This window comes from Strix uralensis, chromosome 3 (genome assembly GCF_047716275.1).
Source record: "Strix uralensis isolate ZFMK-TIS-50842 chromosome 3, bStrUra1, whole genome shotgun sequence".
Lineage (NCBI taxonomy): Eukaryota > Metazoa > Chordata > Aves > Strigiformes > Strigidae > Strix > Strix uralensis.
Genome location: NC_133974.1, coordinates 16,739,722 through 16,882,777, shown reverse-complemented (window position 1 = coordinate 16,882,777; position 143,056 = coordinate 16,739,722). Strand labels below are relative to the sequence as shown.

The window sequence follows — 143,056 nt, the reverse complement described above, 5'->3', positions numbered from 1 at the left end:
CAGTGGGCTCCCATCCTCCTACAGATGAGTGTAGCTCCATTTTTTGCACCCACAAGCTTTTTGTAACCTGAAGCAAGGAACTCTAGAGATGTTTCATAATCAGGTATTTTCTGCATGTCCACCATTTTGTCCAGTTGTAGAGCATTAAAAAACCTGATAGGAGCCAGGTTCAGAAATTATCATCCTGTTAGCCCTCCCTGTCACACCTGGACCTTGTGGCTCTCTGTGGTGCCTCCGATCCGTTGTCTCTACTGGCCTGAAGATGACGGGCGTGTTGAGCCTTTGTTGCCCTTCCCTGTGTCTCTCCCAGCTCCAGTCAGTGCTGCTGGAGGTGGAGGGCACCTGACCCACATACCACGTGCTAGATGGAGATGTTCCCTGCATGGTCCCAGTCCCACTAGGACAATTTCTTTTCTGTTCTTTGCTTCTCTCCTTATTTTTATGTTCCTTACTTTTAACAGCTACTGTGCTGAGTTTTTAAAAAAACTATCCATCCATTAACCACATGGAAAAATAAATTTAAAATTCATCATTGTGCAGGATTAGAATTTTTTCTGTATGTGTCACTTTGTATTTATCCATAAGTTGCCTACCAGCTTGCTGCCCAATTGCTGCCCAGTGAGGTCCTTCTGAAATTCCTGTGTCACCTTCAGGTTCTCTTTGTTCTAAATAACTCTGTATCATCAGCAACATTTTTCATGTCATTATTCAAGCTCTTTACAGCTCATTACATCTGTTATAACTTCAGGATCTTTTTCCTGAGTGGTAATGGTTTGTTCAGAAACCACTATCATGGAAGTAAAGCAAGAACTGTTCTTCCTGTGTTTATTTATCCACAGTGAATTTAATTTGCCATTATAGAAAATTACGTTGCTTTAAAAACCAGAAGATATCTATTTGAAACAGTTTTTGGTAAGAAGCAAAGTTAAAATTAAACTACAATAATGAAACAGATGATCTGTTTTAAGACATGAAAATATGACAAGTGTGTTAAGGCCAGAACTTGCTATAATATCTGACAATTTAAGTTGATGTAAATGAAATAATGTATTTAAGAATGACATTGCTTATTTCCAAAGTTTGAAAAAGAAAGAACATAGAGATCATAAAAGTCACCAGACAAGCATCTAAAACAAGTTTTTTGTCAAAATAATAAGACAGTTTTACAGCTATTCCATCTCAGCAGGAATTCAGTGGGGTTTTTGTTTCAGCATGTTCAGCTTGAAAACAAGTTAATTGAAAGCTGAAAAACTGTTTTGAAATAGTAAAAGCAAAGTGTGATTTTTCTGCACTAACATACAAGTAAAAGTGGGATGTGAGGAGACCAGCTCTAATGATTTTAATGTCTTAAAGTACCTTTAGGTTAGTAATGGCCAGTTCAATTCACCTGCCATAGAAAATGAATATGTTAATAAATGAGAAACTTTTTCAATATAAATCACATTTTATTAAGGATTTAAAGACTACACAACCAAAATAACTGGGTTTTTTAAAAGTTGTTATTGTGCTTTGTATCTGCATTTTTAGCCAAATACATCTTGACCCCAATTACCTAGGAAAATAGTCACAAGCAAATAGCAAATCTTTAACTTACATTTTAAAATATGAAATTATGAGCTACAATAAAAAATTACAGTCTGGAGGTACAAACACAGCTTATTTCCTAGTCCTCAGAAAGTACCACGTGTACCTCCATATTTTGTTAAGTTGTAAAATGACATATCCTGGTGGATGCCAGGCAATAAGAATGATTTTTTTTTTTTCAATTCAAGTAAAATAGCCAAAGTATGATTAAAATTAATTTGTTTCTATCTGCAGTTGGCAGAACTTTTTGAAACTGGTAAAAATTGCAAGTGGTCAGAGTCAGCTCTTTAGGATAGAGCTGTTGCTGTATGCCTACTTCATCATCGTCCGGTCAGCCAACAGCTCAGTGCACAATTCTCCCTGGCTGATGAAATCAAAATAATCTCGTAATCTTACTTCCAAGTCTGTAAGCAAGATATCACAGCTAGACTCATGCATGATATCGGTCTATGGCAATAGGTTAAAATCAAGGGGAATGGCTGGGTGACTCGATTAATACATTCTGGCTAAAGTCTTAATGCAATTTAGCAGCTATTCCAGGTAAACTTTAGCATTCATAACAGAGATATCCTGATTGGGAGCAAACTGGGGATTCCCTTCTTGATAATGCCTCTGACACCCTGAGCTTGTGTGAGTTTTCATTGGCCATCAAATGCTGCAGCTTCCTCTGGGTGACATCTGGCACTGAGAACTTCCCGAATTTCAACAGACTCCTCCTGGACACTTTTGGCACCAACCTGGGTCTTGGCCAGTGCAAATCCATGTAACTCCATTGACTGCAAAGGAGGCAAATTAACAGCAACCATGGACTGAGCCCTGTTTATGCATACATGTGTGCTTTACCTCTAATATAAAAGAAATGTGGTAATTGTTCATATTGGTAATGGCCTCCCTTCTTCATCTACCCCCTCTAAGGTACGAATTAGCTTTCTTGCTTCTCCTCTGATGAGCTAAACAGGGTGGCCTTCTCAGAGGAGGATTCAATTAACATGCAAATATCAGATTGTATAGAGAATAGCTGACACCTCTGTCTAGACCTTTGTGATCTTAATTCATAAAGCATTGTAAGCAAAATAATTGCTTCTTTTCTGAGGCTGTAATTGCCAAGTACATTATACTTGGTGTTCAGGAAGAAATTATCAGACAAAAAAATCAGGAACTAATAGGAAACACACGATTTTATGTCAGGGAAATACAAAACAAGGTCATGTAATTTCTGCACATAATTGTGATAATACAAGGCCTAATTCTGCAAGACCATGAAATTCACCCACTGAACAGGAGTCCTGATCACAAGGGTAATTCAGGAGTGGGCTCCTATTAAAATAACAATTGTGAATAACATTCCTAACTAGATTTAAGTTAGGATAAAAAAGCACTGCAGTAAGCATTTGGATAAGACACACATTAGATTCAATCATAAGATGCATATATAGATAATGACATTTAAGAGTTTCAGGGAGTCAGCTGACTTGCTTTTATCACATGTAACTTTTTAAAGAGAACTATAGCAGACTGCCTGATTAGAGAGATAGTATCTCAGTTGCTGATTTGAGGCAGAATTTGAGAGTAGCTGCTCTCACTCCAAATCACTGATCTAGTACAATCAGGCAGATGTCTTTTGACTGTGGTATTTTTGTGGATGGACCAGATCAAGGAGATGGAGATAGTCTTAAAAAGCAGATTGAAAATGTAAAAAGAAAAAACCCACAACTGTTTAGCAAAGAAAATATGAATAGAACTATATTGCAAAGGAAGGATGTTAGATGCTGAAATCTCGCATACTAAACTTGTCTAAGCAAAATACCTGTAACAGGGTTATCAGCTTCAAAACAAGGCTTATGTTGGTAGTGCTGCCTTCTGAGCTACCGCAGTGCTCCTGGGATAGCTCAGGCCGCCAGAAGAGTAACAAAGCTGATTCTTTAAAATATGAAACGAGGAGGAGAAAAAAAACATCTCTTTATGTAGAGCAGGAGCCAGCAGTGGCATGGGGTAAAATAAGAGGAAAGGACTAGACTCCTGCCCAGGCTCTGCCTGCCTGGGTGGCTTGGAGCAGTTCGGAAAGCACCACGCCCTTCCATTGGGAGCTGCCCTCGCTGGAAGGACGCTGGAAGGAGATCGTTTCAGATGCACCAGGGTGTGTAAATGCACGTGGGGAGCGGATGGGATCCTTGCTGGCAGCTGCAGCAGGACTGCTGGAAACACCTCCCCACGCACAGCTCTCCCAGCCCCGCGCAGCTGGTGGTGGGGAGGAGATGGCTGTCAGCACAGGGGCAGGGCTGGCCACATGACACGTGCCTTGCCCCTTGGTGTTGACAAGGTGAAGCGCTTTGCAAGGGCGGATAAAGGCCTCATGTTCCCGTCCACACCAAAGAAGACAATCTGCAGCAGCAGCTGAGAGCCAGTAACTAACACAGCGTTGTACCCAGTACTGAGCTCGCTTGTCTTAGCGCAAAAACATGCTTCACCTTTCCGCATGTGAAGCCCTTAGTGTTATAGTTGAGTTCATTTTGAAAGAAGGTAGTAAGGCCTATTTAACTGTGCTTTTTAATGCAACTCGATAATGTTGATGGAAGTGTGCATGGGCTTGCCTTGGACTAGGTGAGGGAGTAAGCAAGCTCTGACAATTGCTGCACAATGAGAGGTAAGATTATCCCTTGGAGAGAGATCTTCATTGGTACTAGATTAATCTAGTTAGCCTTACTTGTGCCAGGCATTTATGAGTATGTTTAAATAAAGAAAAGATGTTCTCTTTTTTCAGGATTTGCTTACTGCCTAGGTACTACTCACCTTTCCCTGCCCTTCACCCACGTGTCGGTATCCAGTGGGAGTAGCCACAGCCTTTGTCAACTGAAACTGCAGCTTCTCACAAAATGGGACATGAAGTCAGGACATCCAGATGTTCCTGTAGGGTAAACAGCAGCATATGGGTGGTAGTGTGTTACATAAACTAAGGGAGAAAGAGATGTTAATATGATTATGAGACATTCACTGTTGCACTCCTGAATTTCAGAAAGTAATGCCTTCTGGGTACACACACTACTCTGTACCTGGGATTATTGACAGAATTTTAATTTATATGTTAAACACAATGCACTCATAGTATTGGCGTTATATTGCAGACATCTTCTTATCTTTCGTTACCAACTCCAGAAACAAAGAATATTTTATGCTGGCATCTGCATTGTTTGTAAGATGTTCTCCCTATTCATCACAATAATTTTGTTTCTTCTCTCCTTCCATATGCAACCTATCAGCTGGGTTTCACCATTTTCTTTCTCTTATTGTTCAAGATTAAATTTCTCAGAATTATATTTTCTCTTCCAAATAAGACTGACCATACAGTCTGATATTGCTTCTTTTCTGAGAGTATTAGATTTCTCAACAGATGAAATATGGACACTATTAGATGGCATTGACTTTTTTAAAGCTGTAAGTAGTAACTGATAAAATCAGTAACAGACAATTTTAAACGACCTTTCATCCTAATAATTCTCTGGCTTAGTCTGATACGGAAATTAATTTTACATAATGGGAGAAGATATATTTATGGAGTCTTGAAAGAGCATATCTTCTTCTGAGTTATTGAGAAGAGCAGGTCTATTTTCTTTTTGAAGTTTGTATCATTTTTTGTGGTAAATGACTAAACATGCTATTCAGCTCTGTGTGTTAAAATTTTGTGCAGTGGAAGATCCGGCTAATGTGCCGTATAGTTATTACAGTCACACTGTGTGAGTTTTATAATTCCGTGAGGGTCTGCAGGAGGCAACCTGTAGCTGATGCCGCTTGGTTATTTGAAGGTGGCTATTTGCAGGGGTTTACTCTCAGGGACAGTAACACCCAGACTTATGACAGTGAGATCAGTAAAGATGAAGTCCTGAAGGTGGAGTGGGAAAGAGGCCTCTGCATTGCTGGAGTCCTCTGCTAAGGTTGTGACAGCAATTGGAGAAAACGTGTGTGGCTGAGGATGAGGGTGGTGGGAGGAAGCCGCCTTGCCCAGGAGCTGTGTTGTGTAGATAGATTGCAGAGCCAAATCGGGTGCATGCATTTGGGGAGGTCCAGCAGCTTGTGATCTGCAAGGAGGAAGGTTTACATGAAGAGCTGAGACAATGTCTAGCAGATCCCTAAGCCAGAGGCGTTGTTTTTTTCCCCTTTACCATAGATGGGTGGGTAGAATAGATCCCCAAATCCAGAAAAACTTGTGTCCCAGGCTCCTCCAAAAAGGAGCTGCAGATGCTCACTAAGTGGAGGACAGAGCTCCCATTCTTGTTCAGAGACAAATATCTGGGTCTGTATATGTGAAAGAGGACTGGGGTGGGAAGGGCAGCCTGCAGTGTTACGGTTGGGATGGGACAGGAGCCAGAGACTGCAGCTATTGCTGTTACTGAAGTGGGAGCAATGGCAACTACTTCTGTGAAGTGTGGAGATGGGAAAAGTTCTGGGGGAAATCTGTGCTGGTAATAGAGATGTAATAGTGTTGATTCATATTGTTGTAACACTCAGGGTCTGCTATGTTGAGTGCTAGGTAAACACATAATTGCCATCAGCAAATGAGAGCAAATGTCAGCTTTGCTTTGAGGTGAGAACCCTTTTCTAATTAAGGGTAAACTAAAGCCCATGACAGGCCCAAATTACTTGGAAATGTCATGTTCTGCAGCATGGTGCAGGGTGACAGAGAGACCTATTTTTTTTGGCAATTGAGCAAGGGATTCCTGAGATATAATACATGACCATGAAAGGTCTTCCATCAGCTTGTAACTCAATCTTGCATTTTTTGTCTTTCAGAAGCTTGAACTGGCTATTTAGGGAGTGCTCAAGATGACTGCTGGCAACGAAACTTGACATTTTTCTGGCACTTAATGAGATAAAGCTTGTTTAGTCTTTAATTTTTTATATTACTAAATATGAAGAGTATTACAGGTAACTTGTATTTCATCAAGGCTTACCTTTTCTCTGTGCTTCCAGACTCTTGGAGAAGAACATTTAAAGTTGCACAGCTGTGTAGACTTAGAGTTACTAAACAATTTCCATTCTCAAGTCCTGTTTTTAGTTGCTTATGCCTTGTCAAATAAGATTGAATCCAAGTGGATTACATATTATACTGCCTATCCTAGAGCTTGGTGGCTTTGCAAGCTTCAGCAAATCTGATCCAGGAAATTTGGAACAAGTCTGACACAGACCAGCTTAATTTCCTTAAGTCAGAATTCTTGGAGTTATTTAGCCCAAACTGCAGTGCCTCATTTTTGAGTAGGAATTGAAGCTCAGTAGGAGGGTTTCATTTGCAACTGGATCAGTTTTCAGTTTACTCTCTCACCCAAATCTGGCAAGACGCAAAACTCTGGAAAAAAAAAATTACTATTTGACATACTTTCAATATATGGTGGTGTGGGTAAATTCTTGGATGATAATTTAATCTCCAAACCCAAGGCTCCAGCATAGTCTCTGGAGATCTTCCTTTGTAATTGGGCATTGGAGCCAAGAGCAAAGAAATGCTACGCCTGGAGTTGAAGCATATGGATGCAGAAGGCAAAGCTGTGAAAAGCAGATGAAGATGAGGCAGACTAGTGAGTGTAAAGATGTAAAGATAGACAGGGTAATCCGGATGGTAGGAATAGGAGCAGGGTAAAAACCATGGTAAGGAGCTGGGATATTAAGCAAGAGAAGATAGTGGGGAGGCAGGTGAGTCTGTAACCAGTGGGACATATGACCTAAGATCAAATTCAGGATGGGTGGGTTTCTTTAGCATCTTCCCAAACTATTGTACTAGAAATAATGTCATGTAAAATGTGAGTGTCTTCCTACACAGAAGGCAAGAGTTTGCTATCTCTGCTCCACTTGCTTAATTTGAAGGGATTCACAGATCGAAGTGGCCCAGTTTGGGTAAGGACTGCTTTGGGGTGGAGCATAGAGACACTTGAGGTGCCCCATACACACAAGAGACAACAGGCCAGTGCATCAGAGGGAAACAGAAAAGGGTTGAGACATTTCAGTGGAAAGCCTCTTCTGTCACTGCTGTGGGACAAGGTCACCTCTGAGGAACATGGCCACAACATTAAGCAGACTAGTCTCTAGTGATAGCGTTTGAATAAGACTATCAAAATGCTGGCAGACATATTTCAGAACACTCTAATATCTTATATAATATCCGCCAAGGGCTGAATTGTTTTGCCAAGCTTCATCAAGACAACTGGGACAGACTGGCAGAGCACATCATACCGCAGGATGCATGATACTTCAAGGGAGAGAAGTACAGGAGAGAAGAGATATTGAACTTAATATCTTTTGTATTAACACTGGCTGCAGAAAATAAGAAGCTCTACGTGTTTCTATGCCAAACCTGAAGCAATCCATTCACCTTCGTATGGCGAACCCTAGCACTTAGTTGCCATCTGGGCTAGGGTCTGCTTATCTCAGACAGGAGAGGCAGCCTGCATGTCAATGAAAGGACTGTGAAGCGTAGACAGCATTTGAGCAGGGTTGATGTGGAGATGCAATGAATGGACCAGGCAGGTATTAAACTTAGCGAGTAGCCAAGGGGCATTGATCATAGGAAAGTGACAGTCCTGCATCTTGAGCACAGGCTGAGTGTGATACCTTGGCTGGGAGCAGAAGTGAAAGGCTGGGGAAGAAGTGAGGGATGCAGCTGAGTCATGAAGGCAGGAGGTTGGGGGTGTGTGGGGGATGCTTTGTGCTTCCATTCAAAGCCAGGGAGATGTCAGCAGCAGTATTTCAGTTGTGAATGACTGATGCAGGCTTGTTTTGAAGAAGCAGCCTTGAGTGTCTGCAAAATATTTGTTGGAGGCAACATTTGCAAAAGCAATACATTTCCAATACGAGATTAGTGCTCTTGAACCCAACCGAGGAGGCTTTTGTGAAAGATGATTTGTCTTGCAGGGAGCTCAGGGGCACACCCTTGTTGGGGCATGAGGGCCAGGAGACCACTCAGCAGTCTTGGTGGGCTCCCTGAGCAGAGCTGGCTGAGTGCAGTCATGACATTAGTACAAGGAAGAGACCTTCCCCTGTGCTCCCAGTTACATCCTGAGTTTGACCACTTTGATAGAATGCAATATGAATGATCCCATGGTCGCTGAATGCTTGTTTGTAGAACTGCTAGAAAATAATAATGAAGTTGCAAAAATAAACTCAAATAATTGAATTTACTCATTTGGAAATTTTTCCTGAAGCCTCGTTTGACTTCTGCATGCCTTTAGCATATGCATATGCTGTAACTGCCAGGAGAAATTCTATATGCAGGTCATGAAATGGACCTTTGGATGGCCTCTCGGGGAAATGTGGGGATATTTAAAACACGATTGAAAAGCTCCCCTCTAGGGAAATGCTTTTCTGGCAGAGATGGCCTAAATTGCCCTTTTTGATCACCATATCAATATGAAAAAGTGTGTCAGTCTTACTTTTAAAGCCAGGTAAGATTCAAAACTCTGAAATATTGGATTTAGCAGAAATATATAATTTAACAATTTAATGTTAACAATATATTAACATCAATTTCATTTTAAGTGCTGCTTCATTTGCACTTAGACTGAATCTAAAATGAAGCATGGATCTTTGGTCTTGTCCCCAAGCTGGGACCAAGCTCAGCATTTCCTTCCTGCACAGTGAAGGGAGAAGTTGGCATGCACCCGGGTCCTAACATGGACTTGGGCACTGTCTGGGTCCCTCTATGTCCACCAGAACCTAACAGATATTGTGTGTATCACAACAGGCTTTTTCTTGCCTTGCAAAAGCACGCATAAAACAAACTAGCCTTGGGACACACTTTCAATGGAGAAATAATGTGCTTAACATACACAGAGAATTTAGGGTTCGTGCATAAATCACACCTTCATGGAAACAGTTTTCATGGGGCAGCCTTTTCTGTCAGTATTAATGCTCTACCTTGGAAACATGATTCTATAACTCTACTCAGGTTCTTCATATAAGTAAAAGAAGATAAATTATGAGCTTCAGAATCCAAGTCAAGGCAGGTAGGTAATGTCTGAGAGGGTGGTTCTGGTGGTGGCTGCATCATATTTCTGTAATGGTTTCAGTGCTGATACCATCAACATAGGCATATTGCAGCAGCATTGTGTATACAGAAGAAAAAAAGAAAAAAGCATCAGTTTGGAGCTGAATTTTACTTTCCCTCTTCTTTTAGGTTGATGGTTTTTGTATTACTCATTTAATTCTGTGGTCACTTTTCAGGAGCTCCTGCAGGGGATTATGCCTCCTCCTCTTCCCTGGGAAGAAGGTTATACAGGGAGTTTCCAGCTGTGTTGAAGTGCTGTGCAAATACGAACTTTAAAAAAAAATCCATCTTTTTAAAAGGTGAGAGTCAGACATCTTTGCACAGAGTTGCAGGAAATGATGGATGAAATTTGGAAGCTTGTTATGAACATGAGTGGTTTGGCTGCCTGGTCTATTTGTTTCATACTTAATTGTGGCTTAGCTTTAAATGAAGTTAAATGCCAGAGCTGTCAATCTAGCACAAAAATGGTACAAAATCTGGGAATCTGGCTGCAGGACTCATGTTGCTCAAGGCAACCTGCATTCATAGTCAGAGAAAAAGGTAGCACATCTTGCTTTTCCTACAACACAGAGAGTCAGCCATTTGGGTGATGTATATGCTGCTGTCTACTGTAAGTGTTGGTGATACTTCCCATGTAGAAAATGCCGTCAGTATGACAGATATTCACTGCCAACACACTGAAATGGAAAGCCTGCTGCAATTCGAATAGAAATATCCTGGGAGATTCTCAGCTATGTTGAATTAAGGAAGAATAGATCAAATGTTTTTTTTTTAAGCTCAGTTAACTCCACGAGAACAGGACACAGCTGTGAATCCCTTAAAAGCGGTACACGTCCTCTGCCAAATTAGAAGGCAATTATTCTTCATAAATCTGTCTTTTTAAATTCAAGCAGATCGATTGTCTCGTCTATCCTTTCCCTATGCAAGCACCCGGAAAGGCTTTTAGCACCATCTATGACTAAGTACCCCGCTTATCAGGAGACCCACACCATGGAGGCAGTGAAAGCCCTGTCAACCCTGTGTATCCCTTTATAATGGTGGATGTAAAGGTACGTTCAGATTTTTAATGTTTTAACCAGGAAGTTTCTGTGCTGTTTTTAAACAGTCTTGGCTTTAGATATCTGACCTTTATGCAAAGAAATAGGACACTCCTAAAAATTTATTGTCTAGCTAATAGGCAGAAAAGTGTTGCAAGAAAACAGGATCATTTCCTTACGTGTACTGTCATGGTTGCATCAGCATAGAGCTTCCAGAGCTGCACTAAACTGGCTTGGTTACAAGACAGTCATCTCCTAATAGCCCGTTCTGCCAAATCACCCTGGCTCTGAAAGTCAAAATGGCTTCTGCCCTTTCTAGTGACCTATAATCACGGCTAGACATTCTGCAGGTAAATATTGTTTGGTGAGCAAAGCCTATGTAAAAACACGTGTGAGACTTGGGAGGATTGGTTGCCTTCAGGGCTTTAAGGTGCTCATTGTGATCTGAGTAACACGCTAGTCTTGATATTTTTCACTTTTTTTTTTCAGATAGGGAGAATGCTTTGCAGTCTTTGTAAAGTGCTTTTTGAGATTGTACTGATTACAGCCATTACTGCCACGGTGTGTCTTCTCTGGCTGACATTTGGTGGATTTACTAAGGCCCTAAGAAAACAACAAACAGTATGGGAAAAGGAGAGAAGTTAGCATAAATTGTCCTCTCCCACACTGCAGTGGCACAGCAATGAAAAAAGGGCATTTTTTTTTTTTTTAAAGACCATATTGGTATATGTGCCTTGTTTGCATTCTGTTGTAATGAAACAAAGCACGTAAATGAGATGTTTGTCCTTATCAACCAGCCTCCAGAGCCCAGCAGGAGAGGTGAGCCAACGAGAACAGAGGGGTGGAACAGACCCGGCAGCAAGTCCTGGGTCAGATGCTTGGTGGCACTGGGCAGGACTGGGGCAGCCCAGGGACACACGCTAATTGTTGACAACTTAAATCCAGAGAAAAAATGTGTTCTAGGAATGAAGAAGTATGGAAAATTCTGCTGTCACTTAGGAAATTTCTGGTTTACTACTGCTGGCATCATATAAGAGTCCTCTGAGATCTTAGTCCCACCTCTGATCACAGTATGGCCAACTTCAAAATTAGGTGAGATTGTCCAGGGCCTCGTTCCACTGAGTTCTGAAACTCCAGGATGGAGATACTACCGCTTCCCTGAGCAACTTCTTCCTGTGCTTGCTCACCCACCCTCATGATGATAATTTCTTCCTCGCTTCTAACCAGAATTTCCCTTGCTGTATCTGTGACTGCTGTGCCTCATACTCTTGTGGTGCCTATCTGCAGAGAGTCTGGCTTTGTCCTCTATCACCACCATGCTATTAGGCAGCGGGAGGTATTGCTGCTTCCCCCAGAAATAGCAAATGAAGGAACTAGAACTGAGCCAATATATTCATAATAGCTTCTGGGGGACTGAAAGGCCATGTGAGTCTCAATTTCTGAATCATTTCTGCTACCAAAGCAGAAGGAATTCAGAAAAGTCAGCAGCTTGGCATTGGCACTTCCAGGACAGGAATTTGAGAGTTTTTTCTTTCATCTTCACTTTGAAGAGACCTAGATGTTGACAAGGAATGATGGGAGAGAAAAGGGTTAAACAACCTGGAAGCCGAACTGAAATACTGCTCTTATTTTGACTCATCTGTAATTTGTTATTGATATTTTAGCTGCACAAAAACTGGAGAGAAAAGCTTGGAGTGTTACTTTTTCAGCTCCTGAGGAGACCAGAACACAGGTTGCTGGTGACTTCACGGTGGCTTTTCTCCAAAAGTGGTGGGGTGTCACTGGGCTTAGACAAGAAGGCTTCCACGTTCTCCCAACATCTCCACTGTGGTGTTGGCCAGTAGAGCTACATTTTTAAACCCTGAAAATGTAGAAAACTGCAGCTGTGAATCCTATGATAAATCACAGAAAAACAGGGCTAGAAAGATTCACAAGGGCTCATTTAATCTTTTCTCCAGCCTCAAGGCAGGTTGTACCACTTTATCATCTCTAACCACCACTTGTCTGACCTGTTTGTAGCGTGATGGAAATTTCAATCCCGCCTCGCAATCCTGTCCAGTGGTTTGCTGCCCTTATCTGAAGAAATTTTTTTCCCGTGCATGCTCTGACTCTCGCTTGTTTTAATTTAAGGTCATTGCTCCTGTTCACTGCAGATATCGCCCTCCATTTAAAACAACATTTTACATAGGATTATGTTCCCCTCCAGGCTTCATGTATTTAGGCTAAACCCCAATTCAGTCAGACTCTGCTCTTGGGGTGTTTTCCACCTCCCTGCTTGGCAGCTGGGCTCTCTGCAAGTGCCACTCCTCAAGCCACAGTGCATCTCTCTAGCTGATGTGGAAGGGTAATTTCCCATTGTATGGGCTCTGCTCCTCCTTTATCCACCCTAGAACATCTGTCTTCTCCACAACAACGTGACATTGTTGATTCATGTTCACTCTGCAATCCATAACCACCCTCTCAGACCTTTTTTTGGCAGAGCTGCTGCAGCTGAACCCAGGCTGTGTTTGCACAGCTGATTGTTCCTGCCTACCTCACACGTGTCTCTACTGAACCACATCCTTTTTTCCAGGCCTTTTCCCCAACTTGTAAACATTGGTTTGAATTGTCATCCTGCCCTCCTCTCTGCCTGCAGCTCCCACTCACTTTGTCTTGTCTATAAGCTAATAAGCATACTCTCCATTTCTTCATCATCTGTACTCTTATCAGATGCTGTCCCCTTCAATTGACCCTAATGTTTTTGGACACAAGGGAAATATGTGATGCTTTACCTGCCACCCACTTAAGATCTTAAGAGCTCTAAAGAGCTGAGTCTTACAGAGGTGGCCTTTTGTTCCCCTCCCAGCAAGAACCCCACAGCAGAGCTGGATGCATTTCTGACTGATACAGTAATCCTTGTTCCTTTTCTCCAGTTGCTTTGTGTTGTGTCAAACAGCTCCCGCACTTACAAATGAAGGAGAGGATATCTTCTTATAATACAAGCCTCCTCTTATGTGCATTTTAAGTTCAAGGAATAGCATGGGTTTATAGGAGAGCCTTTTGCTTTGAAGGATGCTCTTAATAAATTAAATCTATAGAAAATCATAGCTCACCACTATGAAAAGAGCACTTGTTTGATAGCATGCTATGACTGTACCCAATAACTTCATACTGGGAATGAATAATGCCAGAACAGGGAGCTTGTGGAAACGTGAGCTGACACAGGACAGACACCTCTGCCATTCTGCAGGTGTCTTTGGCCAGGAGGTATTACTGGAACTGCCTGGTCCTGTGCCACCGAGAGTCATGCTGAAACAGGGCACTGGACATTAAAACAGCTCTTCTGAAGTAGTGATAATCTCCCTGTTTGTTAGCCTGTGAACAGCCTGTCACTTCTGGCTTGCATAAAACTGAATTCTCAGGTGATCTGTTGCTGTTATTAAAAAAAGGCAATAAACTTCTGCTTCTCTGTGTGTGTGCTCTTTTACCAGAAAGCAACACATAAAGGTCAGAGTCTGTCCTGGGGAGCCCTGTGTGGAGCCTTGGGGAGCCCACTGAGATGCTGAGGGCACTGGGGTTGCATGATGACAGTCATAAACCAATCACCCGGTGTTGGCTCCTCCAATATTCAATTAAAACGTGCTGGGTATACAGCCTGACTACATGTGTTAGTATGTAACTATAAAAATCTCACATCCCCCTACCTGAGAGTGGTGAGTTAAATGAGCAGTCCCAAGGATTCAACATCTTAAACTGGACACTGTAATGACTGGCTTAAAAACTGGAAAACTGGAAGAAAACATCTGTTTGCTTGCTGGTGACTCAGGGCTCAGGGTTAATGTTTTCAAACTTGCCATGAAAAATACAGACTAGAAATATAACTGGTTAGAAAATTGAAGGTCTGCTTTAGCAAATAACACGTGAATTCCAGCATCTGGAGCTTTGAAAAAAGCCCAAATGTGATAAGGTCTGCAAACAAACTGGGATTTTATAGAACCAGTTGTAACACAGTAGACGTGATAGTGGAGGCAGGGTGGGGGGAAGCAGGTTAAACTAGCATTATAACAAAATATTCAGAAAATATCACTCCCTGTTTACACCTGAGGCATGAATGCTAACCTGAAACAATTTCTCTCCTTTCTTCTATGCTTTCTATATTAAGAAGTGCTATTTTAGATTTCTACTCACTTCATCAATCTAACCGCAGGGTCTGCTTTCTGTCCCCGGGCTGAATCCATCCCGGGAGGAGCTCTGTAGAAGACTATGCAGTTCTGTCGAGTATGAATTTGACCCACTGTGCTCGGCTGTCCTACTAATGTATCTGTTTTGGGTCCAAGTGCTCTCCTGATTTGTACTATAATTATCCTAAAACTAGATTTTTCTAAATTTCATTCCCTTGTAGCTTTTTATAGTTCTGGGAATTAATTATTCAGAGCTGTTCTCAGCAGTGCTTTTCCCCAGCTTTAATGGACATGGATACATTTGGCTCATGTAGAGCAGAGCGCACAATGGCACTTCAGGTGGGGACAAGGGAATGACTTTGGCCAACTGCTAAACACACTGTGTTCAGTGTTTCCTCCTCTGATACCATATCCTTGAATCTTTTGAGGTATAGACAATCTCTGAGCCTAATAACGTCTGTATTCCCTCCCTGGCATTCATAGGCTTTAAAGTCTCCCTTTACCTGTTACAGGTTGATGCCACTTGTAGCTTTGTGAGGCAGGAGGGGCTGTGATGATCATGGGAACCAGTGTGGCTGCAGAACTGGGCACTGTCAAAAACACTCTCATATTTTGGCTGGGATGGGAGTGAAGTGGAGCAGGGGTGTAGTGGGGAAGCTGAAGGAGACAGACTTCTAGCCTGGAACCAGAAGCTGGGGAGAAGTCAGAAATCTCATTTTGCTGTCTGCGAGTGAGGGGACGTGTGGTCAGAGATGGCCGGGCTCTGGGGGACATGTCAGAGGGGTGTCTCTCCGGGGTGAAGGCTGGAGGAGATGTGTCCTTACAGCCATAAGGCTTTGGTTGAATTTCATTTGAGTTGGAAGTTTGGAGGCGTGTTTGGAGGGCATGGGAGCACCAAAGCACATACCTACAAGGCTGCTGCCAGCACAGCTCCTCTGGCTTCCTTGGCTCAGAACAGAGCGGTCTCCAGCACAGGCGTGTGGGGAGCAGTGCCTGCATTGGGGTGTTGCTCCCTCCCTCACCAGGCTCGCACCATCTGCCTGGGGAGTCACGGCCACTTCTTTCACTCAGCCCTTTCCCTTGGAGGTTGCCACTCACACACTGGGGGTTTCCATCACATGGAGCAGTGGTGACGAAAAGAGTCCACACTGCAGATGCTGGGCTCTGAGCAGGACCCTGGTTCCCCTGTGGTTGGCTCTGCAGAGGCAATACAGCAGCAGAAAATGAGATTGAGCCTCTTCTGCCTCCCACATCCTCGTCTGGGTAAGTGCAGAGTGTGTACTTTAATTAGCGATGATACATGAGGGAGACAGGAGATGAAGCAGCATTCAAATTAAGTATCTGCAGAGCTGGTGAGAAGGTAAATATGAGCTCCCAGACTTGGGGGATTGTTTTCAGTCCCTTTTTCTGTAGCAACAGTTTTGAGTTTTAATTTAAAAAGCAAAGAAACCATTGTTGCAGCATTTTTTTCCCCCAAACTCACCACCTTTGAGGTCCACCTTCACAGGCCCCTGGGCTTTATGGCACTGAAAAACCCCAGGGAGGGTTAGCTGGGCTCCCACTGCAGCTGAGGGCTAGGTATCCCCTCAGGCACAGCTTGGCATCAGGCAAAAGGCTACTGCTCCCCTGCTGCAAACCCACAGGGAGGAAAATGGACTGACGCCTGCATGACACCACCCACCCTCCTGCAGCAAATCACCCTTTAACAGAAGCAAACCACAATAGATTTGGGGTCTTTCCTCAGGGATGGAGGCTGCAGTGACCTGCCAACCAGCCCGACTCCTCTCTCCCATCACTTTGCACTGCTGGGGGGGCTGTGGGTGCACCTCTCCTCCCACCCCTGCATGCATTTCTGCTCCCACGATCAGGAAGCACCGTTCACAGCTGTGTACCTTGTACTGCTGCATCCCCAGGACATCTGAACACCTCATCCTTCATGCTGAGCATCCGCTTCCCTGACAGAATGGACAGGGGCTTCAGACTGAAAGCGGGTGGGACACTGTACACAAATATTACACGTGTCAGGAGGATAAATGAAGGTTTATTGAAGAATAAATTAACCTTACATTTCAAAATTGTTGTTTAAGTGCTTGACCTTGTCTGTGATAGATTTTTTGTTTTCTTTTGCAAATAATACAGTATGCTGTAATATAAAGCATGCTCCACAGCAAATATGGTTTCTAATGCGTTTTAAACTGGTAAATACCAAGTATCCACACCCCCTTTGCTAGGATTTCACTTTAATAATGATTTTGGTGTTTCAGTATGAGTCAGGCAACAACACAGGAATTGCTGAAGAAATTTCGCTGAAAACCTCTCTGAAAAACCAGTTATGAGTCAGAGGAAACACAGATGAATTTTACTGGTTCAGGCCTGGCTTGGTTGGGTCTGTAATTTCAGAAACCAAATTCCACATCTGGAATTGTCTACAGTTTGGCTATTAATAGGATGTCTGTATTTTTATTTCAATACCACCACTGAGAGATGAGACCTGCCTTGGGGAAGGAGGTGGCCGCCAGTGCCCACTGCTGCCTGGCAGAGAGGACCCCGCTAGAACAGGAGATTTCCTGCAGAGATGACTCAGAAGAAACAACCTTTTTTCCAATGAAAAAATGCATTGCCAATATGAAAGAAAAACTTAAAGAGGAACAGCCAGGAGAGGAGGACACTGGAAGACCCCAAAGGCTCCAGAGTCCCTACTTTTTGCTTTCTGCCCCTGCTAGTGTGACTTGTCTACCTACCTTTTTGTTACCAAAAATTAAATTTTATATGCTGTTAAAGGCTGGCTGTTCCCAACAGAAGCCCAAAGCAAAGCAACAGTTGTGTCGCTCTTGGGAGTTCATGTGTGCAAGGGCAGAAATGTGCTCTTTGCATGGTTGAAGCCAAACTATACATTAATTAAACGGTGCTGAAACTCTTATGTAAAAGGTGACCCAGTCCATCATTTTTTAGGAATTCATTTGGTTTGGGAACCCATCGGGTGCCCTTTATTATTTTTTAATCTCTGTCAGCCTGAAGGAATGTCTCTAAAATCTCTTATCAGACAGAATTAATGTCGTTCAGATATCCCCAGCATGGAGTAAGTAACTGAATTTCTCTTACTTGCCTGGATAGCATTTTATATAAAACAAGACACCTGGTATCATAATAATATGAAAAATCTGGCAGTATTTGCATGGCAATCTGAGCGCAGAGGAGCTGCTGGCTTCAGTAAGCTGTGCCACTGTTTGGCTTTGAATGCTGTTGGGCAGATCAGCTGAGAGCGGCCACACCAGCGGGTGCCGTGAACACCAGGTACCTTGCCAGAACACCAGTGGGATGCTGATGAGAACATGGTGTCACGCATTGTCCAGGATCCTGCTGGCGGGCTTTTATATTGGATTATTGTCTCCTTGGAGGGGGAAAAAAATAACCTCTGCTTGAAGCAAATTGCCTCATGGTTTGTGTTGTGATGAAAGGCAATTATACATCCCTGAAAACTGATTGCTTTTAGTTGCAAAGTTTCTGCCCTCTCCCTGTTGGTTCTATAAAAAAATGCATGTTTTGGTAGCACTGTGGCAAAGGTAGGGCAGGATGCTTGGCAAGGCTAGAAAGTAGCTGCCCTTGAGGAAAGTCCTCCCATTTCAGCAAGAGTCCTCTACATTTTGCTGTGATATTCCCAGCTGGTGAGCAGCACTAGCTGGGAGGATGCTGCTCCCCTGTGTGCCTGCCCCAGGCCCACCACCTCGATGGGTCCTTCAGCCTCCCTCCTCTCCTGCACCCACCAGGTTGGGCACTGAGCCTGCATCGCTGCCTGTCCCAGCTAACCCTGGTGCTCAGCAGGTCGGAGGCCTCAGCAGAGCCTTTTGCTCAGCCCACAAGCTGTGGTGGCTTTGTGGGGTCATGTGTTGGGCTTTCCAGCCGATGGGAAACACACACAGATTTTTCAGGTGAAGACCAGTGAGTGAAACGCAGTTGTCTGCATGCTTGAAATTAAGCATATTTTTCACCCCTTGAAATCAAAGCTCAAGACAACAGAATTGGGACATTCCTGCAATAGTATGGAGGATCTGGTGATTATCTAAATGCGTAATCAATACCACCATTTAATTATTAGTGTGCATTTGTCAAATGCCCAACAATGTGATTACCCTATTTAAGGATTTTCTCCAGGCATAACCCAACCTTTTTAAAATTACTAACATTTTTCTTATTGAAAGTGTTGTTAATTAATACTTTTATTGTCCTCCCCTGTGATTTGCTTTCTCTTAATTACCAACAGGAGCAATACAAGAGTGCTCCATCACCCGTGCCAAAATTAAACTGACTTCTTCCAAATTGCACTGAACAATCCACATGGCTTTGCCTTCGGCTGCTGAGCTGGAGAGCCTGATCCCATGCGAAATGGTGCTTTATGAGGCCCTTTGATTTCACGGATCACAGAATGGTTTGGGTGTGAAGAGACCTTAAAAGGTCACGTAGTCCAACCCCCCTGCATTAAGTAGGGACATCTTCAACCATATCAGGTTGCTCAAAGCCCTGTCCAACCTGGCCTTGAACACTTCCAGGGATGGGGCATCTACCACCTCTCTGGGCAACCTGTACCAGTGTTACACCACCCTCATCGTAAAAAATTTCTTCCTTATATCTAGTCTACATCCACCCTCTTTTAGTTTAAAACCATTACCCTTGCCCTGTTGCAACAGGCCCTGTTAATAATCTGTACCCATCTTTCTTACAAGCCCCCTTTAAGTATTGAAAGGAATTTCGATATTGAGTATTTCAGGGCAGATTTATACAGACGGGAGCAGCATGAGGACACGAGTATCTCAGCAGGAAGGTTTGAGCCCTGGATGAGTGCAAACATGATGCAAAGCCCCTTAACCCCAGAGCACTGGGGCAGCATCCTGCGGCTGGTGTGGGGTCCCCTGGCTCTTGCAGGGCTCTGGAAGGCATCCCAGAGCACACAGGCTGGCAGAGCACTAAATTAGCATCTTGTTGGCTCCAACATCCCAAAAAGCACCGTCGGGTTTCTTTCTTTTCCTCTTTTGTTCAGCCATATGAAAAAAAGTGATCTCAGCAAAACTGAAAGTTGCTGTGGAGAAACACCAGGTTTACTATATTATTGATTGAATAAAAATACTTTGTTTTGTTTTGCTTTTTAAAGCTTTTGTAATGCCAGACTAAACCACTGATTTTCATTTAGACACACAGGTATTTTTCACAATTTCAGGCTTTAGCATTTTCCTGTTGTGGTTCAGAATAGAAACAAGTAACAACATTGATATTTTCTGCTGCGTAGAAACACTTGAGTTTTCTTCTCTATCCCACCTCTCAGCATAAATCTACCATTTTGGACCACAAACCCAGAGTTCACTTTGTTGTATCCCATAGGCGTGACAGTCTTGCAATGGCTCTGTGGGACCTCTTCCATTTCAAAGGCTCCCTGTTATTTTCCGCTCAGGCAAGTTAGACACAGCATTTTGTGTTTTGATATAGCTACTGCTGCTGGTGTGGGTTAAAACCCCGGGTGGGAATGCCAAGGCCAAAGATGCCGAGGCCCTCACCGTGCCACGGGATGGCGGGTGAATACCCAAAGCCCTGCTGCTCTGCCCTGGTAGAGGGTATCATTGCATGTCGAGCCCACAGGAGAACTGGGTTCTTGATGGATGCAACTCTAAATAAGCATGTGCAGGCTATGGAGCATAGGAAATTCCAATTTTTTAGTTTCAGTTAAAACACCCCCTGCCCCACATAGTTTTTTTTGATGATAAGTCCCAGCAAACATTGTGGCAAACCCCGGGGTGCAAAACTACAGTAAAGCACCATGGAGAGAAATGAGGCTTTTTAATTTTCCCTATTTAGCATGGTTTTTCCTTTTTAGTGTAAGAAGCTTTAATATTAAAATCTTATCTAAAATATGTAACTTTAGTGTCTGGCATAGCAACTGCAGCCTGGGAGGCAAAATCAAGTCCCTTTTAGATTCCCATGTAATAAACTGGTAGACAACAGTAAATGAAATGAAAATGTCCTCATTTAATTCATAAATTCATCACCTCTGTCAGGCCTAATTTTTTTTTAATATTTCTACCCTCAGTCATTCTATTATCAGAGAGAAAAACCACGCAGCCAAATTTCCTTTATGTTGCTTTAATCGTTGCTCTCTCTGACTTTGAAAAGGACACCAAGTGTTCTTATATATGTAAATGTGCCTAATGGCTTTGGCTGTTCATATGCTAAGTCCCCCCTAGGCACTGGGGTATCCCTGGGGCAACCTTAATACAAATGTAGGTAGCAAAGTGCATTTTTTTCTTTGTCCAGCTGTGCAAACTCACATCTGCTGTTCTCAGGCTTAGTGCCAATCATCACAGCTCTTACTATTCATTTTTCCTCGCAGGGGAAGAAAGCACCCAAGACAATCTCCTGCTAAGAGAATAGAAGGGCAATCATGCAAAGATGGAGTATTGCCACTATTTTTGTTATTTTTATTTTTTTACATCTATCTGATGTTACTGGCACAGTGGCAGGCATAGCAAGTAGGTTGGAGATGAAAAAGCATGCAAAAATTACGTTAAATATTGTGTGGTAGCTAAATTATCTGAACACCCATTTGCCCTTGCTCCACATTATATTATTCAAACTAGACAAAAAGACTCCAGAGGGTACTAGCAGATTCCTGCCTCCTGCCTCTCCCCATCCTCCAAGGTCATTTAAAACAGGCCAGGAAAATACACTAGAAGATACTGCAGGGAACAATCCTACTTTGGCAGGAAAATGCACTGTAAAAGCCTACCTGTTCTTCTCCACTTCCAGTTTCTGTGATTCAGATGACTGGCAAAACCCTTCGGCATATTTCTTTTGGTAGTACGTTAAATACTGGGTCTGCCAGTTCAGGTGATGCTGCTTGCCCATACTGTGGGTGACAGCAACACATGCAGCTGGCATTTCCCAAGTTATGTTTGTTTGCCTGTTAAGTTCCACTTGGATATGCAAAGGAGAACAAAGAGGGGTTAAACTGATGTAGGCAAAGATTCAAGCCCCAGCATCTGGTAGCAAACAATGGGAGGCTTTGTAGATGAGCATCCAGGATTCTATTACTGTAAGACAAAACTTATCAAAGAAAATAGTTCTGATATAAACAATTTTCCCTCAGATTTCCCCAAGCACCTGCCATCCAGCTTGGCTTTATCACAGTGAAATAGCACTGGCTGCACTTCTCTGTTTTCATTTGAATTTCTCTAAAGTGATTTCTTGGTGAGGGATTTCCAAAAGCAAGATTAAAACAGCATGAAAAAAATACAGTGTCTTTTGAAACGTGGCTTCCTTCCATCAAATGTAAGTTGTGAGGAAGCTCGGTAATGGAGGGGGTGCTTCTCCGACCACTCCCATGGGGTTGTCCTGCAAATGCCCCGGCCGGACAGGAGCTCCTTCCCAGGCAAAACTGCTGTCCAGCAGCTCCCCCCGGAGAAGTGCCATCCACCTCCAGGAGGACAGCATGGGGATGACCAGGATAACCATGTCCCCAGCTCAAAGCCAGAAGACATGCTTTTGCTGTCACTGTCTGCAGTGGAGGCAATTCCTGTCTCTTCTGGGAGAGGCAGATCACAGTCTGTCTGATCCATGCAAGCTTTCCACCAGACACCTGGCCTGAAAGCGGCTGGAACAACTGGCCTCCTTCAAGGATGCTGCCAGTGCTTTCCATCCCAACAACCATGACAGGTATCAGGAGACCAACGGGGAAAGTGGGCTGAATCCTTGCCAGCAGTTTCTTCGTTTGTTTTCTGGTGCTGGGTTGTCCAGGTCAAGCTGATGAACTGCTCAAAAAAGGTAAATATCACTTTAATCTCTTCCTTGAGTTAATCATGCCAAACCACAGGAAGGCAGGTAATAATTCAAGATTAGCAATAGCCTTATGAAGCTCACATTATTATGGCAGATATTTAAAGAACAGCAGCATGCCACACACCTCAAATACTTGTTTTCATCTAATCCCTGGGTGATTAAACCACAGACAGAAGAAAGAATTTCACACAAATTCAGCATTGTTGGAATGATGCAGATGAATCTAATTTAATCCCTCTTTGTTTCTCACTCCTGACTGTGGAAACAGAAAGAAAAGCAGAAAGAAAAATCAAGCACAAGGTGAGATGTCAGAACAGCTATGGATTTAAGTTTGCGAAGGTCTATGCTAGGTCATCATGGGAGTATTACAGATAGGCTTAATGAACATATGCCATCAAAAGAACTTCAAATAAGCCAGATACACCCAGAGGGCCCAATTTTGCAAATGGTTTCATGGAATCACACAATCATTTAGGTTGGAAAAGACCCTTAAGATCATGAAGTCCTACCATAAACCTACCACTGCCAAGTCCACCACTAAACCATGTCCCTAAGCAGCACACCTACACGTCTTTTAAATAGGTCCATGGATGGTGACTCAACCACTTCCCTAGGCAGTCTGTTCCGGTGCTTGATAACCCCTTCAGTGAAGAAATGTTTCCTAATATCCAATCTAAGCCTCCCCTGGCTCAACTTGAGGCTGTTTCTTTTCATCCCTATCACTTGCTACTTGAGAAAAGAGACTGACACCCACCTTGCTACAATCTCCTTTCAGGTAGTTGTAGAGATCGAGAAGGTCTCCTCTGAGACTCCTTTTCTCCAGGCTAAACAACCCCAGTTCCCTCAGCTGCTCATCATAAGACTTGTGCTCTTCACCAGCTTCGTTGCTTTTCTTTGGACATGCTTCAGCACCTCAACGTCTTTCTTGTAGTGAGAGGCCCAAAACTGAACATGGTATTTCAGAGGTCATTAAGTTCTCATAGTAGCATGCTCAAGTATGCACTTAGGTGCATAATATGAGAAAGTAACTGCCCACATATGGATCTTGCAAATGTAAGGCTTGACTGTCTTCACCCAGCACATTCTCTGAAGAGGAGAGCAGAGCTGGAAGGCTGCAGACTGGGAGCAGCACCCATCACAAACTCATTGCAGGGATGAATCTGTATCTTCTTTTTATCTGTGAGCAGTCGATGACTTTTTAAAGGCATCTTTCCTTGTTTCCCAAAGGATTTCTGTAACTCAGGAATTGCTTGCTATTGAGCATTAGGACTCGAAATCATCTGAAATCTTGGCAGTGTTTCTTTGGTTGGCTTGCATGGCAAGATGGATTGCACCATCTTGCATCTGATCACAGCCGGAAGGGTACAATTCTTGAAGAAAGAAGTTGGGTATAAATGATAGTAACGCCTCATATGGTCCTTGTTGTGTGTTCCCTAATAATGGTTGAACCCAGAATTATTTTCAGTATTTATGCAATTTATCATGGGATAATATACAGACTACTAGAGGGCTCGAAGGCAGGAGCACTTCTCAAGTAGGTACCCACTGATCATAACATGTGCCCAAGTCTCCCAGCATAGTCAGCTCCTGACAGAAACATTGGAGCACTGTGCTGAGCAGGGTGCAGCGCAGCACGAGGACACCCCCTGAGGATCACCCCAAACCGAGGGCAGGGCGCCCGCAGCTGCCAAGCCCCATCGAACCAGGGCATCCCTGCAAGGAGCCACTGCAGCCTCCAGCAACGGCTGCAGGTCTCATCTCACAACCCGTCCACTGCAGGACGCGGGGCAGCGCCGTGCAGCAGAAAACCTGCTGCTGTTGGGGCTACCGGCTGAAAACCACGTTAAAAATTACAGTGGGATTGTCATAAACTGCCTCCTCTCTCCAGACGTCAGCCCAAGGGCTGTAAATCTCAGAGGAGGCCTCAAGTAGGTACTTGCTCTGTTGTCACCTATTCCTGGGTGAAGGGTGGTGTCATCACCCGTGCCACCGCCCTCCCTGACAGAGCAGCCAGCGAGGCACGGAGGGAGCCACAGCCCCATCCCCGTGGCCAGCCACGTTTACGTGGGCAATGCACACGCAGGGAAGGGTTTGCAGGGAAATCAAGGGGATTACTCACGTATAATCATCTCCTGCAAGGAGAACCCAGCTTCAAGTATGCGAAGTTGGCAGCGATGGTGGTTGAATACAGTTTTCCATTATATGTTCCTGGTCAAGTTGCTTCTAGTTTTAACTGTTCAGGTTCTTTACTTTCCAAGCTTGTTCTTTGCCTTGGGCTGACACTGTTATTAATTTTTTTTTAACCTGACAAAAAGGTTGAACTATTTCTGAAAGGCCTTGGAGAAAATGGTTATTGCCGAGTAACATTTTCATGTCTTTGCATTAATGTATTCAGTTTCAATGTATTCGAGTTTAGGAGTACATGTGAAAGGTTTTTGGGTTTTTTGCTGTCCTTATAAAAATCTGTTGGGACTTAGTGCAGAGATAAGCTTTGAAAAACTGCTGCTTTGGTGGTGGTGGTATTTTTCTGTTTGTTCCTGCCTGCCCTTGCCTCCCAAGGTTTGTCGCTAAAATCTTTAAGTATCTTTTTCCTGGTGTGGCCTTGATTTCAGCTCTATTCAGCTCTTATCTTTCGACTGCACTGAATGTGCTCACTTAGTCTCCTATAAGGGGAGGCAGAGTGAAAGCTACCGATAAGGCACAGTGGCAACTACATTAAATTCTCCATATATTTTTTGACTTGAAAATGTGCCGGGCAGGAGCTGGGGGGAAGAAAATATATCCTAAAAGGAAGATTCACTTCTTTGTCTGTGCTGCAGGCCGTATTTCTGAGCAACGCTTCCAATTACCTCCCTCGGGAAGCAGATTAGCATCAATCCCTAAATCCCCTCCATTTTGTGATGGGGTACGCGGGTAGGCTGTGCAAGTTCATGTCTCGCACAGAACCGCGAGCGCCGGTCTCCAGCCGGGTGGGACTGCACCCCCCCCTCCCCAAACTCAGCTGCTGGTACCGAATTCTCCGGTGCCGCTCTCAGCCGCGGTGGGGGCAGTGCCGGGGTGGGAGGGGGGCACTTTGGGTGGTGGCGGGGGGGGGTCTTGTCCGCACCGTCCTGCTCAGCGGGGAAGCGGGGGGTGCGTTGCGAGGCTGCTGTGCTCTCTTCCAGCGGCCGCTCCGCAGCTGGCGCCGTTCTCCCCGCGCACCGAAAACTTGCCACCTCCAGCCGCGCTGGAGATGCGCGCAGGGCCTGGCGTGAGCCGGTGCCATGGGAGTCCTTGTTTGCTTTGGGGTTAGAAAAAAAACGGGGGGGGGGGGGGGGGGGAGGGGGGAGAAAAAAAGGGAAAAAGAAAAAACAACCCTCAACGAAAAATCCAAAGTTTTTCCCACCCCCCTCCCCATGCCCATGCCCGCGTTGCCGGTGAGGCCGGCGGCGAGCCCCGGCGGGGCGGGCGCACTCCCCGCGGGCGCGCAGCCCCGCGGAGCCTCCTCTCCGCGCTGCCCCGCCGGCCTCGCACTTCCTGCCCGGCGGCGGCGGCGGCGGCGGCCCGGGGAGGCGGGCAGGGCGATACCAAGTGGCCCGGCTGGGCGGGAGCGCCGGCAGCGGGCGGGCGGCCCCTGCGCGGGGCTCGGCGCTGCGCACGCCGCGGGGCGGCCGCGGAGCAGCGGCGCGGTGCGCTCCGCCCCCCCCCCCCCCGGCGCGCCCGCTGCCCCGCCGGGGAAGTTGAGCTCCGTCCCTCGCTCTCCCCGGTCCCTCGGCGACGGCTCCTTCCTCCCCCTCCCTCCAATGCGCCTCCCGCTCATTTCCTCTTTTCCTCCCCGCTCGCCGCCGCTCCGCAGGCGCGCGGCTCGCCCGGGCGCCGCCGCGGAGTTGTAGCTCCCAGGAAGCCGCCGCGCAGCCGCCGCCGCCGCTCCCAGGCCGCCGCGGGACCCCGCTCCGCCAGCCGGGTAAGGGGCTGGGGCTGCCCCGCTGCCGCTCACCGCCGCCCGCGGAGCGGCGCGGAAACTTCGACGGGGCTGCGGGAGAGCCCGCGCTGCCCGCTCTTGCCTCGGGGTCTGTAGGATAGCGGAGCTGGGGGGGCGGGGGGGGCTTTCCGCCTTTTGGGGGGGGAAATTTTTAGGGAGCGAGGGTTGGAAAGATCTCGGCTGGGGTGCGGGCGCGGGGCGCTCCGCGCATCTCTTACACCCGCGCGGGGCGCGGAGCGGGGCCGGCGCCCCCTTCGCCGTCGGGGGCCGCGGAGCGGATCCCCCCGGCCCCGCCGGCGCGGGGCTGCGGTGGCAGCGCTGCCTCGCCGCGAGCCCTGGGGAGCGCCGGCGTTTTCCCCGGCCCTCGGGAAAATACATCTGAGCGTATTTGTGTGTCCTTCTGTGTGTGTGTGTGTACGTATATCTGCGGGTATATGTGTATATATATATATACGTGTGCATATATACACATGCAGCCCGCGTGTGTGTTTGGGGTGTGTGTGAGTCTCGGCTGATGATGATGGAGTTACGCAGCTCTGCTTTATGGTGGTTAATGGTTTACCCGGCGAAGTTCCCGCCGCGTGAATGTTGCAGGGCGCTTTGAGTCAACTCCCTCAGATCCGGACTTCCTATTTGCCACCTTCCCAAACGGCCTCTAAAAAATGCTGGCATCTGTCTCTGGTGAGTAGGCTTTTTTGGCAGTCTCCTCCCCTGGGAGATGTCTGGGGCCGCGCCGGAGGCCGGATGGCTGCGGCCAAGGTCACCCTTGGTCCCCTGAACCCGGGGGGACACCCCGCTCCCCGGAGGTCGCGGCAGCGAAGGCGTCTGCCAGCCAGGGTCTGCATCGGGGTGCTGGGGGACCGGCCGGAGCGCAGGGCTGCGGCGCGCGATAGCTGCCAGAGTGCCGAGAATCGGAAGAAATAGGGAATAAAACAAGGCAAGCGTGTTTACGAGTAAGTTTCCATGCAAATAAGTTTCTGCTCGGTTTGGGAAAAGGTCGTGTAATGCACCATCTGGAATGAAGGGTTTGCTGAGAAAAACAGCTGGGTGTTCAGTAGGTCTGTGTCTCCTGCTCACAGTTGGGTGATTTATACCTTCATGACACGGTCCTGAGTTTTTTCACAGGAATACTTATAGGCAGGCGCTGGAACTGGGCGTTATCCTGTAATCCCATTCACAAGTGAAAATCTGGTAGAGAGATCAAATTTTCTCTGTGTGGGAATCAGTTCCTCCCTCCCTAAAATATTCTGCAGTTTTCACAACAGGAATCATTTGTGGTGGTTACAGGTTTGAAAGCTCTCCTTGTCTGAGATGAAACTGGAGCAAAGACCAGGGGGCTATTTCGGTAGCCCACCGGCATGATAACGCTGTCCTGCGTGGGGTCCCACCAGCGTCATCGGGTGCTTCCCGTGGTGGCCGGGGAGCAGAACCAGCGAGAAGCCTGTGTGGGGCCCTGCCTGCTCCAGGACTGAGTATCCACCTTGCTCCCCGTGCCTCGTCTCTTCTCAGGTGCTTGGATCAGGAGCCCTTCGATTCAGGCAAAAGGATCTTACGACTGCATATGTTTGATTTGGTGTGGTGAGGATCGGGGGAAAAAGGCAGATAGTCTCCCCACACCTTCCCTTAGGTTAGGTGGGGAGATGCTGGCCAGGCAGCAGGGCACGCGTCGCCTCTTCCTGACACCTGTTTTCTCCTTTGTTTCTTGCCTTAAATTTAGGGTTTCTCTGTGTAGAAGTGGAAGCGTAGGAAACTGGGAGGGAAAAAAAGCGTGTGCCACTATGGAGCGGCTGTCGCAACGCTGGCAGCAGCTCTGCTGAGGAGTCAGCTATGCTGGCAAAAAAAGTGCTTTTTGTTGGCACAGCTTAGTCCGTTCAGGGAATTGCAATGGTGAGAAGAGTTCTGCCAGCTGCAGGAGTGGGGTTTGCTTTTGCAGCTGGATGCTTGCACCGGCAGGAACTAGTGTAAGTGTAGACAAACCTTTTGAGCTCTCGAAGGAGGCTGTGGCTGTGGAGGTGCAGGCGATGCTTTGCTCGCTGTGTGTCGCAGCTGGCACTGTGGTGCCTCGTTCTGTGACCCCAGCTCATGGGCATGGCAATAACATGGGCCACTTGTTGGGAGCCCATGATAGAGATTACATTGTAGCCCAAGCAACATTAAACTTGGATTAGGACTCTGCCAAAAAAAAAATCCCCAAAAAGGCAAAAATAAAGAAGGCATGGGATCTGTGATTAGAAATGGTTGCAATTAAAAATACTTATGCAACATGATTTTATTTTTTCCAAGCAAGATAATATTGAGTGTTGGTTACTTTGACGTGAGACAAGAATGCTGGTAGACCAAGGGAACAATGTGAATTAAAATTCTATATTGTTGGAGTTTTTTTTCTTGTTTTTAGTGATGTGAGACTGTAAGGAATGAGGTTGCACTGTTTGTGTATGCAAGATGCGCTGATACTGATGGGAAGAGGATCTCACACTTTTCTAGAGAACTGCTGGTCTTTCCTTCAAGCATGACTTTTAGGTCAGACAGTAACAAATGCAGTATGTTTTCCAGTGAATAGAAGAAAAACAGACTTTTTTTTTTCTTTAAATCTGTTTTTCCACATGTTCCTAGGATGCTTCCTGTAACATCTGTATGTGGGATCAGTTTCATTGCTCGTTGTCTGTATTAGAAAATAGTTTGTGTCCAACTTGAGCATCTTCATGGAGCTTAACTCAAACTGAAGTTAAATTTCTTTTGGCAAGAAGTGATTTATCTTAGCTCATGTTGATTGTATTACTTTGTTGTGTGGGATCCTACCCATGGATTGTGGAAGGATTTGCTCTTGCAAAATTGTTGGATTTTAGCCTGAATGAGCAGAAAATGTTTTAAATCAATGCCTGAAATTTCTATTGTTCCAATAATCCTCTACCATCCTGAAAGTATAACAAATGCAAACAATTATCTTCACTTCATCAGCCGTTTGTTGCATAAAAGCTTATGTTTTGCTAACCTGCTAATTAACCCATTGACTTCTGCATTTCTTGACTTCGCCAGATGAATATCTTCTGCCTATTGTCATGTTCTAATATCAAGGTAATTGTGAATACTTAGACAACAGGGGCACATACTCCATGAAGAAGCTCCTTACCTTACCTCCCTGAGTCTTTCAGTGGGTAAGAGAGAACATTCTTCAGCTGAACCTCCTGGAAATGTGACCTTTCTGGAAATTCAGTGTTACGTTTCTTAATGACTGGGAGACCCATAGGATCGACTGCGGAATGAATTATGCATTCTCCTGCACTGATTGCACTGGAATTAGAAGGCAGGAGCTGGGGGGGAAGCTGGATCCATCTCGTAATCGAAGAAATATTGTAGTTCTTCAGGATTGCACTGCATGAAATATGCCTTTATTATTATTAAGAAATTCTGCTTACGATTTGCACAGTAGGTATGTAGACCTGTGAATAACAGGATGGAAGAGATGGCAGTGGTACTTTGACTATTTCAGTGTTTCTTGTCCTGTGGGTGTGTATTTTTTTTAAAGTCAAAGCAGCAAGTAGTTTAAGGAATTCTCCCTGGTGATCTATGTCAGTTGAGATACTGTGGAAGCCCATGCTGGCAGCTTTCTGTGCAAAAGATGCCAGGTACAGCCTGGTCAGCTTTTCTCTACTCTTGCTCGCCACATGCTTTTCGATGATCAAACTGCCTGTATCAAGTGACACAATCTACTTGAAATCTGGCTGGGGAAAAAAAAACAGCAATGAAACGTAGATGTAGCTATAGTTACATACAGTTCATGCACCAGCCTTTGAGACCTTCTGCCAGTTTTTTTGGTGACTTCTACAAATATGTTTTAGCCTTATTTTCTTTTTCTGCCCTCTTTTCAAGGGAAATCAGGCTGCCTAAATAGGAGAGGGTGCAGCTGGATAAATACATGTTTAACAAGGGGGAAAAGGATGCTTGGTAGCATCCTATTTCAGTTGTTGTAATCTTAATGTATTCAGAGGGGTGTTGTGAGCTGATGGTGTCCCTTTAAATATCCACTTGGGTCGGAAAACACTTGATTTGGAGACTTCTAGGGTGGAAGGCATGGCTTGCACCTACAGAGATGCTTGCTGAAAATGAGGCGTACTGAGATCCTGCCACGCTTGCCAAGAGCAATGGCTAAACTTGGGCAGCTGGTTTAGCAATTAAATTATGTTTTTGTTTTGGACAATGGGTTTATCGTAATGAATTAACCGGTGGACTAGTCAGAGTGGCAAAGGGGTTTGTTTTTGATTCCCCAACCATGCAGCGTGCCAGCATTGGGAACGTACTTCCCACCAGTGAAAATGCAAGAAGCATTTCATGCCAAGTGCCCCAGGGAGAGGGAGGATGCACGTGTGTCTTCTGGTGTGCAAACCCCAAGTTCTTGTAATTTCTTGAAAATACAAGCATGTGATGGATGGTATAGCTTGGGCATGGGATAAGGAAACAGATCTTGCTGATGCTTGAAAGTTGGCACGTGGCTCATGCAAAGTCATTTTAGAATAGGTGGGGGTGGCGGCAGGGGGAGGAGGGAGGAAGAGAAATGTCTTTGGGGGGCCGGGAGCCAGGGCGTGGGCGTGCTTCTCATTCACCTCTGCTCCGCACAGGCTAGCGTGTCTGTGCAGAAGGGATGCTTGTCCTCGCTCGGAGGTAGCAGGGGTTTTTTTCAGGTTTCTTTATTTCTCTGTAAAGGGCATTGTGCGCAGGATGCTCTGTCCTTGGCAGCTTGCCCGTGGTGTGAGGGGAGAGAGCTCACTGCTTTTGGTCATGCTGCAGATAGCCGCCGTCAAAGCCAGTTAGCATTTGTGGGGCATCCTTTCCTTTTTCTCTTTAGTGAAGCTTTTTTTTTTTTAGCAGGTAACCGAAGACATTGCTTTGTCTTTCTTAAAACTTATCTGGGGAGAAGCAGACTTCCCTTTGGAGGACAATTTAGGGCTGGTTGATGAGAGCTGCTTGCGCAGGAGGGGAGTGGGAGTCACAAGGGAGGATGTGGATGCATAAACACCACTTTAATGTGGATATATTAGCACCAACTTTAATTATGAAATGTGTGTTCAAAAGAAAACAAGCATACTTTGTGGTGCTTTGGAAAGGGCCTAGAAGCTACATGTTAAATATGTTAGAAGATGCTTGAAAACCCTCTATCCCCTTCACCAGAACTGAAGCAGCTTGAAACTTGGGCTTGGAGCACAGGCCTGGCAGGAGCTGCCTGGCTGGTTGGTATTGCAGGCAGCTGCCTTTTGTTCTCCTTCTCACAGAGTGGTCAAAGCACCGCCTGTGAACAAGCCAGGGCTTCTGCTGTTTCTCCCAGTTTCCGATTTGAGTTTCTTCTTCAGTGGTCAATACCCCTGTGTCTTGTGTCACCTCTCCGTCTCCTCTTCCTGGTGTCTGTCCTCCTAAAGATCTTGTACCAACAGAGCTGGAGTTGCTGTACGGAGGAGAGGGGAGAAGAAAGTGAACTCAGCATAAAAGGCCCTCTCTGATTAGACACTACTTTTATTTTTGCTAGACTGAGTTTTATTGCTCTTGAGTTCATGTGTGTCAGCTTTGCTTCAGAGGGATTCTGGGGGGCTTTCCAGAAAACAGGTGCTCTGGTATATAAGAGTTATTAAAGAAGGCACTTAGGCAAAATAAAACTGAGGTTGGAAATGCAGGTATTTGAGTCACCTTTTGGTGACTAGTCTCTGAAAGCCAGAACCATTTAAATGGGAACGAGCATGTGCCTGTGTCCAGCCTCTCTCCTGGCTTTGTGCAGTGAAGCCTGGATGGTGTAAGGAGCCCAATTCCCCCAAATCCCATAGCAAACAATTCCCCTTGGCTTAGGTTTGATGTGGAAATCAATTGCGGGAGACCTTTTAATTTAAGTTGGCTCTCTTGCTTTTGGTAACTCATCGGCTGGGGCGGTTCGCTGGGTGCTGTGCCCTCAGTGATGGCTGTGGCCCCTTCTCAGGTTGTTGGGACAGGAGTTTGGGCACTGCACGCGTGCCTGTCCCCCTGGGGAGCAGTGTGAGCCTGGGGGTGCTGCGGTCCTCCACGGCAGGCTTGTCCCAGGAGCAGTAGCTCTGTCTGGGCTAGCCAGGGGCTCTCTAGGGGTGTCAGAAGACATAGCAGAATATTAGAAGATTTTTTTTTTTTTTTTTTAAATGGAAATTGGATTTCATTCCAGCTGAGGGTAATTGGAGCTGTGGTAATGGTCTGAAAGCAAATGAGAATGAGCTGCGTAGACTGCAGCCCCAACTTTCTGTTCTGCTCATGTCATGCTTCTTAAAATGGCATTCATTCCTAAATCTGGCCCTAAAGCTCAGTTACTAAGAGCTGTGTTTTTCTCAGGAGATAGGCAAAGTGAGGGACGACCACTCTTCATTTTTAATTCATCCTCTAGCTCTCTTCTCCCATCTCCTTAAGGATGCCCTGAACCTGCAGACTGACTTGCCCAGCCAGGCTTGTTCCTATGGAAGGCCTCCTGACCCTGGTGTCACTTTGCAAAGGAGCAAATAGTCTGTTCTGTCCTGTTGAGATAGCGAACAGCCCTCCAAAGCAGCTTGTGGTTGCAAGAGCAGGAATCTGTGACTCCAGTAACGTCTCCCTGCCAGCCAGGAGGAGGAGAGGAGTCTTTGCAGGAGAAAATCCCATCACCGATGCCTGCCGAGGTACCGAGGATCCTCCAGAGCAGAGAACAGAAGCAACTGCTGTGCCCATGACAGGAGGGGGTCTCTCTTCTGACAAAATAGCTTACTGCACGTGTGTTTTGCCAGATCTGAGCTTCTCAGCCACACTGACTGTGATTCCTCCTCTCTCAGATCTCTTGGTGTTTGCCCCTGTCTTTCATCATGCCCGATGGGGACTGTTGGCAGGCTGTTCGCAAGGTGTGTACTCCAGCTTTCCGGAAGTCCTGTCCCTTAAGTGAGGCAAGCTGTTATGAACTGGTAGCACCAGAAACAATTGAATTTACTGAGTTCTTATTTTTATGGGTGTAATTCAGAAGGTGTGGTTTGGAGGTGAAGGTGGCCTTGCTGGCTTCCAGACCTCTGGCTTGTTGCAGGACTCGTTCAAGGATCTTCTTTCTCAGCATCTGGCTTAGCCATTGTCTTGGGCACCAGGAGCTTCACAGCCAGGTGTTGTCCAATTGTGTTGGAACATTTTGAGTTAACTGCATCTTGGTGCCAAGCTTTGTTTTCAGATGATTGGTGCCGGTGGCTGGTGCTGGGGTCTTGTATGTCTCATTAATGGGCTTGATGGCTTTTTACGTTTGGTGGGGAGGTGTGTTTCTATCAAAAACACTCTGCATTGCTTGCTCAATTTCATGAAAGCATTGCAAAAACATTTTTGGGGAAGTTTTAATATTATTGAGCTGTACGCATGTAAAAGGCTGGGCCAACTATTGAATATTAATGCCTGCTCAGGGGCTTATAATGAGTGTGCCTCCTGGTGTAACAGTTATTAGACAGAAAGATGAACTGTCAGTGACTTTTAAATATTGTGAGGGTTATAGCGTTGTGCCTCCTGCTTTCCCTGCGAGCACACTCGCTGTTTTGTGCCTGGTGTTCGGGCGGACTCTGACCCAAGGAAGATGAGTGGGCGCTGGGGCAGAGCAGTGCCGCTGGCTGAGCTCCTCGGGGCTGGCCACTGCTGCCACCTCTGTCTGTGACAGCATTTGTGAGATGCCAGGCTCCTGCTTATTACCAGCCTGCGTTTAAACCCATTTCTTAATGTCAGTCAGCAGTGGAAGGAGAGAGAAAAATCCCTAACCAGAGTAGCAACGGTGACATCCCAAAGAGTAGACTTGAAGGTGGTCACCTGTCAGTCCTCTCCAGGTGCCTGGTTTCATGCAGGTCGTGGCTCCCACCAAGTACAAAGAGGAGGGGACTTCCAGCACTGTCACCCAAGTGTCCCTGCGGCCCCGAGGAGGGGTTCATCTGGCTGTTTCAGACAGCCCTGCTGCTCGCTGAACCACATCTCCGCGTCCCCCAGTTGTGCCAGGACAGCCTGTGCCAAGGTAAGCTGCAGACTGCGGGAGGGCTCTCTGTGGGGAAGCAGCAGCCTGTCCTGGCAGAGCAGGGAAGACCCATCAGCCTGGAAAAATCTTTGTCATCTGAGGTTGATATTTTATAGCCTCTAAAGCCGTGATTGATATGTGCAGGAATTTTTGCTCTTAATGTTGCTTTTCCAGCTCTCTGGAGGTTAAGACAATGGTGCATCTAGTTTTTTGTTTGCTTTCAAGGTGGTTTTCCCCTTATAATTATAAAGATGAGAATGTGTACATTTTTTTAGACAAGTGAGTGATCTGCCCAGGAACACTAGTTTGTGATAAACTCAATTTAAACGCAACTGCATATTCTGTAGCTGGAGTGTGGTTTTATGTAGTGTAAAAGAGCCTCGATATGTAGAGAGAGTTAAGATTATATGAGGCACCTTGGCTGTGCCATAACAGCATTTATCACTGTAATTTGGTTTTTGAATAAATTCAGGCTTTATTCAGTCCTTGGAAAGTTTTTGAACTCTTTCAACCACTGTTCTGCTGTGTCCCTCCACCTGGTATCTTAGCTGATAGAAATTTGCAGTCTCCTTTAATAAAAGGCAGTTGACACTATGTCCTGCGTAGCTGCTTAGCAAATCTTATTTTAGCAGATACCTCCCTTCCCATGACCTTCCCTTATTCACTCCATCCCTTCCAAATCTTTATTGTATAACTTGAATGTAATGTTTAGTTTAGAGCATCCTGTGAAGCAAGGAACTGCAGTTGAAAAGGAGGCTAAAAAAGGGAAGAGAGAAACTTCCTGGACAATGAATGTGTAATGACATAATTTAGTTAATTGTATTGGAAAAAAGTTTAAAGAGGAAATAGAGTAAATAACTGGCACTGTTCTGTCCCCAACTGCCTGTATCCTTTTTAACTGTAGATGGATTGCTTGTGTGTCAGACCAGGCTGTATGTGGCATTTGTCAGTAGTCTTTTTGCAAAAAAAAAAAAAACCCTACCTAAACAACCCTGCAATTCAGTAAGGGAAAAATATTTAAGTGAAAATAATTCATCTTGTTCTGACACTTTAAATTAGATTAAATAAAATGTAATGCATTTAGTCGGCAGAGTCTTCGAATTTCCATGCCTTCCTTTCCTTCTTTCATATGCATGCAACTTCTAGGGGAATTCAGTGCAGTAAGTGAGCTTATACAGCTTACTTTGGCAACCAATTCTGTGATAACGTCAATTTACCAGCTTGGCTTATCAGCTTGGCTTCTAGACTTAGCCCTAGTGATGTTCTGAAAAAGCCATTGCTTATCCTTCAATTTTTAAAGCTTCCTTACCCTGTTGTGGTTTACTTTTAGTTGCTTTTGGGGAACCCAAGTTTGGGGTGTGTTTAATATGCCAAATAGCTTTCCTTGTGTAAAACTGTGCTGAGGGCTGCAAATGTTAATTAACCATTGGATTGGGCAGAGGAGATGTTCGTACAGCTTCTTCACCCTTCTGAAGTGGGGCATCACAGCATGGTCATCCTCAGTGGCCAGGGGTTACTGGCTAACTTGTGAGAGGGTCTGTTAGCAGGAGGGACTGGAGCCAAAACCGTTATGTAATGCAGAGATGCAGTCTGCAGCTTTGGGCTGAAGTGAGCAAAGCTCCTCTGAAGCCAGGGGAGTTGCATCTGCCTCCACCAAGATGAATCTGTGGTAGTGTAGCCCATGATGTATTTCATGATAGGGCTTGTTGGCATGCAGATTTCTCCTTTGCAAGGGCTTCTTTCAGTTTCCGTTGTTTTCCCTGTTGTTCCCCTGAATCTGGAAGGGATAACTGTTTGTGTTACGATAGCATCAGCCAGAGATAAGATTCTTGTACCGCACACTTCAGACTGTTCTTCAGTCAATGGTTTCACCACTACATTGCAGCTGCATTCAATAAATAAATCTTCAAGGATGCTCAGAGTGGGGTTTTTGGAGATGTGGAACAACAGTTACTGTAGACCTAATCTTCTACTGATTTAGGTCCAGGCTTTTTGGATTGTACTCCAAGTGTTTCTGTGCCGTAAAGAGAGCTCCAGCACAGCAGACATGCACTGGAGATGTGCGGGACAGGATGGCGTGTTTCCTAAAATCCCACAGTAAAAATTGAGGGCATAGATGCGTTCATTTGGTAGGATTTCTGTGACTCCTGTGAGCCCAACTCTGATGACATAGAGTTAAGGTGTGATGTTCCTGCTTGGGTAGGAGCACAAGTCACAGTCCTCTAGACAGAGACGTAGGTCTCTTACTCACTGGGGGAGTTTACATTTAAGCACCCAGGTAAAGATCTTGTCATGCTCTTAGGACTTGCTGACTTACCTTAGAGACCTGAGTGCCAAAGGAAAACCGAAGTAAAACAACCTTCTGCCAGGGCAGAGATTATACGACCATCCCCGCAACACCCAGCAGCCCCGGTCTCCCTGTTTTTTCGTTTTTTTTTGGTTTTTAATGGTACAATATTCACCATTCTTTGTTCTGTCTTCTCTGCTGAGAGGTGGACCTGGCTTTGCATTTCACCTCACTGTTACAGGTTAAATTCATCCAGCAGTGTCAGGGTGGCTTCGTGAGCAGGTGTAGGTACCGGTGATTCTGCAACAGGCTTCAGGTTGCAAAAATTTGTGTTGGGAAGTTGTCCAAATAAACTGCAGAGAGAGAAAGGCTGAAGGCAGAGAGCTGGCAGGAGTTGGACACCTTCTGAAAATGCAAACTGCTTTACAGCATCAGAAGTGAAAGTAGCCTGGGAGCCTGTAGTCTGTTCAGTCAGTAGGTGCAGGAGGTGCTCCAAATAAGCAAGCATGGCCTCGGAGGAATCTTTTGAACTCCTTGTTGCTGTTTCCTGATACTGTTGGTGCTTGGTATTTCCTTCATGCTCTGGAAGCTGCCTGGTTACAGTCTTCCCTGTGAGAAGTGGTGCTTCACTATGGCGACTGCCGGGAGCTTTCATAGAGAGTTTTTGGGCTGTGTGACCATCTCGCTCCATATATCCAGTTTGATGCGTTCAAGATGAGATTCACTGTTGCTATGATTGTGGTGACAGCTGGAAGCAGGTATAGGACGTATCTCCTCTCTGCTACCAGAGCTGAGGCACTTGCGGTCTGGCTGATGGCCTGTGGCTGGAGGGAGCTACATTCAATCTCCGACTTAACCATATGCTTCCTGAGATATTCCTGGGGAGGCTGTAGGGTCCCTGTACATAGGTTTCCCATTGCAGTGGTTTGATTATAATACATTTCTGGGGGTGTTGCAAGCACGTTGCTTAGGTGAAACGGTAATGGGAGAGGTGCTGCTACAGTATTGAAGGCAGAGAAAGGAGGGGCAGCAGTTTATTGTGTTGGCACAACAGAAATCTCCCTCAGCAGTACCAGCCCCTCAGGGGACACACAGCCTGAGGTGTATCTGCAGGCGGCTATAGCAGGGTATTGAGAAGAACACTTGAATTAGCTTTTACATTAGCCATCATCTAAATCTCTAGTTGTAGCACTCTGGAGCTCAGTATGGACTAGTGTCCTGGTTTGGGCAGGTGACCTGCCTGGGAGCCGAGGGAAGTGAGCCTGCGCTGGGCTGCGGTGCCGTCTGGGCTCTGAACCACACCGTGCGGTGTAAGTGATCCCTGGGACTTAGGCAGGTTGAAAGTGAGCTTGGGTAGTGACAGTCCTTTGATGGACAGGGTGAACTTCTAGTATGTAGGGGCCTTAAAGAAAACAAACCTGGAGGTTAGAGTCCTCTGGGAGTTTCCTTGTACTGTGGGTTGAATTATATGTTGAGGTTGGACCTCTCAGAGCTGCTGGGTGGACTCCGAGCGTGGTGGCTCATAGACCTGGTGTGAAAGGCAAGGAGGAGGAAGGGGGCAAGACGTGAGTGGGAAGAGACTGTGCTATGGAGGAAGGGGTGGGTGGACACACTCCAGAGCAGTTTGTCAGCTGGCACACGTGCAGTCTGGATGCGTCCACAAGCATGTGTAGAAGTGCAACAGCCAAAGGTGAGGTGCAGTGGTGGGTGATGAGCTGGCTGCCTGGAGCGGACTGGAGGAAAATTGGAATCGAATTGAATAGAATAGTTTAGTTGGAAGGGACCTACAACAATATCTAGCCCAATTGCATAGCAAGTGACAGGACTGTTAGTTGCTTGGCTGTCCATGGACTATTTCTTACCCGCATGTAAAGGGGACTGCAAAATTGTATGTCCTACAAGCCCTCACCAGTTTGCATTTGCAAGAAAAAATGAAAAAAAAACCCAAATTTTTATAAAATAGCAGAGTCTAGTTGTAAAAGAAATTGCAAATAAGGGAGAGCAGAGACTTCTGTGTAGTGCTGGGCTTTATCTCCACTGCTGCATGTGATGTTTGCAGGCGAGTCACACCATACACAAACACAGCAACATTAATAACAGTATTGATTTGTCTTAATGCAGTTATGAAAGCTGAACCTTGGAGGTGTGGGAGGGCCATATTGGTAATCAGCATCGAGACTGATGAAGGATAGTGTCAACCAAAGGGGAACAAATGGAGGCTAGAACAGGGCAGGATAAAATAGTGGCTATTAAAGGAAGAAAAGTGCCCAAAACACTTGAGCCTTCTCCATCACGTAGAAAGAAATTTGCTTAATATATTAATTTCTATGACTCGAAGCAAAGGAATGGGGTTAAAATCACTTTGGAAAACAGGACAAAAGAAAAATAAAGGTGTCTACAACGGTTTTGGTGCAAGCTAAGGCAGGTCCGAGGACGCTGCAGGATGTGGCAGAGCTGCAGTGCCTGTGGGGGAGGCAGGGGTGGGTGATGCATGACCATTGGGACGGAGTTTTACCCCTGCCACATAGGTCAAAGCATGGTCTGGAAAAAGTCATTCGTCACCTTGGTTTCTCTGTTCCGTTGATGAAGCTCTGTTTATAAGGAGGATCTTTACAAATGATTCTTTGGAGCGGTCTCCTCCTTAAGCTTTTTGCTAGCAGCTCTGAAAATAGTAGATTGATGCACTCACCTCTTCCTGCCCAGCCTCAAAAGTTACTGACATCTCTTCCTTTAATTCTGCTTTGTAATTGAGTTTGTCATAAGTTGCTTCTGCTAATTCAATTATACCTTACTTTTAATTGGCAGTGGATTTAAATGCTTCATGTGCTGTTAACATAGAGATTAACATGTGCTGTCTGGTTACCCTCTACTCCATCGGTTTGGAGCAAAGATTTTGTATGATTATAAGAATTTAGCCATTTTCTTTCCAAAAGTCTTTTGGGATGCCAGAATCTAGCCAAGGACTAGGAAATGCCATTTATTTTGAACGTATAAATATGGCCAAATAATCTTACACTATTCTGTAAAGTTTGTTGAATGGGGAAGGCACAACAATTTTGTATCAGCAACACAGAAGAGAAATCAGAACTTCTGGGTTGTATCTCCTATTTTGCCATTGACTGGGTTCAATCCTTACCTTGCCTTTCCATTGGGCTTCATTGGGTTGGCAGTTTGGAGAGATAACATCCATCCCTGTATGAAATGAGGATACTAGGTTCTCTTCCTAAAAAGATGTTGACGCTAAAATGAGTTGTTTAAATGCTTGTATTGCTGCCAGGTTGCACCATTTGTGAGCACCTGCCAGAGGATCTCAAGAGTAATAGAAAATTTCATGGAGTCTTGAATCTTCCTTCCTGTGAGCAGAAGACTGGTGTAGTTAACATCTGCACTGATGACAAGGGAAGATACCAGGGTAAACCAGGGAAAGAACCATTTAGGGATCACTCACATAAAACAAAAAGAGAAAAGCCCTTTTCTTCCAGGTTCTCTCGGCCTTAGGAAAGGGTTTGTTTAAAACGACCCCCCAGATATTGGGAGGATGCATGTGGCAGGGTTGGTCTTCAGTAAAAGCCAGTGAACCAGCACCACCAGTGATCAGGGGAGAGGACACCTGCAGGGGGTGGCTGGTGACCCCACGGCAGGGTGGGATGCCTTGACCTCACCTCCGTGACACTTGTCTCACTCTCATGATTTGTAGAAGGAGCTGGATTTCATCTGGCTGCTTGACTTTGGTTCTTTTCAGTTTCTTCTGGGTGATTATTTCTGAAAACCTGTGGAGAATTTGTGACGTTTCCATAACATGAAAAAGCAAAAAATATAGTGCTAAATTTTTTAAAAAGGAGGAGATGGAATTGCAGTACAGTCAGTCTGACTTTTCTTACAGTATTTTTCTGGAAGTTAATAAATTATTTCCCACCTAGGCATCTTCTGGGTGCTGTATGAGCAACAGTCAGGATGGATTAGTCTGGAACAAATCATGTCAGACATCCTAATTTCCTTCTACAACAGGGTAACAGGTCTTGTGGATAGAAGGAGAGCAGATGAGATGATGTACTTTCAATCCTAGTTAGTTTTTTGGCACTGTTTTGATATTCTCAGAAGGAAGCTAGGGAAAAGAAATTTGGGTGAACCTTTTGCCTTATAGATGATGCAGTGTAGGTGTGCTAACCGTGCTCCAGGCTTGGCTCCAGTATGTCATCAAGCTGTCACCCAAGTAATGGGTGGGGATTTCCAGAGGTGGACCCAGTGGCTTGGGTTATTGTAGTTGATGCATTTGATAAGATACTGGTTCAGGCTCAACAGGTAGCACCAAACTAGTGGAGGTTACAAGCACCTGGGATTAGATTTTCAAATAGTTTTGAACAAAACGAGAAAATTATCTTGGAGAGTCCATCATTCACATCTGAAGGCATTAAGATGGGCTTGCAGTTATTGTTGGTGAATGAGTTAGGTGTACAGATTACCCATGGGTGGTTGGAGGGGCTCCGCTGGAAAATGTGGTAAATCACACACCGCTTTTCTAGCATCATCCTGCCCCAGCAGCAGGAGGCAGTCTTCTGTAAACAGGAGGATGGACTTGCTGTGCCCTGTGTTGCGTCTCCTGGTCCTTTGGCGTCTCTGGAGTACTGGAGCTAGTGTGGAGCCCTGCATCTGGGGGGAAGATGTGGAGAAAATGAGAGAGGCTAGTGGGGATCTGAAGAACAGGACCCAAAAGGAAAGATGGGAAGGAGCAGGATGTTTGGTCTGGAGAGAAGGCGAAGGATTGGCACAATGGGTTTGCAGTCACTGGAAGACTGCTGTGAAGGAAGAAATATGAAACCTCTGCCCCACATCTGTGGGGGTTAGGGCAAGCAGTAATGAGTTTGAATGGTATCATGGAAGGAAGAAACTCCTACTTGTAGGGATGGTGAAATGTTGAAGGAGACTGTTGGGGGGCTTTGATAATGTCTGGGATCTCAGCGGCTGGGGTTTTGTGTTGGGCAGACCAAATGTGTGTTGCGGGTGGGCTGGAGGCACCTGGTAATAGGTCCCAAATCCTGTTGTAGAAGTTATGGGGTTACTGGGTCAGACAAGGGTCTGGCAGGAAAGAATTCGGTGTGGTGGGTCTAGAGGAGATGAATGCTTCCTAGCTGTGCCTGGCCTCAGTGGTGGGGGAAATCACGGTCAGCTCTGTGGGAGAGTGGAAATTGGAGCGAGTCACTTGTTTTCGATTTTCTAATCTACAGACTTTGAGAGATTAGGAATCACAGGAGCAGGTGAGATGGCTCCTGGTGCTCTCATCTGTGACTCTTTAAGCGCTGATGAATCCTCAGGATTCACAGCTGGCAGATGCCGAAGGGATGCAAATTATTATACTTTGCTTTCTCAAGAAGCATGCTCAACAGAAAGAGAAGTGATTTCTAACCTTTCAGAGCAATGCTTAATGGCTCCAGAAAACTTGAAACTGTCTCTGTTATATTTTATTTCTTTTTCACCTGTTTTTAGATCTTGGCATGGTAATATTTTGAGGTATAAGCCAAGCAAACCTTTGAATCTGAACTTGATACTTATTTTGAAAGATGAGTTTTGCAAAAAAGATTTAAAGTAGGAAGGGTGGTTTCAGCAGATTTTTGAAAGCCAGAAGAATTTGCTGTCTGAATTTGAGACAAGCATTTTTCAACATGGGAGCTGTTTTCTATTTCAAGACAAATAATAAAATGCAAATGTAGGTAACAAAGTTGTTTCTCAGTGTACGGTAAGAACTGGAGCAGAGTTTTTGCATGTTTAGACTACTTCTGATTTCTTTTTCAGCTGGGAAAATTGGTTTTTACAGGGGAGGCCAAAAAGTGGGAAGGTTGTCACTTAGAAGAAAGCTGTAATGTAAAGCATGTTTGATTTGTGTCTTCTCCTCCAGGCAATCGAGCCCCGTGGACTTTCTCTGAAGAGGTTCCAAGATAGGTGGTGAGTACTTTCCAGAGCCTGTTCCTTTCAAGGCACTCTTTAAGTCAGTAATAGAAAAATTAAATTAGTAATAGAAAATACAGGTGCTGGGTTTTGTTCTGCATTGGTGCAGAAGTTTGCATTTGCTTGAGCTTGTGGTACACTTAAATTTTAAAACTGACAGGCCTAATCTTTGAGTAGGGGTTTGGCATCAAAATGTTAAGCTTTACCTTTGCACCAAAATGAATTTCCTGAGACTTGATTAGTGAAAGAAATGTTTTGTTTTTAAAAATATTTGACTTCAGGGAAAAGTGTATTACACTGCATTTTTTACCAAAAGCCTATGCTGTCCAGTGGGACCAAGTGTTTTCAGTGTCAGAGAGCAACATTAGGTTTTCCTTTTGCTTCTGTCTAACTGTGTTAATCTAAAGGAATGCAACTTCCAGAGGGTTAAACAAGCTGCATAACTTGTGCTAATCTCTGCCATATGTTCTGATTTTGTCCTGTCTGCACCCAAGACTCCCATATATTTAATTTTTATGCACTTCGCTGGGTCCTTATTTGTAAGTAAGCAAAACATTAAATTGGTAAAGAGCAGCAAGAGAGTGAGATTGCTAAGAAATGCCAATGCTGTGGGATTGCAGCTGGAGAGCCACCTCTTACAATGATGTAAATCAGTCCAGTTTCTTTTTCTCTGGTGGAGCCGATCTCTTCCGGCAAATGCCAGCCGGGACTCTGCTCTGTAGCACCCTTTGCTGTTTGTTTTCGTTGTTTCTGGAGAAATGTGTACCCTGTTTCCTCTTTCAATTCTAGATTTCTTTCTAATGAGATTAACCAAATTATATCATTATCCATTAATTGCTCAGGAAGTTTATCCTTTAGTTGCATTTCCCTAGTGCACAGGATACAAGCTATTAGAGCTCTTGTGTGTTCAGACTGACTAATGAACTACAGTTGAATGTCCCAAACCTCTAATGGACTTCTCCATCTTCCAAATCAATACATTTTCCATAGATGAGGTGCCTTTTGTTACAGATGATCCCAGGTTCATTTGAAGTGTCTGTACGTGTAAAATATAGCCATCTGCACTTGTTTCTTGTTGGGGCAGGGAAGGATTCTGGGGTTTGGTGTGTTGTACTGTGCTTGTGTCCACCTTAAATGTGTTCATTTTGGCTAGAAAATGCTTATTTAACATTTATATAAGGGTCTTATTTAATACCCGTTAAATGTATTTATCACCAATTACTTCTTTCATCAATGAAAACATCTCCTACCTAATAAACTTTATTATCCGTGTTTTCTGTATAAGGGGAGCTAATTTAACCCCAGATGGTTCTTCTGACTGAGGCTTATGTCCGTAAACCATGAGTCCTATGAGGCTGCATTATGCATCCTGTGTGCCTTTTGCCAAAGTGCTCTTGTGAGTAATAGCTTATGAACCCTTCCTCTCCCTCAGCCCCACAGCTACGACTGGATCTGTATTATAAACCTGCATGCTGTTTGTACTGATAATTGCTATATTGGGACCTGAATCATCAGCTGATCTTTTCGAGATGTTGAAAGATGAATCAAACTCCCTTTTCTTGAGGGCAGAGAGGAGCATGGGGTTGGTGACTGTAATACCACGTATGTAAAGGCCAGACAATTTTAAACTGTAAGTTTAAATTGTACTTACAATTGGATTTTCTTTTCTTGTTGTTTCAGGTAACACCTGAATAGGTTATAAGCAAAAAAACCAACTTGTTAATACTCCAGACTGTTAATGCTTCTTTCTCCTGGGTAGTCCCTTTGGGTAGTGCTTTTAAAAGCACAAAGGTCATGAAGGTCCTGTGGTCTTTTGTGTACTTTTGCAGAGTTTAGAGCTGTTGGGTGTTTATACTCCTCCTCGCCTTTTCAAATTCAGGTGTGTCCTTCATTGCAATAGATGATCCATACCAGTATGAAGACGTATCTCCAAAGTGTAACAGTTTCTGTATGGAGCCGCATGGTGGTCTGGCTGTGTCAGTTTGTATTTAACATACAGTGAGAGGCAGACTTGAAGGCAGACCAGTGTTGAGCCAGCTGGACATTTTCCAAAATGTAGTGTGGCTAGTGACACATGGGTGGCTTCAGAGAAAAGTATAGCATCATGAAAACAAAATATATATGAAAGTACCTGCAAGTAGCTTGAATTTTACCCTAGCTGAGCACATCTGGAGGTGAGGGTGTTGGCTGGGAAAGGGGGCAACAGGCACTTGGGTGCTCTCCTGACGGGGTACCGGAGGCCCTGACAGAGCAAGCTGCTTACCTGTGTTTCTGCCTGTAAGCACATAAGCAGCTCTGAGCAGCGGAGTCTGGGGAGCCAGACACACAGTGGGAGACTCACCTGTGTTGGGGCTGCCCTGGGCAGGGTGGCCAAATCAGTGACAGTGCTGGGGGTCTCTCGTGCCTTGGCATCTTCTGCGGTGCTGCTGGGGTGGTTATGCTGGGAGGTTGGAGATGTGATGTGGGCATGAGGGCCATCCTGGTCCCAGGTGTGATGCAGTGGGGCCGCAACGGTGGCATTGCTGTAGCCTCTGTGCTGTTTTGGAGAAGCATGTGAGTGGCTGCAACCTGTGGCCAGGGAAGGCAGAGGATGGGTCGTAAAATGGCATGAACAACAGCAGAAACTGCCTGTTGCTTGCATGGATATGGGGCTCTGTGGCTGAAATAGGGCTCCTCACTTCTCTAGTCCAGAGCTGATATGCATCAATGCAACATCTAGAACTTGAATTTTGAAGTGAAACTTTTTGCAGCCAAAGACTGACAGATCTGTCCTACCAAACTGGTTTTGAGATACATTTATTTTTAAACTGGAAGCAGAGCTGAAATGCAGCCTGTTTTCGATGGAAGGTGGGTCCACTTGAATGGGAGGTCACATGGAGTACTGAAGGGTTAGGCGTCTGGAGATACCTCAGGACCACCTGTGGCTTGGTGTGGAAATCACCAACTTGTCATTGGTGCTGGGGCATTTTTGGAAATACTCCTGTGCGTCGAGTGGGACTGTGGACATCTTCCCCATGGCCTGGCTCTGGGACCTTCTCCATCACTAGGACGTTCCCCCTCACCAGGATGTCCTCATTCCTGAGTCCCAGTGCCTTCTGGCACAGCTCCTATTCTACTGTCCCTGCCAGTATCTCCCTGGCTTCCCCACAGCCCACCCATGTCCCCATATCCAGGGTCCCATGTTGTCACCCTCCCTGTGAGCATCTGGGCTCTGTGGGGAGGAAAAACCAGCAGCAGAACTGGGCTAAGCACTGGGGCAGAAGAGGAGGAAGAGGAGGGAGCAGGCAAGACAAGGAGGAATTTGAAGCTGTTTTCCCCTTTCCTTGGGCATCCTCTGTGCTACAGCCTTAGGAAACCCCCTGGCTTGAGGATTCACATCCTGTTGGGGAAAGGGAGACCTTTCAGTGTTGTTGCCTTTTCCTGTTACCTTTCCCCACAGTCTGCTGAAACCCTCTGGAGGAAGCTGCGAGGGCTAGATGTCTGCCATACGTACCACAGCGGGGGAAGAAAAGTGCAATTAATTGGAAAATGTGTCTTAAAAAAGAATAAATGGGGAGCACAATGGCAAATGAAATACCTTGTGTGAGTGGCTTATGTAACAAAGTAATTAAGAAGAATTCATTATGGTTTCATGTGTCACTAATCAAAGCTTGTATTTTTCCTCCTTACCACGTTTAAAAATAGCTATTTGAGTATTTGTCTTCTAGATTTTTATTATAAATAGGTTTTATTAGTATTTTCACTGTTGAGGCTTTTCTGTGTTGTATTTCACATTTGCTTTCCATATATGCTGTTTGCTCATTCAAGGATATTAAGGAAAAAACCCGAATGAACGTACAACACTGCTGTTCATCCGTGTTTATTTTTATGAATGAATCTTCTGCCTGGGTGCACACAGGTTTGAGGATCGCCCACTTTTCAAAAACTTACAAAATTCAAACTTTTTCATTAATTCTTTACTGTGATAGAGAAAATTTAAAAACAGGCTTTTCTTTGAAAAGTTATTAGCCAAGATTGCCAATCTGGAAGATAGTGGGGTACCAGGTTTGGTTTATTCTATAATAGCACTGGTTTTCCCCATCATGTACTGTGCATCCTACAAACACCACCTGCCTTCTACATTTTGTATAGATGTTGCTATATAGCATGAATGTATAATGCAAGTATCTTGTGTTGATTCACTGCTATACAACTGTTCATCCTCTAATAGTGTGGGATTACAAAGCATTATCATGCTCAGATTGACTCAGGTAGTGCTATTTTTATTTAAGCTGTATTAAGGTATCATTGTGAATCTTTGGTCTTGCAGCATGGGGGTAATACGATTTACTATTTTTATAAAAAATCAGCATGGCTGTACAAATCCTGTCCATAGCAAGAGCTGCAAAGATTAGTCATGAGTTCGACACCTTTCCCCCCCCTTTCCTCTACAGTGAGTCGTTAAATTATTTTCATGTGACCTCCATCATGTTGGCCAGGCTTGGAATAAAATAAGAGGGTGCCTTGGCTTACGGTCAGGGACTTGGTACTTGCTGGGAGAAGCTTTGGTGTAAGTGGAGGGCTTTGATGTAAGAGGGTAGCGGGTTTGGGAATGCTTGGTGGAGTTATTTGGGCAGCCACCGAGGGAGCGCAGTGAGTTTCATCCATGTGAGCCCTTGTGGAGTTGTCTAATTTAAGCAAATGAAACCTCCTGTGGACATCATACCGTCACTCGTGTCCCTCCACCTCACTGACTTTTATATCTGGTCCCACCCCTCTTAATTAAAAAATCTGTGGTAATTTGGTGTGGATACTTTTCTCCCTCCCTTTCCTCCTTATCACCCTGCAGCAGCTTGGTGCCCTGATAAAGCAAAAATAAACGTACACCCTAGGCTTGAGGTTGGCTGAGGGGTGCAGTCAGATATCTATGGATAGCATGTCTGTCCGGCTGGATCCCCACAGGTCGGACGGACTGTCAACCGTTGCGTTTCCAGAGGGGGAAGATAAAAAACCATGACTTTTCTTGGACAGGGAATGCAATGAGAAGTGGGGTGTGATTTTCCTCAATTGGGACAAATATGAAGTTGATCAAAATCAGATTCCTCAGAGGAGTTACCACTAAAAGTCAGTGTGGTTTGGTTTTAGCTGTGGGTGCAAAAATGGCTTCACAACATTGCTTTGGTGCTTTAGGAATTGTCTAGAAGAGTTACAGTGGGGCAGAGATCATTTCCCAAAAGCAGTTTGGATGCAGCCCCCTTTCTGGGGAACACAGTAGGAAGGACATCGCCCACTCCTAAACTTCCCACCTTCAGGATTTGTTGGGATGGGGGGCTGCTCCAGAGCAGGGGTGCAGCACTGTTTCTTTGGGGGAGTTTCTGGTCATCTTTCTGGCCTTCATCGGCATTTGGAAGGAGAGGCAATGGTCGACAGGAGGAGTGGTGATGGAGCAGCTCAATGTGGGCATCCTCCTGGGCTCCTCCAGGGTGGCCTGGCTGGTGAGCAGCTTAGTTGCTCTAATCAGCTCGTGGCACCCAAAGGCATCAGGATTCTGGCGGGAACGCTACCGTGAGCAGCCATGGCTGTCTCAAGTGTGGTCCCCAGCTGTGCGTGTATGAACACACATAGAGACACACGGGGCCTCAACCCACTAAAAAGTGTGAATGAACATTTCCATCCCCGTCAAGCCTTCATTTGAAACGAGGTAGATACGTAACGATGGGAATTTCTACAGCTTTCTCCTTAATTACCAGGAATGCAGAATAACTTTCAGTAACTACTTGACTTGTACCTTACACAGAAAAAAAAAAAGCCAGTGGTAGTGGCTGGATGCTCCACAGTTTGGCATGGAGCACAGCATGTCCATTGAAGGGATGAGAAGATGCTGTAGGCTTGCGAGTGCAGCACTGCGGTTGGTGTCTTGCAAAGACTTTCAGTCCTGTTCCCTGCTGACCACAAGCTGTTGAGTTACGCATGGAAATCAGCTGGTGAAGTCTGATCTCCGTTACGCCATTTAGGGTAGAGGAACATAAACTGTAAATTTTTCCATAATAAAATATGTGAATAATTTTGATGTGGGATGCATGCTGGGTTTGAGAATAGCCAGGCTTGAAGTCAGAGTAAAATTTCTGAATGTTAATCAAAAGGTTTTTTGAAGTGAAGGCTGAAAACCCCATCCTATTTTGAGGGTTTTGACCTATCTAATGTGTCTTGTCTTTTTAAAAAAAACCCACCTCTCATTTATTGTACCCCTTTTTATGCTTAGTGTGTATTTTAGCTGTATTTAAGTGTTTTGGTAGCAAAGTTAACTATTTAACAAGTTAACCACTCACAGATTTACAGGTCTGAGCATTTTGCTGCAGCCAGGAGCTTGGGCTCCATTGCTTTGTTAATGGTTTTGTTTAAGGAGCTTGATTTGGGGCTTTTTGTGGGTTTTTCCCCAACACCACCAAGTGTTGCATCTACATCTGCTGTCATGTCCAGACATCGCCCTCCTGTGTGGCGTTCTGGTGATGTTCCAGCAGAGCATCAGTGGGTTTGGGGGTGCAAGCTAGTTTTTGTGTGAGCAAAGAGGGTCAGAGCTGAGCTAGACAGTTTTATTTTCTTCTCCCTAAGCATTTGGTATTTATAAATACTTCCCTGAGGTTACCAGAAGATCTTGTCTCTTTGCAATCGAAACCTCACTTGCTCCCTTCCAGAGAGCTGCCCTGCATCGCCAGGGGAAGCAGATGTGGCCATCACACCCTTGTCTGGATACTGTTGTTGTCCAACTGCAGATCCTGATGCTTCATCCCAGACTAGATGATCATTGTAGGTCCCTTCCAACTGAACTACTCTCTTCTATTCAAGTGCAGAGGACAGGGTTGTAGATCCCAGCTGGTATCTCTGTTCCTGCTGTGGTGCAGGAGGGGTGGGGGAGGTTTTCTTTGCTAGGTGTCTTACACCCTGAACCCTGAGAATTAATTGTCTCAATTTTGATGTCATCAGCAAATGGAGTGTGGTCACAAAATGTAGTGAATTTGCTACAGTAAACGTGAAGTGGATTCATCTACAGAGTTTTTCATTCCACAAAAAAAAAAAAAAATATTTGGTTTTCACTGAATTTCAGTGAAATGCTAGGACAAAAATCATTTAGGAAAAATATTAATTTTTGTAATTTAGGGAGGAAATGTCATTTTAGGGATTTACCATCAAAAAATTTCGTGTCATGTCAGTATTAAGGAATGTATCCTTAAGGGTGCATATTATGTTCCATTGTTTATGTACTGTTACTACCTGTATGTCATAGTTAATTATCTAGTTCTGATAATTTATACTGAATCACTAAGGCAGTTTGTTTTTAAGTCTTTTTCTAGGTTAAAATACCTACTGTCTGAAGTATGATGAAATATTTTAATGCTGTAACAAGGAGCACTATAGATATGTTAATATAAGTGTATGAAAATAGAAACTTCAGGATTCAAAACTTTGAGCAGATTGGTTTCAGAATATACTAGGAGTACTTTCCCTCGGTTTGCATATGCTTTCTAAGTGTTTTGAATCTGAGGAAAAGAGCTTTTTCCTTTTGTTTTCCTTTGGTTTTGGTTGGGCTTTTTGTTTTCAGTTTGACCAAATGTATGTGACAGACTCTGTGGCTCACTTAGTCAGGTAAGAGGATTGAATGGTCCCTCTTCACCACTATAAAGATAGTAGGAGATGAATTTACCTGCAAAATAGCAACTGAATGGAGGATTGATAGAAGATAGCAGGTGCAAAAGACATTTCAAAGCAGGAAGGTACTAAATGTTGAATTTTGTAGAGTACCTGGGAAATTACTTCAGGCTGTCCTCTTGAATCAGTGTGCTTTTAAAGATCGTAGGTGGTGTCTGTAATGAAAGGGGTTTGGTTTTGCAGGCTGTCTGGTTCTTTGGTTGTTTCCAGATGTCTGCCAGCTCTGTGGTTGTGTTCCCCTCCAGCCACATGCTTTCTCTGTGCCCTGGATAAAGTGTGACTTAGTAGGAGAATGGGCCTTACCATGCTCTCAATCCCTCCCAAACCCTTCCCATGATGACAAGGGATTTGTTCTATTTCTAGCTAAACAAATGTAAAAGTTTGATTTTATTTCTCATTGTATCTTAAGCATCCTTCTCCCTTCAGCCTTCCATGCTCTGCAAGATGCCCTGGTCACGGTGGCGATGGCTCTGCCTTGGCGTCCCAGAGCAGCATCCACCTCTGACATCATCCATGCAGAATCCAGGGCTTGTTATGTCTAAATGCAAGTCAAAACCCGCAAGAAGTGGTTTAATAACGGGAATGTCAGCAGACCCCTGAGTGCAATGATGCTGCTGGATGCTTTCATAAATCTAAGGTTTAGGGATGACAGTTATGATACATGGCATTGAGAGAATGTGAAACTGCAGTCATTAAACAACAACGGGCTTTTAAACTGATGGCAGCTGCCTAAACAGTTTTGCAGCGAAACAGATTCCCTTAGGCTACCATTCTTCAAATAATACAGGTCCTATTGACTTAAAAAAACAGGAAAATATTTTGTTTTGGTGCTGTAGCACTGCTTTTACATTCATCCCAAAGGTCAGGCTGCTAAGTGTTTGCTAGGTTTTAAGCTGGAGGTGTTAGAAAATAATGAACGGCAATGTTTCCAGATAATTCATTCACTATTATTCCCCTGAATTAAGCCACCTGCAATACCAAGGATTCACATCTGTTCCTAGATGGGTTTCCAAGCAAGTAGGCGGTCACTTTTCTCAATCTAAACTTGGCTGTGTTTAACCCAGTAGGGTTAAACTGTCTTTTGTACAATGTCTTTTGTACAGAATTTAATCCAAATATCTCCATCAAAACCTGTTCCAACTCCTCCTTGTTTAAAATGATCCACAGTAAAGCTGCGTGTTGCCTTGTCTCCTTTGAAGCCATCATTCCCAGCCTAAAGCTGGAGATGTAAAGATGCAGGTATTGCCTTTTCCTTTGTGCCAGAGAGGTTCTGATGGACAAGGGCTAGCCATGATCTGAAATGCATTGGCCAGTTTCCTATGAAGAGGCATTTCAGGAGGGTTTGGTGGTTGCAGAAGACCAACCCATTCTCAGCTGCCTACTTTCACATCTTTTTAACTTTTACTTTTCCCCTGCCCAGGCTTGGTTTCTTCCTGAAAATAGCTTGCTTTGGGTCTGTCTCCCTGTCCCCCTCATTCTTCAGCTTGATCAGAACTCATCATTTTTCTTCTTCGCTTTTCTCTTCTCCCCCCTTTCATTACAAGGAATAGAGGAGAGGACAGAATAACCCACACTGTGAAAGGATGCCAAACAGCAGAATTTGGTTATTTTGTGTAATCTCTCTTCATACCGTACACAGCTCAGCCCATTTATCTCACTATAAGCTCAGTTTCAGCCTGGGGCTGGCCTTGCTTTCTGAGTAACTCCAGACTGATTTTAATTTTTTCTTTAATTATTTTTTTTTTAAAGCAAACAGTTCCATTACAAATGTATGTGAAATCCATTGAGAGCAGTCATATTTTACTTTGAAGCCCTCCATATCATGAGATGACAGTTTAAAGTTGGATGCTGTAATGGTCTCTAACTTTTCTAGGAGCCCTGCAAGACTAAGCAGAGTTTGGGAAGGATGGGCTGGAGGTCTGGAGGTCTCCTGCTGTGTCAGGGACCTGGAGGGCAGCTTTTACAACCTGAGGAGTTCCCTTCTGAACATCATTTGCAGTCCCAGCTCTCTGCAGATTTTGGCTGTCCTATGAGACCTGGATAACATACTGCTTCTTTCCACCACTTTACTTTGCTTCCGTAGTCTGTTGTAACCATAAATGTGTTTTCTGTGGACAGTTCTTCGTGGAAGAGGAGAGCTGTCTAACTGTGGTGACTTCAGCCATGTTTTCTTCTTCCTGGGGAGTATGCTTGAGTCAGGAGAGTGGAAGAAGAAAGGTTAAATTAACTATAACATGAACGTTTGAACAGATGGCTGACCTCTGTAACACCAAGAACCGTTTAATTTTAGGAATTTGCAGGCTGTTCTAAGTTTGTCATGCTCTTTACAACCATCTGAGTGTAGATACATGACAGGATTTATGAGATTACTGCAAATCTTTGTTGCCTAATTTTCCTGCTGTTTGAAACACTTAGCTTTAGGTGGAATGAGCAGGATCCTGGAGCATTGATAGGGCTGGCTTCCTTTGGGCCAACTTCCTTTAAACCCCTGGAAGCTGAGAGAGGAGGGATGCTCCTGGTCATGCTGGAAGGAATTCAGCTCCTCCGCTTCACTTGCTCCCCCGACGGTGCTCAGCCCTAGCACAGATGAGGGCCATGGAACAGTTAATTGTGGGCAGGGCAGGGACAGGTGATCATCCTGCCCCAAATCACTTAACCGTCTTAAGGGTCTACCCTTGCCTGCCTGAACCAGCCAACTAATCTTTCAGTGAGCCGCACAAGTGAGCGCTGAGCTATATATGGTATGAAGAGGGAGGTGACACAGAATCATCAAATTCCCCTATTCTACCTCTCCCCAAAAAGCTGTGCACCGTGTGCTTGCGTAACAGTGGAAGAATATTGCTGTTTGGAGCAAATTATTTCAGACTGTGGTGCAGTTTCCATCCTCTGGAGGCTTTTAGGTCAGGGTTGCATATCTTTTGAAAATGTAGTGTAGGCCAAATGTGTGGTGTCTGGATGCAGAAATTCTTGGAGAAATGCTTTGAATCAAGAGGTATCAGACTAGATCAGTGGTTCTCAAGGCTTTTTCTGAGAACGCAGCAAATTCCTGGGGGTTGCACTTCAGACACTTGTGTGAGGATGTGGAAGAGCAGTATCTGCATGGTGGCCACACACAAAATCCTTGACTCTGTCCTGGAAACCTGCAGGGATGAGTGATGCCAAGGGTCCCATCTGGGATTTAGTGAGTCAAGGATGGAGGAACAACTGTGAAGTGCTTGGAAATTGTCTTTATAAGGAGCATACCGTGTTAGTCCACCACAGTGAAAGAAAAAAAAATATCAGTGCAGCGTGTATTTCTTTTAGATGTCTGGCTTATCACTACGGTTGACTTTTCTTAATTACTGCTAATGCTTCTGCAGTATGCAGTTGGAGCTGGAATGTGGCTGGCCTGGAGTCAGGGTGCAGAGGCTTTTACCAGGGCCACTCGGAGACAGGCCATCTGCAAGATGTATTTATTTTTTTCTTATTTGTCTTCTCTAAATAAAAACGTGATGCTCTGAGAATGTCTGTTCCATCCTATTAATTCACTCCACCGAAGCTGCCATTTTCTGACAAACTTGTTTTAGAAAGTTATATTTGGCAAATGGCTGTTTACTTAACTCCTCTCCTGTCGTTGCTGCTTGTCCGTGAAACCCGAATCTGTTTGTGTGCAAGCTCAGCTGTAGCTCAGTTCAGAGGATTCTTTAAACCATAGTTTTCCTTCTGCTCTCGTTTGCCTTTTTTAGCTCCTTTCTTGCATGATGGAGAAACTGCAGGTACTCCATATCTGACGAAGGCGAATGACGAAGGTACATGTAGAGCTGAGGGCCGTTAGAAGGCTGCAACAACCGTGTGGTTGAGTTTCCTTGCTTAACCCAAGTGTTGGAGCTTTTCAGCACCCTTGGCATCCTGCAGCTGTAACACAGAGAGAGTAACGAGGATAAGATTTGCAGGGGTTAATTTCTTCTGTCTGCAGAAAACCATGTGAAGCTCCACAGAGGAGTAGCCACTCATGTTGGTTCCCCAAGTCCTGCTTGTTCAGGTCCTCAGCCAGCAAGGGAGACTTCTCCATGATTACCTTCAGCAAGATTGGCTTGTCAGGAGGATTTGGGAGCACTAGCTTTTTTTTTTTCTTCTTTTTTTAAGAAAAGTGATTTCTCTGGGCTCAGCACCTTCTCTGAACTGAACTTAGCTGCTTGGGACACTGCAATTTGTTTTAGAAATAAAATACTCCATCATGGAGCTCAGTGCAAAACTGTGCTGTTCAAATCACTGGGGGAAAGGGATAGTCCCTTGGTGACATGAGTTGTTGCAGGAATTTTCTTAGACTTATAAACTTAAGACTGTCCCTATCAAAGTGAGCTTAAGCAAGGCTTGATGTGCTTTGCCTACAGTTACTGCAATATAACCCAGCTTTGGCCACCCAAGCCTAGCAACGGGTGTTTCTGGAGGAAGGTAGAGCATAAGGATTGTAGTTACAAAGGGAAATGCAATTATAAAAGCAAAAGAGCAAAGAGTTGTTTATAATCTATAAAAATTGATACTCTTTGCTCCCAAGTTCGCCTTCCTTGACTTCAGGTTTTCTCATTAGAAGCAGTTTCTGTAAATACCATCTCTTTCTTTCCCCTTGGAGAGATCTCAAATTGCTGGGCTGGAATTGTTGCCTGGGTGATCAATAAACTTTAATCTACATGATGGGGTGTTTTCCTTGAAGTTGGTTCTTTCTGTAGAGGACATAACATGTCTGAAGCAAATGTGAAATGAAGAAGGGTTGAATTTGACTTGGCTCACTCTTACTGTATGCTCTTAGAATTTTGCCATGTAAATGTCTTCCAAAACAATTACAGTTATTGCTAAGTGGACGCTAAATGATTAATCTACTAACAGACAGCAAGCGCAGTATTGTCTTTGAAACAGTTTTGGAGACTCTTCCCTGCTGTTTTTTCCTGCAAGACTGGTTTAAAGATAAGACACTGACAATGACATAAATTGTGATTTGTAGCCTGGTTCTCTTCCAGTCTATGCCTTTGCTTCAGTGTTGTGCTTCTGTCTCGCACTGAAAAGCATATAATGAAAGGGTTTTAAAGTCTGCCCTGAGCCAGAAGAACATTCAATCTTGTATTTCATTTGAGGCATATGCTTAAATTATCATGGGGTTGGCTGGATTTATTCATGCACTTAGATGCACGCTTAATCTGGGTGAATAACGATGCTTGAGAGCTTTTGTTAATGGGGGGTCACAAGTGCTCTTCTTTGTGAGTTGGTGGCATTGTGTGCAGAGCATGTGAAAATATTCATTGATCATTTTACTATCTGGAGTAGTCCTTGTACCAGGAATACCTGCTTATGTCCTGTTTTTCTTCTCAGAAGGTCTCTCTTTTGGGCTATGTGTTGTAGAGGGAGAACTTGCTAGTGTGTAGTTAAGGAGCAGTCTGATTTGCAGCTGAATTTAGGAAGATGACTAAACACTTTAAAATGCGATGATTTGTGAGAGAAAAGGCAAGACTGCAGAAAAGACTCCAGTTTGGTTCCTCATACGTTCTGTAAACTTGTACATTTTTAACATTTTTACAGCTACAAGTCATAAAGCTACGTACCATGTTGCATTGAGACAACTGACTAAGAAAATCCTCTGGTATCTCTTGATGCTGTGGGTTTGCCTATGTGCTAATGCTGGTTTTAATTGTCTTTCTGTTTGAGGAGATGACCTCAGAGTATCCTCTCAGGTTAGAGGTTAAGCTGTTTCTCGTTACTTTGAATAGCAATGATACGTTTGGTTGTATGCCCAGTTGAGACGGCTCAGAGCTGGTGAGCAGCAGTGGAGCTGGGTGTAAGTCATGGAGTTACCCGTGTAGCTTCTTACCCTTTCCTTAAGTTGTTCTGGTTAATAATATAATATAATAACTCTGGACAATAATAGGTTTGCTTCCCTGGCTTATGTGACGGCAGTTCTGTTGTTGCAGAGGTTTTGTGTTCAACTCTTAACTGCAGGCACAAAGCCACTTACTGCCTGTGTGGAATACTGGCTTGATGGAGCTACAAACCAGATCGTACCCATGCTCCCTGAAGTGGTAGCGTTCATTAAAAAGAAATTGGTGTTAGTCTAGGAAAGAGCTACATCTCCTTGTTGGGAATATTTTCTCTGAACTTGAAGCTTTTCTCATCCCCTAAAGGCCACCCTGTGCTCCGGTAGTGACACTTTTGTAGGGAAACGAGAAGGCTTAAAAACTGGCTCATACTGCACACTTTTTTAATCCCAGCTTTCTTAGGTAAATTAATCACATTTTCTTAATTCCATGTGATGGAAGAAACAGTCATAATAGTGCTTATAAATTATGTAGTTTTCTTTTGCTTAGGATGCTGAAGTTAGGGAGTGAATTCCAGGCAGGCATCTGTGCTACATTAAGGTTACTCAAAGCAAAGCTTGGTTTTAGTCATAACTTATTTACTACCAAATTTTAATAAATGTGAGACAGACTTCTCCCACCCAGCAACAGATATGATTGTTTGGTGTAGTTTTGGTGCCTGTTCTAAAATGGATCTGATGACCAGCGTTTAAAAATTAGCAACGTCCTATCCTCCAAACCTCCCGTGTGGGAGCCTGTGCTGCAACTCCTGCTGAAGGAGTTCAGGGAGGAGTGATGGTGTGCTGACGTCAGGAAATGGATATGAACATGCTGAAGGAGAGCACCATAGAGTCTTGTCTATGGGTGCTGAGGCTACAGGTGGCAATTAATCCCCTTTAATCTTATTTTTTAAATAGTTTTCTTAATGCATCATGAGACTCTCTCATCATCCTGTTGTTTAGGTTTCTCTGTGAGCTGGTGGTGGTCAGTGTGTTTCAAAATAGCCAGTTTCATGAAGCTGTGTTGATCGCCAAGTCCAATATCATGCTGTTGCAGAGAGCGGGAAGTAGACTTCCAACCTGAACAAATGGGTCCCCTCTCGGGTGCTTGCCCTGCTGAGAGGCTGTCCCCTGATTAGAAACTGCCCCACTTTCATTTTTAACTTACTCGTGGGCTGTTTAATAGTTCGGGGGTTTTTTGTCAGCACTATGGGTTTATTTTTTTCCATCTGCTGCTCATTGCCCTGATGCAGTGACAACAAAAGCTCCTCTCCCTTCTTGTGCTTTTGTTTTAAGATGCATCAGCCAAGTGCTGCTAGTCTGCCACTTTCCGTAGCTTGCTTTTTTTTTTAATTTGTATCACTGAAGAACATTTTGACCTTTGCTCTTTATTTTTATTTGCATGATCTAATTCAGCTTGACTTTGGCAATTTCTCTACCCCTTTGCTTCCTGACCTCTGTGACACAACTGTCTCTGCTGAGCAGCCTTTCCTTTCCATTCCTCACAGGCACTCTGCCTAGTCCTAAAATCCCTTTTTTGGTGACTGTTTCTCCAGTTAGATTGGGAATCATTCCCTAGACATCTCCCCTACTTTGCTTGGGGTTATAAGTACTGACTTTTTTTGTCTGTGTGTCTTTTTGTCTTTGCCATAAAGATATTCTAAGCTTACACGTGTCCTTGAGCACTTCGGTCCGGTTGACTTCCATACTGAGTTCCTTTGATTCCTCAAAGCTTATTGGAAATTGAAAATATGAATTTCTGTGTTTCACTTCAGAGTATTCTTCTACCTAAACCACCTCTCCATGATTACAGTCGCCTCTAGAGTTATTTTCTGTGATCACTTACAGCTACTTACACTGTCTAAATTAGTATGGCCCTTTTCTAGTTCAGCAGCTGGAGGATTACAACTGCTGTCTGCTGCTTCCAGGAATATCTGTGGTCAGCTCTTAACATTAATAGTAGGTTCTTCAGTTGAATATTTTGGGAAGTTACAGTCCCACAGTAAGATAAACCCTTTTTAGCGCTTTTATCTCACTGTGAACCTTGCAATCTACACTGCACTCCCATACAAACTGTAGGGTGTAGGACAACCGTGCAGTTGTCCCTCCTTCTCCCAAGTGGCACGGACCCTGTAGCAGCCATAGGCCAACCATGACTGCCGTCCTCCTGAGTTTCTTCTCGTTCTGCTTCCTGACTTTTCCATTGCATTGCCCTGTATCCCAGTATCAGTATGTTAATGCTTGATCTTTTTTCTTACTCATCATCTGTGAATTTCTGGCTTATTATCTACCATCCTATCTACTGCTGTTGATGTTAATATGTTCTTTGTTCTCCTAAGTTTGGATGATATTACGTGCTTTTTTGTCCACATTTACCAATCCCCCTGCCTGTTTATTAAAACCAGATGTGGGAATTAGCTGATTTTCCTCTCTCTAGAGGTTTTTTTTTTTCTTCAGTTTAAAACTCTCAGCTGTGCCTGCTGTGATCACAGAAGGCCATCTCTCATCCATGGAGAAACATCCTTTTTCCACAGATGCCTTCTGGTGGTGGAACACCCTAAAACTTCCCTTGCAGTGTCAGTTCTTGAACCATATGGATGACATTAACTTGTAATGGATTTTCCTTCCTTTTGTAGCATCAAAAGAAAGTCCCTTGGGATGATGCTCAGAGGCTAAGCCTGGTCTCCCTAGGCTCTCACTCTAGCCTAGAGGGAGGTAGGCACCACCAGGGAGCATCTAAAACAGGCTCCTGCTCCAAATTGCCTTCCTAGTCTACTTCTCCCACTGGCAGAGAGACTATCCTCTTTGGGGCTAAATTTAGTCCTGAGCCTTGTTCATGCCTGTGGTTGAGTTCTCCATCTGCACACTGAGAGCAAGAGCACTTCTTCTCTTACTGGAAGGTCAAGGATAAACCTCTTGGGGGAACAAGGAACTAGAATACTCTTAATAATAAGGACGAAATAAAGTGGTGTGCGTAAACAGAGAGCTGAGGATGGTACAGTGGAGCAGCCTGGGGCATGGGATGGAAAAGCGGGGTATGATGGAGAGAAGTCAGGCCCCCAGCACATAATCTGTGGCCTTGCAATCAGAAGCAGCTAAAATACTTTCACGGTGCAAAGAAATCTTACAGGATCTCTCCAAGCAGGAACAGTAAGTGCAGATTGCTATGTCTACAGAGAGCGATTGTTTTATTTCCCATTAAGAAGGTAGACACAAAATCAGATTTCCACTCTGAGTTGTCTTATATTTTTAGCCTGTGATTGGATTGCAAATGCACACTGGATATTTACATTTCTGGAAACAGGCTCTGGTGCCGTCTTCTTAACCAGGATCCAAGTTAATTTATGCACTTCCAGATGGAAGCCATTCATTTCTCTATTACAGATTTGCAGGAATGCTTAATTTAATCTAGATTTTCTAGCTGAGTAGTTTGCCTATTCTAACATTCAAGCATTTTCCTTACCTCTTGCTTTTCCTTACCTCCTGCTTTTTTTTTTTCCTTCCCCTTGAGCTGAATTATCCACTTGTGCAGAGTAAAGAAAAATAAATGGGTTTTGCAGAAGGAGCCACCGGTCCATCATCCATCCTGTGTGGAAGCTCTTAGAGAGTAGATTGTCCTTCCATCTCCTACAGAAGGTTTCCTAAGAGGGGACTAAGTACAAGGCATAGCAGGTAGAGCCTCTTAACCCTGTTTCACTTGGTTTGTTGAGGCTTATTAAATCTTGCTAGCTTCTTTGTTTTAAACTGTTTAATGATCACCTTATTCTGGTCTAGTACATGTGCTGAATAAAGATGTTGTTAAACTACTGGCTTTTTCTCTGCTGCAGGTAGATAAGGATATTTGCAGGGGGAGGCTCATCATTTTCCTTAGCAACATTCAGCCTCCAGTGCATTGAGTGACTTGTGATTGTATTATAGCCATTTCTTTAATGAAATTTTAAACTACATGTCTCTTTACAATCACTTCTGCCTAGGGTTCTTAGACAGCCATGCAAACACTATGTATATCATTGCTGTGGCGTGCAGTACATACTGAAGAAGCAGACGGGGTACAGACAGGTAAGGTTAGCTCACAAGCCAGCCCCTTTCTTCATTACTGCATTTTCCATAACAGTTAAGGCAGTGGTAGGAAAAAATGATGCATCATGTTTTAGCTACATTAGTTTAAGAATGAGTGTATTGAACCAGCTTGAGGTCAACTTTATTATTTATTCTTCTTGTGTTACGAATTCCCAGTGCTCCCAATAGCCAAACCTCATCCCAGAAAAACACAGAAGTGCTGCACAGAGCTACTGCATCCCTAAGCCCTGGAGCCACAGCGTGCCTGGAGCAACAGACGTGCTTGTCCTGAGCTATTCGGGTTAGTGACCTGCAATACTTAGCATATGGATGAGCATTTACAGTTCTCCTGCATGGTTCCTGTGTGGATTGTGGTCATGCAGCAGTTGAAGGAAGCTGGAGTTGGTAGGGAATATGCAATATGAAACTGTCCTACTTCATTCCTTGCTCAGGATTGTTGCCCGTGAGGCAGTGATGATAGAAATGACATCATAAGGTGCCAGAAGACATCTTTTTGTTCTGCATATGTACAGCATAAAATCTTGCTGTCTCCTGGTCTGTGGCTCAGGCCCCAAGCTGCCAGGGTGACACTTCCAGCCAGGTGATGCTCAACCCTTGCAATGGTAGGGCAAAGTGGGGTAGTTGGCTACGCAGTCAGGAGACTCTGGCTGCTTACTTCTGATATAAGTAGTCCTTGGTACTTTGACATTTTGCGGATGGAAGTGTAAGTATTGGTTTTCCCCATAGCAGATGAGTGACAGGTTTTGGAGTATTTTTATCAGGTGATGGAAGCAATGGGGGCTCGCTTCTGGAAGGCAAATGATGAAGCATGGGGCAGGGCTGGGTGAAGCGATACTGCAGTTGTGCCCGGGAAGGGCAGGCAAGGGCTTGGCAGTGCAGCCCAGCCTCTGGACCAAGGGCAGGGGGTACATCTCGTACATGCTTGAAGGGTCAAGGCACAATCTGGACCTGATGCCTAGCACCACCGTCAGGCTGTGAAACACCACAAAGACAAAGGTGGTGTGGTGGAAATAACACAGTAAAAAATTATTTGGTTAACAGTACTCAGGGCAGCATCTCAGGTTAAAAGACAGTAACCCAAACAGGGTGGGATTCCTTTAGGAGGAATAAAGTAATATAAGATATGTTTAAATTCTTATCTTACGCATTTGTTTGAATACAGTACTGACGACTCAGTGGGAAAACTGGTTTAGTTTACTTACAGGAGGTGAGATGACATGATAAACTTGAGTAGGAAAACAATCTAGTATTTTACATTATTTGACATTATATAAATGGTACTGTAATATACATTTTGTTAGAGCATTGTTTTTTGTCTTACTCTACCACTATAAAAAAGGATGAATATAAAGGAGAAAGAAACAACATTTGTAGTAGAAACTTCTGAAATGTAGCTGTGAGATAAACTTGTTACATCAAAACGGTCATCCTGGAAGTTTTCTCCCTGTTGTACTGTATGTGCAAACTCATTGTAACCCTTCAGGAGTTTCTCCCAGTCTCCTCCTGCCTTAGTGTGACCAGGACACCAAAACCATGGGATTATCCCTGTGTTCCCCCCAGTCACAGCACCATGCGGTATGCACGTGTTGTGATAATTGTTCAGCAAGGCTGCCCTGCAGCAGCCAGAGCTGGTTCGGGCTACCTAGCAAATCCTATTAAGTCAGGAGTGTCAATATAATGTGTACAACTTTGGTTCAGAGGGGGCTATTTATAGCTGCAGTAAGAGTATTGTGTGCACTGGGCTTTTCTTTCACGCCTAATCAGGGACCTTGGCAGATTCACTGTCCCCTTTAACTGCTCAGCAGCTCAGGTGCCAGACCTTCGAGAGCACCAGTCTTCTAGCTGGAAATCCTGGTCATCTTCTAAGGCCATCTGAGGGCCATCGTGGAGGAGGAGGTTATGATTTTCTGCCTGCCTCTCTGTACAGCATCTCTTCATCTCCTGGCTCTCTGGGTTCAGCGGTTCGGCTCTCTGGGTGTGCAGTGCCCCGCCATCACCACAAGTGCTGTGGTGGGAAGGAGGAGGGACACCATATCTATGTCAGTGATGTCATTAAACTTCTCAAGCTTTTCTCAGTGATGAATGAGCTTTCTGAAATGTTTTGGGGTAAAGTGTGTAGGATCTGGAGTTTGGAGGGACCAAATGTGGCAGAACTACAGGGGCAGGGTAACAAGGAGATGTGCTTGGTCTTCATGGGAAGGATGATTTACACACCCTTTTGGCAACGTCAGTTCGTGGTTTTAGGGTCTGGCTGGGGAGATAGGATGGACTCGCCTATAAGAAGTTTCTAGCCTGGGGTAATCTAGCAGTGGAGCAAGGACCTCCTTTGTGAGCATGTGTTCAGTCTGGTTTTAGGCTTTGACATTTGGCGAGCACACTAATGGTATGCAAGGAATTGCCATGAACTTAGTTTTAAAATAACACAGCATTAGTGGAGCACAAACAGCAAAGACCAGCAAGAACATGTTTCTCCCTGCAGCCGGCTTGGGCCGAGGTCCCCCCACCAACGCCAGACCCTGGGATGCTGCTGTGAAGTGCAATCAAATGTGTTAATAAATTGTATGAGCTTTCTGCACACTTGCTGCGTTACATTGAGCAAGTTGATTATAAGGATTGTTTATTTTATGGGTTTTTTATATTCTTATTGGGAGCCATTTGTCAGTCTGCATGGAAATCTGATTAGCTGAGAATTGCTAGCTCTCTGGTATATGTTGACCTATAAAGGGAAGGACGCAGCAATAGACACAGTCCATTAGGCTGCTGGAGAAGTCTGTAGGCTTCTTTGGAGGTTGGAAAGGAGAGGTCTTGACACTTAAATGCCTTTCCCTTGGGAACTCGCCCGTGTTTGTCACGAAGGGTTCTATGCCAGCATCCCCTGGGCAGTCTGGCAGCCTGTTTCAGCCCACTGGTGCTGCTCTCTGCTGCTGGAAATCTGAGGTCTGGGTGTCAGTGGGTCTCTGTGCGGGCCCTGGTGTTGAGCTGGGAAGGAGCTGCCTTGCTATGGGTGGTCTCCTGCAGGAAGGGAGCCGGACACTGGTGTCACTGCAGTCACAAATCCACCCCATTGGCAGAGCGGTGTGGCAAAGCCTCAGGCAGTGTGAAGGGGGAAGATGCTGCTTCTGTAGACGAAAGGAATAGGGAATTGTAGCTGACTGTGGTGCTTTTGCAATGCTTCCTGCAAGTAAGCATGATGCTCCTTGCAGAGTGCAGTTCATTAGTTAAGTAGGTTTAAATTCAAGTCTCCTTCAGAGTATGGGGGCACAGCATAAGGCTTCTGCTTCATCCAGCAAATGCCCCTCCCCCTTGCTCTGCATAAAATAACTTTTAGTTTTAAAGCAAGGGGATACTTAAACTTGGCACCAGGCACTTCAGTGTGTTGCCAGAGGGTGTTCAGTGGGCACTATACATGATTGGATAAAGCATGGACAAGGTGACTAATGACACCTGCAGCCTTGCAGTGATCTTTTTGTGAAATGTCTTCCATGTAGTAAAAGCCTAGGGCTCTTCTCACCAATATCCTCTTCCTCTTTCTTAATTACAACAAAAGATTTAATTTTTTGTTAACAATGTAGGAAAAGGTTTTGGCAGTAAGGCAAGCAGAGGCTGTGGAAAGCTTTGCCCGTTGTGATGATGTGTTCAGAATCACACTGGGTGAGATGGTTTAGGGCAGCAGAGCAGCGCTGCTCGCATCCCCAGAAGAGGCTGAGCCACCATCCAGGACAGGATAAAGGCATATTTTTAACACTGTTTTGACAGGATGAGTTCAGCTGCTTGGTCGAGGTGGATCGTGTGCTCCAAGCGTGCCTGAACAGTGCGTCAGTGTGCATCCTGCCGTGGTCCCTTCTGGGCTCCTCGATACACTGACCTGTTTTGAAAACCCGGTCTGGCTAGTTGAGACGGGCCAAGAGGGCTGAGTAAGAGTGAAACAGAGGGTGGTTGTTAGCTAACATAATGTTCTAAAGCCAGCCTGTGTCTTACCATGTGTTAGTTAGGTTGGACTGGAAAAAGATGTTCCACGTCAACTCTGCTTCTTAAAACACACAAAAAATATTTGCCAGCCTTTCTAAGAGATTTTTGAATTAATTATCTGCAAGGCTGTGTTGAATCTGCTTTTTATTCTAACGTAGAGGACCACTGAGTGGTTGGAGTGACCCAGCTGTCTTAGCTTCCACCTTTTTATATTCATGCACATCTTATTATTGTTGAGGTTGTGGAGCAAAGCTTGTGTCTTCAAGTCTTGTAGTGCTTGAAGCTGTCCAGTTCATCCCTGAGCTGCTCTACAGTGGCATACCTACCAAATTTTTCTTGTCTTGGAGATAAAAATCAGCAGTGAGATACTAAAACTGAGGCAGACGCCTTCTTATGATTTCAAGTGGCTTCGTTTTATCTTTCAAGTTTACTTTCATCAAAATGATGGCTTACACTTGTTGTCTAAGCAGTATGGTATCCAGCAAGTAGCGAGGGCATTTTTCTGCATGGGATGAAGCATTGCCGGTGACATCTGGGTGGTGTGGAGCTGGCGTGGCATTTGCAAACAAACACTCATAAAACCAATGCTGTGATTAATTAGGGTTTTCAGAGGTCTGAAACAGTCATTTCTATATTAATAATGTTCACGTTTAAGTGGCCCTCCTCTGACATGGGGTTTCTCTTTGAACAGAGGTTGAAACAGGTAATTTTACCGTTGGACCCTGAATATGTAGCCACGTCAGGCTGTGGGCACAAATTGGGTCGTGTGTAAATGTATTTTCTCCTTGAAGGTTTTTTTCTCTTTGATGCAGAAGTCTTGCTGCTGTAGGGGTAGATATGTGCATGCTGACCTAGTGCCCCCTTTTTTTAAAGAAAGATTTGTGAATTTCCAATAGACACATTTTGGAAAACCAAGGGATCTTTCAACTTTTTATCTCTATTTCACCTTTGAGGGAAACTAAGTGCTGTACCAGAAATTCCCAGAGTGGATGGGTGACCAGTGGGGTGGTCTCCTCCTAGCTCCAAAAATTCAGCCTGAGGAGCTGTAGACTGCAAAACTATCAACTGCTTGGAAACCCTTCAACCCTTTCTACCTGCCTGTGCCTCTGAAACTAAAGTTTGGGGTGTCTCTTGAGATCCTGTATCCGATTCACCAAAACATTTGAAGATACTGTGAGTAATGATGGCTGAGGAGCTGCAGGAGAGAATCAACAGCCAACTCCTGGCTAGTAGGAATTCAGAACTGTGTTTGAACAGGTAGGAAGGGACAAATAATCCCACACTAGCACTTCTTTCTCTGAAGTGTCTGCAATGAAGCTTTGAAGGTACGAGCTGCATGTTCTGCCAGTGCTCCTGGATGTCCTGAGCCTGGATGGTTTTTGGGGAAGAGGGAAAAGGGGAGACAAGCTGAGAGCAGAGCCACCTGCCTGCTTTTACACTGTAGCAGTGCTAAGGGCAAGTTCCCTCTCAAAGTTCTCTCTTCAGGCTTTGTCTGCTTTGTGAAGAGACTTAATTCAGTGTTTGAGAGATTCTTATTTTGCCCATGTAGGAATGGGGGTGCTGAGGGGTATAATGGAAATGTATGGGGTGATAGGATGATGTCTATTCTCCACCATTGCCCAGGAATTTCCCAGTATTGGAAGGATGTAAAACGTAAACCCCATCGCTGGGCGGAGTGAGGGTGTACGCGTGCTTTGTGTTTTTGCTTTGTATTTAAGAAAAAAAAAAAACCTCATCTAAAAATAAACTCACCGTTCGCCTCTGCTTCCTGGATGGTGCAGGGCTGCAGCAGAGCAGCCGGAGGGATGGGGGAACCCCCTGCCTGAGCCCGGCGTGGCTGGAGGGGCAAGGTGAGGGGGTGAGCGGGGGGCGGCCAGCACCCCCTCGGGCAGCCGGCGAGGAGTGGGGCTGGTGGTGTGCAGCTGGCCCTTCTCTGGGTGCGGGGTGATCATGCTGCCGTCAGTCGGTGCGTAGGCACCCTGGGGGTGTCTGTCTGCATGGGGTGGCTGCATGAAGTCCCTCTGTGCCTGTAAATATATGGTGTGCTGCAAACGTGTAGGTCCTCCCTGGGTCCTGAGCATATGTTTTGGCAATTGAGGAAGGTTGGCTTTAAACCCTAGATCTCAGAGAGTGGTTTACAGGTCCAGAGTGGTTTAGAGGTGCAGCTGCTGCTCTGGGTGAAATGGGTGAGCATGCAGAGCAACGGTGAGGCCATCGAAAATGTGTAACATAATGGCAGCCTTTCATGCTGTCACGTCCCGCTCAGATGAGGGAGACAAGCTCTGGCTTTCCCAGGCTGTTTTTCTTAGTTGCTCACTGGCCTGGTTTCTCGTCTCTCACACATGCCAATGCAGCAGTGTGGCGTTACAGTGGTGTAACCGGCACCAGAACTTGGCTCAAGAGCCAGTGGGACACTGTGCAGCGGCAGCTGTGCCGGCTGGCGTGGGGCTTTGCTGTCCAGGTAGGGAGGAGCAGCACGGCACTGGGGCGGTTTGCTGAGCCAGTACTTGGAGAGCTGCAGACGGGAAGTGAGAAAGGCAGTGCCCGGCTGAAACCGCAGGGCAACTGTGTTCATCGAGAGCTGCCCTGGGAGCTTATTTTTTCATTAAGGATACTTACGACATTTCCTAATGTGTTGCCTTTTTTTTTTTTTTTTGTTAGAAGACCTAATGATATTGTGCAGGGGATGCACAGGCAATTCAAATGTTCATAATACTGAAGTGTTTATGAATAAGCTGACAAAAGCAATAGGAAGTTGTGTCGTTTTCTCTGCCCTTTACAGACAGGATTGAAACTCCCCTAGCTTGGTCAGTAAGATATTGCATGCAGAACCTGGTTCTGGCCTGCGCTGCCAGCAGGAACCTTTACTTTTTTTCTTCATGTGAGCTAAATCCATTTTACTCCATGTACCTCCATGAACATACGTTACTTGTGTCAAATCCAGAAGCTGATGATTTGGAAAGATTTCTTTGAAAGTCATCCTGAGTTTTATCAGTGATTTCTTTGTCATTAATGTTCTACTGACATAATATATTGTCTGTATATTTACATTGCGTATTTATACTTCACAGCTTGTTAGTTCTTAGAGGTTTAGCAATCACCTGGAAAAATTTGCACTGAGCAATGAAGCAGCCTGATGGGGGAATCAGTGGCTTTGATTCTTCATAGTCTCAGTTTTCTGACCTGTATTAACATATTTTTCCCCCAGCCCAGAGGAGATGGCACTTGCAGGTTCATCAGTGGGCTGGTAAAGCAGCACCGGGGAGGTACAAGCTTGCTGACTGGTGGGTTGGCCATCTGGGGTGGCCAGATGAGAAGCATCTGGCATTTTAAAAGCATTAGTGGATGATGGATATTATATCTGTATGTAAAAGGTACTTTAAAAAGTGCCTGGAGGAGTTGCAGATTGCCCAGCTAGCTGGCAAAGCATCTGAATAGTAGAGCTCCATGGAGAGCATCTTGCCATACTTGGGGCTTTTCTGAGCGGGGATAAGCTTGACGGATACAGCTTAGTTTCTGTAAAACCGTAGGCAGTTTTGCACAAGTAATTGTGAAGGGAGTAATAGTGGGTGGAAAGAGAAATGTGATGGAGCAGGACTCTGATGAGAGTTACAGGCTGCATTTCTTTCTCTCCACCCTTTTTTTACCTGAAGCAAGTCCCAGCCCTGGTGGCTCTGTCTCTGCTGTGTGGCCCCGTGGGGATGCTCTGGGCTGTGGCTGCTGGTGCCAAAGCACCCAGGGAAGAGATGCTCCTAAATTGACTTGAGTGGTGGCATGAGGGCCAGGTGTTTTAACAAGGGCTGCTATCACCTCGTCCTTGTCGATACCGCAGCCCAGGGATGGCTAGCTGCTTTTTAACTCCAGGTTATTCATCCGCTTGGTTTTCCTCTGTGGGGAAGAACTGGTTATAATGCAGGGATGCTCTTTGGTGTATCCGGTGGTTTCAACTCGTCTTGAATTTCATGACTAGTTGCTGCAGCAGCCAAATGTGGTGTCTGAAGGCAGCACTTCAGTCATGTGTGATGGGAAGGAACAAAAGTAATTTATCTGTTTTGCTTCTCTGAAGACTTCTTTTCATCTGGCCAGTTTGGCCAGTTTTGCTGTTGGTTGGTTGGGGTTTTGATATTTTGAGGTGTGTATGTGGGGTTTTTTGTTACTAAAGACAAAATAATACCTCCTTGCTTCTTTAATATAAAGTAATTAGATGGAGGAGCAGGCTGTGGAATGCTTCTGGCTAAAGCTGTGAAAAAGAATAATTTTAACTGCTGTTATATGAAGAATCTTCCTTTTTCTGCTTTTATGATGATGACTGCCTGTTTGTGTTTTAGCATCTGTTCCTGTAAGAATGTGGAAGGAAATGAGCTGGCTCAGCAGAAACTGAAACCCAAACTAATCTCATGCTGTAGTAAATGCTCAATAGTCTCATTGTCCATGGGCACTTCAGCAGCAAACCCAGAAAAAAATCCACCAAAAACAGCATTAAAAACTGGAATGGACGGCAGAGAAAGCATCAAAGCCCTTTTGTTGTTTTCCCCAGCATCCCACAGGCTCCACGCACGTGCCTGGCAAGCACAAAGCTTGGCAGCAAACTGCTGAGAGCTTTGCCCTGCTGCTCAGGGTGCTGGGTATGGGGTCCCACAGCCGGTGGTGCCGGAGCCCGGCTTCGCCGTCACCGGCGGGACGGCTGGTTCCTGCCAAAGCTCTTTATGAGCTTTCCGAGGCTGGCTGCTGTGCATCCTGCAGAGCCCTCCTGTCCTTTCACCCTGTGCTTCCTATTTGCATAACTGACTTAGGCATTACCCTCCCTACTCTCCTTGCCGTGTCTTCAGCACTCATGCATCACTTGGCCTCTCTGTTTTGATAAATAACTTTCCAGCCAAGTTGCTCCTTAGGTGAGGCTAGGAGTGTTTCAAAGCAGAGACACTGAGTTTACATTCTTGTCTATTTATTTTTGCAGATCTGTTTCATACCTAAACTCACTGGGATTATTTACTGGAAGTTTACGGAGGATAATATTTCTCATTTAAAAAAATCCTGGTAGCTTGTGAACTTGTGATGCTTTCTCTGGTCAGAAACTGAAAGTGGAATGGATTTTTTTTTTTAATTGCTTTATCAGACTAAGAGAAGTGTAGAGATTAGTAGAGCATAAACAGAAGGAAGTAAAGCAGCTCTCAAGTGCTTTAATGATCTGAGTAGCTAATTTGTTTAGTATGAGTTGTCAGTGAGCCTTCAGTTTGGCACGTAAGGTTTTAGTTTGTAAAATACAAATAAATAAAGCGTGGAAATGGAGTTTCTAGAAATTGTGGTCCAGTTTAGCTGTGAATACATTCTTCAGTCCCACATGCGGGATTGCTTGGTCCATGCTGGTATTCCCCAGCTGGGCTTCTCCTTGCGAGGTGTTGTTGTGTATTTTAACTTATTAATGCCACTGACAGTGGGATTGAGTGCTCCCTCGGCCAGTTTGCAGATGACGCCAAGTTCAGTGGTGCAGTTGATATATTTGAGGGAAGGGATGTCATCCAGAGGGACTTTGACAGGCTGGAGGAGTGGGCCTGTGCAAACCTCATGAAGTTCAGCAACACCATGTGCCAGGTCCTGCACATGGGTCAGGCCGCCCCCAGTATCAGTACAGACTGGAGGATGAAGGAATTGAGAAGGACTTGGGAATACTGATGGGCAAAATATTGGACATGAGCCAGCAATGTGCGCTCGCAGCCCAGAAAGCCAACCATATCCTGGGCTGCATCAAGAGAAGTGTGACCAGCAGGTCGAGGGAGGTGATTTTCCCCCTCTACTCTGCTCTCGTGAGACCCCACCTGCAGTACTGCGTCCAGCTCTGGGGCCCCCAGCATAAGAAGGACATGGACCTGCTCGAGCGGGTCCAGAGGAGGGCCACAAATGATCAGAGGGCTGGCTCCCATCCTGGGAGGAAAGGCTGAGAGAGTTGGGGTTGTTCAGTCTGGAGAAGAAAAGGCTCCAGGGAGACCTTATTGAGTCCTTTCAACATAAAAAGAGGGCTTATAAAAAAGATGGAGAAAGATTTTTTTTTTTTAGCAGGGCTTGTAGTGACAGGACAAGGGGCAACAGTTTTAGACCGAAAGAGAGTAGTTTTAGACTGGACATAAGGAAGAAATTCTTTATTTGGTGAGGCACTGGCAACCTGATCTAGTGGAAGGTGTCCCTACCTATGGCAGGGGGGTTGAACTGGATGATCTTTAAAGGTCCCTTCCAACCCAAACCTTTCTGTGATTCTGTGATTATTCCTGTGAGATCTGGTGCCAAAATCTGCATTTGTTTACTGGCAAAGGCTGATATTTATACTGTACTTGAACAACTGTTGGCGCTGCTGCTTGATGAAGGTAAGCAAAATTCCTGTGTCTGAGTGGAAAAAATGTTCTTCAAGTTTAAGACATGAGGCATCTAATATTTTCAGTCAGGGTAAATTTAATGATATTTTATGGGCTGGGAGGCAACAGTGGGAAAAAGTTCTGTAACCTTTTGAAGGAGAGGAAGCAGATACGTGGTGGTTTTTTTTCTTAGGCTTGCCAAGTGTTGCCATTTATCAGGCAGCTCCTCTTAATCCCCAGCCCCTGTCCTTGAACCTGCCCAGGACTGATTTGAAAGGACCCTCCACCTTGTCGATGCAGGGTGATGTTTGCTGCAAGATATGTTTCTCCAGCTGTCTGCTTGGCAACGCAGGGAAGTCCTGTCAGCTGCCTTTCTAGTTAAATTATCTGCTTTTTGGCACAGCGACAGGCTTTTTTTAGCCCCGTGCATGGTGCCTGGCACGGCAGAGGCCAGATCTCAGCTGCCACTTCTCCGCATCACAGTGGGAGCCCCCCAGCATCTTGCTTTTGGGCTGGGGCAGCTGCAGGCAGATGCGATCCCCCTCACAGAGCCAGAGCAGTGGGCTCTGCTGCTGGTTAACTTTAACATGTACCAGCTTAAGATGTGCTCTTAGGAAAGAAACAATAGCTCCCACTGCTTGTATGGATGCGTAAAACCAGGCTACTCATGTTAAACATAGTGTGGGCTGGAGCATGGGCGTGCTGTGGTTTCTCTCAGGAAAGCTTCAGGCTTGGAAGTGCAGGCTGCAACAGCAGCGTCAAGATATTGTGTGTGTTTTAGAGGGATTATTTGTGGGTAAGGCGTGGTGCTCTGTTGCTGAGGGGCAATGTAAGCTCTGCCTGTGGTGCTCCTGGCAGCCCTCATGGCTTCGTGGTGCACCCTGGAGAAACGTGCTGCCGCAGCTCCCCTCCTGCCAGAAAGAGCAGCTTCAGTCAAGAAACAGTTACTTTTTATAGGAAAAGTCAATGTGGAGTATTTATGCATACACAAGTTTTATTCACTGGCATGCTGAGATGTGTAGTGGTTTGAAGCTTTTTCACGACTCCCATGTCAGCAGCGATGGACCATCAGAGAGGGTGCCTGGCTGAGCAGGCTTGTGCCTGGCCAAAGCTGCGTGCCTGCCCCAGCGTACAACCAAACGCCATTACAGCATAGCCCAGAGTTTTGGCAAACTTGTATTTTCGCATAGTTTCTCCCCATTCGTTTGCTTGCATGATGACCCAATCCAGGGCACCTTTCTGGTTTGCAGAGGGTCCTGTTGTGTTGCTCTGGTGCGAGTGCTGCTTGGAGCTAGGGGAGGAGTTGTGCCAGATCACCATGGTCCCACCCAGCAGCAAAGCAGCAAAGGCCATGCTTCTCCTGATGTCAAAAAAAAAAAAAAAAAGTGCTTTTCTCAGTGTCAGATTTCTCATTGACTAGAAGCGCTGTGTGTCTGTAAGCGTGCATGAACTTGTGTTTGTTGAACTGTTTCCCCTGCCCCTATGGTGGATCCAGAGGCTCTTCACCCTCCAAGGAGGCTGCAACCTGCTCGTAGCAGTCAGGGGTATTTTCAGTCACCTTTTTCACTGCTCTAGTAAAGGGAGATTTTTAAATTTTGTTTTCAGAGCAGACTGCCCAATGGCCTTTCTGTTTGTTACAGCTGTTTCTCTAATGTGCCAGATCTGAATCTTCCCCTTTAGGAGGAAAAAAACCATTTTTGGATAAAATAGAAATATATGTGTGTGAGAGCTGCGTTTGAAAATGTTTTCTCGTACACAGATCCTATTGAATAGCAAATAAGTGAGTGATTGTGGTCTCCCCTAGTTAAGGCTGTGGTTAGATTGTTTGGTTGGTTGGTTTTGTACAAGCCTGTTGTTTTGTTTATAAAACAAATACGCCGTTATTCCCTGTTCTTACGCTGGATGAGCAGTAGAAGTGGCCCTCCTCTGTTGCCTGACCAACACTTATAGCTGGAGAAGAAACTGGAAAATCCTTGTGTGACTTGCACCCTAGATTTTACATCTGGAGATGTTCCAGAAACCTGTTGGATCACTTATTTCTTAACATTGTTTTTCCACTGAGCTTCACATCTCTTCCATTAGACCTTCTCAGCAGATGGGTTTTGAAGCTCCACATTTGGGAGTGCATCTGATGCCACGACACTGCCATTCGTTATTAACGTGAAAGAAGATCAGGACATGGTTCTGAGAGAGCTGGGTAACCCTGAGAATAGCAGTCACAGAAAAGGCACGAAGCACAGGGGGAGTCCGTCACTGAATGGGGGAGAAGCTGCTCATCTGGAAGCATGGAGAAGGGCCCGGGCAGAGCTGAACACAGATTGACCCCAGGCACTAAGGTGAAAAGACAAATCCGCTTCTTGGTTGAGTTCCCAGTGCAGATAAGGAAACTCAGTGTTGAGGCGAGACCTTGTCCAAGATGGTATGTACAGTCCCGGTGGCCAGGAGTTGGAAGGCTGTCACTGCACTAAGTGCAGGGGAGGATTTCTGTGTCAACGGGAAAGGAAAATGTGTGTCTGAGAGGATGCAAGAAGAGCCTGGTCAGTTAAGCCAAGAAAGCCAAGGCTGATGTGGGAGCAGTGGCTCTCTATCCGTGTGTGTAGCAGAGGAGAAGTTCTAGAGAAGTCAGTGTTGGGACTAGAGCAAATGTGGTCAGCAGCACTGAGTATGTTCTGGCTGGAAGTTAGAAGATGATTTTGAGCTGATAGCGGAATGAGACCTGTGACTGGGGTGGTGGGAGCAAAGCCTGGCTGGCTTCTGGGATGGAGCTCAGGAAGAAAGTCAATGGGGGATGCTACATCTGCTGTATCAGGGCCTGAACATGGTATTTCCAGGAGGAGCAGCTCATCTTTAGGAACATTGAAAATAATGAGTATTGACTACATTAAAGTGCAAGTATATTGAGATACATCCACCCTGACATAGATAGCTCTGTACAGAAACCATTAGGACAGAGATGAGTAACGGAAGCTTATAGGACACCAAGATGACTCAGAAGGAACAAGAAAAAGAGAAATAACCTATAATAGCCAAATTGAATTTGCAGGAATGGTGGCACTCAGTGTCTTTGCTTCAGTGCATGCCTGTGGTGGATATATCACCTCTGCAGGGCTGGCACTCGGGAAGGTCTGCCCTTCTCATCCTTGGCTGTGAATTCGGTGTTGCCATGGGCTGTTTCTTACTGCACTTTGTCTAATTTCAGCCCAACAAAGCCTCCTTCTCAGCCGAGTGCTTACTGTATTGCCGTAATATGAATTAGTAGAGATAACCCAGGAGTTTTGTAACAACAGTACATTTACAGAGCACATTTCATTGTCCACTGAGCCCAAAACCTGGCAGATAATTGCTATGAGAAATAGTTTTGACTCTTTCACTCCCTTGTAAGACCAGGGAGGAGCTGATAACTTTATCTCTCCCAGTTTTGGGCCAAGCATGGTTTCGATGCTTGTCTCAGCAGGTCAGAACCACAGACGTCTGTTCCAAACCAGTGGGTAGTTGCTTTGTGTGAAGCCATTCATGAACTAATTTTTTTTTTCCAGGAAGGTGAAGTTTGTTTATTCAATCCCATTTCAAAGCAATGCCATTTCTTATCAGAGACCATAGCAGAAATGTGTGCACAACTCAGATTTTTGTGACTTGCCTATATCTTCGTTTTTGTTCTGAGAATATAATTTGGAGTATATTTCTTCTGCATTGCTGTTTAATTTGTCTAGCCTGATGTTTTCCAAACCTGTGGTTTCCTTCCTTCTCTCCCTTATTTGCTGTTATTAAATCTTCCAGCCCATTGAAAATATCTGAGATGTAGATTTAAGCAACTTTGGCACAGCACAAGTCATCTTCTTTTGAGTTAATAGGTAACGGGTTCTCCCGCTCCCTAAGGATGGGTTGAAAAACGACAAACAGGCTTCCTCCCATGGGATGATGCTCAGAGCAGAGAACAGGGCAGGTGAGAGGTGTGACAACTGAATATATACATTAAAATGGACAGGTAAGATAACTGATGAAGTACTGTACAGAGGAAAGATCTGAGAGGCTTGCAAATATGTACTGTATTTAGGGTCTGATTCTGTTGCATCCAAACAAAGTAAATATTCCGTCAGTATTCATTAGGAGTGGGTGGGTTTTTTTGGTCAATGCCAGTTATTTGGTTATCAGTACTGCTGCCCAGCCTATAGGTTGTCCTGACTCCAGTGTCCATGGTCTACACATGGGACCACATGAGTGGCAGGAGAGAGGGAAGAGGGGAAGGTCTGCAGAGGTGGGGAGGGATGGATGGAGCAGGTTGAGTGTCTCTGTCTATCAGAATCAGGGGTCTGCTGCAGCCCTACAGGCCATATGAGAAAGGGCTAAAAGGTAAATGGGGTTGAGAAATAGTGTGATGTTGAGATGGCATTGCAAAGTGTAAAGGTAGGTTCTTGATTTCCCTTTTTCAGCAAAGAATGTGCTTGGGGAGCAGGTCTGGCTCTGCATGGTTGGTGGGGGAGCCGAGAGCCCTGTTCTGGGTTTTCCACAGCCTTTTTTATCTGGATGGTGCCGGTCAAAACGGGACTGCAGGCAGCCCAGCCTTCCACTTCCCACCAGCGTGGTGGGAACCACAGCGGGGCGGCCACATCCCGTGGGAGACCCCTGGCAGCCTTCAGCTGGGTCCCAGAAAGATAGGACTTTCTTCCAGAGACAACCCTTTTGGTCTCAGGAGGGCTCAGGAGGAGGGTTATTTAAAGCCCTCATCATTTCTGTGGAGTATAGGAAGTAGGAAGCGCTTCCTCCCCGCAGATCTCTATCCAAAGCTTTTGTCTGCTTCCTCACAGCCCCACCCTGTTTGGAGTCACTCCAAAACCCAGCATGCTGGGGCGATATGCTGTTGTTCAATGGGGTCATCCTCTGCTGCAGCTCCTCTCCTTTTCCAAAACAGAAGGTTTTGGCATCAAAATGCCAAAGAGCGCTGTCCTGAGCTGGGCTATGGGATATGTCTGTCTGCCCCGCCTCACCACCCATTCTGCAGTTGGAAATGTTGGTGTTGCAGAGAGGAAATACAGGGGGTCAACCTTCCTTTGAGAGCCTGATTGATGCTTGCTGCTGCATTTTAGTTGTGAAATGTAAGGGAGGTCTCAAAGTCTGACAAGTCATGATCTCTGCAATAGAGAGTCAAGAAGCTAAAAAAATAACCACAAGAATGTGAAGGCCTGAAATACTGTTAAAGTACTGCCCACTCTCTTCAGAACATGTGGGGGAAATGTGGGACTATTTCTGTTGTGCTGGGTATATCTCAGCAAAGCCCAGCAGTAGGATTGTGCCTGTGTTTGCAGAGGGGAGAGAGAAGAGACTGAATGGGAGGCTCAGCCAGGGCAGAGCATCAGCTGGAGGATCTGCCTGCTGCCTCCATGGTCTGAACTGCCTTCAGCTGAGCAGATAAAGCTTCACCTCCCTCTGTCAGGAACATCTTCCTCGATGCCAGTGTGACCCCAAACATCTGCATCAGTTTTGGAGCTGACTCCCCTGACCCTGAAGGTGGTACGTTTGCTGGCCTTCCCTTTTCAACATGAGTACTGCCAACAAAAAGCTGTTAGCAGGCTTCAAGGTGAAGGGAAGCAGCCTCGCTGTTATGTGCTGAAAGATGATGTCTGCACACCCCAGGAGAAGGCATCACTTCAGAAACTTCCAATTAGTGCACCACCCTCCACCAGTGTAGCCCTCCTTTTAACCACTGCCGTGTCCTTTAAACACTTTTTTCCTGTTCCTCTCAGGAGGAAAAAATAAATTATTGTGTTGACATTACGCAAATGTTGCACTTACGGAAAGGTCTTGTTGACGTGGTTTCTCACACAGGATACCTTCTCCTCATGCAGAAACGTGGCTGAAAATTTCCAGGAAAATAGATATGTCATCCTTGGGGAAGGGAGATTAAAAAAAAAAAAAAGATAACCTGATAACCTGGTGGCTAGCATGGATCTTGGTTTGTAAAAGGTGCAGAAGTTGGTGAAAGTGTTGGGTTTAGTAGGATTTTCTGTAGCCCTGTTAGAAGTGAAGTTGATACCAGGTATAGCGTAGGGTCTCTTCAGAGACCAGAGTAATGAATGAAAAGATCAAAAAGTGGCTGAGGTCAGTATTCTGGCATGGCTGGACCCAGAAGAGCTTAACTGTCTGTGACCTATGTTAAAACCTTACTTACTACATGCTTTTCTTTTTTTGCCTTTGGTAAACAAAGTTCATGAAGATAGTGACATCTGTAAGAGAGACCTTAAGGTGGTGGTATCAGGAGTAGGTTTTCTCCCTCATCTCCTTCTCCCCCATGAATGTCTGTCTTGAACAACACTGTTGAGAGAAGATGTTAATTTCCTGTTTTTCCAGTTGAGACCTTCATTGATGCGGCACCGAGGCAGTGGGACAGGATGTGCCCCATGTGTGGTCTCAGGTGGAGGTCAGCTCTTCTCATCCCATGCCTGTTGGGGTGCTTCCTGCTTCGAAACCATCACATCTCCTTCCTGCTACTGTACCCAGTTAGGGAGGAAAATACACCCATTTGGCCACTACTGGCATCACTTAGATATAAATATAAAATTCAGCGTGATTTGATTTTCCATTTGCTGTCTTACCCAGCCTGCTGACAGAGACTTAGCTCCAGGCAGCCCTCGCCCGCAGCGCTCAGCAAAGCACATTTGGTGTGGATATTGCTGGGGCTGGAGCCCTGTGGTGGAGGTTAATGAAAAAAGTGATGTCTTCAGTGTGGATTGCATGGTTTGCTTCCGAGATGATTTTCATTCAGGTGTTGAATGCCACGCAGAAATGCCAGAGAAGAGAAAGGATTTTCATAGGGCTGTTCTTGGTGCACCTAAAAATGTCATCGTGTGTCTGGGTCAGGGGGTCTTCAGCTGTCTCCTGATATGGAGCACTCCCTTTCTCTGAGACACAGTCATACAGCTCTTCTGCATAATTTATAGTGAACACGTTTAAAAGCAAATCATACTGTTGAGCGTTCAGGATTAATGAAAGTTGCAGCTACTTAGTGCGTGGGCTAGAACTGGAGGTGTCCTGCCGTGCTGCTGCATCAGCCTCTGCATACCTTGGACTCAGCAGCTGGGAGAGACCAGCAAGTGCAGTCTCTGACAGCTCAGTGAAGGGGTGTTGCCCGTTTTTGTACTGATTTTGTAGGAACTAGTCACAAAATAATATGATGTCTCATGTTTTCTGAGATCTTGTCCCATTTTTAATGATGGGAACTGAAGTAAGAGGTGAGAGGGAATATTACTTGTATCACCGAGCATCATGCATGGCCAGAGAGGTGGTCTGTCATATCACCACTGATCAAGCAAAGATGTCCTTCTCGTCTCAGCAACAGGTATAGAAAATGACACTTTGTGTTCAAGATCCATCTAACAGGAATGTCAACACCCCGCTCATCCCTGTGACCACTGGGTCTGGAGTTCACACCACCAAGGCACTGCCTTGGGCAAACACCCACACATGCCCTCGCACGTGTTGCCCATGGGGAGCCACTGGCCTGGGCATGCCTTGGCATGGGCAAACCTTGCCATCCCAGGAGGACAACAGGACGTTGCCCCAGCTGGGTGTCTGCATCCCAGTATAGATTTTGCTATAATTCAGTAGAAGGTGTTCGGCGTTGGTGTTCTCAAGGCATGAAGGCTTGTGGTTGCTCTGACACTAACCTGAGCACAAACCTCGTGTCACATTCCTTATGTCACACTCTTGTCCAAGATGTATGCTGGGGACATGGCTTTCCTGCACGTGATAGTAGTCTCTGCACTTTTGACTCCCTGATTTTAAAAATAAATCTTAAAAAATCCCTGTGAGGCTGGTACAGTCACCTGCACTGAGACTTGAGAAATTTCCTCAGCTAGCGTAGAGCTTGTGCTGATTCCTACCAGCAGAAGATTTGATCTTCTGCTGCCTGAATTGCTGCATCCAGCAGAACCAGGTTCCTTCCTTACAGGTGGGATGCTGTTCTCATGTAGTTTTTTTTACAGAGTTTTTATTTCACAGGGTTTTTACACCTCTGCAAAAAAATAGTTAGACTCTATGTTTGCTTTTAGATTTTTAACTTCAGTGTTTTTTTCATTCAACAAACAGGAAAATAAATGTGTGAAACAATTACATTACTGTCATTAGTGGTTGCCACTGAAGGGGGAAGAGAACTGTTTTGAGAAGAATTTTGGTTTAGTGGAGTCTATTTTTACAAGGAAGTTAACTAGCGGTTTTTGTGCTATTTTAAAGTGATTATCTACATTAAAAAAGCACATTTAGAAAGCATTCAATAAAATAAATGGATGCATTTATATTAGATTTGAGATTTTTGGAACAAAAAATTGGGTAGTAGCATAAAGGGTTAGCAACAGCTGTGTATTTGGTGGATGAAAATGTTAGTTGCAAACAATCTTTCTTTTAGTTGATTTCTTTCCCCCCAGTGTTTCAGTATTTTTAATTAAGCATCTAAATAAATGCTGGTTGATTTTTTTTATTAAAGGTAGCTAGTTGATGTATCTCCAAAACCACATTTTTGAAAATTCTTTTACTAAATAATGCTTTTTTTTTAAAAAAAAAAAAAGTTTCTTTCCACTCTTTGGAAACAAACCTAACTCTCTTCTATTCCCTGTTTCAAATTAGCTACCCTGAAATCCCCTTGGTTGCTCCAACTCCCGTATTTCAACACAGTACCTGCAGCTGGGTCGGCATCATTAGCAGTGAGGATGGTCTTGAACACCAGCTTTTGAGGGCTGATTATCATCTGTCACTGTCTCTTTAGCAAGTGTCATTGTTCCCAAACTCTCCGTCTTTTCCACGTGGCTCTGCTACAGGGTTTGTTCGTGTGCCGTTGGCTGGCTCTTAATAATGCCATATTTTGGCTGATTCTTCTGAAATTTAATCCAGCTTCCTTTCTCTGAGGGCTGCAATTATTCTTGCAAGAATTATTCTGTGATTTACCTTCATCAATTAAATAAATGTATCATATGAAACTTAAAATCCAATGACAAAACAGCCCAACTATGCTAATTCTTTGGTCTTAATTACATAATGCCCTGTGCTAATTTTTGTCACTTTTCTTCCCTTTTTCTAAAAGGTTGCAATGTTCTGATTTCCCAGTTCACATCAGGCACCTTCCCCTGTCCTGCAGGCCCGCACTTACAAAGCTTTATTTAAAATCATCTATCACAATAGTATATTCAGTGAACATGATGTGGGTTTTTCCTCATGCAACACAGCCTTCTCAGAAAAAGACCTTGTGTGCTAAGACATTGTGCTGACATGTTTTCCTTGCTCTGTAATATTGTGTAAACAAACTGTAATTTTTTTAATTTTTTTTTTTTAAGCCTTGCCAACTTTGCACAGTGTCTGAAGGCAAAATAGGACTGTCTGCTTCTCCCTTGGTTTCATGTTAAAAAAAGAAAAAAAAAAAAAGGGCAGAGGGAGGAGACAAGGAAAATCCACTCGTGATTTTCGTTTCCTGTCTGCAATCACAAGCTGCGTTGCTGCCCAACCTGCTCCCACCCAAATTAAGCCAATTCCCTAATTTACTCTAAATATTTCTGTGCTTTTCTTATTGCATTGGGAATATTTGCCCTTTACAGTAACAAGCTCTCCTCCCTGAGCTGGAGAACATTATGGAGAGCTTCCCGAGGAACTTCCATTTTTCTGGTCCCAATGCAGGTCTTGTTTTTTCCTCATTGGGAGCATTTCATGAATGTTTGGGGGTGTTCTCTGGTTCTTTTGTTTCTCGGCAGTGAATTTGTAACCGTGCCTTCGATGGCAAACTCTCATCTCCTGGTGATGGGGGTCAGTGTTGTCAGGTGTGGCGGGTACCAGCATGGCCTGGCTCGTTGCAGTGACTGCAATGGCTGGGAAGATACTGCTGCTGTCACCTGCAAATGCCTCTGCACAGCATACCAATGATTTGGAGGTAAAATGGTTTTCAGGTTAATGCATTGATGCTCGATGTCAGAGACTAATTGATTTTTTCCATGTAAATCAGGACTATAATCCCGAGTAAAGTGACTTCAATAGACAGGAGCAATCCAGAGACCTTAGGTTTCAGCTCTTGCAGCTGACTCCATGAAATTAATGTGCCAGCATGGAAATACTCCTCTCACATAGCTGTTTGTAGGATTGGAGCCTTTATAATTATGTGTCTTTGGTGAGCTGGGGGTAGGTGGTTTTCTATAATGGGTTTTCATCCCAGACTTGGAATCGGGTTTTCAAGACCACACAGTTCCTGGGTATGTGCTTATGGATAAAGTTACAAAGTAAGGTAGCTCAAGGTTTGTTACTGTGTCTTTTGGAAGGATGTTCAATGTACATACCTGGATTGTTACTGAGTCTTCTGGAGCTGAAAATGTGGGTGATACAGAGGACAGAGGGTGGTCCTTCCCCTTCACCTACTTTATTTAATAAGTTTCTGAAAAGGATTTAACATGAAAATTAAGTTGCACGTAAGCAATGTTACTTATTTAAGTAAAAGTGTGATTAGTCATTGAAAGTGAAAAATTTTAAAAGCCCGTTTATTTATTTAGTATGGTCTGTTCTTTGCTTGTCAGTTTTCGTTTCTCTTTCTGTTTCCCCGAAGGCAGCAGAGGAAGAAGCTTCAGCTCCTCTTGACGCCAGCCTTTCGCATCTCAAACCTCACAGCGTTTCTGTAGGGTTTGAATTTTTCATGGCATTTATTGATTGAGGTTTCTCTTTTTGTCTTGCTGCTTCTATTAGTAACTTTTCAAGAGGTGAAGATATTCCTTGTTGCACTTCAAACTTTATCAAAAGGTGTTACTTTTGAACCCTAAATTTACAGCTTGGGAAGACAAAGCGAGTGCTGTGGTAGCTGGTATGTGAGTGTCAGCGCTGCTTTTGCCGCAGGGCAGGAAAGAAGTTCACATGAGTTTACCAGACAGGACCAGATATCTATAGCAACGCACTGGTATATCCTGTGCCACGTCTATTGCAATGTTTGTTGCTTAGGATACTGGATTAAAACATGTAACAAAATCTGCTCTTTACTCCAGAGTTCATTATCTACCCGAGTCCCATGTAATTGCACATTCCCTCTCCCAGTTCAGATCAGACCCATTGACTGGCCCTGGGCAAAACATGGTCCAGAGGATGTCACTTCTTACCGCTAGGCATTTGTTGCTGGCTGAGGTGCCCAAGAACCCACCTCCCTCTTGCAGCTTGGCCCACAGGAGCTGGAGTCTTCTTAAGTACATGTGTGCGTTGACTAAGTTGGTGTGTGCTGGTCCTCACCAGAGCCCAAAACACTTTTCCCCAAGGGTGTGATCCTGAAGTGTGGCAGCACAGATCTTCAGTGACTGAGGCTTTTATTTGGACTACCTGTGGGTTTTTGTATGTGTTGTTTTTTTAATACAAGGATCAAACTTTAAAAAAATACAGCCTCAGAACAAGGCACCATGGTAGCTGAATTGCCCCAGGGGAGCTGGACCTCCTCATGGCTCTCATTGTCACCTGGTCATAGGGAAAAGGATATTGAGGCTATTTCACAGAATGGTTGAGGTTGGCAGGGACCTCTTGAAATTGTCCAGTCCACCCAACTGCTTAAGCAGGGTCAACTAGAGCAGATTGCCCATGACCATATCCAGTTGGGTTTTCAGTGTCTCCAAGGATGGAGACTTCACAGCTTCTCTGGGCAACCTACGGGAGTGTTTGACCACCATCAGTGTAAAGTAGTGTTTCCAACCAAAGCTCACAAGGTCCCCGTGGATTAAATCCTTTTGTCTGTTCTTCTGCACACCAAGGCAGAAGGCATCAGTGATGGATCTGATGCTTTAGGTGTTTTAATAAAAAAATATTCCACCCATATGGGAATGGTTCTTGCAATTCAGACTAACTTAGAGCAGTATTTGCTGCTTATGCTGTTCATTTGCTTTGGGCTCCTACACAGGGACACTGTGGTACATACAGCTTGAGGACCGTAACAGATCTCAGACACGCTTGTTCTGTTTCATAAGTGAGCACTGCAAGACAAATGGTCTAGATTTCCCCGTGCAAAGCAGATAGCTCAGATAATATAAAGAGTATTTATTCTATTTCTCTGTGAACTGTCTTTCTCTGTCCTACAGACAAGCATTTTCATCAATCTTCCTCTTTTTATTAACACTAGGTCAGTATCCAAGGGGGTTTGAACAATGAAGTGCATCTCTAAGGAGTCATTCCTCTTTTTGCAGCTATAACTGATGCACTGAGAGAATCCCATCAGGAGTTCAGTTCAAAGGGGTTCTGCCTTCAGAAGGTTTGCAGTGAAAAAGCCTGGTTGATCTCCGGCTTTCTGGGTTACGTGATCAGAGAACACTTCTACCCGCAGTAACTGCTGGTTGATGGAGAGTTCATGTAAAAGTACATGACCTTTTACAAGTATTTCAAATACTTCAGTGCGTGGATGTTGACAACCAGTCCATCTATTGGTTAAAACACAGCATTGCTCCTTCGGCTGTTTCAGAGTTAGCTACAGTTACTCGCCGTAGTGCTGCATAGTTGGTGTGGGTCTTGGCCTCAGTAAAAGACCTTTTTTCTCATTGATAGGCTTTTGCTGTGAGATTACTGCTTATTTTTGGTGAGTCTAGAACAGAGGATATATTCAGGTAGGAGATATCTGGCCTCTCAGTTTCTAGCCTGGCTGAATGTAACTTACTGCAGGCAGGCAGCGACACTGCATAATTTTAACAAAAATTTTGCTGTGAAACTGGAACAAAAGTGCATCTGCATTTCCCCTGGTTTGTGCCTTACATGACTGAGCATTGATTTCATGAGCAGTGATATACTTGTGAAGTCTACTGGTCTGCAGTTATACTTCCAAGCTTTTCCTTGTCTGATCACCTCAAGGGCATTCCTGTGATTATTTTTGTTACTGCCATGATAGTGCCGGATGCTCTGAGGGCTTTTGCTTGTCAAGCTAAGCAGGGACAGACCTCTCTGCAATGTATGTGGCACTGCCTCCCTGGATTTCACCCTGGTGTGATGGGAAATGTGAGACAGGCAGGCTGTGCTGGAGTTAGGTCTCTGCTGACTGCCCGGGGCAACATTGGGTGCAAGGATGTCTCTCCTTCCTCGCCTTCTACACCCACTGCAGCAAGTGATTTGGCTGGTACAGGCTTGTTGAAAAAAACACCCCACAGCCCTAATCACAAGACTGACCTGAGCATCCTAGACCCACTCCCTGTGATTTCCATTAGCAGTCATCCTCCAAGTGGTCTTGTGGCTAAATCAGCCGCCGAGCCTCTGGAAAGTGATTTGATGAAAGCATTTTATATCAATCGAATGAAATGTTGGTTGGATGCCAGCAGCAGGGGTTGCTGTCATGATTAATGAGATATTTAGGCCTTTCATTTTGGAGAAGCTACCTGCAACACAATTCACACTGAAGCTGGTTTTTTTAGATGGGCTTTAATAAATTAGTGTTAATGTTTGTTATTTAATTATTCGTAACAAATTGGTTACAACAACTGCAGGGTTACGTTTGGGTTGAACACATTATGAAGCCTTTCAGAAAGCTCATAAACAAAAAAGGGTTGTGTTCAGAGCATTGCACATTACTTTTCTGATACAAAACAATGTAAAAGAGGCGGAAGGGTTGAAATAATCTGTAATTTATTGAATGCAAAGACTACTTGAGTATAAAGCTTTTGAAGCTGATAGTAAACGAGCATGCATCAACGGGATACATCTTGCCGCTAGTAGAAGTAGTGAAATCTATTAAATGAAAGCAACATCTTACCTCTCTGTTGTTTAGGGGCCTCTATTTTTAAGTGAACAGGAATAATAAAGGTAGAGACACAGGGAGAAATGGCATTAAACCTTTTCAAACCTCTTTTAACTACCAGTTGAAAGTTTTAAAGTCCCTTAACCGTGTGCATGATTAAAGCTGAGGCTATTGCTGCTTAAAGTCCAGCTCCTGCATTAAGCGGGCTCTGCTGCTCCTCCTGCCCCTCTCCCAGGGAAGTCCAGGACAGCAGCTGGCGAGGCAGGGACTGCTTTTGGACTGGGACCATAGCTCTTACAAAGCACCCAGGCATCATGAAGTGAAGGGGTTCACTGAAGGATGGAACCTGAAGACACATCCTCGCCCAAGGACAGAAACATAGTGTTACAATTTCTGCTCTTAAAAAAAAGGACCATACTTGATCCGTTATTTGCTCCAAGCCACTGTTTTCTGCAAATTGACTGCAGCAGAGTAGAATATTGTGTTCTCTGCCCTCAGTACTGCAAGGATGAATATCTGGAGCAGGGAAGATTGAAAGATGGAAAGGCAGCAGGAGCAGCTGGGAGTTAGAGGTTTAACTGGAGGGCAGCCCAGTGCTCTCGTAGGGATGATGCTGGCAAAGACCAAGAGCTGTAGCATCCCTGCGTGTTGGAAGCAAGCAGAGGTATGTCAGGGCCCCGGAGAAAACTCTGCGATATAATGGACAAAAATAAAGCTTTGGAGCTGAAATATTGGCAGCTTTTCTAGAAAACAGAAGTGCTAATGGTAACACAGTTTTCTGTTAAGCCCAGTGCATTGAACTAATGAGCAGCTGGCTGTTTTTTGTCTGAGTATTAAGCCACAGAGCAGGATGTGGATTTTTTACATTGCTGAGGTGACACAGAGACTAAGTGGAATACAAATAAAATGAGCTTAAAGTCAGCTGTTGCAAATCTCTCTGCTGTAGAGCAACTTATTTTTTGCTGACCTTTAACATTTTTTTTAAGGTTCTTATGCATGCCTGGGATTTTTACTCTCTGGGAATTACTTAGCCCTTGTTATATTTTTCCCCATCTCTGCACGCTTTGTTGCTCAGCTCTTGAAGTTTCTGAGTAGCCACGCAGGGCTGGCCTGTTGCTAACCTGCCTTCTGCACCAGCTGTGAGTGAGCTTAACGGACACATAACAGGCTGTGCAGAGAAATGTCATTTATGCTGGATCAGTCACAGGGGTTTGGATGTGACTTTGTGCAAAGCTTGTGACTAAATTTCTTGAGTCTGGGGAAGAAGGTGCAGCTCAACCTCTTGCTTGGCAGCTTGGTTTGGTATTGCTGGGAAGCTATGAAAGGCTGAGAGGGACAAAAGCCAAAAATACATCATGGTATCTTTTTTTCCTGTTGTTTTCTAAGTGCAGATTGACCATCTTTCATTTTGCTGAAGGAGCTTTCCTGTTGCTGGGCAGTCTCACCTGAGCAGTCACCCGCACATCACGGGCACTGTCAAAGGAGGGAACAAACCCAGCCCCTTCCGGAAATGCTGACAAAATCCTGAGGTTGAAATGCCCTTTTGCCCACTTTGGGGAATATTGAACTTACTGAATAAGCTTATATAAAAGTATAAACCCCAGTAAACCTGGAAGGAGTTGCGTTGCCAAACATTTTGCTTTAAAAAGCCCTTTTCTCTGCTTGTCCAGGGAGGCAGAGGGTTGAGATCTGCTGGAAAGGATGAAGTCCCTTGTGCCAGTGCTGCTGTCATGGGAGAAGGGAGAAGATGCTGCATAAGCCAGGGGATTTCAAAGACCATCTGGGCAATGTGAATGTGATTGGCACAGAGCCACCTGCCCTTCCTGCCCCTCACTTCATCCCTGCTTACTTTCACTTTTGAACAGATGGATTTTTCATCACCACTGCTCTCCCTTCCCACTCAGTCAGCACAGATCAGCCTGTTGGAGTGGATCGAGAGTTGGGATCCAGACCTGGGCATTACAAGCCATATGATAGAGGAGTGGGATTGTAGCAGAGAAGTAAAATAATGAGGATTATTATTTCCCAAATAATAAGTATTGATGATAATAAGGATTAATACTGCTCTAACAGTCCCTCCCAGACTGTGTTCCCTTGTCCTTCCATGGCACACTACTAACTGAGAAAGCCTAGAGGAGAGGAAAAGAGGCCAGATGAAATGAGATATTTTCCTAGTGATTTATAGCACCCTTTTTCTCCTCTTTTCCCCTTGCCCTGGGCAGGGTCTACATTTCCCAGGCTCTGCCTGCACCTGGCCCTCTCCACCAGGTGGGGCTGGATCTCAGACGGGTGCTCTCTTGATTTGCAGCTGCTGAACCCGGACCCAGAAGAGGATGGGGAAGCAGAACAGCAAGCTGCGCCCTGAGGTGCTCCAGGACCTGCGCGAGAACACTGAGTTCACAGACCATGAGCTGCAGGAGTGGTACAAGGGCTTCCTAAAAGATTGCCCAACGGGCCATTTGACTGTGGAGGAGTTCAAAAAAATATACGCAAATTTTTTCCCCTATGGCGATGCATCGAAGTTTGCGGAGCATGTCTTCCGCACCTTCGACACCAATGGTGATGGGACGATTGACTTTAGGGAATTCATCATCGCCCTGAGCGTCACCTCTCGGGGCAAGCTGGAACAGAAGCTGAAGTGGGCGTTTAGTATGTATGACCTGGATGGCAACGGGTACATCAGCCGTGGGGAAATGCTAGAAATAGTGCAGGTGAGGTGTTGTCTCTGTTTTATTCATGTTGTTGTAACCTCTTCACCCTGAGACAGCTGGAACTGGAGATGAGAGATGTGCTGAGCTGGGTCTCTCCTGCCTGGGGAAGCTCCTGAGCCTGTGGTCCCCAAAACAACACTGGGGGCCATGGTGGGGCCTGCGAGGTGTAAATGAGGAAAGAGACCAAGAGACGAACAGGGCGCTGTGTGACTGGTCTGCAGCCAAAATCTTGCAGCTGTCCCTGGAGATTTCTTAATGGGGCATTGGTGGGATCAAAAACCCTCAAATGCCAATTTTATTGAGCTCATTAATCTCAAAATTAATACTTTGAAACTTCAAATCTGAGTCAGTGTGAGCTCCGAATGAACGGCTGTAGTATGATTTTGTCTCCTGAAGACTGGGGAGTGTCGCCCGTGGGCTGCACTGGGGGGTCGTGTGGGCCAGAGCCCCTTGTGCCCTTGCCCCACATGCTGGCCAGAGCTCAGCCTCGACAGCGGGCTGCTTGCCATCTGCTCTGCAGCTGGGATGTGTCTACAGTGCACTGGGAAGCACATAATGCATCCAGCTAGTGTCCCGGTGGTTGGTCCTTGTGGATGAGCAGGGATAATTTAGGAGGAGGGCCAGGACTGCAGATGTCCTAAAGAGGTCTCGTCTTTATTCACATTCTTGTAAGTCTGAAAATGCATTTCCTTACCCATCCACAGAGAAAAACAACACCTATTCCTATACCTCCATATTCACCTGGAGTCTATGCAACACCCCACATGCATACATGTAACTGAGTGTATGCTGAGAACCAGCTGAAGAGGCAATGCCTTAGCCCAGCTGCAGAAAAGAGAATTACACACCAGTGCCTCCTGTATTTTAGCTCAGTCCTGCTCATACATTAATCTAGATCCTGACTTTCAGTTAAACTGACCCAGCAATGCGGGAGCTCCTTTTGAAGTGCGAATGAATACAGGAAAGAAAAATAAAATATGCTGCAGTCAGAATTTCCTATTTGTTTTGGTTTATAAAGTCCCACAGCTGCCTGCCAGGGTCAGCTGCCTTTTTTTATTGCTACAGGCTTAAATTTCTTTTTCTCAGTCCTGATGCTTTATTGTTTGGGTTGTGTTTTTCCTATATCTATTTTTATTTTTTATATTATTACTCAGGCAATCTACAAAATGGTTTCATCAGTAATGAAAATGCCGGAAGATGAATCCACTCCCGAGAAGCGAACAGACAAGATTTTCAGACAGATGGACACAAACAACGATGGTAGGATCTCCATCAGCACCCCTTCACAGGCTCTAGAAATACAGGTTTTCTAGTCCAGCATTGGTTGAAGCAGATGATGGTATTTGTGGGGCGGGGTAGAGAGCAGGGATGTCTCCACCAGTGCCTCTGGTCTGTGCCTGGCCTCAGTGGGCATCTCTGGGCCATAACAAATAGGATGAGTAAGTAGGCAGCGGGGGACTTTTCCTCCTGGAAGGACAAAGGGATGGGAGGGGAGCGGTCCTTCCTCGATGTCTTTTGGGTAATTCCCCTTCTGCAAAGGCTTCTCTGAAACTCCCCTGAGTCCAGTGTCTTTGGGCTATTTTCTCTGGGTATAGCACGACCTAGGCACAAAGTTTTGCTCCTGTGTTACCTTTGATAGGGGTTGTGCTTCTGGGCTTGTCATCAATAATGCAGGCTGGGGATGTGCTTGGATACCTGAAGGCAAAAATTCCCCCAGGTCCATAATATTTTCTGTGCATGTTTATGGCATGTGTATGTATACGCATGGTCACACAGGGTTCTGCAGTGTTCACTCTGTTGCAGTGTGCACGTCGGGGGGATGTAACAGCTCCCAAGCCAGTTATGGAGCCACTTGATAAATTATCTGACAGCATACCCGTCATGACCCCTCCACCTGAGCTAGCTCATTTCCTTAGGCTCAGAAAACACAGGCAAAAATAAGCAATTTCCTCTGCCCATCAGCCTGCCAACGTGTTTCCTTGCATTCCAGTGGAGGTGGAGCTTTCCCTGGGAATTACCCCGGCAGCAGCCAAGGTGGCACCTGCTCACGTCAAAATGAGGAGCTGTATCCTACTGATGTGCTCAGCAGGAGCAAAGATTTGGTTCTAGCGCTAAGATATGGAGACCTGGAAAAATATGATCTTATGTATAGAAAGGTTTTTATTTAACAGAATTTTATGGCTGTGTTTTGGCATCTGCTGCTGCAGCCCCAGGGGCAAATTCCTGGCCTCGATGAAGTCCTTGAGTATTTTATCTTTGACTTCTTCAAAACTAGCACTTCATCCCTGACTTCACATGTGGAAGGCCCTAAAATAACATGATTAAAGTATTTTTGTTCTGTGGAAAATAACAGCACATGCAGATGTGCGACAGAGTAGCAGTCACAGAACCTGCTATATACATCCTCCATCTGTTGTGCTTTGTTGCTGAAATAAAGTCATCTTATTTCCAGTAAAATACCAGCCCTGCAAGCCATGCAGTGCCAAGCGATAAAGTCTGCGCACGGGAAGCATGTGTGCTCTTGGTGGCTGGAAATGTTTCTTATTCCCCATTTGACTCTTGGACACTGCAAATAGATTTTGATTTGTGCTTTGCTTTTAAGTATTACAAGGAGAGGGGAAAACTAATAAATGTCCTGGTAGTTATGAGTATCCTCAGATGGAAGAAAACACTTAAGAAAACACTTGGTTTGGGAACATTAGCTTAAAAGCCAGAAATTATGACAGAAGTATGCCACAGGTTTTTGAGCTTCTGTAGTTTCTTCAAGAGGAAAGTTTACTTGTTGCTCCCTGTTGGACCCGATTTGGGTACTGGCCGCCCAAGGCAGACTGGGAGCATCCTCGGACTGGTGAAAACCGGCTGGATGAGCTTGTACCTCCCTCACCTTGGGGGCACATGGCCAAATTCGCAGCAGGCAGCTGCCAGGTGTTCATGTGTGGGTCCTGCCTGTCTCAAGTGAAGCAGTTTGGGTTGAGTAAGGGTGGCCCTGGGGTGTTGTGTGAGGGTAGGAGTGGGTCATGCTGGGAGCACAAGGTAGATGGGAGATCACCGGACACAGGGTCAGGGACACAGCAAATGCTTTGTTGTCCCTGGTTCATAGGGAAAACTGTTCCATTAATATTGCTACAGCTTATTTCTGCCATGGTTCAGAGTGCTGGAGCAGGAGAGCACTGGTGGTAGCAGGCAAGGCAGAGGCTGCTCACAGGTTCCTGATGGCATTTGTGCAGGGGATTGGTCCTGAGCTCAGGAAAACCTGCCAGGAGGCTGGGTCTCCCCAGGATGAGGTCTGGGAGACCAGATGGGATCTTTTATCCTTGCTGTACTGAACCGTGCTGTGCCATGGGACTGTTGGAGCCAGGGAATGCTGGGGCAGTTGCTCCTCATGGTCGCTCCTCCAGAGATCACCTTTTCAGACCCACAGCGTCCGCCCAAGTCAGTGCCTCTGGCCTAAACCAAAGATGTATAAACCAGAAATGCTCAGGAGTGACACGTAGCAATAGGTCGCTCCCCAAAGGCTGACTTTTCTTGCTGCCCCATGAAACCAGTCCTGTTCCTGTACACCCAGCAGAGCACAGCAAGTGGCTTGTAGAATCACAGAATAGTAGAATAGTTTGGGTTGGAAGGGACCTTTAAAGGTCATCCAGTCCAACCCCCCTGCCATGGGCAGGGACATCTTCAACTAGATGAGGTTGCTCAGAGCCCTGTCCAAACTGACCTTGTAGGCACAGGAGAAGTCATCACTGCTCAGCCCTACACATCACAGCAAACAAGGGGGCAAAGTGTCAAGATTTGGGATATTTATGTTTAAAATGTAGTAATATAAGCATCATTTTCAAAGCGTACACGTGTTCAGGTACTGTACCTTGTGTTCATGTGTCATGTAATTTGTATAGTCTGGGTATGCTTTTATATTTGGTGCTGTCTTTCTAAAGAAAAAATAACAATTATTATGCTAGATTGTTTTGCAGAAGAAAAATGTATCAGGGCTTAAGGGCTTGAGTAGGATTTGGCTGCTGTGCATTGTACTAAATTCCCTTCGATGCCTTTGTGATAGATTAAATATACATATGTTGCTTTGGTGAGGAGGGGTTGGTTTTTTTTAAGCTACAGCAATAGTGGTGGCAACAACTGACTTCTTAAAAACTATTTCCATTTTGGTTTTCCTCCCTTTCAGGTAAACTGTCGCTGGAAGAGTTCATCAAAGGTGCCAAGAGCGATCCCTCCATTGTGCGGTTGTTACAGTGTGACCCCAGTAGCGCAAGTCAATTCTGATTAAAGTGGACTGTGCACAGAGAATCTCGGCTTGTGTCCTTCAAGCTTTGCTCGCAAACGGATGCCTTCTCAACCATCCCTCCACACTTTGCGGATAAGATCCCATTGCCAGATTGTGCGTGTGTGTGTCCGAGCGAACCAGCCCTCGCTCCCCTCACTAACACCAGTGCAGCTCTCCTTTGGCAGCTCCGTTTCTGCTTTCCAGTAACGTTATGATTCACTCTACACATTTTAAACTTTAATCGAAAGGTATGTTTACATGCAGCTACAAAAGAGTTCAAATCGCTGGTGAGATACCACTTCACTTAGTCCATAAGAAAGGTGATGTTCTAATAGTTCCCAAGAAGATGCTAGGTAGGACTTTTACCCAACATAGCAGATGGTAGATAATTTATTTTGCTTCAGAAATTACTATGTAAAAAAAAAAAAAGTGGACTGAATGGAGTAGAAAGTTAAAAAAAAAAAAAAAGGAAAAAAAAAAAAAGCAGCTTTCCTGGGCATGGTTCCAATTTTCTTTTTGAGGAAAATTGCTTGCACTTATCTAATGGTCTTTACTTTCTTTTAATATATATATAAATTATATATATATGGTGAAGTAAAATTTTAAATATTTAGGTCATCTATTTAAGGCATAAAATAGAATTTGAGCTTTGTTTCTTCTAGTTGTCTGTGATTTATTCAAATCTTGGAGATTGTTTTTTTGTGATATTTATGCATTAGCAAATTGCTGTTCCAGAAGAAATGCATGACTAGCAGTTTGTGGATATTTCACTCTGTTTAATTCCTGAATGCAAGTATTTGTTCATTTTTACTGTCAGTCATTCCAACATTACTGTATTAACAAAGGATCTGAAAGGAGTTCATCCTCATTTTGTATTTCTCAGTGGAGTCCTACTTTCTGGTGGTTGCTGCATTAAATGGCTTTTGAATGCCCCGAGGTGACGTGACTCGCACTGCTGTTCTCAACTTGGCTACACCTCCTCCCTTTTGCTGTCAATATGTTAATAGTCTTGTGCATTCCAGTGTTATTTAATATCTGCCTAATGCCAAGAAATATTAATTGAAATAAAAGACTAATTTTCTTGTCACTGCCTGTCTTGGTCTAACCCATGCAACAAGTTCCTAGCATCGCGTGTTTGGGGAAGGACGAGGCTAGCTCCCTGCCTGAAATGTCCCCATCTTGTCCAACACACTTTGCCTTGTAAGTACGTACCTTTTTTGGGAGCCTGCTGTTGTGGCTGGGTGAATGCAGCAGTATTAGTCCCTGTGGGTGCCTGTGGGTTCCTGCTCCCTCCCAGCTGGGTGCTGGGTGAAGGCAATTCCTTGGTGAAGACCTCAGGAAGATGACAGCTCAGTTCTTCCTGGATGTGGAGCAGCTCAAGACAATGAAAGGAAAGCTGCCAGCTCTGCTGACTGGGCTGTTGTGACCATGATTCACAAAATAAAAGTATCTTGATCCTGTCAGGTACCAGGTGCATGCTATTGGAATAATGTTTGACACTGGTAGTGTGGAAAGCAGTTTTTCCCATGTTCATCAGGTCTGCAGGTAGCTGCTTAAGCCTGTGCTCTCTCTAGAATAAAGTATCAACAAATTATTTGGCCCAAGGTTAATGTTAAGCATGTAATTAAAGGATTTTTGCTGTGTAGAATGTCCTAGTAGTGGTTAGGTGTTAATACTTTAATATTAAAAAAAAAAGATAGTTATAATATCCAAATGGAAATGTGTTATTAGGTCAGACTTGGTCTACAGTACAGACTCATGTCAGTGCTGCCAAGCAGAAAAGTGTGTTCATTTTTTTCTCTAGAAATTCAAATTTGAGCTATTGAACCAACAGTCCTTTCAACCTCAACACCTGCTGATGAGTGCAACCTTGAAAGGGAGGTTAATCAGAAGCCGGACCGCTTTCCCTGGGCGAGCCCAGCAAAAAAAGCAAACTACTGAGGAAAAAAAAAGTAATTCTATGGTTACTTATAGTCTGTCTCCAGCCTATTTGTGTTCATGCTGGCTGTCTGGCTGCCAGAAGATGCTGTGGTGTTAAAGATACTGCAGATGTTCTTACACTAACGGCTAGCGGTTGTTTAGATGCAGATCAGCGACTGTGGGCTTTATTGTCTTGTCTGTGGGATGGTGCCTCTGAGAGGGACCGCAGCATTTGAATCTTGTCCGTGCAATATTAGAATGAGTCAGGCATATTTTTAGTCAAGCATTGCACAATATCCTTTTCTTAGGTAGCAAGGATGTAAAAACTGTTTTGATGTAACATTCATAAATGCAGCAGTTCTTCTGTCATCGTTCATCTGCTCTTGCCAGTGGGACTTCTGTCACCTCTTTCACCTTTTCCTGACATTTCTCCCCTTCTGGTTTCCACTTCTGTCTGTAGTGAATAGCAGGTTTAAGTAGCTGTTTAGCAAAGCCCAAACTCTTCTCATTTGAAAAGAAAAAATATCTCCTTACAAAAGCTCTTTTTAACCTTGTTTTTGCAGAAACAAAATGGAAGCGTCTGAATTTTAGTGGTCAAAAAATTCCCATTTCTTTGACTTTATAATTTTTGCTCTGAAATGTGCCAGGGTATCCATGATGGAGTTTGCTGCCTGCTGTGGGCTGACAAGCCCCTGAACAGCCCTGTGCAGACACTGGGATTGTGTCCTGCTTGGTTTGGTCCAATTTCTTCTGCCTTTCTCTTTGCCTCTTTAAACTTTCCAGTCCCAGGTTAGATTTTTTTTTTTTTTAAAGGTTGTCCCCACTGCTTTCCCAGCTTTTAAGGGCAGGGTGGATTGGCTCCGTTTCAGACCGGGGTTGGCACAGATATGCAAGCAAGGCGCTCCCAGCTTGCCTTTTGAAAAGCAAATGAGGAAGATGCCCAGGAAAGGTGGTCACGCACAGCATCCTAGGGGGACCGGGGAGATGCTCTGAAGCCCAACCAGGCTGAGCTTTTCAAAGGTGGCTTCTGATACAGGGAACCTTTTGATTACAGGCCAGCTAAGTACTGAAAATGGCTTTATCTGCTGCTGCCAAACAGCTCTCTTAAGAAAATGAGACCTGCTTCAGAGGCTGAAGTTGTGCATCTGCAGTCACTGGGTAACTTTGAACATCTTGGCTGTGCTTTGAAGAGTTCCTCTGAGGAAGTGTCTGCTTCCCTGGCTGGTAACGAGGACTAGGAGGAGAGAGCAATTTCCAGGCCTGTCCTTCAGGGTGTGTCATTTGAGAGTTGATCCAGGCAGAGTTCAAAACCAATGGAGAAATCAATGAAAATCTCACAGAGCTTTACTGCTCACTGGGCTCTGGAGGTGTCTTTTGGGGAGGGACTGGTGTGTAGGGAGGTTAATCACTTGTGAAATGATGTCCAAGTGATTAATAGAAAACTTCAACTTGTTAAGTGATTTTGGTGTTTTGGTGAAGTGTATGTTCAATAAAATACTGAGTCTAACATAGTGAAAGTGGAGTTTAGCACAAAAAAACCCCATCAGTGGGTCCATTTTTACCTCGCTTTAATAAGCTATGTAATTATTTTCTCACCACAGAGATATTTAGCACTCTGAAAGCTCTGGCTAATTACTACATAAATTCAGGCTTTTCTGTATGAATTGCAGGTCCTGTTAAGCTAATTCAGAATTATGTCATTGCCTTTCAAATTAAGTTAATGCCTGTCTGGTTTCAGCCTAACTCCAGCCTGGGTGGTGGAGGTGTTTGGATTTGGTTTTGTGTTTCTCTGTCACCAGGTTTGCATTGGCCCTTTGTTTTTAAATAAAGCCCTTTGCAACATAATTTTAGCATTAGCCTCTCAGTAATAAACTTATGCGAAGAACAACGTGAGCATTTCTGCAGCCACCAGGCAGATGGTCTCCATGGATAGTCCCTGATCCATTATGCAGGGCACCATCTATTCATATTTAAAGGTTAGGAACAGCCATCAACTTTAATGGTCCAGTGGGCAGACTGGCATTTTGAGATCCTCGAGCTGTGTGATAGCAGATATATTGCTGATGAACCTGATAATTGCTGTTACCTCTTTTGGGATGAGAGATGCTTCACTGAAAAGAAGGAAAAGGCGGGAGGAGAGCAGAGTATCTCTCAGTGTAGAAGCTTTGGAGATGTGCCTGCATCACTGGGAGCAGTGTGCTTGCAAGCAGACCTTACCTGTTGCCTATCTGTACCAAGTGTGATGGTTTGGACCCCGACATGCTTCTGAACATGGTCACTGTGGTTAAAAGGCAACCAGTGCATCACCAGAGGGTTGGGTTATTTCCAGGCTGATGGCCATGTCACACAGAAGAAGGAGGCGAGGAGCTGTCGCAGTGGTTGCCTGGTGTCTTCAGAGACACAGGGCTAAGCCCATCACCACTAGTTGTGCAGGTTATTTTAACAGGCTTGCAGCAGGCTGGCTCTTCCTGATGGAGGAGCAATTTATCCCGAATAAACCCTGTACTGGTTGGGCTGTCACTAGAAGGAATCATCTCTCACCTGAAGTTGAGAACAAGGTCCCCTCCTTGCTTCTCTCCATGCACATTCCCACACTTTGGTATTTGGTGCATGCTGGGTCATCCTCAGCTCCCCCAAACCCTCCCTGCCTATAGGGCTTACAGCTCTCAGTACATCTTTGGTGTCTTCTCTACCCCGTACCTGGCACCAGGATCTGCATCACTAAAACTCTGGGCACTGCCATTTCACAGCTGTGCTCCTGAGTCCCTACCCCAGCATTTTTTTACTTGCACTCTTTTGCCTAGGATCTTGGTAGCTTCCTTTGCCTTAACTGCATCTGACATGCAGCAATATGGAAGTCGGTGCAGAAGACAGGGCACACAAGTCCAAGCTGGTCCCAGATATATTATAGCAAATATGATAAATTACATCCTGGATGAAGTTTGCCTCTGCATTCCTGCTCCTGTCACCCAGGCCATTCTGCAGGTAATGAGGTGTAAGCAAGGGAGCGTGTTTCTCCCCGGTGATGCTGGCTATGCCTGCTCTTCCCTGGCGATGGGGATGGGGTTGCACTGCAGAAGAGAGCAGGACTGGGGACAGGTGCTGCCTAAGAGTCCCATCCTGTCAAAGACACTCATGGTGAAAACTTGAATTGTCTTTCCCAGGTTGGGACACAGGCATCTTTCCAGTTGCTATTTGCATTTTGCTCTTCAGCAAAGTGAAATAACTTTTTCACTTTTTCAAAGTGAAGAAAGTAATATCCCGAAAGCCCAATGTGGGTTAAGATTCAGCCAGTGTTGAATCCAGACTTCCTCCAGAAAAGTCTGGAGAAAAGGAGGCTAAGGAGAAACATTGCTCTCTACAACTACCTGAAAGGAGATTGTAGGGAGGTGGGTGTTAGTCTCTTTTCCCAAGTAGCAAGTGATGAGAGGAAATGGCCTCAAGTCAAGCCAGAGGAGGTTTAGATGGGATATTAGAAAAAACAACAAAAGCATTATCAGGTATTGGAACAGGCTGCTCAGGGAAGTGGTTGAGTCACCATCCCTGGAGGTATTTAAAAGACGTGTAGACATGGCACTTAGCGACGTGGTTTAGTGGTAGACTTGGCAGTGTTAGGTTAACAGGTGGACTTGGTGATTTTAAAGGTCTCTTCCAACCTAAATGATTGTGTGGTTCTGTGAGTCTAGAGTCCCGGCCCTGTGGCCATGCACGGTTCAGCCTGTCCTCACGGGCAAGAACAGCAATGTATTTCTTCTACATACTAAAGCACCTCTGATGCATTCCTTGACTTGTTTGCACAGAAGGAAAATGCGAACTGCCATGTCTAGCTGGTGTTTCCAGCATGGGTACGTACAAGAAGAAACACACTCTTCCTACCACGTGGGGTTTGGGTTGTAGCCAGTGCTGTGCTGAGCACACCTCAGTGGTCAAGTCCAAAGGAGGTATCTGGCAGGCAGCCTCCCCAGGGTTTGGTCCTTTCCACCACTGCGGGACCCTATGTTGCTTCTGAGAACTTTTCTCCTGCATCTTCACTGTGGTGGTGACTACAGACATCCCACGCTCACTGCACTGTGGCCATAGGAGCTCGTGGTGGGGGTCTGCAGAGAAGGGCTGGGGTGCTCCTCACCAAGGTCTTAAAACAAATGTGTGAATAAAGCTGGAGAAGAATCCAGTAAGAGAAATCACAGGGTGGTTTGGAGAAATGCTGAGGTGCCCAGACTCAGAGAAGAGTGCCAGCTAACCCATATAATTAGGCTATTGGCCCGTCCCATCTTATGGAGAAACACAGAACTGGTATAGATAATCCTGTGCCAGAAGCTGGGATTCATCTTCCATTTGGGATGTTTCTCCAGGGGCAAAATGTCTTCGTGAGTGTTTTTAAAAGTGTTTTGGGAGCAGCCAAGGGAAAGGCTATGTGCTGAGCATCACAGCATGGAGCTGAGGAGCATTGTCCTCCTGGGGATGCCGGGAGTCGCTGCTTGCTGCAGCCAGCAGGAGCAGCAGGCTGCCTGCCTCCAGCTCCCCCAGAGGGATCCATGCGGGACCACCACTTCCCCGCCACCCTTATTGCAAAGGTGCAGTGGCAAAGCAGTGGTGGGAGAAGAGACCCTTCCTCCTTCTGCCAGGCCCAGCAGGTGGGGGCAAATGTCCTGCTCCTGGGGCTGCGGTGATGGCTGGACCTCTCAGCCGAGAGCCAGGTTGCTGCTGAAGCTGTGTGGTTTTCCTCTTTATTCTTTTTTCAATACTTTCCTGGACCCTTTTCACAGCCAATCATTGATTCTACTGCTGAGCGGGTGCTGTGGGCAGCAGGCGTAATACTGGCAGCTGGTTCCTTGGGGAAAGGTGAGCGCAACGACTGTGCCTGAATATGCCACTAATAGCCAGGAACAAAACACAAACACTGCACACACTTTCCTCGGAGAAAAGAAAATAAAGTCAGCTAATTTAGATGTTAGTGTTGCACAGCTGTGGTTATTCCTGTACTTAATAATTCCTTCTGAATTATTAATACTTGAGGGGCTTGTAACAAGCAGGTTTGATGCCTGCTGAAGGACACAGGTAGCAGCACCGCATGCATATGGTGACACCAAGAAGCAAGGCTGCACGCATGCTGGGGACAGTATTGATGCTCCAGAAATGAGTTGCAGGTGCCAGGGTTTGCCCCACACTGTGTCATCCTCCGTCTCACCAACTTTTGCGCCCAGCGAGCTGCTGCTGCCAGGCACCCTGGCCATGCTGAGGAAACGTAGTTTTTGGGGAAACTGGCTTTGGTAGCCACCACCATGCCCCACCTGGGGAGTCCTATGGGCTAAAGATAACTGTACATAAGAACTTAGTTTTTAAGCAGGAGTGGCTTAAGCTAGCTTAAAAACAGCTGTTGAACCCTTCTGAGATACTTGTCAGGAGATTTCATAGCCACGTCTCACTGAGCTAACAGTGCTATCAGCTGCCCTTCAGGCATGCCACCACCAGCCCGCTGTCCCCCGTGGGACCCAGTGACAGCTGTCCGGTATAGCAGGTCTTCCAGGGCTGGCCTCTGTGGGGCCCCAGCTCTCCCATGAGGATCCAGAAGTCTGCTGGACCAAGCCATCATGGGCCACGTTGGTGAAATCTGCAGGACTGCTCAATCAATTTAATTCATCAACTCCAGGTCTGCTCAGCCAGCACTGCTGGAAACTAGGTAAAGAACAGAAAAAAATGGTTGTTTTTTGTTTTTTTTTCCCCCGTGAGTGTAATGCTTTCCCATAATGCCTGTGAAGGGGGGGATGCTTGCCACACTGGCTGCACCTCCATGTGGCCTCTTCTGTGCCCACAGCATGGTACCCAGGTGATGGTCTCCAGGCAGCAGAGGCCAGGGCCACCTCAGTTGCTATGGCAACACTCAAAAAGGAGCCAGGAGTTTAAATATTTTCTCCTCTCAAAGCAAGGCAACTTGCTTGAAGCCCTCACTTTTCATTTTGGATGACTTTGCAGCCCCCGTTAACCTTCTGTGTGCAGTTCACAGCACCCATGCTGGGCAGGATGCTTGAATGGGCCAAAAAGTCCATGCCAGGCAACATGTGTGTGACCGTGTGTGGGATGGTCTGGGGAGGTGGCAACAGAGGGGACCAAAGCCTTCTATTTCTCTGTTCTGTTACAGTAATCATCTAGCAGTTACTCTCAGGGCAATTGTGCTTTGCACTGCCCTGCATTTTTGGGAGGTTTTGACACCACCCAGAATACAGGGAAAGGGATGAAGGGAACTGTTAAAGACAATTATAATGAATTTCCATGTTCTGGTAGCTGATTTTCAAAGCTGATGTTAGACCATTCCTCCACTAGCCACCAAGGTTTGTGCTGTTTCTTGCGTTTTCAACACCATTTTTCTGGTTTTAGTTTCTTCTGTGCCAGCTGCCTTTGTATGCTGCTTCCACCTGGCTACAAGTTTCAGTGCTCTTATTTGGCTTGTGTTCTTAAACTTCCTTTTCACGCTTGAGCCAGCACCAATTGATGGTAATTCCCCCACCAGCCCATGCTTGCTTGGTTTGGGTGTGCCACAAATCTCAGCAAGCCTCCTCGCAGCTGAACCTGCCTGCAAGCAGGAGGCACCAGTGACAGCCACATGTCTTGCCAGGAAGATCATCTGCTCCTGGGTTTCCTGTAGACCATGTGGCAATTTCAGAATTATCCAATCATCAGCAATCATCATTTTGAGTGGCATGAACTGCCACATCTCTTGGAAACCTTTTCTGTACAAGATCACCTCTTCTAATCTATGTGCACTTGCTAATGTGCTTCGCCACGGTGTGGCTGAAGAGCTGCTGTCACCAGGGGTGAAAGCGTGAGCATGGGCACAGGAGCTGACACAGACAGTGGGATCAAGTGCACCTTCAGCAAGTTTGCAGATGACACCAAGCTGAATGGTGCAGTTGACACGTCTGAGGGACAGGATGCCATCCAGAGGGACCTGGACAAGCTCGAGAAGTGGGCCCATGTGAACCTCATGAGGTTCTGCACCACAATGTGCAAGGTCCTGCAGGTGTGTCAGGGCAACCCCCAGTATCAATACAGGCTGGGGGATAAAGGAATTGAGAAGGACTTGTGATACTACAGACAGTGACTGAGTGGAGTGGGAGGGTAAGCCATGCTGCTGGGCCAGAGCTCACCTTTGGGATGGATGCCTTTCCTCTGCTCCATGCTGGCTTCAGGCAAGGATGAGCCTTAGAGGGAAGTGGTACACTGGCTGCTGTAATAAGCAAGACAAGGGAAGTAGTTGTTCTGCATGGGATGAAGAGCAGTTCTTCCCTGCCCCTCAGCCACTGTGGAGGTCACATGAGGGGCTGTTTCCTCATTGCCTGGACATGAAGCCCCCTGCAATTGGGTGTGCCAGTGGCCCAGGGAAACAAGAAATGGCCATGGACCTCAGCAGGTAATGAGCTCAATGCAGATTCCTTGCTGGACTGGCATGCCAGGCACAGATGCTACTTGAATACATGGTCACCAGATCTCACCTGGACTGGGTAGCCAGGGAAATGGAGCAGAGAGACCTGTCCCAAGTCTGGAGGAAGAAGAGGCCTAGCAGACCCAGTTGGACTTTCCCAAATAACTTCAGGATTCAGCAGCAAAAAACCCCAACATGTTCTGACAACAGCCAAGGAAGCTTGGCCATGATGTTATAAATTATATTTTCCCAGAGCTACTGTCTGCATCCAGCCATATGAAAGAACCCCTGTCCCAAGTGCCCTCGGGCACTGGAAGCTGCACTGACAGGCTCATCAGCTCCTCACATCTAACTCGTTAGGTCCTTAGCTGGTGTAATTTTGGCACATATCAGCTAGCAGTCTCCCAGCTATTTCCTTGGCAGTTTGGGAATCAGCATCTCTTCTGTCTTAGAGGCCAACCAAGGTCAGCATCAGCTCAGGCTTCTCCATGTCAGGGGCTTGGGCAGGTTTAATGTGGGAGGGGAGCATTTCTCACGCTATCCAGGGAGAGGAGAAGGGACTTTGGCAGGAGGAGAAGACAAGCCACCCTCCTGGGAGCTGCTGGTTCATGGTACAGTTTGGGTTTACACCACACCTTACCGGCTGTGGCCAGGTGCTTGTCAATGGGAAGCCAGGGGTGCAGCAGCTCCATGTACCTGAATGTGCTGCTGAGTCATATCACCTAGTCTGTGTGTGTGTGTGTGTGTGCACAGCTATACTGGGCATTTATTTTCAAATTGCCACCATGCATGTCCAGCATGGTGCACACAGGCAGGCTCTGGCAGGGAGGAAGCAGCAGGAGCATGCTTGCAGCATGGCCATCTGTGCCAGGGAGGTGTGTGGGGACAGGGACGGAGAATATCCCATCCTGGACAAAGCTGCCAAGGCATGTAAATACGGGGTGCAGTGCAGTGACTGGTAATGCCAAATGGTGTCTCTTTACTCAGGATCTTCCCATAAGCTTTCTTTAACCAAGCACAAAATTCAGCAACAGCATTTAGAAACTAGGGAAGGGCAAGTGGGCAGGAGGAAGAGGAGGGGACCAGCAGTGGGAGGCTGAGCCTGAAATGTAGCCTGTGGATGCGATGGTAGATCAGCCGTGTAGGATTTACACTCACTAAACAAGGAGACTTTCTTGTGTCCACCTGCCACCAGCATGGAGCTGATGGCACGGGCAGCATGGTTCCTTGCTGCATTACTTTATACTACTTACAAACACTTTCCTAAGGATGAAGATAAATGTCCTGCCTCTGGGTTTGCCTTGTTCTCCCCTGGGATGAGCAATTCCCACCTCTGTCCTGGAGCACCAGTCATTTCAAAGTCTTCACCTCCATCAACTGCACAGCCCTCTCTTAGGGGCTTTTTCCAAAGCAAGACTTCTAATTGATTCCCTCCTCAGTAATGTGATTTAAATCACCTTTCAAACACCAGTCATTTCCACACCTTATTGCAATAAGGACAAATTAGCACCTTAAATGAGAGGAAGGTGCTTCTAGGAAATGGGTTTAATTTCTAAAGGGTTTTTGAGAAGGGACTGCCAACCTTGGATCAATTGGTTCCTCTGCTGTAGGTGTATGAAGGAAAAGGGCACAAAGAGGAAAAAAGGGCACATCCCTGTGTTGTGCACAGCACCGATACAGAAAAATGCTTTCTGAGTGCCATAGGGGGCACCTGGGAGGCTACCAGGGGATTGTGGTGGTCCCTGCCCACATCCTGCCTTCACCTGCACCAGAAGCTGACAGCCACAGGGGGTACATTTTTCTGGATTGCCCAGCACCCTCTAAAACTCAGAAGTTTCAGTGCTAAATCAAAAGGTAGCTGGAAATGAGCCCAGGAGGGTACAGGAGCCTGTGCCCCACTGCTGGTACATAACCACCTGTGTCATTGAACAGTGGTGAGATTTACCTTCCAGCTTGGTTCCAGGTCATGCCTTTTCCTTAAAAATAGGGGGAAATTAATTTTTAATGTAAAAAATAGTGATGTTGGGAGGTGTTGAGACCCAGATGCAGGGGATGACATGGTGGAATTGCCTCTGGAAGCAAAGCTCAAAGGCACATCGCTAGCTCTACCCAAGCGGATTGAGATGATTTTAGTACTTCAGAGAATTGAGCACAGCCTTACCAGGCTGGACAGATGTCTTGGATGACTAATTAGTGATTGACAATGAGTTGGAGCCCACAGGCATCCCCTGTCATGTCTGGAAGAGAGAATGGAGTCACACAGCAAGGACCTGGGTAAGATGGGGCTGGATGAAACCAGTGACCAAAGCCACCTGCTGTGACTTTAGGATTCATACAGATAAGAAGAGCTGAAGTGAATGCATTTGACCCAGGCAGGTTTTTACCTTTATTCCTGTATCTTAGAGTAGCGAGCATTTTTTTTCTTCTCAGAATAGTAATATTTTACTATTTATGCCACCAGCATGGCAGTGAGAAGCAAAGCTTCAGCAGTTCATTTCCTTAATCAAAAGCTGCAACTGCAGCCCCACACAGCCGTGGGTGACAGCAACCCAGACTGAGGAACTGTCGCCATCTGAAATGCCACAGGAAAGGTTTTATGACAGCCTGCTGAAACGAACAGCAACAAATTGCTCAGATCAGGTGGTACCCACCTGAGTGCACCCAAAGAGCAGAAGGATGAGAGGGTAACTGCTCATTTATATGAGCCTCTGGCAAACATGATACCAGATTATTATTAGTATTTTTTTTAATGACTCCAAGGCATGGTCTGAGGAACTCCAGACCAGTAAACCTGACATCAGAACCAGAGAAAAAATGGTGGAAACTGTAACAAAGTGCAGACATTGCAGATCCTAGGATAAATGTGATGTATTAGGGAAGAGACAAAAATGGGCTTTCACAAGTGGAAGTCTTGCCTGATGAATCTGCTCACAGTCTCTGCAGGAATGAAGAGGTAACACATTCCTAAATGGTCTGACAAGGGAGGGGTAGATGGATGGACGGATGGATAGGTACAGTGAGATAAGGAAGTTTGCTAATGATACAGGATTGGGGTACAGGATCATCGAAGATGGTGCAAAATACTGCAGAAGTGTTTCTTCATATTGATGACTGGGCAGTAAAAATGCTAGTTAAGATACCTATTATTAACTACAAAAAAAACAGGACTCAGAAAAAAAGTAGTTCTAATTATTCATACACTTCGGAGTCCAAACTAACATGATATTTGGATCACTTTGAGTAGAGGTTTGAAAATATCAGCTGAATGCTCGACTTATACCATGAATAAACTTTTGGAGAGCCTTCGGGTTTAGGATGTTACTGAGCTGGGTAAAAGGGTTCCCCAGGCACCACACATATTATGTGGAATTACAGTGGCCTCCAAAACATCCATCTTCTGCTCAGGCATGGCCAGTCCTCCCTGTGAAGCCCGTGTGCCAGTGTTTCTGTGCCCTTAGCTCCTCGCTTGACAATTTAAACTTTCAGGCTAGTTATGTGGCAGCTGGTACCTGGCTAAATCACGTACAGTATCAGCGGTACTCGCACAGACCAATGGCAAATAGCTCCACAGCTGCTTAATGCTGGCAGGGAACATTTTGATCAGCCCATCCTGACCCTGCGGCTAACACAGGTCAGCGAATCTGCCTTGGTAATTTGTGTCCCAGGCTTGTACCTTTGGCCCAAGGCTGGAGATGATGCTAAACATCTACTGTTGGACTCCTGAGTGTGACGTCAATAGTCTTTTGTCTTAAGACAGGTTCCAGCTCAGCTGCATCCATCTCTCTCAAAGATAAATTATATTTTATTGCATGGTATTGCTCGATAGGAAAAAAATCTCATTAGGCACCAGCAATTCAGCACTTAAAACTCAGAGTAATAAATAGCTTGACCAGGGTAGTTTTTTGTCCCTTTCCACTTTGTCTTTCTTTTTCCCCTTTCTGCCCACACACACACACACAGGCTCTCAGGAGACACAGAGGGGCTGGTGGGATGGCAGAGGATGGTTGCACGGTTGCATGGTTGTACCTGGGCATTACTGGGGACAGCACAGGGAAGTCAGGACAGTGGAGATGTACTCTGCCACGCTGCAGCCCCACTGGCATCATCTGCCCAAGCAGGATGGTTTTCTTCTCCAGGAGGGGACAACAGCAGGAGAAACTTGAGGCCTCTCCCAGTGCATGTCTCAGGGTGCATCCAAGCCTCGGCTTACACCCAGACTAAGCTGTCCAGCCCTGGGTATGGGGTGACCTCTGCTTTTCATGTGCAATAAGCACTGTAAGGCATCTGGCTCCAGCCCTCCTTGGGCCATGTGGCACTGGTCTGGCCCTGGGAAGGGGACATGGGCAGGAGTCCAGGGAGCTGGGGACAGCGGGGCTTATCTCATGCAGAGATTTTTAGGGAACCATCACTTCACCAGCCTGCCCTCATCTCTCAGCAGCTGCTCAGGGACTCTCAGGGAGTCTCCACTGTGTCCTGCAAACGCCTGGACTTGGTGGCATCAAGCAGAAGGATGCCTGAGGCTGCTGGCAACCCATCTGGAGGGATGCATCCTGGTCAGAGTACACTGGTGCTGTCTGCTCTGGCCTCCTCCCTTCCTGCCATCTTCCCCCCAACTCAGAAGCCAACGATTTAAGGAGTTACATTTTCCCTGCAAGCACCATTTCCTCTTGGCTCACCTCAGCACAGGTCAATTTATTTGCTAGTAATAAAGACAATTTTCTCTCTCTGCCAAAAAATGAAGTGTGCAGGCAGTAACCATAGCCTTGGGAAGGTCCCAGAGCTGAAGGTCTGGATTGCTGAGAAGCAGGTGGCAGCAAACACCGACCCTCAGTTTTGGGATTAAGGAGGGAGCGGGTGAAGCGAGACCCTAACACGAGCTGTTGCTGCCATCTAGCCATGCCCGCCGCTCAGGCACAGCACAGCCCTTGCCCACACGCCCTTTTTAGTCTGTTTTCTGTGCAAGTGTTTCTGCATCTTTCCTCTTCTGAGCCACCAAGGAGAAGATATCTTTTAAGGTCTCTTCGTTTAGCCCACCCTTTCTGAGACTGCTGCCACAGCTGCTGCAGTACTTAGAGCCAGGACACGCAGCAGCTCAGTGGTCAAACCAGGGTGGGATATGCCGGCTGCTCTCCCTGCTCCCCTGGCCGTGGGCTCACATCCAGGGAGTGCTGTGGAGCCACGTTTGCTGGGTTGTGTCCTTCCACTCACTTGAGGTTCACCTCCCCTGGGGGGAGACACCCTCCCTGCCCTGATGCTGGCATGGACATCAGACCCTGCAGATCTCCCACCACCCTGCCCAGTGTCCTAAACCTGAGGCTGGGAATGGGTCTCTGCTTTTGAAGCCATTGCCTCTCTGCAATGCCTGTAGTTATTGGCTGACCCGGGAGGATGAGCGAATGGTGGTCCCCAGCCTGATGGGCAGCACATTCAGCTGGGGACACAGGGAAACTGCTTCAGGAAGGTGAGATGTCACCTTATGAGGGTCAAGGCTCCTGGGGGAGGAACCTTCTTCAACCTGTGGAGCAGGATGCAGCTCTTTCCTTTGCTCCAACAGCCACACTGTGGCTTTGGTTCAGCATCCATTACCACTTCTCATGCCACTCTGCCTTTCTTTTGAGGCAGGAGTGGGTCCTCTCTCCTCAGAGGCAGCTGCCCAGTTTAGATATATTTTAGCACTGGAGCACAGGCACCTCACCAAGCAGAGCCCCACCAGTGAGAAGGCAGCCAAGGAACTGGTGGTGTTGGCAAAACTTGCTGCTGAATCAAGAGGACTGCGTGGCGGGGCTCAGCCCCATGGCACTGCCAGACTTGCTGGGGAGCGGGCTGAGGACAAGTGCACTAGGATTGGAAGGGGCTTCAGGAGGTCTCTAGCCCAAGCTCCTGCTCCAAGCAAAATCAGCCCATGGTTGCTCAGGGCTTTGGCCACTCAGGTCTCAAAAGCCTCCAGAGATGGCACCTGGCCAGCCCCACCAGCAGCCGGGTACCTTCCTGGCTGTCCTCATGGGGAAAGTTCCTCCTTGCACCCAGCCTGACCCTCCTGGTTCCAGCTTGTGTCCATTGTCACTTAACATCAGCAATCTTGCAAAGCTGCTCTATGGGTGATGACATAAATCAGTTCCATGGACTTACTGACCCCCCAAAAAAAAACCCCTGACATCAGTGAACATAAATTAACCTCAGAAGCAATAGAGGAGAATAAAAAATGACACAGAAATAGCTACTGGAAGAGCCAAGCCTTGGACTGGGCTCCCCAAGCAGGAAGCTGAAAGCTACAGGACATTTGAGGTAACAGCCTTAATAAATAATAAAAAAGCCACTCATGTTGAAGTTTTCTGTGTATTAAAAACCTCAAATCCAAGTTTCCCATTTCTGTGAATGGATGGGAAGGGAGCTTTCTTTGATTGGGGGGTTTTTTTGAGCTGTGCAATAGTTTAATTATTACTTTGTACATACTTTTTCCTTGTACTTTCTTATTTGTGTTTGTTCTTGCTAATAACATCTTGCTCATGCTGCGGTCTGACATCAGGAGTGTGGGATTCATTTGAAAGCTTTCCATTTCTCTCCTTTCTCCTGTCTTCCCTGGCTCTGACAGGCAGGGGTTTTTGATGCTTTTTTTGAGCTGAGCTCCATCTTGCGGGCTTTTGCTTGGCTAATTAGTCACCACATCCTTATCTCTGAGAGGATCTCCCTTGGCCCCGGTCAGAGGAACACCCCTGCTTTGCTAGTAGTCAGGTATAATCACCCACTGGGAGATGAAACCCACATGGCACAAGCAGATGAGTCCTATAGCACATACCTCCCGGGGAGTCTGGCGAGCCATCCTGGCAGAGTGCAGGAGGAATTTCCCTCCCCTGAATCTGCAGCCTCCGTGGCGAGTTGGATTTTCTTTTGCTTTTCACTTTGGTCAGATGCTTTAATGGCTTAATATGAGTTTTGACTGCAGGAAAGCAGGACAATCGTCAGTGAGAAATATTTATTGAACTGCTACAGTAAAATGCTGTTGCTACGGATGAACTATAGTTAACAGCAAGTAACTGGAGTTTTTAAGCAGGAGTTTTTTTATCTAGCAACACAATAGATGGTTTTTCTTCTTGTTCTCACAGTAAGGGCAGCAGCACCTCCATTAGCTTACTGAAAACTGCATCCACGTTATCCTGTTCAAGCATTGCAATCCTATTCCTTGCATTAGTGCCAACCTAGAGCTAGTATCTTGTTCTAACCAGCTAGCTCAGTAGCCAAATATAAAAGGGTGATGCTTAAGCCCACTGAATGCCCAAATCCTGTTCTCCCAAGGTAGGGAACTGCATTTTAAGGATGGATGAAACAATACCTGTGATTACAAAGTATTGTGGGAATCTTTCATACTGAGCTGCTACTGTTGCCCTTTCTCAGCTGGTATGGGGTGGTTACTGTGTTCCCAAGGTATGTAGACTGACCCTGCACTTCCTCAGCAGTGGTAAGGCAAACCAGCTGGGAGCACTTTGCATCGCTGGTCCGAAAGTGTCTCTGCCTTTGCTTCCTTCCCTGAATTGCTGCACCGCCTTGCTGTCTCTTGACCGCTTTCTGGACTGGAACAGGGCAGTTGGCTTTGTACCACAAAGGCAGGGTGAGACAATTAGTCCTTTGCAAAGCACTCTGAGAGCATGAATTGAAGAGAGTACAACTGGAAGGCACTTCTTTTTTGTGGGAATACTGTGGGCAAGACTGGGACCAGCTCCCTGAAATGAGGGAGAGGAAGAGGGAGGGTTGGTTTCAGTGTGCTAATGCTTTTGTCTTGAGGCAAAGACTAACAGACTGAAGAAAATTGCTGCTGTAGTGCAAGAATCAAGAAACACATGCAAATAAGGGTCTAATATGAGTTGGACTGTAGCAATATTTGCAAGATAACATGGACATACACAAGACTGCAGTGCACTCCCCCAAGGGAGCTCTCTTCATTTGCCAGCACTCGGGTGGCCTCTCCTTGCTGAAATGGAGGGGATTCAAGGGGCCACGGTTGTCCTTGGCCGAAGTGCTCACCTTTGCATTAACTGTCAACACGCAACGTCTTGGTGGCTGTACCTCTCTGAGTGCTCATCATCAGCTTTCCAAAAGTGGCACCACTGTGGTTTAGCTGCTCTAAACATTTTCTGTATGCAGAGGACTACAAAACCAGCTGAAGAGCAATAGCAAAGCTTGCCAAAATATGTCCCAGGTCCACATATGCTCCCTGTTCTCCATGTACTTTCAGGATAGTCAGATACAGTGTTTTAACTTGCTAAAGATGAATTTGAATTGGAGGTATTTGTGACATGGCTATTGAAACCAGACCATAGCCACTGAGATACCAACTGCCTTCAAACTGTAAAGAAAACCAGGCGATGCACGCCAAAACCACACTTCTCTAGAGCAATTACTTCTTCTGGTATTGATCAGTGCTTATTTCAAGATAAAATTAAAAATAGTAATTATTACTGCAATGATTGATGACCTTTTACTTTTTAACAATCAAATAACATATTCATCTAAGCTTGTGCAATTCTTGGGGATAATGATTTTTATTTTTTGTGGAAGAGGGTTGGTTTTGATCTAGCTTTCCACTTCAGTCTTATTGCAAACTGGTGCTGTGTTTAGCTATAAAAGATCTGTTTAAATGATAGTACTTGCTGGGGGTGAGGTCTGCAAGAGGAGAGCTCTCTCTCCAACTCCAGATTTGTTCCTGGACGAAGCCTGGCTCCTCAAGGTGAACTGTGGGGTCACTGCTCAGTGCTTCTCCCAGCTCTGGGTTAGTCTGCTGGTGCAAATGAGGTGGCAGACTTCCCTCTTCCAAGGGGATTCATGCACTGACACAGTTTGTCTGCAAGGCCTATGTTATAGCCTACAAGTAAGCAGCTTAAAAATTAAATTGCAAGTTAAATGCTCATGCAGCAACACGGGGGCAGTCTGCCCCACAGTACACTCTGCCAGCAGTAACTCTACGTTGTTCCTTACTTCCTCAGTCTACTCCTTTATTTCAGTATTCTGCACTCTCTCCTTAACATGTTCCCACCTTTGATTCTCCATCTGATGTCATTTTGGTGTTTCTCAACTTTTCTTTGGTATATGAAACTACATTTGCACCAAAGGATGTCAGCTGAACTCCAGCACAGGCCATGTATAGCCATAGGTGGACTTATGGAAGGTCTCAGCTACACTTGTTTCAGACCTCACATGGCTTCACCACTCAAGAAAGAGGAATGGGGTGATGAGAAGCCATGCCCTCTGCTTGGGGACATGTCTTGGTATTTCCCTCAGATATTGCTCCCTTTTTCCAAGAGTGATCCCAAGAAAACACACGCCACCATCACCGGTGCCAGTGAGAGGAGTGACTGCTGGGGACAGGAGGAGCAGGAATGCCACAATCTCTCCAAAGAGTCCAGGAGAGTCCATGTGTCCACAGTGAGACAGACACAGCACTGCACAGGGAGTGGTTAGCAAGAAGTGAGCTGAGAGGCACAGGCTAGTCTTGATTCCAACTTTGGTATTTGTTGAGCTAATTACGTAAGACAGATGCAGCCAATCTCAATTTTTCTGGCATGCAGCTCCTCCCTCCCTCCAGTATCAGACAAGCTTGCTCCAGGGAGAAATAATTCAGATGTGCAGTTAGAACAACTGGATTTGACCAATGAACATGTCAAACTGAGCTAAGTCTTTAATGGCCCAAGACTTGTGGAAGGGAGGTCAAACCAAGCCACTGGAGTTCACTGCTTGCTCTGTTACATCTCTGCTGTCCTACTAGGAAACATATTTCCCTACTTTGGAGGGTAGGAAATGCCCATAGTCACCAATTCCTGGCACTTGGGATATTTTAAAATCAATTAAAAATGTGGAAATGGACCACTAAGATTCTATGGAAGCCAAGAGAGCTGTGATAGGAAGGATATATACTCATTATCTCAAAAGTTCAGAACATCTGCTCAGGTTATTTTTGTTTGGTTTGGGTTTGACATACCTGCCAGGAAAAATGAAGGTAAATAACTGAGGTCAGCTCTATCTCTTTTGGGGAGCATTATAAATCAATCAAAATGCTTATTAGCATGTTGCCACTACCCTGGCCTCCAGCAGAGAAACAATTTTTTTTTTTTTTTTTTTTTTTGAGACAAAACCCTGTGAAATAGCTGAAATAACCAGTCAAGTTAAATGCAGATAAAAAATTGGCAGCTTGCTGAAGTCCTCTCACAGCTTTCAAGTGATTGGCTTCAAACTACCTGCTGGAGCTGGTCTCCACTGGCTGTGAGTAGAGGACGCCAGACTGTCACTGGCCCAGCAGGGCACTAGTCACTAATGCAGGTATCACACAAGGTCTCACTATGGCCATACTCCATTCTGGCTCCACCATCCTCAGCATTCCAACAGACAGGTTTAAAAAGTGACTACCTCCTTTAGACAACTGCCGGCTGTCCAAGGGTACTTTATTCTGCATGTCTGTTGTTTCCCACAGTTAAAATACACTTAGCTCTTCCAGGGCAAGACTGAGATGTGAAATTGTTACAGTATTAACATGTTACCATTCATTACTTTTGCTTTTATGCTAAGAATCAAGTTTTCATGAATTTGGAGAAGCTAAAAAACCCCCAAGTTTCTTTGAGATTAAGGCTATTGCTCCATGATGTGTATGTATTGAAGTTTGCACCAGTGTAGTTTAGTAGCCAAACAGCTGGTGACTGTATGCACGAGAAGTCAAGTGCCATTTCAATTGCAAACTTGAAGCTAGGAGTAAAGCAAAACAGAGAAATGAAAAGTCATTTGGGATGCTTCAAGATACTCAGGAATGACATACCATCACTTTTGGTTACCCTACTAGTTCAGCTAGTGAAGAGTGTCTGTTGTCTCGGCCGAAAACACAGAATGGAGGTTGAGCACTGCCCTTCACAGCTGCTTGGAAGCTTGCTTTCTCATCTTGCTGGAGTCACTGTTTCTACGAGCAATGCTACCCTTTGGATAACCCTTTCAGTTTTAACACTTACGCTGACTTAAAGAGTAAGCTTTACATACTTTTCTATACATTAAGGTTTTCCTCTTTACACATCAGGCATTGCTAAGGAATGCCTGCAGTCCAGGACCTTCTGGCAGACAAAAGAGATCCAGATCTGGGACTGATTAGTTTGTCAGAAACATTTTACAATTTTAGTGCAAGTGGCAGCGAGCTAGCATCAGGTTAAATAGAAGTCAGAAAGCTCTACTCCAGTAAGCAGACTCACTAATTTTATCATCAACAGACCCTGTATTAGCTCCTGGTATTTACTAGTGTCATCTATCACACTTAATCCAAAGTCAAATTTTAATGGGGTAGCACATGTTTTCATGACAATAAATAAAAGTTTCTAATTGTATTGCATGCACAAAGGATGTCAAGTCCCATCTCATCATCCATTTTATACTAAAGCCCTAGGCAACAAGGGTCAGAGTAGTCATCACCTACCAGTCAACCACAGTTTCAGCTTAAGTTTTCCCATGACGTTATTTTAATCCTCACACACATAACAAGCAGCTTGTCAGTGGCAGCCACGAAGCCCGTGCTGTAGTCTCTCATTGATGACTAGATGTGTTTAAATAGCCATCAGTCCTAGCCACAGCAGTTACAGACTAACATGAATTAAAGCGCCCTTTTTACTCGCAATATGCAGTTGTGTTAAGCCCATGTTCAAAAGCAAATGTGATCCCACAAAAATTCATGCAGTATTCAACTTGACACTCAAGCTATATCTAATCATGTATTAAAAAGACACAGTTTAGTTTCCCTACCCATTAACGGGTTCCCCTTTGCTTCAGTAAGCTGGGAGGACAAGGGTAGGGAAAGAGATAGCAATTGTGTTACTCATTTATTAATAAAGCTCTGGGCTTGCAGCATCTGGTCTGTCTTCATATATGCTGTAAGAGCCATCCATGACAGATTAGTTTTCCACAGATTAACCAAACACAGGACCAGTTATTTCAATATACTTTATTTTAAAACAGGTAGGTCACAAAACACTAAGCTTAGCCCATTCTGCCATACACAAGCTACAAATACTTGTTTGACAGTTGAGGGTCAGTGTTTAGTAGCATACATGAAAAGTGAATAAAAATCCATATAAAACAATATTCAAATAGTTTCCATAGGAACACAGATAATTGTGACCCATCTCCTAGTCATTTCTGTCGTATTTATGCCAAACCTAAACTTTAAAAAAACCACTTAAAAATTCTAGCAAGAATTAAGTTAATAGTCCCCCAAATGCCCTAAATTCAATGACTAACCTTGCAGTTAATTACTAAATATTACCTATACATTAATACTAGCTGAAGCACAAGTTGCTGGATATTCAATTCCACTTTCCCAGGCACAAGAGAGTGGCAGACTAGAAACATCCTGCTCCTCCACTTCATCTAGGAACCCTTGCTCCTTGATCTGCTGCATTAGTTGCCTAGAAAGAAAAAAAGCAACAGTCAAAAAGCATTTCACTACAATGTGCCAAAAGGAAGGTAAGCAAAGTATTTTTTTTACTGCCAGGGAGCATGAAATGAACTCTTTACTCATCTGCAATCCAGACAATATTACTGGGATGGGGGCAGGGGGAGCAGGTCACTCGTGGCTGGCTAGGCTTTAGGGCAAGTGCCAATACCAAGGTGGTTTCACCATTTGTGGGTAGGATCTAGATCTGCAAAGATGCACCTGTGTATCTGTATAGCACGCGCTATAGAGATTTAATGACTTGGTGTTCAGTAGTTCAGAATTTCAGACCTATGGCACTGACTATCCCTTATCCCACACCACCACATTCCTGGGTAACTTGAATCAAGTCAAAGATCAGATGACACTAGGAATGGAAGGGAGCTGACCAGTGAGAACCATGTAACTCCTTCCATACTCAGAAGTTGTACTGAAAGACAAGCTCAGAAGAACTTCAGTTGACTGAGTTTTTGGACTTAAGTTATCTTACACTATATGCAAGGCAAGAAGTTGTGCTACTACATGGCCCCCCACATACTACTAGATTTTACTTAAGACATATGCAGCATCTTTTCCCTTATCTTTCACTATTATCTAGCCACTAATTTAGTTGTACACCTTTATACACATAAGTTACATTCCAAAAAGCTTTTGCCTGTGCTAGAAATATCTGTACCATAACTTCATTGATACACGCCTTCAGTTAAGAGTCAGCTTCTCTCTCAGAATTTTCTTGCCAAAACAGAAAACAGGCAATCATGTGGTGCTGAAAGAGGACTGTAGCCTTGGATGATGGTTATGTCTGCATTATTAAGCTCAGCATGCCTCAGACCAAGTACTGCATTTTAACAGAAACCCAGTGCTATAGTGAAAAACCTAACAGTTCTCTTGCACAGCCATTTTTAGTTCAATTAGACCCAAGTTTGGAGTCTTGTGGGACATCTAAAAGCTTTGTTTGGTTTGAGAAATGCTTCAATTTACAGGTTTCACTAAAGGAAAGAAACAATACAAGCCTTGCTTTTAGAGGCAAGGCTACTAAAATAGAGGAAGCTTCCTCTTAATTTTATGGCAATAAAATGAATTCCCCTGAACTTCAGCATTTTCAGTAAATTTGAAAGCAATCCAATACCAAAGTTAATCATGCTTTAGGGTAATATTGCTGCCCAAATGCTCTCTGTCAGTTTAGTAGGCAGACTTCAAAATACAGAGGGAAGGGCTTCCTCTTACAGGAAACCCCACTTTTATAGAAGATGCAATCCATTAACCTGTCTTGCACAGAAAAGCATCCATGTTACTTTAAAATACTGTTTAAGGTGCAGTTTCACAGTATGTCCTTGCACTCAAGAGGTAGTCCTGCTTTCTTTGCTTACCTGTTTAATAACTTCCCATGGAGATCTAGCACTCTGCACTGAGCAATGAGCCAGAGCTCAACCTAAACCAAGGAATAGCTCTCAAATAAACAGAAAAGTCATATTGTGAAGCAGCACTGTTGAGTATTCTTGTCTCCTGTGGTCAGGATTTAGCAAGCTATCAATTTAGAAGACAGCAGACTATTGGAACTGCAATTGACTGGTCTCTTAATTACTGGTCACAAGCTAACTGTAAAGAATCCATAATGATTCTGGATGTCGTGCAAGAGTAAAAAACACTGGCTAGAATCCTAGGTTAATGAAGACTCCTAACATTACCCATTTAAAAGCACCTCTCCTGGAAGCGAGTACATCAGAAAAGAGTAATAAGTAGTGCTAGCATTGTTCTAAGCACACAGCAAAACCCTTCAGATGCATGGCCTTCTTCCACACCACAAGGAGGTTTTACAAGAGCTATAGCACCAAAACTATGGTCCTATTTGTTAAGGGGCAGCCAACTGACATGAGCTATTCACTAGTCATCTGTATCACAGCATTAATGGATCAAGATACTTCACTACTAACCATGCTGGTCTTGACATCACATAGTGTATTGTTGGCCTCTGGAATCCATTGAAAGTAGAAGCTGCTGCAACAGTATAGGCACCCATGTTTTCAAACAGGATCCAGTCACCAACTTGCAACTCTGGCATATTAAAACGCTCAACAATACGATCTAGGCCATCACATGTTGGTCCCCATATGCTGCAGGAATAGCAGCTGTCATCTGGTTTAGGCCGCTAAAAGAAGAGTTGAGTATAGTTAGTTTGACCACCAAAACAGAGCTTCCAGAAGTAATACCATAATTAGTGTAACATTCCACCTCGCAGAAGAGGAGGAAGAGCTGCTTACAGGTCCTTCCCCACCCTTGGCTTTGAATTAATTCCACTGCATGATTCACAAGTCAAATGCCAAACTCTGGTGACCTGAAAGGAGCAGTGAACTGAGAAGTGACTGCTGTGACGAGCAGTCTCCTACACCCATGATACACGACTAGTACATGATACCTCTGAATGTGTATACCTTTTGCAGAACTGGTTTAACATGTGCGTGATCATACAAGATGCAGTTGAATGATCCATAGACTCCATCGTTCACATAGTACATAAGAGTTTTGTCGTTTGCATCATCTTCATCTGGAAGAAGTCGAGATACCAGTAAGAGAATGCTTGGAAAGAAACACACAATTGGCTAAAAGTAAAATTTGGTCTAGATTTACATACCGTCAGAACCTGTCTGCTCCTTTAATACAATTTTTTTTGCAATGATGTTAACTGCCAGTGTGAATGCTGATGCAACATAGTATCTTCCAGGCTCTGCAATAATACTTATTCCAGAATCCGAAGGAAAGTATTTATCCAGTGCTGGGTTGATTACACTTGTGATCTAGGGAAAAATCAGTTGCCAATATTAGTACTTGAGCAGTTACTCAGGTGCTATTTTAGAAGTCTGAGATGAAGTCAGACTTTCATGCTCACAATCACATACTGGCCAAGTGTGTAATAACTATTTACATATGTTGTAATGTCTCTTTATTGCCTTTATTTTGTTTGGGATTAAGTTTGCACAAAGCAGCAAAAGCAGGTATCACTTGCAGCTTAAAAAAATTTAGACTCAAACATAAGCTGTTTGGTCACTTGAAGGAAATCACCTCTCCTAGACTCATTAAGCCAGCATTAATGTCCCACAAGTTCCCACACTTCAACTTTAATTTCTAGCATGCTTGTAGTTCTGCTTATCATGCAGTATTCCCCACCTTACTGTATCCTAAAGAAGTCATCTCACAGGATCATAAGAACACAGAATGCTTTGTCATCACCTCTGAAATTCAGTTGCCTTCATGAAGAGTTATTTCCAAGTTCTGAAGTTATGTGTGATTATTAAGCTGCCTCCAACCAAAGCATGACTGCATTACACCATGGAGCCCAATGACAACATCATTTGCTCTTGATGCTTCTTGTAAGTCAGTACTACATTAGAAGCCAGCCTTCATTAAGAGGCATTACAAGTGAGGCAATGTTAGCCTACATTATTAGTGGAAAACTCACTTTAACTTATATATTTACCCAAAGAAACAGCAAATAACATCATTTAACACAACTTTAGCCTGGCAGGTGCTCTGACAACACTGCTGTAAGTGACAGTCCTATTAACACCCAGCCACCTTGTCTCTTCTGGAAGGAGGAGTATTTCTGTGCAAAAGCAGACTGGAGAACTGATCAAAAAAAAAATATCCAAAAGCTAATTCTAAACCAGATCAGACACTCATCTAGTTTGCCACACCAATGCTCACGCCACCCAGAAGAACAGCATGAGCTCAGGACTACCTTTTCACCCCATTTGGGAGCATTGCCAATCCAGATAGTCTGAAGTACAGCATCAACTAGAAGAAGTCTATGCCAGTAAGAATCAAGCCTACAATTAAAACTTGCTTTACAAGTTTACTATCTCTGCATGTTTACAGTCATTTAGCTAGGTATCTAAGGGGTTCATCTAATTTTCAGTTCTCAGATTAATTCCCCTCTTTTTCTCTAAATTCAATCTCTAACCAAGCCGACAAGTTCTTGTGTGTCTGCATACCAATATAAAAGCAAGAATCCACAACCTGAGAAGTTCTTAGCAAAGCTATACCTCTTCGAATTTGAGCTTGACATCTTCAGAGCCAGGGAAGCCACCACCAATATCAAGCAGATACATACTGAAGCCAAGTTCAGCCTAAAATGAGATTAAGGGCAACACTGTTAAGAAAGCAGTTCTTAGTTTGTCATTTTAGCTTAGAAAGCAATATGAAGTAATTTTATTAACACTTGGAACAGAGGTAACTCATCATGTTCAAGTAGTTGCTTGAGTCCGAGATGCTGATTTTAGCATATCCATAGGTGAGTTACACAGCACTGGTTAAAGTAAGCCAATCACATGACCTCAAAAATTCCAACAACATGAAATGAGCAACTTAGCTTTTAACCCTGTAATGGTTTTACATTTGATTCAGTTTTGCCACAACAGTTGAGCAGTACTTCCAAAGAAAATGGAACTAGACTTACTCCCATATCGAACACACAGCGGGCATCAGAAATGGCTTGGACAAAGGTCTCTGGGTCTGTACAACCACTTCCAACATGAAAACTACGGAAAGATACAAAACATCAGTTGCCATTTGGTAAATTAGCCAGGAAGTTTATACATCACTCAAGTCACCATATGCAAAGGCATTTCTATTGTCAGGTAAGATCATTTAAAGCAATCTTATTTAGTAGGACTGTATTTTGATGTTATCAACTCACCTAACTCCAACAATGGCAAGGTCAAGTTCTTTTGCACGCTCCAGCAGAAGCCTGCTTGTCTTAAGTGTAGCTCCAAATTTAACACTCAGACGACAAACTGCTTTGGAGTCATCAGTTGTAATGCGCAAGACTAACCTAGAAATAGGAAAAAATAAGGATTTAAGTTCCAGTATAGAAGACATCATTATCAGGCAGGTATGACCTTAGAATGAAGCTGAGCTTAAACATACAAACTACCTGTCTTTTCCTAACATGCCAGTAAACTATACAGGATTAGATTTTACTGGTTAAAGGTAGGTTTATTTTCTCGTAATTTTGCAGCCTACCTTAACTAATGAAGAATAAGTTTCAGATAACAGTAGATGTTTCCGTAACTTGGGAACCCAAGCAAGAATTACAGAACAATTAGCATAACTTACTTGGCTTTTGGATGGGCCCTTGCAACTTTCATTAGTTCTACTTCACTATCAAATGTCATCATCTGTACACCACTGCTGGCAGCATGTTTGATTTGAGATACTTGTTTACAGGGATTTGCATATATTATTCGCTCAGGAGGTACACCAATGCTCTGTACCAGCTGTATTTCCGTCTGAAGAAAGAACAGATTACACTTATGAAATATTTCTACATGATCAAACTAATCAGTAGAACAAAGTGACATCGCTTTACTACACTTAATTTTATACAAACACAGCTTGTAAAGCTGAACATACACTAAACAGCACAGATCAGAACACAGTCAAGCTCTTACCTTACTGGCACAATCAAATCCTGCACCAAGAACAGCAAGCGTCTTCACTACAGCTTTGCTGTCATTACATTTTACGGCATAGAAGGGGGTTACCCGAGGAAGGGCTTTATGCCATCGCATGTGCTTCTTTACAATATCCCCAAGGTCAGCAACATAGAAGGCATCTTTATCATCCTAGAGAGAGCAAACACGTATCTTAGAGTTACAAACAATGGATAACAGGATAAGCCTAGAGGTCAGCATCTGAGGAGGAGGTTGCTTTGCAGAAAACCTCCAAAGACAACTTGTTCCATTAGCTTACAAATTTGTAGTGTCATGAAACGTAGTGATTTTCCTATCATACTTACAGAAGATGACACTTCATTTATTTTTTGGTCAAGGATATCCTTGGCAGTAAAGCCTTCGTCAAGGAAGGTGAATTCAAATTCTTCATTGCTGAAGCTACTCATGATTTCCAAGATTTCGGGTTTATGTGAAAGGATTTAAGTACAAACTGCTGATACAAAAAAAATTAATTCATTACTTCTTTTAAATTTATACATTTTTACATTCACTACTTAAACTCATGTAGTCATTATGTGACCACTACCATCATGGTCATATAATTTACAATTATAAGATTCATACAGCAATCACTAATAGCAGCATGGATTAGGAACTTACATAAGATGACAGATCAGATTTAATCAGGACAAAGGAGGAACTCCACAAAAATCTGGCTAGCTTGAAGGCAAGTTCTCCTCTGTTCAGCAACTGTATGATGTACTAAACCTATTCAAAGAAAAAAAATCAAATAAACTAATAAAATCTGACAGTATTTAAGTACCTAGAAGTTTCCACTGTCTTTTCCTTCAATTCGTATCAGAGCAGTTAGTATTATGGCTTGTGCCAGTGTCAACATACTTACTGCTTTTTTTAAACAACTCTTAAGGACTACTGTAGCTCACCAGTTTCTGGGAAAAGGGCTTACATGTTACTACCGACAGAATCTGAGGATGTTACTGACTTCTGAGTAGTTACAACTCTCACTAGGTCAAAGCCAGTTGAATATCTGGATTCTCACTCCAGTTCAGACCATAAACCAGCCATGAGATCAGGGCCTCCCCTGAAGATGCTGTTGATGGTTAGAGCTTCCCTGTTCTACCCATGACCCCCAGGCTACATAAAAAGAAAACCTCAGCTGTCAGGAGTGGCAGATACACACTGAAAAGAATGGTTCCTAACTGTGGTCTGCAGACAAAGTCTTAACAGTGATCCCAATTAACACTTTATAACAGGATTTTACACTTGTCCATAACAAATCATTGTTAATAGAAATCTACCAACCAAGTAGAAAGTCTTTTGAGAACCAGAACTAAAGAGCATTCCTCTACCATCCAAGACCTATGAAGTCCACAGCAAAGCATATGGGTCATTCTTTTACTGGGCAGTCCAAATAGAGAATGACAATCCCCATTAAGCTGTTAACTCGACCAGAAGTGTGTGCTACCTTGTAAAGACGTCAGCATTGCAAATGACTCATAGGGAAGATATGGCTTCATGTATGTAACCAGGTCCAGTCCTCTGCTTCTCTCAGCATTTTTTACACTCAATCCAGTCATACAGATTTGGACCAAAGATTATGCAAACTCTAAATTATTCACTAATGTTTAGTTATATCACTGTTCCCTCTATTTTCAAGAAGGCTGTTTATAACAACATATGAAAAATAACATATCTTACAGCTGTTACAGATTAACGAGGTTCTAAGACCAACACAATCATTCATTCCATACAATGTGTATACTAAAATCCATTAAACTTTTTCTACTGGATGACTTTGAAAAGTCAGTGATTGTACAATTTCATTTCAGCCTTTATAAACTTATGGCACCTGAACTGCCAGCGTCAAGAACTACTTCACATCTTTTGATCAATTCTCACTTATCAGGGGTAAACCAGATTCGAGATTCAAACTAGATTAAGCTTTAACTCTAATGAAATAAAACCTAACAATCCACGGAGCCTCGCTCTCCCTCCGCTCTCATTCACATGCAGTGTTAATTCTCCCAGAAGCTGGATTAAAGTCTTCTCTTAAAAGCCTCTTTGAAAGGACCTCAAGAAACAGCAAATTAAACACTTCTCAGCAAGCTGTTTGTTACTGAAGAGAAGCTGCATCTTATCATAGGATGACTTCAACAAGATATTGCAAGCTTTGCAGAAAGCGATTCAGGGACTTCTAGCTGTGGTTAAGAGAAGTGAACACCATCAGGAAGAATTTAGTTTATCCTCCCCTCTGCACAGAGCTGCACGAAACCCACTTTTCCTATTAACCTGTAAAATGGAAATCACTTTTGCTGGTCACAGAAGACTTTGTTAAGAAGTTCTTGCAAGCCTTCCATCTCCACCTTATTGCACAATTTTAACTACAGTGTAATTACACAGAATATAGACAGAACATGATCATGTAGATGCAAATTGTAGCCTCCCAGTGTACGTTTCATATATTTGTACTGTGTGCAAAGTGTCTGCAGCTTCCCAGAGAAAGGCAATTTGTGCTCATTTAGAAGTTGTTCTCCAGAACATTCCTTTATTCAAGCAGCTGTATTTAGACACAGCTGAGTCATGCCTGCAGGCTCCATACTCAAATACCAAAGCTGCGTCTAGAAAGTGTGCCCGAGGCGCTCCTGACCTCGGAGTTAGCCGATGGCTGCTGACTGCGGTCGGGAAGGAAGCGGCTGGCTGCCCAGCTCTCACTGACGGCCCTTCTCCCGTGAACCCGCACGGGTTCTTAGTTGAGTCGGCTACGCGGCTCGTCCCGGGACGTGCTGCCTGACTCGGCAGCGGGGCACTGGGCGCTCCAGCCTCCGATACCGAGGCTTCCCGAGGAGGCATTTCACTTTGAGCTGGGGGACGCCTTTATGGCAGCCACCTTGTAGCAGTTCGCCCCCCCACCCCAAGACCGAGCGCCCAGCAGAAGGGCCTCAGGCCCGGCCCCGCGCCGCTGTGCTGGGGGGAAGCGTTCCGTGCTGGGCCGGGCCGCCTCGCGTAAGAGCGAGCAAGGGCGCCCCGAGCCATGTTCCTGCCACGCACCTGCCTCTCCCCGCCGCGGAAACAGCCCGGCGGCCACGGCGGAGCCGTCCCCTCCCCCGCTCCCGGGACGCGCCGCCAACACCTCCCCGGGCGAGAGCCGGCCTGACCCGTTCAAGCCGCCCGGAACCTGCCTCCTCCGCCCCCGCCCCGCCGGGGCTGGGGATTCCCCGGGCGCGGAGGGAGGCCCCGTGCCCGGCGGCAGGAGCCGGCGCCCAGCCCGGCCCGGGCCGCGCCGCTTGGCAGCGGCCCCGCAGACACGTGGCTCCGCGCCGGCCGGCTTCCGCCGCGCGCGCCTTCCCGCCGTGCGCCCCGGCCCCTTCCGCCCGGCCCGGCCCAGCACAGCACACCGCCCGGCCCGCCTCACCTCGCCTCGGGCGGCGGCAGCTGCTGTCAAGCCGCGGCGGCGGCCGGTCCCCTCGCTCCGAGCTGCCTCCTCCTCCTGCGAGCCGGGCGCGGTGCGGGGAGCCGGGCGGGTGGCGCCCTGCCGCCTGAGGAGGAGCGGGGCCGGCCGAAGGAGCTAGGCGCCGCGGCTCACAAAGCTTCGCCACCGCCGCGGCGCTCCTATATATAGGGCAGCCGGCGTCGCTATGGCAACGCACCAGCTCAAACCAGCCCCGATCGGCTGGGACCGGGCAGGGACTCTGGCCAGCCGCTATTGTGACGTCGGCGGCGAGCACGCGCCACGCCCCCCCCCGCTCGCCCCGCCCCCCGCGGCCCCCGCCGTGCGCTGAGCGCGTCGGGTCTCTGCGCCGGCCTCCGCCGCGGCTCCCGCCGGCTGTTCCGCCCGCCCCGCGCCCCTTCCCCCGTGGGCCCCTTCCCCCGTGGGCCCAGCACGGAGCGCGGCCTGCAGGGCGGTGTGCGCCATCCCAGCGCCGCCCGCTGCCAGCAGGTGCCCGGCCCCGCCGCCCGGCCACCGCTAGCGGCACCCCTGCGCGTCCTGCTGAGCGCGGGAACGCGGCTGCGGGAGGCCCGAGGCCCCCGGCCGCGAGCGATGCTTTGGGCAGATGCTGGAGAATGGAAACGCTGAGCCGGGGGACCCGGAGCGTCGTACCCGGGCTGTCAGTGGGGTGACGCTCTGGAAGCGTTTGTCCCCCCAGAGCCATCCCGTTTGCGCGGCACTCGCAGCCCCTGTGGTTCAGGTGTCGGCGCTGCTGCTGCCCACAGCGGTGCTGCCCCTGCCTCCATCCCTGCCTGCTGAGGACGTTACCCAAAACCCTTCTCATAACACTGAACATCTTTTTTTTCCTTTGCTTTTGCTTTGACGCTGCTATCTGTTTCCCTTGTAAGGTTATTTTGTCTCCCTGCATGCTTGCTTGTGTGAAAAATGAGCTTTAGGGAAAGTTGTAACCAGGTATAAATTCCACACTTCTTTTAACCCATTTCTGTTTTAGCCCTGCAACAACTGCACTTGCTGTCCTTACTGGGACAGGCGCTTTCTGCCCCTGTCTTAAAAAAGTTCAAGTCTTACCCCACGGTAGATGCAACCCCACAGGGACTGAGTCCCTGTCCTGTCACTGTACAGGGGAGCTCTGGAGGATGGGGCTGCCCTTGCCATGCTGAAAAGGGGATTTTTACACCCTGACAGCTCTGGGCATTTGTAAGAAAGGCAGGAAACCTTTCTGCAGCCCACACTGCAGGATGGAGCTCAGGGTACTCCTGCTCCCCACCTCCAAATCACTGGTGGCTATTTTAATTAAGAGATAATGGCTTTCTGAAGGTAGAGATGTTTGGCCGGCCCCTGCCCTTCTGCAGAGCTGGTTGGGTGGGCAACGTGCTGTGGGGAAAACCCTCAACCCTGCGTGGAGAAAAGTGTTGGGAAATGCTGCACGGGGCGGGACCCTCTCTCATGGAGGTGCTGAAAAGGCTGTGCCCACTGACCTCAGAGGTCCCGTCCTCCCACCGAGCCCAGCTGGAAACCCTACCATATTTCAGGCAGAAGCGGATCAGTGGGATGTCCTTGCCCCACTGTCAGGCCTGGCTGCTGGAGCTGGGTCGGTTGGGGGGGGCGGGGGGGGGGGGGGGCAAAGGCTGGGGCTGCGCGAGAATCCCTTGAAGGAGTAAAATAAAAGAAAACACCAAGATCAAGCAGATAAGAAACAAAAGGCGAGTTGGACCACAGCCAAAAGAAATGTCTGGGGACAGAGCTGGCTTTGGTTAAAATAATTAAATGAAAAAGGAACAAAAGCTCCTAAAAGATTTTTAAAAATATTTTTAGTGTGTGTATATGTGGCCACACACAGAGGCACAAATTGGGGAAGGTTTTCTAAATAATGTCAATCAGGCAGTGGGGAAAACTGTCCCAGTGTGTAGCATCCACATCAGCTGGTCCCCAGGACACTACCTTCCCTTGACAGCTATTCCAGTCACTGCATGAGCCTTGCCTGTGCTGAGACAACTCATCAAAACCCCAGAGAAGTTTCACACCAGCTCCCCTGACAGCTAACGAAGCAAATAACAGGGCTCTCAAGCCTCTAGATTTGGCTCCATGGGCAGCAGAAGCAACTTAGGTGTTGGAAAAGCAATCATCGAGGGAAGTGGAGGGCGGTGCCACCACCGCAGGAGCCAGATGCTCACTGAGCTGTCAGGAAAGTGAGGGCTAAGGCTGGGATGGGGACAGTGGCCATCACCCGGCTCCAGCACTCCACGGTATCCCTGGTACTGGCTGTTATTCCCCCTTTGCCTTCTACCTCTGGCTGGGTCTGGAGGAGAGCCCGCAGCTCCGTTCCCACTGGGATCCGGGTTGACTGACCCTGGGGCAGCTGGCAGCTGGGGCAGGAGGGCGGCTCTGGTGGGTAGGCACCACTCAGATATGGATGTGAGACAACACGGAGCCGTACCTGAGCCTGGAGAGAGAAAGCTGGACTGCTCCAAGGGAAAGAGGCGGCAAGAATAACCATGAAGAGCAATTATCTGAGGAACTGAAACATTCGTCAGCTCTTTGCAGATGATTAATAACGTTGTTGTATCAGCTCCTCAAAAGGATGGGATTGCCAAAATGGTTTATCTCCAAGTTTTTGTCTCTGGAGGCTCCTTGAGAGCTGCTGGTGTCAAGGACTGGCTCTGAGGAGCAGGAGGTTTGCAGGAGGTGTCCCAGTACAGGGAGGGAAGGGGTCTGGACCTGGGTCTCCATGCCAGAGGACAGCCACGGACAGCCTTCAGGCACATCAGGCGAGAGCAAGGAGGCACATCCTTCTCTGCCCATTTTCTGGATAGCGCCCTGAGGGTCTGGCCAAGCGTCTCTGAAGAGCTGCACAAGTCCACCGGTGACAGGAGCAGAGCAGATCCTGGGTCTGAAGAGCTGGGAGATGCTCCTGCAGCTCCTTGCAAGTCACCACCAGTCTCAAACTACCTTACATGAAGCAGTTGCGTGGGCCAAAAATGTTTTCCAGAAGAGGGCACTGGAAAAGCATTTGTTGGCAGGAGACTGTGGCCACATCTTCCTGATGCTTCCCCTCCTTGCTTTCTCTCCAAGCAGGGCCCTTGCTGCCTTGGAGGGACAGGGGATGGGGAGGATTTCTGGCTGCCCCGTAGCTGTCAGTGTCTCCTACATCTCGCAGCAGCAGTAACCTGGTGGTCCCTGGTCCTGCTGAGTGATGGGTCTTCTGGCTCTTGCAGACCCCTGAATTTGGGAGGAGCTGGAGCCAAGCCCCAGGTTCCTGCAGCTGCCGGCCAGGCGGTGAGAGCTGCCCAGCAGGAGAGGGACGGGCTCCCTGGCCAGCACCGTCACAGCAACTAGAGGAAACCTCGAGGTAACTCCTGACATTTCTCGACTGCTTTTTTCCCTCTGAGTCTATCCAGGGGCTTTGCACTTCTTAAGAAATTAAGCCTTCTGACAGCTTGTGGAGGGAAGTAAATAGTACCTCCACTTTACAGATGAAAAAGTGGTGCAGAGGGAGATTCAGTGATTTACCCAGGATTGCGGAGAGTAAAATCCAGATTGGGGTGTGCCGAGCTGTGGACCTGTGCAAGGTGGAGATCCTCTGCAGGCTGCAGGGTGCATGACTGGGGGACTCCTGTGGGGCTACCTCCAGCTCTCTTGGGGCAGCAGCTCCTCACTCCCTTTCAGTTTGTTGGACATTTCATGGAGAAAAAAAACATATAAATTGTCCCTGTCATTCAAAAAAGACCATTAGAGGAAACAGTATATTTCCAGGATATATTTTTTTCCTCTTTTATTACACATTTTTCTAGGCCTTTGAATGCAGTTTCTTGCCACTCAGTGCTGCAAATGTGACGTTGCATGTTTTTGTGTCAGAGCAACAAACTAAAATAGCTACTCACAGTGACAAAACTAGAGGATGTGGAGTGACTAAAAACCTTGCGGAAGTGACTGGAATGCTTTACTTTGCAGCTTAACTGCAGAGATGCTTACAGTTCTGTTTTCTAACTTGCCTTTTTTAGGAGAAAGTAGTCCCACTATGTTCAAAACAAGTCATTCACAGACACATGCCATGAGGTGAAGCACATAACTCTGACATTACAGCACCTGTTTTGTGTCTGAGTCTTTTCCAGTCCTTCACATTTACAGATTTGAGATAAAAAAAAGAAATTGAAAGAAGTCAGTGCTCTCATATGCATGTTGTTAAATATAGTTGATACAGGAAGGTCTCTGAGTGTCATCATCCTCTGTATGAGCTCAGCATCTACCAGAGGTGAGCCAGATCATAAGATTTGGCTCTAGCATTTGTCATATTTAATACACGGATTCTATAGGCAACATATAATGATACAATGGTGTTTTTAAATACTTTGTATTTTAATAGACTCTTCATCTCATCTTGCCTCTCAACGAAGACAATGTCAGAATTCTTTGAGTCAGGAAGAGTGAGAAGAGCTCTTGCAAACTCTTGTTCCTTAGCTTGAAAAGCAGAGGCCAGCCTGTACTGTGGGATCGATGGGGAGGAAACCATGGAAGTGACAGACTGATTTTGTGCATGCAACCAGCAGAGTGCTGTTCACACCAGAAAGTGGGGAGGCAATGGCTAGTCCTGCTAGCACAGCACCACACTGTTCAGCCTGAAGACTGCATCTCTCTCTCATGCAGAGGACTGTTTTCTGCCATGGTGAAGACATTGCTGGGACCAAAGGGCATTGCTGTCACATGTAATTCACAGTCAGCTTCTGAGCCCGCTGCAGGCAAGACCTTGATTTTCTCTAGAAGTAGCCTGAAAGTTTGAGCAGGTTTCAGGTTTTGAGTGAGGAAGCATTTGGTGCTTGTAAGCATATCAAGTATCACATCAAATGATGAGCACTGATGATGTTGGTGCTGGATCTGACCCCTGTATGCATCTTGTCTGGCACACACTGCAATAGCCACTCAGAGAGAAGAACGCTGTTTGACAAGGAGAGCAGCAGCATGACCTGAAATATGCCACAATTTGCAGAAATTAACACCGCGGATATAAATCCTACGATCTCTCCCATGGATCAGATCTTCAGGTGTTGTGCAAACACAGTGAGGACAGCTGGAAATCTTAGTGTCCAGATTTTCACCACAACCTTCCTCTGACTTTTACTGTCTTCAGATAGACATGTGACAGGAACATGTGGGACATCTTTTTCTCTTACGGTAATGCAAAGTATAAGAAACTCATCAGAAGTCAGCATGGTTTCCTGGGGTTTATGGCAACATTAGACTTCAGTTATCCTCTCCAGTAAGAGAAATTGATCATGTGAAGGGTAGAAGTGAATATACTGGATCAAATCTCTGTCAGGGCCCAGAATATTTGGAGGAAAAAAAGAGACAAGTGTGAAATTTAGAAGATTATAAATTCTGGGTATGTTAAACATGACAACTATTCATTCTCTTCTGTGATTATACTAGGTATATATCATGTAGCAGATGACTTCCCAGACTAACTGAGAACTTCTGACGGTTCCATGTCAAGGGACAGGAATAATACAGTATCTGGATCCTACCTTCTGCTCCTGGAAAGGCTTTTATGCAACAGAAATCTTTTGAGACTACACAACAAATCATAAAAGACTTCTAAAAGGTAGTGCGTTGGTTCCTTCCCTTTAATTCATCTTCAGGTGTATGTAAGAGTTGCAATCTCACCTACACAATACCCACTGCAAGCAGCCATGAAGCAACACCTCACAGTTGAAAGCCTCACATTTTGGATTATGACTGCAGTTTAATTTAGGATTAGTTTAATCTGGTGAAGAGCAGTTTAAGAGAAGACTAGCTGAAGGGTAGCTACAAAGACGGTGCAAAGTTCTTCTCGGTATTGCCAGACACTATAGCGAGGAGCAAGGGCCATAAATAGTGGCATTGTAGGTTCAGGTTGGACAACAGGAGGAGTTTCCTCTCCAGGAGGGTAGTGCAGCCCCAAGACAGAGGTGGGGTAGCCATCCTTGGAGATTTTCAAGCTTAAACTAGAAAAAGCCATGACTGACCTGAGCTGGTGCCTGGTGATAGTCCTGCTTTGAGTGTGAGGTTGGACAGGAGATCTCCTTTCCAGCTGGCACTTCTGGCTCTGTGTTCTGCGTTTATGTAGGCCCATGGGTGATGCAGACAAACCTCACGACATTTTTCTGACCCAATCCATTAAAGGTGTGAGTAGAGGTGTCTGTGTGCCAGGGACATGGCAAGGAAGGCACGGAGGGATGTTGTGATGGAAGGTGAGTGACTGCTTCTCCCGAAAAACCTTCTTCCCAGCTGTTGCACAGTGCCTGTGTTGGATCAGTTCTTCAGACAAGGATGTTGAGCAGGACGGTCAGACGCCCTTGTAGGCAGGGGATGGACAGCGTGGTGCTCCAAGCCTGTGCAAGGGGAAAGGAAAAGCAGAGACCTCTCTTTGGGAGGGGAATGCAGGACCGCCAGGCTTGTGCAGTGAGTGCCCAAAACCCTGTATTCCTCATTTGTTTGCAAAAGTGCACAGGGGGAAGGGCCAAATAGGCACATCTTGTGCATCAGGAATGACATTCAGCTGTGCTGATGGGATCCTCCATCCGTTAAGAGACAGCAGCAAGTTGCAGCTGAGCTAGGCTTTTACCTCCCTTCTTCTCTAGCAGGTTAAATAAACCTCTGAAAACCTGAGCTTTGTGAGGGTCGAAATTCAGATCCAGATTTTGTCATCTGCTCAGTCCTTTCATTAACAGAATGGACGTAACTACTGTCAGCAGCAGCAGTTTTATGGAGTGAGACGAAAAGTTATGTGTCTCAGTGTGAAGCCCGGAGGCACACAATGGTCTTTTCATTTCCCAAACACATTGAATCCCGCAATTGTCCCATAGATGGGACCTGCCTGAAGTCAAGGGGAGCTCTGTGCATGGAGCATTAGAGCAAAAGGAAGGATCAGGCCCTCAGAGGTATATTTTCATCATAATGTTTGAAGATTTACGTGTATAACTACGCAACTCAGGGTGAGACTGTGCCTCTAAGGCAAAACATATGAGCTCATATAAAGAATTTATCATTATAATAACAATTTGCATTTCTATAGAACCTTTGATCTTAGGATCTCAAAGTGCTTAACAAACACAAATTAATTAATCCTCACAACTCTCCTGCAAGGTAGACATGTATTATGGAGAGACGCTAGCAGCTAGCTTTCCATTATAAGTCTCATTTTAACTACCTGCTAACTTTGCCAAAACTAAACCAATACACACAAAAATTTCACAAGCATGATCTTGTCCTTGGGTAGGATCTTTTTAGAAATTGTGGGGCAAATAGGATAAGATAGTTTAAGATAAGTAGGTTAAATGGGGAGACCAGGAATATATCCCTGAATGAACTAATGCACATACTCCATTAGTCCAGAGGGGAGGGAAATGCAGAATTTGGGATAGACGCTTGCTTCTTCATAATTTGCCAGCATGGAGATTCCAAGGTGGTAAATGGTTATTAATTATCCAGTCTGTTATTTATTAAATTGGTGAGCTTGATGAGTGGAGGAGGTGGCCTGCTTTTCTAAATGGAAGGGTCCTTCTCCAGGAGCTAACTGCACTTGGCCCCAATTATGAAGAGGAAATTGCCGAGAGCTACGTATTACCTCCTTTGGAGAGTTACTCTTTAAAACCTTTGGGAAAAGGCCCGGTGATCAGACCCAGCAATGGTCTGGTATCATGGGTAGAATATCACCTTTAAAGAGAAGCTGACAAAGACAGCCAGAGAGCCAGCGTCTGGCAGTGCGCCTGCACAAGGGATGGAGAGCAAGAACAAATTCTTCCTTTGCACGCCAGTAAAAAAAAAAAGAAAACCAGACCGGGAAAAACCACTTCTGACTACTCAGAGCTGCTCAGACCTGGGGCCCGGGCGTGGAGGAGAAAGCAGGAGTCTTTCCTGTTCCTTTTCTCCTGAAACAGGAGGACAAGGTGTAGGTGGACAGTGGGGCGGAGGCTTGTCCCTTGGCCATGGATTGGGGTTAGCAGTTTGCTCCAGCAGGCTTATGCTGATAGCAAATTGCTGCCACTCCCAGGAGGAAGGAGGAGGACAGGGGATTATGACTCAGGTGTTTTTAGGCTGGTACAGCCTCCAGGGATGCTTCCTCAGCTGGGGAAGCCCATGTCCCACGCTTGCCCCAGGGTCCCGCTTAGCACCTAGCCCCACTGAGCCCCAGCAGGGCTGTGCCTTGCACTGCTTATCAGCTGCTCACTTTAGCCTCTCCTTTGGGTGTGTGGGAATGACTTGGACACCATAGCGAGGGATGGAGCCCATGACACTCCATGTCACCCACCTTGTACCCACGCGATGCTGCAGTCTTCGGTCAGGATGCAGCATGTTGTCCCACCGCACACCACTGCCTGACTTAGCAGGTATTGTGTTTTGGTGACTCTTCTTAAGCTGTGCTTAAAAAAAATAAAGCAAAGTCCAAAAATAACTCAGAAAGGTTTTGTAAAATCTGTCATGAACTGATCGTTGGAGCATTTTTCAAAGATATGTGATTAGTATATAGAGCAGATAGTGTCTGCAGTGTTGAAAACATTGGATATAGAGTCGTCAGGGAGATCCAGTGAGAATTGGCTATTAAAAATGGGGTTTTTACCCAAAATGGAGGACCAGAGAGACTCTGATCCCAGCATAGAGTCCTTCAGACATAGACAAAAGGAAGAATCCCCTTTGTGAAAGCCATCCAAGCCTAAACACCTAAGAAGGGAGGAGAGAGGTGGAAAAGAAAGTATAGTCTGCCTTTCGCAGGCAGGTGGGTCCCAGAGGCCCAGGCAAACCCGAAACACTGCCTGTGGCCACACAGGCAGCCTGCAGCGAAGCTGGTGGCAGTGTCTGCTGCCAGAGCAGAGCCTAAGTGCCAAGCCAGGGTCAGCCTGGGACATCCTGAAATGGCACTGTCTCCCTTTCACCACTGAAAGGTTGTACAGATCAAGCGATTGATAAGGAAAAGAGCTCTGGAGGTGCTCAGATAGGAATTATTTATGACTAAGTACAATAGATCAATGGTGTTGGCTTTGCAGCAGGACATAGTCCAATGCCAGGACTTGGGTGTAATCATGCCATGCAGGTAGTTAAACCCTTGCGGTGTTTTCTTCTATTAATTGTGATCGGGTGACCTTGCCCTTACGTGGGTAGGTAACATTTGGCCTTTGTTTTCATTGCATTCATAGCTATGCAACAGGTATAGAATGTGGCCCCTTGTTATCAGCCTTGTCACAGTGCTGTTATCAAGGGAGAGCAGAAGCACACTGCAAGACCAAAGTATTTTGCAGGCTTCTAAGGAATGAAGACCTTGATTCCTCTGCTCTTACCCAGGTCAAATTGTACCTTCCTCTTCAGACAATCTTCTGGGTTTTGATGGGACGACAAGGTAAGCTGAATAAGAGTGCTACTATTGGGTCTTAATGATTTTAAAACATGTCCTTCAGCAGCTACTTAACTTTTCACATGCATATTCTCTTTCATACAAAAGGGCAGGGAGTAGACAAAAAACAATAAAAATGACATGCGGGGATTATTCTCTACTAGTCCTTCTGGTCAGTATTGCAGTGCTCTGCAAAGCTAAATACATCTGCAAGGGACCCATGTCTACGGCCCTGGGCAGTGGCCTTCACTGGGCACTGTTGTTAATAAGTGCTTTGTGTACAGCCTCAAACATAGGGTGGCACAGCAGGAGAAATGCTTTGGGTTTTGATCTATGAGTACTAACCTATTGAAGCAACAAGTATGGGAGGATTAATCAGTATAAGCATCTTTGTATTGTTAAATTGCAGTTATCTAGTGGCTGTTATTTTCTTGAGTCCTTCCATGGGTGACAGTGAAACCCCTCAAATTGATTACTGTGATAGGATAAAGCCTTGGATTTGTCTTCAATTATTTCTTTAAATTGAGAGCATTCTGTTCTAGTTTTCTTCCTTTTTCTGATCTGTTAGATGAAAACTTTTTAAACAATGCTGATTGATATCTTGGCACATAGGTCTGCCCTGTTCCCTGAAGCTCTCTTTTCCACAGAGTGTCACCCCAAAACAGCTCCCGTGCTCAGTCCCTATTTCCAGCCCTGAGCCTCCTAGTCCCTGCTAACGATTGGATCCACCTTGCCTGTTTCAGGGTTCAGTGAGATGCTGTGTTATTGTAATTTTAAGTGCCTGATCCCAGGAGAGGTGTCCCTACTTTCCTTCAGATCTGGTACGTTCACTGGAGAGACAGAAGGGAGAGCCCCAGGCTGCCTGACAAGGTGCTCCCCTCTCTCTGCTGCCGAGAGAAATGCCTCTGCATAAACCGGGCACCTTCCTTGGGAGTCTGAGGAACCAACACAAAAAGTTAAGAGCTTCTCCCCATGCTGTTAGCACGCTAGCGATGTCCACTGATGTGCATGGTGGCTGGAGGGCACACTTGCAAAACAGGACACTGAGATCTGAAGCACTTCTCAGCCTGAGGGAAAGGAACCCACATCTCCTGAGACCTTTCTCATCACCAGACGATGTTTGTCCTCAGTGACAACATTTGGCCTTTTCTACTGAAGCCAAGAGTTATGGGACCAGCAAGGGAGCCCAGGAACATGCCTGCTGCCCATGACTAGAGCATCCAGCTGGAAGGGGTGAAAGTCAGCTGCATGATCTGCCCCTTTTAAGTGTGATCATTGCTAGAATAAAAGCAGTTTCAGGAGAAGGCACCATAATCTCAGGATAATTCAGATTGGAAGGGATCTCAGGAGTCATCTAATCCAACCTCCTACTCAAAGTAGGGTGAGCTATGGGGTCATAACAGTTTGCTAGATGCTTAGGTTTCCCTGTCCCAGATGATTAGATGAGTGTCCTAATCACAAGGCTATAGAGTCAGGCTTTCACCATCCTGCTTTCCCTGCTCTCATGCCTGGCTGTACAGTCACTCAGCCTCAGTTGTCAGCTTGGTGTTCCCAGGTGAGATAGATACCCATGGTGTTGATATCATGATCTTAGCACAGCATAAAACCCTCCTTCACAACTTCTGCTCCACTCAGCCCATGTTCAGGAGGAGGACACTACACCATCACTACCCATCTGACTTCTGGGGAGTCTCCAAAATTAACTCAGCTTGAGTTCAGGTGCTCTCCACAGATCAGGACTTTTACAGCAGTCGAGAAGGGACAGACCTCTGGACTGGACATGGGCATCCAGACAGCTGTCAGGCCAAGCACAGCCTGAAGGGGCCATGAATTTATCTGTACATAGAGTTATCCTGTCCAGAAGCCAGGCAGACAGGATTGCTGGCTGCAAGGCAAGTGGGTTTCATAACCCAAGTCCCAACTTTGGAGACATCTCATTAAGGTGGATGTCATTCAGTGTGCATAAATGCACAACAGATTCAGACTCCTCTTTGTGGGTGGGTAGTGAGACTCTTTTGTGTGTTTTACACATGCCTACATTAACGTTTGTGTTAACATTAGTATAAGTGTAGAATTAGATGAGTAACTCCATTATTTTCTCTATTATACGCATCATGTTTCTTAAACATTTCCTGTGTGGAAGTCACAGTATTTAAAAAATACTTGTGATTGTTTTTCCAGGAGAACTAAAGTGTAATGAAGGTGCAGGAGGGAAAATCATACCAGAAGCACACAGGGAAAGTCACCATACTGGGTTGGCCTGTGCTGTGAGTGAAATGACTAGCAGTAATGTTGACACCCTTCACTGTGAAAGAAAAAAGGCAATTAGGGAAACACTGGTGATGTTAGAATTATTTTCACAAGGGAGGAGATGAATTCAAGGACGTTTTCATGGTCAAAGACGATCACACTTTCTGATGATTCGTGATCTTCATGATCAGCGGCTGGTTTGCAGTGTTCTTGGTGAACACAGAGTGGGTTGCTGGCTGGCTGAATTTCTTGTCATGGCTCTGGCTGCTGTGGACCTGTGACAGAAGCACATTAGCCCTGCTCTGCTTTCACCTTATGTCCCCCCTGGCACATCCCAGAGCAGAGCCACGGCCAGACATAACACAGCAGTGGGAAGATCAGGTTCCTCAGCTGAAGTACAGTGTATGGTTTAGGTATTTAGGAAAGCTGGGCTGCAGAGTACATTCAGTGCACGTTTGTTTCAGTGATTTATCTACTACACCATCATGCATGGGCAGGCAAAAATTGCTCTGCCACAAACCAAGCATTAAATCTTGTCTACACACAGAGCTGTGCTAGCCTGACAGCAAGGGTAATGCTGGAATCACACCGTCATCATTATTTCAGAAAGAAAAGAGGGCCCACAGCATGAGGGTGGGAATCAGGAAGTGGGCTCTGTTTCGTGCTCGTTTCGTCATTGAACGGGTAGAAATCTAGCACAAATGACCAGTCCCTAATTCACCCTCCAGACTTCAGGTATCTGTCTGAGGCCCCAGCAAGGCATCAGGGGTCTCATGAGTAGAAGTCGTCTGTGGGAGTCACAGAGAGGACGTGTCCCTTCCAAAAAGCAACTCAGATCTCCTTGCACATACCTTTCTCACTCTCTGCCTTCGCTGACGGTAGAAGGATCCTAGACGCCTAAAGCTAGAAGGAACAGCTTGGCCTTTGTCTTTTTTCCCCTGCCATAAAGGGAGGATAATGATGCTGACCTTTTAAAAGAGCTTCTGACATCCACAGATGAAAAAAAATAAACTTGTAAGAGACTATTATTATTGTTATATATCTTTGGACAGAAGGAGCAATGATGTTTCTATGACATTTTATAATCCACATGAAAAGCTGCCATAATAAAGATAATGACATGTATGATCAACAGAGTATGCTTAGTTGTGGTATTTGGCAGTGATAGTTTGGCTTACTTCTTTTCCTCTGTATTTTCTACAGAAGAAAAAAAAAAGAAAGAAAGAAAAAAGATTAGCAGACACCTCTTGCAAATCCTGCTGAAATCAAAACTCCGCTGAATTCAATGTATACAGAACTTTTTCAGGTTGTAGAGAAAATACACAAGTTAGGCTATTTTAGAAACAGATGTTTGAAAATGGGATTGCTGATCGCTATGGATGGCACCATTACCACACTGGTAGGAAAGCTGACCCTCCTGTAGGAGCTGGACGTGAGAACTACAGTCAGCAGTATGGGATGCTCACACTTGACTCCAGGTGTGATATATTGCCATCTGCCTTTTAGTGGAGTGGGGATTGCAAAGGTCTCTCAGAATTGATTAGGCTGGGCTCAGCTTTGTGTTGTGTCTCCTTCCCATGCACACACAGATCTTACACCGAGCACATAATGATAGAAGTGGCATAAGGACATAAGAAAGGACCTGAGACATCAGACCAGTGGTCCATCCAGGCAGTAGTCAATGCCTGAGGACAACAGCAGGAGATGATATTTAGGGAGAGTATATGAGTGTGGTCACCTTTTGTGGTCCACTGCCACATTCAGGCTTGCAACTCCATCCAGTCATTTTAGTACCTATCTGTGGACCTACCACCATGAGTTCATCAAAACTCTTTCTGACCCCACAGACAGTCTGCCTCTCCAGCTCCCTACGGCAGCATGAAAAGGGAATCCATATCTGTTATTGGTGTATGGCTACTTATAACATGGTTCCATTTTTTGTTCCTCCTTCCTTCACTCCCTCCTTTTGCAAAGCAAGTTTAGCTAGGCTGAATAAGGTTATAAAGAGAACCGTGATGTAACCAGTTCTTGAGACACATTGCAACTGACTCCACTAATGAGGCTGGCTATTGTACATGGCCATCAATTTTGAGGTTGGAGAGAAGGCACTACAAAATGTGGATGTTTCAAAAAGGGAATAAAAATCTCTTTCCTTCTCCAAGACTTATTTGGCAGAAACTGCTTAGGCAATAGAAGACAGAGGGAACTAAATGTGAGGTTTAATATACATGTAATGGGCTCAATAATACTCAATGATCTTTGGTATATCACTGACAGAAGGTATCAGAAAGAATTTTGAGGTTATATTTTGCAAGAAAAGCTCTCATGAAAGTTGGTGCCTTAAAATCTAAGATCAAAACTTTGATTTATCCTCTGGCCTAATCACTGAGTCCTAGCCTAAACTTAATCTAGGTTTGGATTTATGTACATGGCCCACCTCCAGTCATAGCAAGACTTTGAAAGAGGCAGTCCACCACTCTATTGAATGAAACTTTCTGAAGACTTTCCAGACAAGAACTTCACCATCAGATCTCCTGAAAACATTACTAAAATGGTCACTATCACCCTCCCTGCTCATGGAACTGGAGAGAAGCAAAAATGAGGGTGGGGGGAGCACAGAGCATTTTCTCCACAGAAGCATCAGCAACATCTGCACTGGAGAATAAATTGGGCCGTGGGTAGTCCTTTGGTCCTGAGGCCAACCGAGCGGAAAACAACTCAAGTCCCTGAAACAGGGACTCTGCGTTAAGGAATCTGGTGTTAGCTGTCCCTGGCCCATACCATCCCCTGTGCTGGCCATGGACGCTGTCAGGAAGAATTGATACTTGAGTCTCTGCCAAAACCACTCCAGGGACTGTGCCAACTGCATGGGCAATCATATGCTAAAGCCCAGGCCCATCCTCTGCTCCTCTTCACTTTCCTGGGATAAATTTTTCCCACCTTTTGGAAACATTTCTTTTCTGCCATGAGGGATGGCTTGCATTGCACAGATGAGCTAAAATAGGGCAGAACAAGAGGACAACTGCAGTTCACAGCTGTGACTCAGGAAAAACCCACCATAGCTTACCTCTCAGTGTCTGGCTGCTGGTGGGAGTGTTTGTGGGAAAAGGGGAAACAAAAGGATAATGGCACTTTTGTTTCTTCTTGAAGTCTTCTTCCTGCTGGTCTAGCAACTCAGCTGATAAAAACGTGCTTGCAGTCACCTATCCCCGAAGCTGCGGGAATCCTGGGCATGAGTGCGAGTCACCATGAGGCAGCAGCTGCTGGAAGGAGGTTTGGGTCTGCGGGTACTAGTCCACAACACAGTGTTTCTGACTGCAAAGCTGCTCTGGGAAACACTATCCTCTTGCTCCAGAACATGGTGGTTCCATTGCACCCCAGCACTGCTGCTTTCTGCCTTTCCAGCTGAGATGCCGTAAATGTCTATAGGGTGATCCATAGGGATTAAAAGAAAGAAACCAACCTTTTTTGGAGGGAAAGAGGTGGTTGAAGCAACCTTTCATTTTTTCTGCCTGTTTGAAGATCACAGTGCAAGACCTGCTGTAAACAAATTAATCCTCCATTCCTAGAATTTATCTAGTAAATCATTTCATCTTTTGGTTTTACTCTGCCCCCAGAGAGTGCTTTTGGTATGATATCAGTGGCTGGTAATTCGTCTTAGGGCAGTTCACATGAGCACTACTGAAGTCAGTGGCTGAACTCCACCACAATTTTCACTTACGTTTGGAGCCGCTCCTCTGAGAGAAACTGCAGATTTGCTGTAGATTAGTATATGAGCTGAAAGGTGGGCAGGGATCTCACTGCATGAAATATGGTAAGGGGAAGAGCGAAGTATAAGGCTGGAAAGAGATTATTAGCAACAATACTCAAGGATTATTCCTGGGACACTGTGTGCTTGAGTCTTCTCATTCTCCTCCCACTTGTCCCCACTAAAGCTGGATGTCCTTGTCAGCCTTGTCACTTGGGGACAACCATCCTGATCTGTGCCATAGGACAGAGCCTGAGTCATGCCCTGCCCTGTTAGCTCCTAATGTGCCAGAACTAGGAGAACTGTGAGCTGTTGATGTCTGTGAAAAAGGAAAGCATGACCCAGGAATGATTCAGGCTGTGTTCCCTGAGTAAGCAATAAAATAAAGACACAAAACCTTGCAGAATAATGCCGAACTGCACTCATTCTCCCATTTTCCTTCAAACTCAATTATCCTTTGCTAATGCGCCTGCAAAAAAAGATTTACCATAGTTATGTTCTTGTGTTAGTCACCTATGGTCTGTCATTCTGACCAGTTCTGCTTCATTACCTTGTCCTATTCTTCTCTCTCATCTCTTGCCTGACCAAGTGTGTTTTGAGGAAAGAATGGGACTTTCTGCTCTGTTTCTGTTTAGTATAGTCAAATGAGATCATGATCCACAACTATACTTCCAGGACCCTGGACTCGGAGTAGTAACAGTGCACAGTGCTAACAGGAGTACCAGCGGTAGGGGAGAAATGAAGAGTTGCACACCCAGCCTGGACAGCAGGGAAAGTGGGTGGCAGCAAGGATCTGTTTGAACTGAGGTTGTCTGCAACACGTGGTTTTAAACCAGGAGGCAGAGGGGATCTTTAACATCCTCCGAGCCCCAGATCTCAGGCCTTCATTACATCTGAAAGTTTCCCTCTAAGAGTTTAAGTGGTCCCTGCTCAGTGCTGGTGAGACTGTGGAGCAACATTTACAGTTACACCATTTACTGGCCTAATTCATACGACCTCAGAGATGTACAGGCTCTTAAGCAGAAGCTTCAATAAAGGAATGAAAACTAACGACACAGCACCTCAAAATCAACATCCTTTCCATTGTCCACATTTGTTCCAAAGAAAGCTTCTTCCAAACATGAAAGGATAGAAAATGTCTGCTATAGGCGATAAACATGGTCAGAAACTCATCAGTGCTAGTACCAAAGTGATTGCCAACCTTCTTGTGTGGGAGTGGTGGGATAATCCCATTCCCTGCTGCTGATCTGTATATTTATTGCTATACTTATTGTCCCTTTTACTAGCCATTCAGGCACAATCCTTAGGATCTTCACTATGAATATCCAGGTGGAGATTTCATTCAAACAGGAGATTTTTCCAGCCCTGCATCAAGTTCAAACATCGTGTTGTCCCTGCTGTGCCATGCATCATGTCCCTTACTTCCTGCCACGTCCCCCCCATTCCCACTCCTTGCTGCATGCAAAGCCAGCCCCAGCAGTATCATCACCACCTTCTGCCTTTTCCTCTTCAAGCTTTCAGTGAGATTCCTCCTGCCCAAATATTTGGACAACCATCTAGGAAGCCATAGACTTGGTGCAGAAGAGCACTTCAGCATGTGTTTGACTTTAACCTTGAGTTCAAGTCCTGTAAACGACGTCGCTTTAGCACACTTCTGAATGCTGGTTTGAACTGGGGCCTCTGAATCTGAGCCTAAGAGGCACTGGAGACAGTCACCTTCATGACAACTGCATCAAACGTTGAAATCTTCCTTCCTGCCCAGTCACCTGAAAGAATCAAATTAATCAGAGCTGATCATTCAGAGGAGCCAGAGTAAACACACACCAGTGGGGTTATCTGAGGTAGATCTCTGGACAAACATCAGCACTACCTTCTTTCCACCTCTTCCCAGCTGCTGTCGGAGACCTTTGCATTACAGGAGATCTAATATTCCCCTTGGTCTTGCAGCCAGAAGTGCAGGGGAGGTCCTGCACCTGTGCAAGCTCTTCACATGTCCAGGGGATCAACCTGGAGCATGACTATGCACATGCATGCAGTCAGCTGCAAAATTCAGGCTGTACATAGTAATCCCCGTGGTGCAGGGACCTTGTCGTTGTGGAATTCTGTTTCCTACTCAAACATCTGCAGGATCAGGGCCCTTCAAGTGCAGAAGAGATTAGGATCTGGTTCTGTGTGGTATTGCTTGAAGGCCTGTGCCCAACTCCAATCGCACCTACTGTTGGGAGCTATGCACTCACCAAAGGGAAATGCTTGTCTTGGAATGAGCTCATTTTGCTGCGCTGCTGTTCTGCATGTGTCAGCAGTTTGGGGGACTCTCGTGTTTGCAGATGTATGAATTATCCCTTGGCAGATGGTTGGTTTCACCCTCCTCTATGCATGCATGTGTTTAAAGTGAATGTAAAAGCGTGCTCATTGTTGTAAGATTTTCATTCATCTTCTTATTCATTTAGGTGGATAAGAAAAGAGGTTTCTATGTATGCACATTGTCAGCCCCAACAAGTCATTCTGCTAGGCAGAAGCAATGAAAGGGACTAGGTGATCTTCTGAGGTTCCTCCAGCCCTATAATTCTCTGAAAAGACCAGGGGCAAAGCTGATCTCATAGTAGGTTAAATAAGCACAGTGCTTCTACTATGTAAACCTCTTATTGTGTAAATCAGACAACTATTGATACTTTTTTTTTTATATTCCATATAAAGGAAGCACAAATATGACCTATCATGATGCATGGATGGCTGTAGGTAAAGACAAACACAATTAACAAGCTGAAATCCTAGCACTTATTCCTAATTCTGCTGCTGTGTATGACTTGAGCAAGGATAATTCACTTGTTTTACTTACCACATGCTGTATTTTTAATATTTATTTCTGTATTTATTTGTGTGTATAGGGTGGAACCACTTCTGGAGCCTTGATTTGCCTCCCACTTTGGCTGCAGCCTGACTCCATGCTACCGGAGCATGAGCAGGGATCCTTGCTTCCCCGTTGCGCCCAGCTCTGCCCAGGGCTGTGGGGGAACCAAGGCTTGTCCCGTAAATGCAGGACATGCTGTCCCACACTAGGTTGGCATCCCCTGCCTGTGAAAGGGCAGAATTCACAGGGACAGGACACCCTGACAGTGGCATGAAGTGGCAGGGGCAAGTGTATGTCTGTAGCCTTACTGCTGGGTCCTACACGCTGCATGCTAGGTAATGGCATAGGGTCCGTTTGCTACCAGGGCTGAGCCGTGGTTGTAGAAACCCATGTCATAAGCCCCAGATGGCCCCTGAGGCACCCACTGGATGCGTGCAGGGCGCCTGGCTGCACCCCAGCCGTGCGCAGGCAGACCGCAGAGCACACACCCAGGAGTGTCTCGTTGAGACTATTAAACTGTTTAACAGGGGAAAAGAAAAGCCTTTAAAACATGATGCACTAATGACAGATTAATCCACCCAAGAGAACAGTCATAAAGTAAAACGGCGTATAAAATAAAACACATCATTAAGTACAATTGAAGTATTAAGTAATAAGGATCGAAATACAGGATGAAATTTGTTCCTGTGTGCAGGGCCAGTGAGTGCCCCCTCATCCCATGCTGTGACCGGCAAGTGGGCCAGGAGGAGGTTTTGCCCTCATCCTTGAGAGGGAGGACTTCACCTCCCAAGAGTACCTCAGGACAGCAGTGACCATCCTCTTGTCACTGAGCCATGACGCAGCACCAGCTCTGCTAAAATTGCTGTTTGCAGCAACACAGGTAGATCCATGGTGGGGACAAATGGCCAGAGCAGCACTTTCTGCCAAGGTCCAGTCTGTGGTACCTGTTCACCTCTGACTGAGAAGCTCCTGAACTCATTTGCTCACCAACATTTTCTCCCCAACCTTTGCTCCCCATCAGCATCACTTGAGCTGTCTTGAACAGCCGACACTTCCCCTGAGCAGCACTGAACCTCACACCCCTTACCCACGGGTAAGGATGTCCCCATGCTCGGTGCCATGTGAGCACCAAGCAAAGAAGTTACACCCAGCACTGCAAGGGCAGCTTTTGGTGTTCCCTCCTGCCCTGGCCCTTCAAATGCACCAGTACAATTGCTTCATGGGGAAAAAAACAAGCAGGGGAAACACCTTTTTTTTTCTTTTTCTTTTTTGGGCTGGGAAGGAGGGGAGACCCGGAGAGCTGCTACCTCCACCAGACAAACAACTTGAAGAAACTGCAGCTTGACAGGAGAGGAAGGAAGGAGACCCACAGAAACAGTCCAGTGCAGAATTTATGAATGCAAAAATCTCTGACTGTTAATAGGGTGTTCTCATGTAAATATATATTAATGAGTACATAGTACATGTAAATATACCAGCTAATAACACTCGCAGGTCTTTGCATTTATACATGGATGTAGCTTACTGCTCTTAGAAATGAAGAGACTCTGGGCCTCCCTAGTAGTCACACAGCTGAACCCTTTTCAGGAGATCATGGCTCAGGAAAGGTGGTTGCACCACTGTAATGACCAAGGAAAGCAGCCCTCTTCTAGATAGACACCCCAGTCCTGCATAAGCACCACTATTTCATGCAAGCAGCATTATCAGCTGCATTCATCTAATGTCTTTGCTGCATTTCCCAGTCTCCCATGAAGTTTGGCATCACAGAAAAGCAAACCTGACAACTTTTTCTTGTTGGTGGCTCAACTCAAGTTCTCCCCTGGCTCTCCCTTCCTTGTCTTGCTCAATTAACAGTGAAAAGAAACTGCAGACATTGAGGACTCCATCACTAAATCTCAGTCGCTGAAAATTTATTTGCTAATTTCATCCCAGCTACAGGAATGGCTCCTTTTCTCATCACTATCTGCACAAGCCCCCAGTGTGACCATACCAAGTCAGGGTACTGGGTGGCTGAATCTGCCCATAAGATTCTGTGTTACTGGTGATGATGCATTTGGCAGTGAGAACCCAGCTGAGTCTTGGGAAGCTAAGCCAGGTGTGCTGGAAAGGTGTTAGCAGATGACACCACTTGTAAATGTAAACCCAAGCAAACAGACTGGTGAAGTCACTGAGACCTCTTGAGAGCAAACACTTCTGAAACCCTACAGCGCTATTTTTAGAGCTGTATCCTAGATAAGAGCTACGTGTGTTTGGTTCTTGTTATAGACATGTATTTACCCTTCCCTAAGACAATTCTATTTCACCCTTTTTTTCTGACAGTCTTCAGGCAAGTAGGCAAAAGATCAAAAAGGCTACGCCTTGCAAAATAAAATAAATCTGACTCTTTTTTTCTTTTGATCTTGAAAGATGTCTATCCTGGGTTCTAGGTGTCCTGGAAAATATTAAAACCACAGGGTGGGATTTTCAGAAGTTCTCTGTAATGGCTGTCAAATTGCAACTGATGACATCTACTTGTGTCTTTTTGCTTTCTGCTTGTGATTCCTTATGTCTCCTCTGATTTCAGAAACAAACAATGACCCATCTCCTTCTCAGCATCATCCCTGTGCATCTTTCTCTTCTGCAGCATTTCTGCTGGAGAAATTCAGTGCCTTTCAGTGGACACTGGTAAAACAAGCCCATGTCTGGACTATCCTGGTGTTGCTCTTGAGAGGCTG

At 45.4% G+C, this 143,056-nt stretch overlaps 2 protein-coding genes across 4 annotated transcripts; one reads left to right on the top strand and one right to left on the bottom strand.

Moving 5' to 3' along the window:
- The first annotated feature begins 26,328 nt into the window (after positions 1 to 26,328).
- On the top strand, positions 26,329 to 92,509 carry HPCAL1 (hippocalcin like 1). Of its 2 annotated transcripts, none has more exons than XM_074861568.1 (5): positions 26,329 to 26,571; positions 42,775 to 42,821; positions 86,747 to 87,149; positions 88,304 to 88,409; positions 91,324 to 92,509. In XM_074861568.1, exons 3-5 carry the CDS (start codon positions 86,772 to 86,774, stop codon positions 91,419 to 91,421), a joined length of 582 nt encoding a protein of 193 aa, XP_074717669.1. In that variant the 5' UTR covers positions 26,329 to 26,571; positions 42,775 to 42,821; positions 86,747 to 86,771; the 3' UTR covers positions 91,422 to 92,509. The 2 variants fall into 2 exon arrangements, with proteins under 2 accessions (XP_074717669.1, XP_074717670.1); XM_074861569.1 differs by lacking the exon at positions 26,329 to 26,571 and adding an exon at positions 27,104 to 27,270.
- A 20,200-nt stretch (positions 92,510 to 112,709) lies between these two features.
- Positions 112,710 to 122,358, bottom strand: ODC1 (ornithine decarboxylase 1). 2 transcript variants are annotated; one of them, XM_074861566.1, is made up of 12 exons: positions 122,097 to 122,358; positions 119,324 to 119,431; positions 119,008 to 119,153; positions 118,661 to 118,834; positions 118,326 to 118,498; positions 117,907 to 118,041; positions 117,667 to 117,748; positions 117,254 to 117,337; positions 115,846 to 116,008; positions 115,646 to 115,758; positions 115,148 to 115,362; positions 112,710 to 113,187 (listed from the first exon to the last, which is right to left on the bottom strand). In XM_074861566.1, exons 3-12 carry the CDS (start codon positions 119,107 to 119,109, stop codon positions 113,046 to 113,048), a joined length of 1,383 nt encoding a protein of 460 aa, XP_074717667.1. In that variant the 5' UTR covers positions 119,110 to 119,153; positions 119,324 to 119,431; positions 122,097 to 122,358; the 3' UTR covers positions 112,710 to 113,045. The 2 variants fall into 2 exon arrangements, with proteins under 2 accessions (XP_074717667.1, XP_074717668.1); XM_074861567.1 differs by lacking the exon at positions 122,097 to 122,358 and adding an exon at positions 121,733 to 121,872.
- Between the last annotated feature and the right edge of the window lie 20,698 nt (positions 122,359 to 143,056).

Excerpts from the sequence above, each read along its gene's own strand:
- HPCAL1 (XM_074861568.1), top strand. The coding sequence starts at position 86,772 with ATGGGGAAGCAGAACAGCAAGCTGCGCCCTGAGGTGCTCCAGGACCTG. Across the intron at positions 87,150-88,303 it reads AAATGCTAGAAATAGTGCAG|GCAATCTACAAAATGGTTTC; the intron begins GTGAGGTGTTGT and ends ATTATTACTCAG. Across the intron at positions 88,410-91,323 it reads GATGGACACAAACAACGATG|GTAAACTGTCGCTGGAAGAG; the intron begins GTAGGATCTCCA and ends CCTCCCTTTCAG.
- ODC1 (XM_074861566.1), bottom strand. The coding sequence starts at position 119,109 with ATGAGTAGCTTCAGCAATGAAGAATTTGAATTCACCTTCCTTGACGAA. Across the intron at positions 118,835-119,007 it reads TAAATGAAGTGTCATCTTCT|GATGATAAAGATGCCTTCTA; the intron begins GTAAGTATGATA and ends TGCTCTCTCTAG. Across the intron at positions 117,338-117,666 it reads GCTGTGTGTTCGATATGGGA|GCTGAACTTGGCTTCAGTAT; the intron begins GTAAGTCTAGTT and ends ATCTCATTTTAG.